At 37.6% G+C, this 144179-nt stretch overlaps 1 long non-coding RNA gene across 1 annotated transcript; it reads left to right on the top strand.

Annotated features, from left to right (window-relative positions):
* Positions 1-43208: 43208 nt before the first annotated feature.
* Positions 43209-120853, top strand: LOC146434480 (uncharacterized). Its single transcript, XR_014853268.1, has 4 exons — positions 43209-43505; positions 51171-51231; positions 120273-120399; positions 120662-120853. It is a non-coding gene; the product is annotated as an uncharacterized LOC146434480 (long non-coding RNA).
* Positions 120854-144179: the final 23326 nt, after the last annotated feature.

Below are 144179 nucleotides of genomic sequence, written 5' to 3'. Positions count from 1 at the left end.
TTCATCAGGTAGTATCCAACAATCTTCCTTTCAGACAAATATTCTTGTCAAAAGCAGTGGAAATGTTATGTTAAAGGAGTATGTTTCCCAGAAATACAACTTTCCCTCTTGTTTATTATTTTCTTCTCCATCTTTCTCTCAACACACCATTTATCAGTAATTTTATTTTTCTTGAGTTTGCAGTCTTTTTAATTGTCAAATAATACCAAAACTTTTCCTTCCTAAAAGAGACAAATAGTTAAGTTAAAAGCAAAAATTCTAAATTTAATATTATGAATGTTGCTTTAAAGTGAAACTGATATTAAATAACACTTCAGAAGTACTTGTAGGACTGTTCGGTGAATTATAGGATTTTATCAGAATAATACCTTGCTATCATGTACAACAGCTATGAAAAAGACCAAAGTAAGCAAAAATGAACTTTTACACCTGAACCAAATTAAACCTAAGTCGTTTCTCTGTTAGGGTGAAAGTCAAACTGTATTTTGTTTTTACTGCACTTGGCCTGATTTAATTTCCCCAAAATACACAAAATTAGGCAAGAACAAATGATCAGCCTTTATAGAATTTGATCTTGTGAAATCACAGCTCCAGTGAACATCAAAAGGGTAGGGGTACTAAAACACTATTTTTCTCTTTCCCTGAAAAACAAAAAGCAGCATGGGCAGGATGGGATGTTATTTCCACCCTTCAGCTCTCTGAGTACAGAACAGTGGCTATAGCCACATGTAGCCTTCTCTCACTACTGTCTTGCTTTCTTCCCAGCCATATTATTCCTATATCACAACATCATGCTTAAGAATGACTTCATGCCTACTAAAGGAGTGCTTCCTGTGAGGGTAGTTCTCTCTCTGTCTGAGAAATAAGACTATTCAGCAGTGGGACTCCTCAGGGAAGTGGCTTTGGGGATGCAGTGGGTGAATAAAGAACTGAGAACAGAATTGGTGAAGTCACAAATCTTTGCTGGCATGAAGTAGTTTGAGATCCACAGGAGGTCACAAGGGAGTGCAAATATTTTTCAGAAATGAGTGCCTTAGCCCTGACCTCAGCAAGATATAAATAGTGATTTATGGCTGACAGTTTCCATTTTCTAATATTTATTCCTGAGCCTTCTATTTGTACTTTTGAGAAGAGAGGGGGATGGGAGAGAAGAATTAAATCTGCCTGTTTAGCTAAACAGAGGTGGAAAGTTCACTTCATCTGTGGATATTCTGAGTTTCCCTAAGTTCAGAGGAAATAATTCTGAGAGTGAGACAATTTATTTTTTCACAGAAAAGAAAAAAGGTTGCTAAGGTTTTATAGTCTACACCTGACCATACAAGTATAATAGAGTAACTACTGGACTGATACAACTGAAGAGCTCTTTTTATTGTAAATACACCTTTGTCTTCCCTACAGGCTTTTCACGTTTCCCAGAAATATAAGACAAAAATGTATTGTAACACAGCAGAAGAAAGAAAATAGAAGTGATGATGACCAGTGTTGGGTAAACCTGAACTCAATGGTCAGTTTAGTAAGTCACAGCTTGGGTTCTGTCTAGTAGAGTCAAAGCCATGTAGCTAAAACACACTGACATATTCCAATGGCAATTGCAATGTTTAAATTGATTAAAATTTATTTTTCTGATTTCCTTTAGGGTCAGGTTACCATTTTGCTGCATTAGCTATACAGTTCACAAACACTTTTGAAGTGTTTCAGGAAATTAAGGACCAAGACAACATTATTTTTTCTGTGTCAAGGCAGGGTGAGAGAGTGTGGCCATTGGGATATTATTTGCTCAGCATTGTTGTCGGAGTCCAAACTGAGGATTTCTGATCTGGAATTTGTCCACTAGAATTTAAAATGGAGTATCATATATGAGAGAAAGCCACGACATTAATTTGGAATTAAACCACACAGAGCCTGTCAAAATACTAGAATTTTATGCATTCTGATTTTTCTCTTTAATTTCTGAGAATCTTGTGACCAGCACTGAAGATAAAATTAATGTTTGGTATTTGTGAAAAAAATAAACCAGGCATGTTCTCAAAGCAGCTCCCTTTCTGTGCAAAGATCCTCTTATTATCACTGCCCACTCAAACATACCCTCACCTACTATATTTAAAATTGTGTGAGGATTTTGTGGGCATCCAAAAGTACTTTTTTGCTGTTTCCAATGATGTGTCATGCTGAATGTAATAATTAAATGTAAGAATTATTAGCGTTGTGTACACCTAATGTTCTTTCACTTAACAGATGGCTTATGAATATCTGGGACAACTTAGTAGTCCCAAAATGATTCATACCTCAGCTATCTGAACACATGGCTACCTTTCATCACTTATGCTGAGTCTAAGAGAAGGCTCAATAACCTAGTTTTGAAAAGAATTTATGTTCTTTAAACATGTATGTCACTAGCATCTTTTTAACAAGGAATGGAAAACACAAATGCAAACTGTACTTTGAGCTTCCAATGGCCAGTCTTTCTCTTAATATCATTACCTCTAACCTTTGTATAACTTCAGTAATATTGCGTGTCAGATCAGTATCGTTCATGTGATGAAGAATAACATCCTATCATAAGTCTATGAAACCTGTCAGAATTTCCAAAATGGGAATCCATCTGTGCCTTGAATTCCTGTACTCCTCTTTTATCTGCATGTTTGAAGTGAATTGCTTCCTACTTTTTCCTTCTTGCTTTCTCACCCATCTTCTCACATTTTCTCACTTTATTTTGATTTTATCCTGCCCATCTCTCTCTTTCCATTTCTCCTGCTCTCCTGTTCTTGAATAGTCTCAATGATTTCAGGGTCAGACATGCTTAAAACAGCTTCTCAAGGTTGTTTTGGAGTTGCTGTTTTCTGCACATTCTCTCTTCTGTGTCTGGTTCCTTTGAGCCTCCAGCACCCTCTTTGTCCACAGAAGTCAGGGAAGCTCTTATTCTATCTGATCTTGCTTTGCTCTTGGCTTAAAAAAAAAAAAATCCATGCAGAAATTGATCCTTGCAATGTTTTAACCAAACAGCCACAGTAATTACTATGGCTCTTGGCAGAGGTCTGGCAGCATAAGAACATCAAAACCCCTCAGTGTCTGATCCAAACACCTTGCATGAGCTCTGCTTGCAGCTCTGTAGTGTCTTGGCCACAGCTGGGGCCACATCACTGTGGTCACAGTGACACTGCTTCACACCTGCATCTATGTTGGGCAACAGTACTCCATTTCTATACAGTTGTGTTGTTTCCCTGCTGTACTGCATAAACTCTGCCTAATGGTTCATTCCTGCTCCTTCACTAAGGAAATTCGCTATTAGCACAGACTAATAACCTAGCTTTTTACTTTCCTTTGAAAGTTCCACACATAATTCCATGGATATCTCTAACAATATGGATATACATATAACAATCTAATTTTGGTAACCTATTTATCTCAGTTTACATGTTAAAGGCCTATCCTTTTATCATTAGTGCAAGAATAGCAGCCCAAAAGTAAGATACTAAAAGGAAAGTAAATTGGACTTAGCTGTAGGTATGAAAAAAGAAAAGCAATTGAGGTCTGTATGTTTCTAATAGTGATTGCTGCAGATCTGTTATTACAGTGGGTTGTAATGTTTCTCTGGAGAGATCAATTATTTACTCTACTTACCTATGTTAATGGTGTGTCAATGTAATTTATGACATCCAAGCACCAAATTGCAGCAAAGTGTGGTAATGCACTGTAAGTTGTCTGAAATTGCCAAGTGATACCGGAGATATTATCCACATCTCAATTGTAATCCCAGTTCCCTTCTGAGGCATGAATACTCCTGGGAAACTCCAGCTTCATCAGTCAGATGTTTCTGGCTATGATCAAGAGTAGGAAATTAGGTTTCTGCAGTCGGTGCTTTAGAAAGATAAAGGAGCAGATCCTTAGCTGGTGCAAATTGTTATACATCCACTGATTTCTGCAAACCTATTGTGTATGATATCATTCTCTTCAAGGCAAATTGTGGCTGAGTGTCAAGGAGTCACAAGTAACTGAAAATCTGAATTTAAACATGGGATAAAAGATTAGATCTGGATGCAACCTGTGTCTGTCACACTTCTCTCTTTCCAGTTTCACCCCTTGTTTGCATTTGGCAAAATTTTTATTCCAGGATCATTCAGATGACAAGTGTTTAGGAGATAATCTCATTAGAATCTTGTTTGGCTAGAAATTGTTGTTTTTCTCAGATGGGTTGTTTATTGCTTTTAATTTTAGCAGACTTTTCTTTGTACTTTTCCTTTTTGTGGAAATGTCATATATTGGATTTTGGCCAGGTTAGTGATAGTCAGAAATACTTTTAGTTGGTTGTTCCTCATCCTGCACTATGCCTATAAAATCTCTGTCTGGCTCCAAGTGAACACACACATGTCTTCATAAAATGTTACAGTAAACTCAGCATTCGTTGGTGATCACAGTGCTGGGGGAGCAAAGTCAGTTTCAATAGTAACCTTTCCTTTCAGTATAAATATGTTCTTTTTAAGATTTATTCCTGGCAGTAATATTTACATATTTACATTTTTTGTAAATGTAGTGCTTAGGATTTTTTGTCAGAAAGAAGGATTTTTCTTGGCAGCTCTCCCAGACTTTTCAAGAAAAAAATATTGCAATTATTCATGCAAGTTTTCATAATTTCTTAACATAACTTCTTTCTATTTAATGCATCATATTAGAACAATTCATTCAAACTGATCACACAATTCAAATGATTTTGCAAGGAGCTTATATGAAAATGACATTAAAGTTCCAGGGTTTTCAACATAAGGGAGAAAAAGGAGTAAAAAAAAAAAAAAGCTGGCTTTAAAATAAAAACTATTAGAGTTTGACAGACAAATTTAAGAAATTTTTACCAAAATGTAAAGCCATAGGCACTGATCTTGCTCCCAGAAAACATTTTTTCCTTTTTAAAATTCAGACTTAGAATAACATTTCACTGAGAACCCATAAAAATAAAAAAAAAGTGTAGAATATCACAATTTAATACAAGGCCATGGGTTTTTATATAAACTTTGTCTTAGTTCCATGTATTTTTTCCATTAGTTTATAAATCAAATTAACTGCTTTACATCTTGAGTGTCCTTAAACTGAACACCAAAATTGAATTTCACTTGAATATGGAATCCCTCTGTATGTGATTTGATAAATTAAAATGTTCCTAATTTCCCTTATTACAAAATACACTTAGGCAAAACATTAATACTGAATTTTAAGTATCCAGCAGATAAGAAATTCAATTGTCTGTGTTTTAGGCAAGATATCCAGTGTGTTGCAGCATCATCAGCATGGAAACAGGAAGGTCCAGCAGATTTAGTAAAAAACAATGAAAGACTGATTGACTCTGGAGAGGTTACAAGAATAATCTTTTCAGGGACAATATTGGACAAATTTTCTGCCACTTGACATCTCAGCTCTCTTACTATATTTATACAATACTGAGAATTAAAATATTTAAAAATATGGTCTATAGAGCTGTCTTTATATACATGAGACTGCCCTTTACCATCAGCAAAAATGCTTCCCGCATTCCTTTAGTGTTTCCATTCTCAAACATAATGTGTAAATTATAAACTATAGCTCAGTGTCTTTGTGAACTTTCATTGCTGAGAAGACAGGAGAAAATTTGACACCACAAAACAGCTGTCTCATAATTCACAGCTCTTATTATTCACCAATTCCCAGACAAATTTTAACTAATTAGTTTTGCCTGTTTGTTTATCCTTAGCACACATGCTTGACACCCCATTTAATTGCTGCTCTTGCCCATATCTCAACATGGTGCTTCCGGAGATTTTCTGTTCTGAAAGGACCTGCCTGCTTCATCTTCATCCCATTGCTAACACAAGTGCTAGAAAAGATGTTAAAAGCCTGTGCATCGTGCCTGTCTTACTCTGTCAGTCTGCATATGTGTAATTCCCAAGTGGGAGTTGCATCCCTACTTCCACGGATCTAATTCTATTGTGTGCCATAAGATATATAGACAGTAATTAAAAATTTGTGACAAGAAAAATCACAGATGACATACATTTCCAAATCCATGCAGAATACAAGGTGGTGTGTCCAGATAAATGAAAAATGGAAAGGATCATGGAAAATTTTACTGGGACGAAAGTGGCATAAGAAAGGAAATAAGATTAGCAAAGATGTTGCATGAAAAGGGAATAAGTAACTGAGACATTCAAATGAAATATCAAGATATTCTTAATCTATTATAAGCCACTAGCATCAGAGTAAAGCACAGGGTCACAGTTGCTTTTTGTGTTTGAGGGAGCAGGGGATTTCAGGCTGTGGGTGTCAGCACAGTCCTTGGGGACAAGCCTGGGGCAGACTGACCAGCAGTGCTGCCACCAGCCTAGTGAGGGTGGCACGGCCAGATCCAGGCACTGGCACACTCTGACCCATTTCTCACTCATGTGGATGCCTCTGCAGTGCATTGCTGCAGCTCTTGTCCCTGGATGAGCACAGGTAAGGCAGGGTCAGACTGAGCCACCTCCTCTCTCCCCCTTCTTCAGAGGGAAAATCGTATTTGCTGGAAATGGATTGGAGGGACAGTCCCTCACTGTCACGTTTCACAGAGTACATAACAAGCCTGGATCTCTTGTCAAGAAAATGAAATGAACTTACTGTGTCTGGGTGACCTTCAGGAAAATGAATAACTACTTTTTAAGCTTTACATGACATCTACCTAGTATTGAAGAATAGTGGTTATTCCATAAAATGAAATTAAAGGAAAAAAAAATTACTCTGCTCTAATCCTTTTCATTTTTCTCCAAGTTTTGTTTAGCATTTGGATCATTAGAATCACATGTGCCTATGTACTCCTCTGGCTTTCTCTTTCCATTTTGCTATTCATGTTTGTTGTAAAACTGGTGAAATTACAGATTCTAAAGCAGGATTTCAGTTTGTAGCAATTGAACTGAAATTGAATGACCACAGTTCACAACTATAGAGTAAACGTAATTTATAGCATGATTTTCTGGAATGTATGTTTTTTTAAAAATAAGAATGTTATATCATCACTAGTACCTTGTGTTCCCAAGAAATTGCTACAATGATTCTGATGATTAGTACTAAAGTTAGATGAATCACAACTGAAAGTGAACTGCAGTACAGGGAATACAACATTTATTTCAACTCCTTTGCTTGTCTTTCTAACACAAAAAAAAAAAGTAGCAAAATATGCCCCCCCCAAGGTTTCAAAGAGGTGGGGGGTGGCAGCAGACAATAGGAGAACAATGAAACAATAAAAATTCAATACTAACAGAATCTGTCAATCTTAAAACAATTAAAAGATTCAGAGTTCGGAAAGCCATTGTCTGCCATTTGTACATCAGGAAAGAGGGAAATCAATGTTTTTTTCTTGGAGAGTTCCAACCCAGCATGTGGTATTGATATTTTCAACAGGGTAGAAAGGCTTTTCACAACAAACCTTTCACTTTTCCACTATTAGAGAAGGTTTGTGCATTGGCTTGAACATTACCTGGTAACACTGTTCTTGTTTAACTTTTTCTTTTGGGCAGATTAATGTTGTTTCTATTGACATTACCAGTAAAACTTTTTGCACTCCTATTGCTGTTTTAACATAAATGAATGCATAAATAAAAAAAAACCTCTCACTGCTGCACCACACAGGTGACTGCCTGTGAGAAAATTCGCAACCAACATGTGCTGCAGCAAAGTCATGCTGGCCATGGGTGACAGGACCTGCTTTGTCCCCAACAAAAGCCTGAGGTATTTGCTGGCTGCAGCACTTTCTGTTGGGCCTTTTTTATAATTTTCTGATCTCACTGCTGTCCTGCAAACCCCAGAGATACATCTGTGGAGGCATGGTGAGTCATGACTTCTAGTTGTTACTCAACCTTGACACAGCTGGGACCTCTCTAATGGCAGCTTGTTCTCTCAGTTTCAGCTCTGAATGGGAGGAATTCATGCGAAAATGAAATGTATCCTGAACTGCTACTCTACCTGCCTTTGAAAAATACTATCTGTGTTTCTTTGATGCCTGTTTTCAATGTGTCATATCACCTGATTGCTTTTATACAGCTTCTGTATTATCAGCCAAATAAGTGCTGTGAGGGGGGAAATAAAAGGCTGCTTACTCTGTTTGCAGGAGAAAAAGTAACCAAACTCTGTTAGAGCAGAGGGAATAGGAAAGGGTATGCTGGCTTTAAACTCCTGCCTATTATCACTAAACTCTTGACTACTTTTCCAGAGTAAACTTACAAACATCAGCAAGAACTTGCATGTGGTTTTCAGACAGGGCCTCATGTCCTCTCCAGCAGGTCTGAGCCCTGCTAATTGCTCTGTGGCTCTCTCCTCCTTCCCAAGAGGGCTGTAAATTGGGCTACTGGAGCTACCAGCACATTTCAGTGTCTGGTAGCAAGGCAAATCTCCCTGTCCTCCTTCCACAGCGTCAAGCGCTCTGTTTTTATACACTATTGTTTTATTGGGTTTGTGCCTCCCAGTGTGCTTCAGGCACTCCTGAACATCCTCTGATTCAGGATGATTTTTTTCCATTGCTGCAGGCTTGCAAGATCAAGTGTGAGTTATTTTACCTTTTCTCTGGAGTACTAGGACTGCTCTAGGTTGGACTAAAATATTGCTATTTAAAAGTCCAAAGTCTGTATTCCACTTCCTGTCACCATGATCTGTGACAAGCAACAGTGGCTGAATTAGTGAAATTTAAGCATATATCTTGCATGAAAAATATTTAAATAAGCCAGAACTATACACTCTGTTAGTCTCCTTGTGACACGAAGTTTGACCCATATTAGATTGTTTTCAGGCAGAGAAGGATTCACACAGACTTTTATTAAAAGTTTTCCAAAGCTGTCATTTTTGCTTCAGCATAAATCATTTGGTAAATACTAGAATTAAAGATGAATTCTAAATTCCCCAATACAGAATTATTAATGAAGAAATTATCTTCTGGGGGAAAAATGAGTTCTTCCTTCCTGGTCAAATATTTAGGCTAGAGGATCTTTTGGCTGAAAAATTATTGTCCTAAGATATGATTTCATATGTATTTCAAGCACAGGAACAGAACGATGAGAATTCAGACAATGTAACACTGAAAGCAAGAGTTTGCACACAGCACTCGAAAAGTGACCTAGAGAAAGTGATTAGATTTGTGTGAATTAAATCCTCAATATAATCACTTGAACTTGACATCCATCTTAGTACCTAAAGTTCGATTTTCTTGTCAGAGAGACATAAAAATAAATCTCCTAATTGTCAGAGATGATATTGTTAAAAATTTCACCCAAGAAACGGTGATCATAGTATGAAAAAAACCTCATCTGTCTGAAAAAATCATTGACATTTTGAAATTAGAATTAGGTGCCAGAAAGATGTTTCTGACCTAAATTAAACTAAAATAGTAAAAATGATGGAATGTTTTACCTCAGAAATAGAAGAGACAGTAAAGTCACTTGAAAGAAAAATGTGACATAGCCTTATAAGGCTAAACATCCAAGCATCCGTAGGTCATCCATGTGAAACTTATGGGGAAAGTCCCAGAAGCCCTGGGATGTTATTTTCAGATTAATAAACAATAATGTGTTTGTGAAGATAATCTGCAGGAGCTTGATTACTGTTTTCCTTTTTTTGAAAAACAAATGCCTTAATATCTCTGGAATCTGGCCCTCAAAACTTGAAGGGTGCAAAGTCACTATGAAAAATCCTGGCTGTTATCTTATTGAAGTTTACATCAATCTTTCAAACCCAAATGCTGAACTCATGTTGTCATTTGCCTTGCTAGAAATATTAGTTTAATTTCCTGATACCGTCCGTCTATCGATTATCTACAGAACTGATTACATGCACACTCCATTCCCACCCCTGGGGTTCCCTGTAGGAATACCAGTTGTGGGGGAGGGAGAGAAGCAGCTTTGTGGGAAATCCATTCATGTTTGACAATTTTCTTCACAGATCCCCAAAGAAAAATGCCTCAGGAAGTGCTCCCTCATTGTCTCTGATCAAAACGCATCTGCTGGCAGCCGCTTTTCAAGCGCTTTGTGCAAACAGACGCAGGTTGATCGTTGGTTCTGTGCTCTCCCTACAACTGGGAGCCACAGGACACCTGCCACTGTCTGTTCTCTCATCAAAGGACACAAAAATCGCCACCTGCAGCGCCTTCAGAGGCAAAACCAGCTGGATTGAAAGCACAGCCCTATTTGCATGCATAGCTTCTCAACAAGGATGGGCTTTAGAGGAACAGGCAATTCTTCCAGACTCTTCCTACTAAAATTCTGAAGGTGGAGGAAATCTTGCTGACATAACAAGCGATATGTTCCAGTGTCTCCCAGTTTAATCCTCAGATTTCTGTTCTCAAGGACTGCCATTATATCAGTTTTTATCCAAATCATATAATATAATTTTTCTACACTGTTTACACCCTATGACATGCTGTGGATTGGAAAATGCTGCCACAGCTCCCAAGTCTGATGGCTATGTACTCACTTCTCCTTTCAGCAAAGAAAAAGAGGTTTCTGCCCTAGCCCAAGCACTCGAAGAACCAGGCTGCATGGAGATCCCTGATGATAAGATCACGCCTTTATCTGGAGACATTTTAAGACTGGCATCAAAACAATAGTTTGTCAGAGTGAATACTCACCTCACAAAGCCTCCAGTGGGTGACCTGGCTGAAAGGGAGAGTAAGCCATGAGTGTGACTCTGGCTGTTGCCCTTGTTGAGGTAACCAAAGTGATTGTTTGTGCAGGCAAGGTCAGAAGAAGATGAGCCCAGGGTTAATGGCATTCAGTTAATATGGACTAACATCACCCTGGAAGCTTTGCAGGCCATCAGAATTATACACAGTGCTTTCATGCGGATTCTGGGCTCCAGAAGATGTGTGCCTACAGGTCTGCTGCTAAACCTCACAAAACTCACGCTTGCTGACAGGGTGTAGCAAAGTTGGCTGCAAGAGGTGGGGAGCCAGGAACCAAGTGTGACTGTGGCAGGTTGAAGGTGTGGCCTCTCTAGCAAGAAGCCAGGTGGGGTGGCAGCCCTGGGTCAGGATCATGGCCAGAGCCAGAGGTCAAGTTCAGAGACAGACTGGTGGTGTAGTGTAGCTTAAAAGCAGCTCACAAGGGAAAACTGGGGCCAGCCCTTGCTTCCAGCTCTCTTCACACTGACCTTCATCAGCAGAGAAGCTGACCTTGGGTTCGGCAGCTCAGCAGCCTAGGCTGGTCTGTGCCACATGTGGCTGCCCTGAGCTGCAGCCTGCAGCATCCAGCTGTGAGCAGAGCAGTGTCCAGCAGGAGGAGAGCAAGGAGAACACACCCAAACTCCAGGTAACTTCATGCTAAATGGATGGTTTAAATGTGTGGGGCTTTTTTCCTCTCTCCACTATTCTCGAAATGTAACTGATTGTCTGAAGTGCAATCAGTGCACACTTGACTTTTGAGAATGATACACATAAAAGTGTTATAGAAGGCAATTGACTGAAGTCAAGTGTGCTTGAATCACATTTTAGATAATTGGTTGGATTAAATAAAAACTGACAGTAATTACAAAAGTATGGTTTGATTTTGATTCTGCTCTTCAATTTGTCTGTTTTTTAAGCTTGATTCTTTTTGTACCTTGCTGAAGTACTTTTCCTTTATCTTTTCTTCTTTGTTTTCTTCTTAATAGTCACTGTTCCCATTCAAGAAATGTTCTCTTCAGTTTTCAGTATGTTATTAACAAGTTCTTTCTGTCCCCACCTTGCTTTCCCTTAGCAGTCTTCTCTTGCCTACTACCTTTGGTTTTATTCATTCCTAATGGCCCCAATTAGAAAACAGTTATCATAGCACTTATTTAAACCTGAGTTAAGCATGTGTTGAATCACTGCCCAATTCAGCATGCTTAAACTTGTTAATTTACTTGAAGAATTGGGATAACAATGATTCCATTATGCTTTCCAAATTAACTACATTTCTGTTTGCCATAAATGGTTTATTTTGAACAGTGCAAAACTTGCCAGGTAAAATTTAGACTGAGTGGGAAAGAGAAATATGAGTGACAGTACAGTTCACATCTAGCCCATGGAACTAATTGCATGTTAGCAACTTGATGTCACAAAACTCAGTGAAGATAGAAGGAGGGAAAGCAAAAGGAAAAACAAAACCATATTCCAGATTAGCAAGGAATACACACAACATACACCTTGGATGCATATTTGTGGTATGTCCCAGTAGTGTGATAAGATTCTAAATGAGGTCCCAGCAAAGGTGTCATCATTACCTGTTTGAACATCTTATTGTCACATTTGTCTACCTCACATCTTCAAAACCCTCTGAGGCTTCAGTACCATCATGAGATACCACTCGAAGTTCTTTCTAAGGATGAGCATTGGAAATGACCAAGGATCCACTTAATGATTTTATCTCATGACCAACTGTAGGTCAGGATCTTTGTTTCTAATTCTTTGGGCATGAATAGCTAAACATTTATATGTACATTTCTGCATACAATTGCCTGGGGGATCTGTTACAGTTTATTTGTATTCATGATCAGTGGCTCTGTTACTGAAATAATTTTGGTAGTACGAGTATTTTCCTAAGCTTTTCAGTGGCCTCAAGTATTGTATTCACATCATTCTCACCCATATTATATGCTTGTCAAAGCGAGCTCAAGCAGCGAAAGCTAATGTTAAAAGCACATGGATATATTAAAAGACTTTAGGATAAATAGGAGTGCTCCTCATCCACAAACTTCTTCCCTGAGGGAATACGAGTACACAGCTTCCCTCATGACTGGCTTTGGTTAACAAATCATTTGATACAGAGTAATTGGAAGGACTGGGTGCTATAATAAATGCCATGGTGAAGAAGTACTAACACAAAGAAGTAAAATTTAAGGCCAGCTCCTCAGTGAAAATTTAAACTAGATGGAGCTTTCCTCCTACATATTGACTCAGGCATTTTGATCCAAAACTACTGTTGAGCTACATTTGGGGGGTTTCTGAATATTTATTGGTTTTAGATGGTATTTATCGAGATCATTCTCTCATTTGATATTTAAGCAAATGGGAACATTATATGTCTTCTGATGTAAATTGGAAGCATCAACAAATGGGTGCTGAATACTCAACTAGAATTTAGGCTGCAATTAATTAAACTAACATTTATTTATTTTAGGTGCATACCTTCTAATGGGCTGCTTCACACATAAGTAATTAAATTTAATGTTATGTCACAGGGACAAATGCAAATATATGTGATTCATTTTTTGCCACACAGATTTTTCTAGTGACAAAAAATATGGTTTGTCTCTGCCTGTCTCTATTAGAGTTTCCATTTTCTAAACTCTGTTTACAGTTTGTTGCAAATTAAACAATGTCAAACTGACAAGCTGCAGGTTTTTTCTAAAATTACTGGCTTGTTAGGGGGTAAAAACTTCTTTTGGGAAAAAAATGAATGTGCTTTTTCAGCAACAAGACTTAACTGAAAGCAATTCTCCATGCAGTTGGCACAAATGAATTTGGCTCAAGTGAAATGAAAATTAAAGCTATTTTATGTACTTGTTTTATTAAAGGCAAAATATATATTTCTGTAAGTTATTGATGGTGTTTTCACATATTCATGTTCATTTTGCTATGCAAGAGATTACACAGAGTTCAGTGCTCTAAATCTGACCCGCCTTGAATCAGATTCATTCAAATCTCCTGGGTCAGGTATCAGCTTACAGTAAAGTGCATTGAAGCTTCTCTCATTAGCCTAAAATCCCAGGGACAGAGAAGCCACTCCCCTTCAGTTCAAGACTTGTGTTTTTGGATCCCAGTGGTGTGTTAATGCTGAATTTGCTGTATATGTGTACACAAATCTATTTTTCCAGCATTTCAACTTGAAAATGAAAATATGCAACTGTGTTAATGAGAGAGCCTATGTGAACCATGGGAAGAGAGAGGAGGAAACTTTCATTGCCACTGCTCTTGGGACCCTTAATGCTCTAGGACTTGGTTCAGGATAATTGAATGGCTGTGCTTATGAATCTCAAAGCACTTCCTGCCATGACAGTGTTACCTGAAGCAGGGATATCTGTGTGATGTGTTCACTTGGGTGCCTGGCCTTGCAGTGCTCTCTGAGGATGCCAGCAGCCTCTCCCCAGACACACAGGTGTCATGTCCTTATTCACACCTGTGCATTCAGGGCAGCTGCATCCTGCTCCCCTGGCACTGGTGCTTTCTACTGTGGCACTGCTGCAGTTACTGCACGTTGGTCTGCTGGTCATTAAAACGTTCAGGAGCAGGCAACTCTCAGGCACACATTCTGCTCCCTGGGGTGTGCTGCACAGCCCCTGCCTGTTCCAAACACCAACTGCACTTTGGTTTTGTTCCGAGGGGCTTTGCTTTCATCTCAGAGGCAAATCAGTGTTTGACCATCTGATGCCCTGGCTGATTCTTTTCATTCAGCATATGTGCATTTCACACATTTGCAGCTGTAGTGATGATTGCTCCTTCCAGCTGCACAAGGACAACTGGTGCAAACCTTTTCCTATGCAAAATGCATTGTGTGGTGACTCTTGGGCTGGAGGCCCTTTCCATGATGTTATTGTCCCAATCCATTCTACTGAGCAAGTTATTTGGATTTGGGCATTAAACCATTTTGTAGATGCTACAAATCTAAACTCTAACAAACACATTATCAAGTGTATTGGGAGTTGGTGCTGGTCCCTTTCTTCCTTCCCAAACTAGGAAGGCCAGTTTTCTAAAACCCTCTAGCAAATGGGTTCCATACTAGAACTTCTAGAACATACTAGAACTAGTTCCATACTAGAACTTCTCAGTGTTAAAAAAATTTATTGACATCTCTACAAAATACTTCCTCTGAATTTTCATTTCTCTCAAACGTGAATCCTTTAAACTCTCATTGCAATCTAGATGGAAACTAATGTTGAAATGACAGAATACTCTGCCAGTCCAAAGACAGGTTTTTGCCTAAGTGTAATTAGACTGAAGCTTGGTGCAAAGCTATGCAGACCTATGTAGAAAACAAAAATATTAATATTGATTATTCCTATAAATATTCAGAAAAAATAACCTATGTTGAATCAGATAAAGTGATATATCATGTTTATTAAACTGTAGTGTTAAATAATGTTTTATTGTTTTCCTCTCAAAATGTCATTGATGGATACCTGAAAGAAAATACATAAAGCAATGAGCCAAATTAAGAAAGTTAAATAAAATATTTGAATATTTTTCTGACAAGAATGTCTTAAAATTCAGAGGTAAATAATGATCATTTCATACAAGAAGTTGGTGAAACTGCATTTTCCCATTTAGTCAGAATCCTTGATTAGCTCTATCCAGTGATTTCTAGATCTCGTTCAAATCTGGCTCAAATAAAGTAGCTTTTTTCAGAGAGTATATGGATACTCAGGGAAAGATAAAGGCATTTACAGATCCTCATATCTGATTTACTGGGGTATTTAGCCACCTGCATAAACACATGAACTGCAGTGATCTGTGACAGCATTCATTTACCTAAAGGATCTGGCTTAAATGGGAATGTACAATTTGGAAAATAAGATTCCATGAGCACAGATAATTGAAGTAAGCTTTAAAAAGATGACAACAGCAGAGAACAACTAATAAACTTTACTCAGAAATAAGTAGAGAATTTGCTTTTTCTAAAATTATAAGAGCATATTTGTTTGTGCCTAACCTCTGCCTGATGCTTTCTGAGGTGCAGCATGGGGAACCATCTTAGATGAAATACAGGCACAGCTGAATCTTTCAGATAATCACACCTCACCCCCTCCACTCCTCTGACTCAGTGAGCTGCGGGAAGGAGTTGTTCCAACCTGCCTTGTTTTCCTTTGGCAGCCATTCCACATTTTGCATCCACTGGCTATGTTTGGCAGAGGACACGTGCCTTGTGTCGTGCCATAGTTTCTGTGACATGGCCAGCCTCAGGATCCATCTCCTTTTGCCTCTCTGTTTTGACTGACTCAGCTGTGAAGAAGTAGGTATGTGCATATGTTGGGATGTACAGGCATGTGAGCAGATGATTCATCTTGCTCACTGTGAAGGCAGGTGTGAAAAATTTGAAGAAAAATACTGCTTTTATACAAAATTCAATACTAATTTCACAGAAAATCACTAAAGAGCTGATTAATGAGGAAGATCACTTAATGCTTCCTAATTAGACTGATGGAATTTACCCAGTGCCCTTAATTCATTGTGCATTAAGGAGAAATGGCCAAGGTTTCCATTTGAAGGCTTTGTTTATTCCTAGTCCTTAATTTCAAAGTTGTCATCCATGCAGTGTAATTTCCTTTTGTTTCTTTGCATAACAGTTCAGTGTAAATAACTTGGCTGGTTAAAACCAAAGCAGAAGGAAGGCTCCAATGGATTTGTGGTAAAGATCTATGGGCAGAAATGTCATTAAGGAAGCAGGAAAAAAGGAAAACAGAATCATATAAGGGTTGCAGTGTTCCAAAACCAAGGGAACAAGGATGATGGCATTCAAAAGTGGCCAGTATAATCTGATGATTATGTAACTGCTGGAAGCAGACATTAAAAAAAGTGAAAAAAAATCTGAAAGACATCTATTAAATGCTCCTGGATCTGAATCCTGATTTCCCCACTGTACAGCTGCTTACAGTCGCTGCTCTAATTCCCATCCATCTACAACAAAAGATGAAATTACCACAATAGCTTTCCTTCCAGACTGATTAAATGGAGCAGGAAAATAGACAACAGAACTGGTAATACATTATAATTAGAAACTTGTTTCAATGTAATAATCTAAGGCATAATTTGTGGCATAAATCCTCTTTCAAGGAAGCACTTAAGCATATATTTAAGTCTATCTTTATTGACACAAGGCATTTAAACATATGCTTCAGTTGAAATGTGGGCTTGAAGTCAAATTAAATATAATATTGAAGGATATATGCAAACTTACAATGATTTTTTTAGGAAGGTTTTCCCAGTGAGGATAACTTTAAGAGCTTTTTATTTTGTCTTGAATTAATGTTGATTTTCTGCATGAGAATTCTGCCCAAGACAGTTATCCAAGGTATTTAGTTTCCATCTTTCTGGGAAATTATTTGGCTGGACCAGGGATTTTAACCCCTTGCTTTCTGTATTACAGCATTTTATAATCCTTTTGTTAAAAAAAGCTTCTTTGCTCCTTGCTGATCTGTATACTCAAGAGTCATATATTAGCAGGCCGAAAATAAGAGGAAATTAACTTCTCAGAAGTTTCATATTAGTGTATTTCAGAACAAGTAATTTATACCTCTGTGCAAATTGGTAAATCCTTTAGTTTTGTTTTTCTGTTTCTACAACATCTTTGATTTCTCCACATCTTTGCTGTGATTGGACATGACTTTTCACTAGATGTGTTACTGAAAATTTATGATTCTAGACAGGTCCTGTGAAGTGTCAGGTAAGGGGAAAAAAAGGTTTTGCTATTATTTTTCAAATGCTCTCTTCTGAAAGGGTAGAAGAAAGTCTAAGTATGATATTTAGAAATCAGTGCCAAAGGCTCTGAGAATCACTAGTTTGTGGACACAGCCATGGAGGAAATGTCCTGTTTCTAGTCTCAGAGCAACATACAAACTAAACCTTTGCACAGCACACTGCCAGTAAGCAATTGGTAACCAATTTACGCTCCCAAGTCCATATCAAAGAGCTCCAAATGCAGGTCCTCTCCATGGGTCCTTATTTCCATGAACAAGGGATGTTGCAGTGCTCTCCTTCCCACTCCTTCTATCAGGCCTTTCTCCTGTAACTCCATGTCCTCAGGTTTTCCTTCCTGTAGAAACATTTTAGAAGACAATTGCTTAAATGAATAAGGCACCTAGTAATCAAAAACATGCCCCCAATCACAGTTGTTTTTCTTTCAAGAGACTGATAATTTATTTTCTTTTCAAATCACATCAGAGCACAAATCACATCAGAGGAAAAGTCATGAAGTGTATTCTCTTAGGCCGCTATAACTTACAATAATTTGTATATCATTCCCTGGAAGAAGTGATATTTCTGTGTCTTGACAAATTATTCTGTCTAATTCACTCATCTGTCTCATAGATTCTCATAGATTCATCCACTCTGATTCCACTTCTCTGATTCTCCAAGTAAAAATGAGAGAGGAATAACCTCTGGGAAAAAACAAATGAAATTAATAATCAATCTAGCACAAAACAAAATTGGTATTATGAATATTGATTATTTTAATTTGAAGTAAATAAACTGCTTGTAAATAAAGACACTATTTTCTGTTTAGAAGTGTGTGGAAAAATTGCTTTTACATAGAAGAGCTAAACAAATCCATCAGTTTTTTAACTATAAAGGTGCTTTTGATCTTTCTTTACCATTTACACTTGCAAGTGTGGAATTTTTTTGCACACAATTGATATTAGTATTTGAGAATCTATTTCTATTTTTCCTTGGGTTTTCCTCCTTTTTGTATAATTTTCTCCTCGAAGTTTTGAGAAAACTAACTAAAAAAGGAAACCAAACTGCTACTGGATCCTTTACAACAGTTATAGAGGAGTGTGAGATGAGCATCCAAAATGCTACCTTGGATCGTTTTTTTCAGTAATGTATTATCCAGTAGGTTTCACAGGATAAGAATTAAAGTCTTCCATACAGCACTCCAACATTTCCCCACTGATTTTAATTGACCTCTTGACAATTTTTTGGTACTACAATTTGGAAAAACGTGTTCTCTAACCAAAACCAGGGCCCTTATTTTATGTGTGTGTACATGTGTACCCTCATATATGTGTGTCTTCAAGAAATGCTATGATGTTCTAAGTTTTGATACAGCTTGTGGACTTCTCTCCTGAGCAGAAATGCAGGTAAAGAATTAGGGAGCATTAAACAAAATCTTATTTTTATTCATAAATAGTATTCATTTTGCTCTCTAAGAGCAAGCAGTGTGAAGGACACATTCAGAGAACAAAACATTTCTGTTAGATAGGGATCTAAAAGACCTAACAGAACTTGTTTTGTTTTTGCAGTTATAAATAATTTAACTTGTTTTAATTATTCTCAGGAAATAATTTCAAAATCTCTACTATGAAGATAGCACACACAGGACTTTTTTGTTTTTTAATATCAAACACATTTAAAGAGATGCTTCAAAAGTCCTCTTTTCAGCAGCAATCAATGTAATGTGAACTAAATAGTTCAACTGTGCTCCTGTGAACATAAAAGCAGAAGGTTTGTAAAGCTGTCTCACAGCAGCAGCTAAACATCAAAACAATATAGAAACTTAAAAATAGTAATTATGAAAAGTGATCTGTTCTTTATCAGATACCAAAAGTTTTTTAAAGGTTTTTTAAAAATATTTGCATCCTTACAAACATGCCTGTGTGTGTATATAAGGTAAAACACAGGAACACTGAAAATGCAACCAATGTATGTTTTATGGCTGTTAGAATTTAGCCTTGCTAAGTTGGAGCAAGTTCCACCATTGATTTCAATAGTACCTGGCTTAGGTACTATTGAATTTAAGATTTAAGTCTTTCATAAAATACAGATTTTAATAACTTTAATTCCCTGATGGCTCCAGAGTTGCTAAGGAAGCAGCATTTGACTTTATGTTATGATCTGCCTCAGGATCAGCCGCTGAACCTGAGGGATTCTGAGCTGAGGATGTGGGCACTGCCTTCCTGTGTTCATTCGTCCTGTCCTGTGCCATACCACTGACCTCATCTACACTGAGTCCCACCTTTCAGGAGTAAATGTTTTCTTGCCAGATTACCAACAACAAAAGAACTTGACAAAATGCTAATTTTAATAATGAATTCCTTTAGCAACAATTACAATTTCTATTTCTATCTGGGAGAAAGAGGCTTCCATGCCAAGTGCTTTGTATATCACTTGGCATATATGTATAGGAAAGCTCTAATCTGCTTCCTAGAGGCTGAAGAGTTCATCTTGTCCTTGCACTCACTTCTGTTGGAGTTGTTCAAGTTTCTATAAATAATGCTGCATTCTGAATAAAAGAGAAAGAATTTGGGAGCCCAGTGCTTAGGAATCTTGCCTGACATGTAGGTGGCAGATGAAGGTTCACATCATTGCCCTAATGGGAATGAAATTGCTTATAGAGCCTGGAACAGCTCCAAGATAAATGAGGTGCTCTGTGATTAGAGCAGTTATCTGGAATGTGGAAGGCTCAGATTAAGCTGTCAGTGTGAGGGGCTCGTTTCTTCCTCTAAGCCACAGTGAGCCACAGCCACTGGATCTCTGATGTTCTGGCATGGGGGTCAACCTCTTGCTCATGCAGCTTCAAACATTTCAAAATTAAAAACAAAGGGGTTTTCTGCAATAATCTTTTTTCACTTGTATTTCCCTCCCATCTCTCATAATGATGCCACTGAGAACCTGCTCGCTTCGTGCCTTGGTACTCCTTGCTCTGTCTGAAATACATGAGGCAATGCCTTCATTGGGATCAGATCAGCCATCTCTAGTCACACAACTATAAGAAAAACTTATTGCAAACTAGCGTGACATTGTGACACTCATGCTCTGCTTGAGATGCTGTATGATTAGTTTTCTTTCTGCACTATAATCATTTGGCAGACACCTCTACCACTGTAATCAGTTCAAAACGTCATGCTGTATTAGCTAAAACTTACAGCAATCAACCCAAACCAGAGAATGGTCAGAAATCAGGAAAATGGAATTAATGAGGTGGTTCTGTGTTTCAGAAAGTAGCATTATTAGAAGTCAAACCAGCAGGGGGTAAAGTACTGTGGAAAGATGTTCCCAGGATCTCTCCAGAACTGCTCCTATCCTGTTTCTATTGACTCTTATTCTTGTGGTTTCACCACTTCTTGGGGTTCATATTTGCAGTTTCAGTTTCCTATACAATCATAAATGGTCCTAAGAGCACAAGCTAGTTTGTTTGACATCCAAATGTGTCACTGGGCTATTTGGATTCAGTACAAAGCACAATCCACAGTGTTCCTTTTCTGTGTCATTTTTCTAACGTGGCTAAAAGCAGTGGATTGAAACACTTCCAAATGCACAACTAAAGTAAAGTATACACACACACGCACATACTTACTGTCAGCAAGTATGAAATTGTTATTTGAAACCAGAAGATGGCTCTGCAATCAAGCTGGGCAAGCTGAAACCATAGAGCTCCAGTATTCAAAATCTTTTCTTGATCCTTTCCGTTCCCTTCTTCCTCTGTGGAAACACTCCAGTTCCTGTAAGGAGTGCTTTTATGATACCTCTTTTTTTGTTTTTCCCCCCATGGCAAAGACTAACTGCCACCAAAATCCTCTTTTTTATTATGATAGGGAACAAAGACAGCAGAACAATCTTTAACTGGCTTCTGCTGAAATCGGTTGTTATCTCACTGCTGATTTCAGTGGGAACTGGTTAAATCTAAATATAAGGTGCCTGGAAGATCCTTCCCTTACTTGCCTGTGGGTGGTGTGAATGGCAGGTTCCTACACACGTCAGTCTGCTGTGAGCTGATTTTACTTTTAATGTTTGCTACAAAGCTATCAATGGCTGGTCTTTGACGTTACTCAGGGATGGTGCCCAAAAATGGCACTGAAGATGACATGGCACAATTTTCTTGTCTAGAATAGCACACTTGGCTGGTGCTGTTGTAGTGTTTTGTAATACTATGAAGAATTTATATTACAGCATGTCTTGTATTTGTCTTTGCCCCTTTGTTAAGTTACAAGAAGCTGTAGCACTGTTTCAAAATGAGGTATGGGGTAACTTCAAATTCCTGACCTAAAACCCTGAACAAAGCCCACTTTTGGAAAAGCAAACATTTTTTCCTAAACACAGATGTCAATTTTCAAGAAATTCAGTAAAGTCAATGAAGTAATTCCATTGTGAGCCTTAGGTTAAATTAAAACAAGGTCTACCATTTATTTTCTTGGCATTTGGTTTGAAATACTACTGTAAGAAATAAGAGGAAATTATAGGTGTTGTCTACTTTATGGGATTTTTAACATGTGGAAACCACTTGGTTATTATGTGCATTCTCCTGCTGTGCTAATTATTTTAAAATTTCTACTGGTTATGGGGAAGTGCTGAGTGCTTTTGTTTCTGCAGAAGGCTATACATGCAGGAGCAAAACCCCTTGGCAATTGCTTGAGTTTACATTAATATAATAATCAATACTTAGCTAGTTTTGTCCATGGACCATTTTTAAATATTGAGATGTGGGCCTAGTTAAACACTGTTGCTCTAGTTTTCAGCTGGTTGAAATCCATTTCAGCGTCACTTCTGTGGAGCTATAATGTAATGAAGTAAATGAGGTCAATTCGCTATTACACACATGGAGCTTCAGACAAAAAGATGATGCTTTGAATTTTATATTTTTTTTCTTTTTGTTTTTTTAGCTTGTGCTCAGTGTAATTAAATGGAATTTATCCTGACATGCTTATCCTAAAAGACGGGTAGAACTTTCAGGATATCAAACTGCTTCCTTGTAATTTATTCATTTCATTACAAACTTGCAACCCTCCAGGGGGTCTGACATAATATAATGGTGTTCCTGAGCACTAGATTTTCATTTGGGTCTTTGATTTATTTGACAGACACAGGGGCAAAAAACACACATGGTACTGGAAAAATCCCCATGGACTATGCATACGTGACTGCTAAAATGCACAGGTTATTTCCACTAACAGTGGCATGAACTTGTGTTGGCAATGTTCCCTTCTGATTTGGTTTTCTCCAGTGAAATGAGATGTTTTAGTGTTTCATTTCTGAGTTTGCTTCCTGTAATTGTGTTCTCCCAAAACAAACATATCTCAGATCTCAGTATTAACTGCTTTCACAAAAGATGGGCGCAATAATTCTTTCATGAAGCTGTGGATTGCTTTTGCTCTCACAGAAGTTGTGAAAACATAGGCTCTTCAAAAGTTATAATTTATTTTTAATTCCAGAACAGATGCAGATTAATAGGTGCTTTCCACCCCCCAAAAATGGCATTGAATTTAAACCTCTGGTACTGTTAGGACAGTGCTTTTCAGAAATGTTGAAGGTTAAACCTCTTTTCAGTCAAAGTTATGCTGAGACCATGAGGTTTCTTCATTCTGCTCTTCCTCAAGTGTCACTGAATAGCTCATATTAATGGAACTAATTCTTGTGTCAGTCTTTTACTAGAGAAAAGTAGGAACTGGCTCACCTATTATCTTTTTTCATTAATATTTACATAGAGTAATAATGCACTCAGATAAAGAGTAATTGCTGCAGATCTCTGTCCATTAAAATGTGCATCAACAATTCAGCCTTTTGCTTTTTGCATATCTTGGATGGTGTTGCAGTCAAACTGCCCCTTATAAGATTCTGCCATTCACTTCGACTGAATATCAATCTACTTTATAATACAAAATCAAACTGTAGGTGTTTGATTGACAGAATTTGTTTTCTGTTCCTCCTTTTTCCCTTTTCAGTTTATTTTTTCTTTTTTTTCCAGTAACAGAAAAGAAAATAACTGCTGATAAAAATAGAAAGGTACAGGAGGAGATCAGTTCCCCACTCATGTCAGAGTTCCTGTTTCACAGGTCTAGCAAATTCAGTGGATTTGGGTATAACTTGCAATAAAGTTGCTTATTTGCCACTTGCTTTGCAAAGATACAGAATATGGATGAATGGATATGAGATAAGCTTCAGCCAGTCAGAGTACAGAAAAATGTCATGTTGGCCTCTCAAAAATTCCCTCAGATTATCACTGATTGCAATCAACACTTCGAGTCTGATCCACAGAAAACAGCCTTAGAGAACACATTAATTTCTTCCATTAAAAGGACCAAGTTAATGTTTTGCCAAACTGGAACACAGCTTAGGTAGGATTTTACACCTGCTGCCAGTGTCAAATGTGATGTCTTAAGCTTCAGGAGCTACTAAGTTTTTTACTCAAACTGCAGGTAAGCAGTTTGTTATAGTTCTTTTCACTCTTAATGAAGAAAAGTGCTTATGTAGAGTAGAGAAAATTGCAAAACCCCAGACACAGTTATTGAGCACCGTAAATTCAATTCAAAGTAATATGGACTATACTGCTTACTGCAAAAACTGGGGCCTCAGGATTTTATACCATAGGTATTTGTACAGAGACTGCTAATACTGGTTTTCTTCTTGAAAAACGTGCTCAGAATATCAGGTATGAAGAATAGCAATTGCCATTTTCCACCCTCTTTCTGCAGCTTTATAGACTACTTGGAAGCACTTAGGTTCTAAAGTTATTGTCATTACTACAAAATCATTCTGGAAGCTTTGCCATCTCCATGGCAACTGGCCTACATATGTTAAGGATTTTGATACAACACCAATGTTTGATGGTATTCTTAATCCGAGATATTAATTTAATATATCAGAGCTTTACCCCAGAGTTTACATCCTTTGTCTTTTGGTTATAATCATGAGAAAACTTTGATGGTGAATAATGGCTTGCTAAAGCATAAGCTCACACAGTGAACACCTACCACAGCATGAATTAGCATGGACTAAGGAGCACACAGTCTTGTGTTAACAAACAGGATCTGAAAGCCCCAATTTAGCTCAAGCAGCAGCATGTTTTTGTGGGTCCTAGGTAAGCTCTTTTAGGAGAAATCAGTAGAATCTTTTCCAGTTATATAAATGTTGTGAGCACAATTCACCTTGCTCAGGCAGACCCCACTGAAATCAGTAGCTGGGGTCACTTAAGCCAGAAGCTCTTTTTCCCTAGCAAAACACTCAGAGAAAGGTTTGAGGCAGGACCAAACTCTGCTACAAACACCAGTCACAGGGTACAATCCTGCAGGGAACTCTCTGGTGTGCACAGGAGCACCTAGTGCTGGGTCTGGTGAGGAATTGACCAGGCAATGCCCAAATCCTAATGGTGGGACACAGAGGAGGCGCTCAGGTGAGCATTCCCCGTATTTCATATGACTCAATCATCTTTCTAACAATCCCCAGAGAAAAGTCAGACCTCATGGACTGGCACAAAGGTGGATGCTGTCCTTCAGAATGTGCATTTCAACTGTCCATGTGTGTGGAAGAAGTAGGGCCTGGGTTACCTCCACAGCACTGTGCCAGACAAATGAACTGCACCAGGCAATAGCCCAGTGAGGATCAACCTTCCAAGGGCAGGGAGGCCCTGGAAACTGCAGCCACCAGGATTTTCCTGGAGCAAAACCATGATGCTCTTGTACAGTGTTACAAAAAAGCCTCATTGATCTCAAAATTCCAAATACTTACTTTATCCATACCGTTCTGAATGAAATTGCAAATAATGAGCAGTGTTGTGGAAATGTGAAATATTACCCTATTTGAAAGTGTTTTAATCTTTCCTGAACTTTTTATTGTGTGTTATTAATGCCAGGGTAGAGCAAAGGTTTTGTGCTGGTATAGGGGTGGGGGTGAGGAGAAAACACAGCAGTATTTACAAATAGATTCTGCAAACTCTAGTTCAAAAGAGATGACATCTTCTGTAATTGTAGATGAGTATTTTCTTATTTGTTTTCTGCCAGAAATATATTAAATTATATTCGCTGCCTCTAGCTAGTCTGTAAGCCTTTTTTCTTACTGGCCAGAGTCCCATTCCCAGCAATCCTTTAAATTTCTCATTTTTCATGCAACTACCTTGATTATCTATGCTGTTAGTGTGCTCAGTAGCTTTTTGTTGGCAGAGCGGATCCCAAGGGTATCGTTCTTTTTATTACATTTCACCGCTGTGTGGATAGAATAGTCCTTCCTCTTTGGAGGTCAGAGAGAAATGATCTATTTACTTCCTTCTAAATGGAAGATAATTCTGTTCTTGCTTGGCACTGAAACTTTTCTATCAGACACCTTCCTGGAGACAATATTATAAAAGCCAGATTTTCAGCAGATTTGAACACTTTCTGCAGTTCCCCATTGAAATATTGAATTAGATCTGAAATTATTTTCTTCTGCACTAGTGTCATTTTAAGAGAGCTTTATGCCAGGGCCTTTGATGCCAAAATTTCATCTCGGGGTGAATTCTTACATGTAGACTCTCAAAAGCATCCTTTACAATAGACTTGCTAACTGGCCCTTGGTTACAGAGGTGCTGCTGGCAGGCTCAGTTAAAAAGCAGGCTCGATGGGTATAAGACCATAAGCACAAGCTCTTTTTAAAACACAAACCTTCAAGCTCCTCTGTAATTTCTACTCCCCCAAAGCCGCATTCCACTCCTGCCAAACGTAAATGTTAAGAGGATGAGTACACCTCTTATTGGGAAGTGTGAATGGAATGAGGAGTGGGTTGTGCTGATTAAGGCACAGGAATACATTTCTGTATGCTGCAGCTGATAAACTGAAATTACTTGGTGAGCTGGGGATTGGGAATGGATGAATACAACTGCCTAATTGAGACTTTGGTTTTTAAAATCACTTTGAAAATACTTGTGAGTCCCTCCTTTTGCCTCCTTTGAGCCTTCGTGCTTTTAAATGGTAACCAGTTTTGACTCGATACAATCTCACTGGAATCAGAGGAGAATTTTAATTAAATACAATAGTGTTTAAAACAGGATCTAAACGCTTAGAATTGGGAAAAGAAATTAGGCGGCTTTGTGTAGATTCAAATGAATTTTCATTCCAGAAATACACAAAAGCTCTGAGACTGTGGGTGTTCTGCTGATAGGTTTATAAATGGCATCAGATGACCTCGAAGACCAGCCTCAGGCAATGAAGAGCTCATTTTGAGCTGTGAACAATGAAAGCAATAGCTGATCCAATCAATAGTTCCTGAGCTTCCTGTGACTTAAGGCAGATTTGAATAAACCACCTACTCAAGAAATTAACTTCTATTAAAAAAATTATCTAGGTTTCTTTATTAAAAATTTATCACTAATGAAAAGGTGTGACTTTTAAAGTTATGCTGTTTGCTTGTTTTCATTTTTCTTGGTATGAGAAAGCAAAAATCCAAAAGCTTTTACTTTTTCACCTAGAATAGACTGTTCAGATGTTCTTTCCCCTATCCTGGTAGATATGTGTACATAAAGTTTGAGAGAAAACTTTAGAAATTCAATAGCAAATTTTTAGATCCAGCGAGTAGAAACAAACTAAATAAATAATGTATAAAGAAGTTGCAGCATATTTATCATGGGATTGTGAGGCAGGTTAATCTATAATATGAGAGATGGGTGTGTTACCCAGTTCCAGTAAGGCCAAACTAACTGCCCTTGCTTACAGGAACTGGTGAAGAGCAGGATATAAATGGTTAGGATACATCAGGGTGATGTACGGTGGAGCTGTGCAGCAGCTCCTGCTACTGCAGCCTTATCTCTGCTGCATACCTTCTGTGGCTTAAAAATTATGCTCAGTGTTAATACTACTTCCACAGGGAATGGAAATAGGATGCTATAGCTAAGTAATAGCAAAAATATTTATGAACTCATTTTCTTTCTAACATGTCATGTTAACAGTGACCGTTTTTCTTTCATTTAGTATTTAAAACCCACAAAAAAGTGTGAATAGAATTTACACCTATTAAAAATGTCTTTTAGCTGTACCCAAAAATAGTTACCAGTGTTACTACATTGTATTTTTTCTGTTGAAAAGCTACAAATCTGAAACCTAGCAAGATAACTTTGGAACTGTTTAATAGTGGCTAGAAAGTCCTAAAAGGAGACATGGTCACAGAAAGAGGGGGCTGTGTTCACATTTCATATCAGTATCACAACATCCTACTGTTTAAGGATATCTAGAGATTATAATGGTGTTAATGTACAACCTAACCCTAAAATGTTGTGAAAACTTTATGCTATAGGACATGCAAACATGTTTTTTCCTTCAGAAACAGTGCTTCTACAGCATTTCTTTTCCTTCAAAAAGAATGAACAAAAATCTTCCTCTTAGGTGAGTCGTTATCTGATCTTTCCGGCGTGGTTTTAACACCTAGTAGCTAGAGAAACAAAAGAGGAAACTCCACTTTGCAAGCATACCCATCTTTCAAACATAGTATTTTTCCCATATGTAAGAACTTTCTGATATTTGATGGCAAAAAGAGAGCAGCCAATGGCTCAGAGTTAAGGAGACTTGGGGAGAACTAATGGATTTTCTTAAGCCATAATAATTCATTATCAAATTGCAAAACTGTCTTCTTCAATGCAATATTCAAATCCAGGCACTGAAATTCTCTGAGAAAAGGAATGAGGATGTGACAGTAAGACCTGGTATGAAAAATGAAGTGGATATTTATAGATATTTGACACTATAGCAGAAAATATTGGTCTTTTAAAATAATTTGAGCCATAGAAAGTCAAATTTAGATGTGTCAATATTAGGAACATGCTCAAAGTTCATATTGTTAGTAGAATGCATGACATCTAAGAATCCACAATTAAAATGTCTGGGAAAAAATCATCATAGAAAAATGTATGAGAATGTGTCATTTGAACTGATCCGTGAAGGTTGTTATATTAACAGCTGCCATTAAGTACAGCAGTGCTCAGGGCTAATTTTTGTTGTTGTGTTAGTGCTGAATATTGACATTCATTGTGCATGATTTTCTCAAGTGTTGTAGGGAATCAAACCCCTCTTTTCCAAGGTACTGAACCAGCATGTAGAGCATTCCCAACCCTGCGTAGATGTCAATAATTATATACAATTTAACAAAGATCCTAACCCCAAACCTGAGCTAATGCAGTATTTATAATTACTTGGAAGTGTTTCAGAGCAAGATTTCACCTTTTGTAGAGTAGGGCTGCAGCTCTGAGTGGAGAGTTTGTTCATTTACTTCTGTCATCAGCCCTGAGTGGGGAAAGGTCTTGGGGAGGTTGAAGAGCTCAGGGCTCATCAAGAGTTCAGCTCTTACCTGTCTGCTGGAGTGTGAGACTCTGAGGAAAATACCTAAACATGTCACTTCTGTGGCACTGCTTGCAAACTTAACTGATAGATGGACCAAAAAAAGGAAAATTAAGCTTTCCATGGAGAAAACAACTAGGAATATAGAGTAAGGACTACAGAAAGAACACCAGTTTGCAAGAAGGCTACCCTCTGCAAAAGGACAGCAGGCAGCTTGGGTGGGAGATTTGTCCCTCCCACATTCCATTAGTAACTGCAAGAAGCAGTGCGACCTTGGTTTCTACCACAACACTCTACAAAAGTTAACTTCCCTCGTTTGAAGTACTGGATAGCTTCTTTCTGCCTGTGGCTTAGGAAATCTTAGAAAATTTATTAGAGGTTGAAGCCGAAAGCAGTGTTTACAAACTTAGGAGTAAATAACAATTCTTAAAGTGAGCTTCCTTTGGAAACTAGCATATCATTTCATTTTATGACTTGTTCCATCAAGTGCTGAGCTCACTGCAACAGATCTTGACTTTTGCCCTGCTCTGTGGCAGGATAAACTGAACCTTTTTTCTCTTTATGGGTAATTAATGAAAGAGTAGACAGGTTGAAATCTCAGATATGAAAGAGTTATACTTCAGTTTAAATCAGAAAAGTCAACTCAGTTATTTATCTGAATCTAGCAGAGACGGTTGACTTCACATGTTGGATCTGAAACAACGTGAAAACAACTGAGAGAATGCATTCATGCAAACCAAGGGAGCAGTTATTGTGGTTTAATTGTCTTCAAGAGCAGCAATGATGATCTGAAATTCAAATATGGTGCTTATGTTTTGGCCTTTTGGGGAAAGGCACGTTTTAGCAGTCACAGAAATAATTGTCTGGTTTTGATGCTGCATAAAGGCTAAAGATTTTTCACTGATAATGTATTCCTGATCTTTGAATGCTGGACTTCAGCCTATAATTGTTGACTGATAATTGTTTTCAAACCCAACAGGTCAAAATGCTTATGTATATTTCAATAGTAGCTGCATTCAAAAAAAAAAAAAAGTAATTGCTTTTATCTTTGAATGAGTTGGTATATTTTGCAAAGGAAGAACATTACACAGTAACTACTCATTTGAGAAGTAATTAACCTTCTTAAGCTATTTGCATTATTAATGTACTAGTTATCATAATGTCCTAATGTATCTGCATTTCCATTAATGTTTTCTTCACTAAACAAATAAAAGTGAACCGAGTAAAGAGATGACATTTGTTTAATTGTTCATCAGAATTCTCTTCTTCTGCTAATCCAAAGCCCTGATAGTTTGTTAAATAGAAACCCTTAAATGGATACCATTTCATGATAGGTTTTGAACCTAATTATATCAAATGTCATAGCGTTATTTATTTAAAAGGCTTTTCAAGATAACTGTACAAGGGGAAAGATCTGTTTTCTTCCTTTTAAAGTGCTTAAAATATTCTATTAAGTCCTTCTAATTTGTTTAGCACTTTAACTAATGCCCTCAATCAGGTTTAATTTTAGAATCCTATCAAATGTTTCCTGTAAATGTAGTTTTGTAAAACTGTTTACTGCTACTGCTTCTTCCCTTTATGAAAAGGTCTCTTAAGCTGGGATTGGCATAATTCTATGCTTGTTCTGAAAACCTTGGAATGGTTTGCAAATATTGGAGACAATATACGTTGCCAGAAAAAAGAACCCCGAGACCAAAATTGTCTATGTAATTTAGTTTCTCTTTAGTTAAAAGGCACCAGGTGAATACAAAGTTTCACCTCTGTGCAAAACACGTGTATGTTTTGGTGAGGGAAGAAACTCAATATATTAGGAGATGTAATTGCCTTAACTTGGGTTTTCTCCAGCTTTGTGCCGTACCAAGAGGGAGAATGAAGAGCCTAAATCCCACTGAGCATGTAGACATAGCAGGACTGCTGCAGCAGCACACCTGTGTGACAGGAGCAAGCAGCAGCTCTGATTTGCCTGCCTCATTTCCCAAAAATTTAATTTAATTACTCAAGCAAGAGATCAGATAATCATGTATGGCTTGAGAAAAACTAAAAAAAAAAGGAGAAAAATATAATTCAGATTTTTAACAATTTTTGTTGATAGTCAGGAAGTCTTTTCCTTTGAGAAGTTAAAACTAGTGATTAACAGCTATTGAGAAGTAGAATGCAAAGAGTGTTTTCAACAACACATACATACCTGGCCTCCAAAAAGGATCTTACTACAAAGATGGGTTAGTGGTACAGTCACTCTCCATTGGAGACACTGCTGGAGACTTTACTCAGATCTACTGGCATCACCTACCATTTAATTTCTTATGAATTCCTCAAGTTTCCACAGGACATAAGCAAAGAGAATTCAGGTGTCTTTAATCATTCTATAAAGTTCTGCTCTGAATTTTCCCCTGGAAAAGCTCAATTAACTCTAAACCACAGAAGCCTGCTTTTTTTTTTTTTTAATTATTTGCATTTTTTTCTTCTGCTTTTAATGGTTTTATACCATTACAGAAATGCTTTTATGCATGACCAGCCTTCTCTTTGGGACAATATAGCATTTAATGAACCCTGGTCAATATGTCTGACTTAAACAAAAAACCCAGCAATTTGTGAGGGTTCCATCTCCAGATCATTGGGTGACTATTATAGTTCACTCCAGGCCATTTCTTATTATTGCTTTTTCCCCCCCGAGTATCCTCGGAGAGCTTGTGTCTAAATTATGATGCCCAAATTCTTCCTCAAAGTCTATACATTGAAATTGGAGAAGCTTTGCTGATTTATACCTGTTAAGTCATCCTTTCCGAATGATACCACACACAATGGTGAAAGCTGGATGAAATAATGTATTTTTTCTAAATATTTTGAGTCCTTGCTTACTTTGAAATCGGAACACTTGTTTTATTTCTCAAATTAGCTCCTGTGAGCAGCACATTTAAGATAATATTTTTCAGCACTCTGAGTTTGTTCATAATCTCATATACAACCATGAAATGCACCTAGAGGAGCTCCCAGCTGTACAAAACTCAACACAGAAATGAATGTGTGTCTGTGGTTTGTTTTGGGCTTTTTTATTAAGTATTTTAACATTGATGATAAGAAACAGGTCAGATAGAATGTAAGTGTCCAAATGTATCTGTTAAATTGCTCCAAGTATTTTATCTTTAGTAGGTGTGTGCATCAGAACATTTTGTTTTTCAAGTCATGAATATTTCAATTTTTAGTTGTCCTAATGCATATAAATTTAGGGGTTTTTCTTTTTTTTTTCTTTCTTTTTTTTTTTTTTTCCCGTGTCATTATTCTCTATTCCTTCAAGTTTTGGGCAAATGCCACTCCCCAAAAGATTTGAACTAGAAGATGATGCTCTAGTTGTCATGTTTTAATGTTACCCTGTAGGGAAAAAGACAGCAGGTTTCTTAAACAACCTTCGCTACCCTTTACCTTTCAGCTTTAAACAGTTACATATAAAAGTGTTGAACTCTTCAGCAAAGGAAAGATGCTCTTTCCAACTCTGTCTCACATGAATCTACTTGTCAAGTGATATTAGAAATATGCCAGTACTGAAACACTATTGAAAAAGCACACTTTGAGGATGATTGTAGCAATTGTGGGTATCAGTTTCAAATCTCTGTGGCCATAAATGAACAAATCATTAGGGAGAGTGTGTTATTTGAACTCCTGCTAATTATTGCTTAACAGGTTCTGCAAAGATTGGTGATTGCTTTCCTGTTTGCATTCCCAAGCTTCTGCAATTGCCTTTTAGTTTCACACCTTCACCCTTTTTTGGTTTATGCCAGAATCAAAACTCTGTTACATCTTTAGGACATCTGTTCTTGTAGTAATTTTTACCTTGACTATAACTTTGCAATTATCACCTAAAAGTATCAAAGTATCCTGCCTATGTTGCAAATATCATAAAGGTATTTTAAACAGTTTTGCTAAATTTATAGGCAGGCTTTAGTGTCTAGGGTTAAAAATAATTTATCATAATAGCCTGAAAGGATCTAAGTTCCATTTGGCCAGTTAATGGTGCATCCTCTTTTGTAGATTAGTATTGAGATAATGTAGAGAAATAACAGCACTTTACAGCCACCCCAACAACTTGTGGAAGAAATCTTTTTGCAGAAGAGAAAGCAATAGCTGGGGTATCCCAAAGCCTGCTGATATCAGGGGACTAACCCAACATTTGTTGGTGGTAACTTCTGTTTTTTAGAGGGCAGAGAAGAATTAAATGCTCAGAGTAAGACCTAATAAAGCATCACTTCTGCCACAGCTCTGGATCCAGCTCCAAGCTCCCTGTGATGATTTATCCAATCCTTTGCATGGCTCTATAATTTAGCGGTCCACATAGCAACGCAGAAATAGGAACTAAATGAGTGTATCTGACACCATATTTCTGACCACAGCATAATTCTCCAAACCTTTGGATCTTAGGCTAGTTAGACTGCCATTGGAGAGAGCCATATGGAAAAAGACTCATGGACTTTTTGCCTCCCATGATTTTGCCCTTCCTCCTTCAAGTCATACTGGCAATCTGTGATGGATGGGAATTTTTTTTTTTTATTCTTCCTCCAGTCACAACCACACCAACAAGCATTTGGCCGTAAATAATTGATTTTGATTTTGGTGGCAGTTGTCATAAGAATGAAAGGCTAGGATATTATATTAAAAGAGAGAAGTGAAGAATTGACAGTGGCCTGAACTTTAAAAGCACACCAATATTATATAGTTTCTATGAAAACTATTCAGACCTTTCCAACAACATTCATAAATCCTGACATCTCAGCTTAACTACACCATAAATGAAACTGCTACTTAACTCACCTTATCACATAATTTCCTCCCCCTGAAATCCAATAATTTTCAGATTTATAGCTGGCAAAATATCTGTGTAACTTCTGAAATATTACACGTATTTGTACATAACCGTTCTCTCTGGGTAGTAGATAACAGTGTTATTCCTTACTAGAACTGAGTTACAAATTCAAGGAACTGATTTCACAGTAGTTTAGATCAACATTTTAAAATCAGAACCTCATCTTCAGATATTTTGTCTTTCAGAATCAGATTCTCTTTTAATAGTAACAAGGATAGTATAGCTGCTGACTACCACTGCAGAGTAAAACCAAGCCATCTGTATTTGGTTGGATTATTTCTTCCATCATGTATAATACAAAAGTCTTTGGGATCTGAGGCACCTGTTGCTGATGAAAAAACTGAGGTAGATTATTTTTTGTAGCAATTAAATAGGAGGAAGTTCAGTCAAAACACAACATCCTTTGGATTTATGTTACTGGGCATGGAAAGAGAAGAACTGTTTTTACACTGAAGCTTGTCATGATGCCAGCAGTATCCAAGTTATACTAGAAAGGCCCAAGCACCTGATGAAATGTTGATACCATCCTGATTCTTTCGGGATGAGTGCTGTTGTCAGCAAAGGATCTTCTTTTACTTTCTGTGCCTTAGAGTTTTTCCGTTTTATGTACCAAGAGGAGAAAGGGTTATTGGAGACACTTCACATGTTATTTTACACTTTTCTCTCTAATTTTGTTCTGAATTAATTCCATGTCAGGGTCTTACATTTTCACACGTCCAAGTAAATTTCATCAAAGGTAGTAGCAGGACGAAGAGGAAATAGAAATTCAGTTGAATCTCCAGCTGTGCACATGAAGATTCAAATTAAAAACCATTGCTTTAGGAGCATTGCAAATGTTGTTTAATCAAATTGAGATAAAATGTATGCGTTGTATTATCTATCAATCCAATATTATTTGATCTAATCCAGTTTAGGAATAGATACAATACTTAAGCATGAAAGGGACATCTGCATTGATCCAGACTCTCTAGGAAGCATTGATTTAGAAAAGTATGTAATTTTCTGTCATCATACTTAGGGATAAAGGTCTGAACTGTTCTCTGTAAATCACTGTAGGTATACTACTTTATGAGTTGCAATTGTTTGCTTGAAAACAGATGGTGCTCTGAGAATTCCAAAAGGTGTCATGTGAATGGAATAGATTTTTTTTTTGTACAGGTAAACTAGGCCAGTTTATCTGAAAGGCACTCTTTATATTCTGGTATTCCAGTTTCATGAGCAAGAACTTCACTCATTTGCTATGGGGTTTGTCCTGATGTCCTGTTCAGTGACAGAGCTGTTTGGGCTTTGCTCAATAAAGAGGGTAGGAAACTATAAAAGAATGATTCCTTTTCTCTTTTTTTCTCCAGCAGGTCCATTATTTTCAAGGCTCCTATTTAATTCATAGTCAGACTGACAGACTTAGTATTTAATTAAATAATTAAATTTATTTATTTATGTAAAAATTCTCTCTCTCTCTCTCTCTTTCTATATATATATAAAAGAAATAAAAAATAATTAGTAGTTGATCCAGTACTTGGAAACTACTGTATCCCTATCCATAGCAATAAACATAACATTCTCTGCCAGCAGCTGTACCCAACCTTTACCAAGGGGAGAGGATGTAGAAGGGAAAAAGTATTCTCCAGACTTTGAGTCACTTCAAATTATTTGTTGCTATTGTTTTTCTTGGCCATCCTCAGAGGTTTTATTCAGTCCCTGAATTAAAAAACCTCAACCTCTCCTCCCCAAACAAACATTATGCCGGTCTATGAATAATGTAATGTAATTTCAAAAAAAAAACCCAAAGACAAACCACAACACCTATTTTCTTGATATCTTCTGGACATGAACTGCATTTGGAATATACTTTGTACTGGAATTAAAGCTGTCATCTTTTAAATGTTTGCAGATCTTTCAGCATTGATGGATTGCTGTAATGTTTGCATATAATGCATATGAGATTACCCAATAATGCAAAGCATTTCCAATTCTAGGCTGATGTCCCCACACCCATCCTTCACCTTTCTCGTCTTTCCTTCTACAGAGAGTAAAAATGAACAGAGTGTACATAGAAGTATAGAAAGAAGACAACTCAGATTTCCAGGTGATGATTCAGAATGGAAGGGAATATTAACTTTTAAATCTCACTTTTAAAATTAGATTAGGACATGTTGAAGCACCTTTATTCAGTAGGTCTTAGCACCTGTTATGATTTCAGGATGGCAGGGTTTATAATAGTGGTCATGCTTCTGTGTGAAAAAAGATGGCCAAAACGACCTTGTTTTTTTACAATCCAGGCAGAGTATATTTTAATAAATATAGTCAATCTAAGTTACTGGTTTCCTATTTTGTTTTAGTCACCAGTTTCTGATCTGTCAGTTTTTTGTGACATTCAGCAGCATCCCACTGCCAAGAACAGCACCAATGTTTCTCAGCAGTGGTTCTGTTGTTTTACTGCTTCACCATAATTTGCTTCCATATGACAAGAAATACTTTCAGGTCAGATTCACAGCTGAGTCAGAGTGATCTTGTGCAAATTTGTATCTGATTTATAAATCAACACCTTAGGAAATCCTGTCTGGAAACCTGTTTAGATGGACAGCATTTCAAGATAAGACAGATGTAAGCACATGCATCAGAGGATGAAAAGTAAAGAGCTGACTGCTACTAACATCTTTCTTCTAAATGATCTTTTGCTGAATGGAATCATCCACAAGAGCATTGCTTCAATTTCTCTCCACATTAGACTTTCTGCACATTAGACTTTCTGCACATAAGTTGATTGCAATTATAACAAGGTCATCTGACAATTTCAGTTCTTATACAATAGCAAATGTTATCACATTACATACTTACATTGGTCCAAATGGTACTTGTTGCAAGCCCTCCAGTGTGTTAAATGTGTTTCTGACATGTTATAACAGAGCTGCCCTCAGTAGCTGTGACAATCTGAGCATTTCAGTAGCTCGTGTGATCAGAACCTTTATTTTGAAGAGTGCTTCAGTCTCAGCACTGTTGGAAACCACTGATCCTTGGCAGAGTGTGAGTGTTGTACTAACAGTGTGTAACTAGGCATGGTGCAGGCTCAAGCCACTCTGAATATAGGCATGGTCTGAATGTTGGAGCGTGGAGCATAGCAGGAGTGAGGTGTGGAAGAGAGGGTGGGCAAACAAACGTTCTGCTTAGGTTTGGTTTGCACCAGCTATTGCTCATGTGGGTTTTTCTACTCGGAAATATTTTCTGCAGAATCATAACTCCTGTCACAATGTGTTAACTATCCAAATCTAGTAAACTAATACCACACTGAGGGGGGGTAGAAATAAATTTCTACTGCTGGTATTAGAGGAATTTGTTTCATATCTATCAAACACTTTCAGCCAAGCCAGGCTGCCACAGAAAGGAAGGAGGTTAAAGGCTTCTCTTTTTTGGCTACTTTTTTCCTATTCTTTTTGCTTTCTTTTGTCCTTTTGCCTCACCACAAATCAATATGGAATGAGATTGGTTTGCTGGACAGCAAGCTGGTACCTGATGAAAATAAATTGAATTAATGTGGAAAACAGAAAATGGGAGTGAAATTTCTTGCATGGTGAAATAATTCAACTATGTTAACCATACTATTAGACCTCTTAAAATAAACAGTCGAAAAAGTCACCGTGGCCTTCAGAATCCATCATGATACACAGCAGAATATTTAAAGACAAATAATGTAAAAAATTTCTTTTCTTTGACTACATTAAACAAATGTTAGTGGTGGAACAGCAGTTACTGCATTCACCTGCTACATGAAGAGAGTTGTCATATTCATGTGACAAATAAAACACCCACCCACTCAGCCTTAAATACCCACAGGCCCACTTTTGAGCGACTGCTGACATGTGCTCTGTATGCATGACTACTCTGCAGTTAGGTTTCTTGTGTGCTGTAATGATGTATATTAAAGACAGATATCATAACAGGATAAAGGGGTCTGTGATGTGCAGTGTTTTGTGCATATTCCTGAGCCCGAGGGATTAGTTGATATAAACTACTCAGGATCTCCACATTTTCCAGATGAGTCAGTGGAAAGAAAACAGTAATGAGAGCATCCAGTATGAAACAGAAATATGGCTGAAGGCTGTGCTGACTTGCAAAATGAGTGGTGCTGGTTTGCACTGTTGGAAACTCTCTATTCTGGGAATCTCTTTCTCTCCTGACAATGAAGTTTGTCATTCCTCAATGACAGCAGGCTCACAGTTCCACAGCAAAAAGGTACCATCATGGCACCTAGTTTCATTTCCACTCAATCACAGACAATTTGCATCTCACTAAGCCATTCTGAAAGCTTCTTTAAACATACATTTTTCATCTTATTGCAAACCTAACGAGATGCGGCGCGAGGGAAAAACTCACAGCACTCTCAATATGAGATATAAAGTAAGCTCCAACTTTATTTCGCTAAACGAGAGACTTATATACTGTTACAGAAGTTTCTAATTATAGATACACACACACCTGCAGCTGTTCTCACACACTCTGGGATCCTTTTGCTAACTCCCTTATTCTTTTCTCATAACACTCCTGACTCCTAATCTTTCTCATGGCATTCTTCCCACAAAACATTCTCAGGCAAACAACCACTGCAGCTTGTCGGAATTTTACTGAGGCCTGGGAACACTGAAGCCTCGCTCAGCTCTGTTCGGTTAGCATGAATTTTGCTGGAAAATTATATTTTCCAACAATTCCCCCGTTTCTGTTGTGAGAACAGATATTGTCTCGTTATTAGATTAATTTGCTTTACTATAAGTAATTGTTATTATTAAAATTGCTATAAATTTACCTAAGGAAATTTCACTAGTTATTTAGATATGTTGCCATGGTCTAGAAATTGTCATTGCTGAAAACATTCACTTCACAGGTAAAGCTTAGAGAACCTTTTCCGGACAAGGGCTCTAAGTTTACCTAGAAGAAGATTTAGCTTTTATGAATTCAATTTAGTAAATGAAAATTATCTGATCATATTTTGGTACAAAACACTTTGGGACTCATGGCATGTTTCCCAGCCAGTTAGAACCAAAGCTTGGCCAGAGCTTAGGTGCTAAGTGGAAGGGTTTTCTCAGAACATCTTATAAACAAGCATTGATTAATATCAATAAGGAGAGTATCTTAACATGTTACCATTTTTGTAGATAGCTATATAAGGTGAGATGAAATATTTGAAAGTAGTAGATATTATTACTTAACTTTAACTAAGAAAGATAAAACTGCAAAGCTTTTGTGAATAATAATATAAACTAACAAATTTAAAACTTAAAATTAATATCACTAAAAATGAATAAAACTTAATCTTAACAACTCTTATCTTAAACTAACAATTGGAACTTAACTATAATGAAATTTAAAATTGATATTACCTTAACAACTTAACGCTAACAAGATTTAAAACTTAACAGAATTTAAAATTAACATCACTTAATATTACTTAACAGAATCTTAACTTTAATAGAACTTACAACTTAATAGAATTCAAATCTACTATTACTTAACTTTAATAGTTTGTTTTGTTTGGTTTTTTTTGGTTTTTGGTTTTTTTTTGTTTTTTTTTTTTTTGTTTTTTTTGGTTTTTTTGGTGGTTGTGGTTTTTGGGTGGGTGGTGTGTTGTTGGTTGTGTTTTGTGGTTTTTTTTTAGTATTTGTTTAAATAATTTAACTTTGGAGACAAGAAGATTAAGAAGTGACCCTCAGAGCTGATGTTCTTTAAGTTTCTTGGAACTGGTTACTGCATAAAGCAAGCTGCTGAGCTGGATGTCAAGTCCCAATATCCCCAAAGACTAGTAGATGATCTGGGTCCCAAGTGAAAAATAAGCATTCAAATGTCATGTATTATTCAAAGCATCAGGATATCTCAAGTATGAAAAGACATAGTTAGCTTCTTCTCTAACAAAAAGAGTTCTCTGTCTTCTGAGCTGGAGATGATTTAAACAATTTAGAAGTGATTTATAAATCACTTCGGGTGACTTAAAGAGAACTCTCCACAGCTCTCCCACAGCTTTCTGAAATATATAAACAGTATTTAATCGATGAGGCCATTTGTAAAGAAAAAAATATTTTCTTATGTTCAATAAACAAAATTTCACTTGTTCATTATTTATAAAAGTCATCCTAATTTCACAGAACAATGGAAGTAAAATCAGAACAATGTGCTTCTATTTACAATGGAATTTTTATAAATCCTTTCCCTGCTAAGTCATATTTGAGGGGATTTTTTAGCTGTTTCACCTGTACTTTCAGAATGCAGTCTGCTCAGAATAGTGAGTGACATTCTCCTAATTCAATAAGCTGTTCAACCACAGAGCATTGACAACTGCCTTTGTGAAATCCAGTATGAATTGACTTGTGAAAGTCAATTAGAATTCAGTATTTGGTTAGAGATTCTTATGCACACAACATCCAGGCACCTTGTCAGTCAGATTGTCCAACATGGATGTGTGTAGATTTATTTTACCTGAAATTTGTTTATTTACCTTTTCACAGAATGAGATCCCTACCAAATTAGGAACGAATCAAATCTCTTGTCCTTCAGCACTGAGGGTAGCTTATCCAGCCCTCTGCTGCCATTGTTTAGCAGCCTGCTGATTTCCTGCTTGTAGATAATTGTATTACAATGTGCCATAAATCCATAGCAGCAGAAGTAGTGTAAACCCAGCTCAGTACTTCCATTTCCCTTCTCACTGAGGAATGAAGGATTGATTCCTCCACCCCTCACTGCAGTCCTTTGACATCAGCTACAGCCACTCCTTGTCACATTGGCTGAAGGCTTTTATGGGCACATAGTGAGCATGGCATGGCTGGCACAGCTTCCAGCAGTGCAAACATAAAGTGCATTGGGGCTTTTGTTGTCTGATAGGTAAAATACTGGGGCAGTCATGATGTGGATTACAAAAAATAGATGAGGTGGGATTCTAGATTTTCACAGATAAGAAAAACAAAATATAAAACAGAACAAACTAATGTAAAAAAAAGATGGATTGGATATTTGAATTATCAAGTGACCAGAAAATTAAAAATAAGCAAACAACACAACAAATCAATTCCAAGTTCACCTTTTCAGGCTTCCTGCCTGACAAACTGTGAGACTGTATGTTTTCAGGCTATTCAAGCCTTGTTTTATTCTCTGGACTGCCCTGTGAGACACTGCTGTGCTTCCCTACTCTCCATTTCTCTGTTCCCACCTTTTCCCTGCAATATGGCAGAAGACATTGCAGCATGCCTTGAAGTCATCCCTATTACTAGCCTTGTCTCCTTTGCTTTTGTGTTTTGGAAATAGAAGTGCAGCCCTTCTCAGCACTGTGATAAACCCAAATCAGCTGGAGATCCCTGGATGCACTGCTCATGTGAGGGAGCAGCAAGGGTGGCCAGGGGCAGCCCCAGCCTGCCTGAGGAACAGGGCTGGCCTCACATTTGGATCATATTACCTAGGATGGCTGTAGAGGTATACCTCAAAGAACACCACAGCATAATGTTTCCTAAATATAGGGTTACTATCTCCAGTATTATATCAACATGTATTTGAAACTCCAGCTATCTTCCTCTGGTGTTCCCGCCTCCTTTTAAGTCTGACTGAGAGCATAGTCTAAAATGCTGTATTATGTATTTTAATAAGATCTGAATACATGATATCTAACTGCAGAAATATGAATTATGTTCTCTTGATGCAGAGTCTGATTTTATACACCCTCTATTATGGTGCAGATACTCTTCATTTCCACTGTGTTGATTATTCTTGTCAATACCTATTTTAATTTGCTCTGGCATTCTTCACATAGAAAAGCTTTCCTCGTGTCTTTGATTTACCTCACCAAATCATAATATGTAACTTCAGGTGTCTGAACCTAGCCCATTTCTGCTCTCACTTTCATTTCAGCAAATGTCAGAATTACAAATATACACTCTAAAGAATCCAAGATTTCTGTGCAACAGAAATATGAGTAAACAGTAGTACAGCCCAGTCTACCTTACATTTAGCGGTTACCAAAGCCAGGTATTTAAAACAGTGTACATTCATCCAACAATATTACAAATAGATGGGTGTGTTTCTGGCCAGCATGTTTTTGCTTTGGGGCAGCAATATTGTGCTTTCTGAACTAAGAAAAATCGCTTAGCTGCACAAAAGTGTTGATTTATTAGTGTCTTTGACGTTGAAAAATGAAAAATCTAATACTGACAGTGAAAAAATCTGCACGTATGTACCATGCATGTATCTGGTTGTGTCTCTGTTGTCTTCTAGCCACAACATCTTCAATAAAAGTAATCAGATACCTTTTATGATGGTATTCATCAGTGTTTATCTAGCTCACCGAGGATCTTCATGGGGAGTTTGCCTCCCTCCCCTTTTTTTTTCCTTGGTATCTGTGAGTTGCTCAGGTGCAGCTCTGTGTCTTGTGGCAAGCAGTATCATTTTAAACATGCATAGTGCAGAAGCAAAGCTGGTGGAAGAGCAAATTTACATCTTGTATGTGTCCTGTGTGCCAAATGATTCAGGGTCACAGGCTTTAACCAATTCAAAGTGTGCCTGGATAGTCATCCTGGGCAAGTGAGACTCGGTTTTATGAAGCTTTTTGCTCTGCTCATGGTTATCACAGAAGTGGGCATGTCTTGGTGGAGCTGAAGATGGGTTAATTTCTGGGTTAATTGGGTTAATTTAATTTCTCCTGAATTACTTCACTGTAAAAATCTCAGTGAAGAATTTAGAAAAAAGTCTCTTTTATGGATGTGATCTTGTTGGAAGAAAACAACACAACCCATTCCTATTTGTGTGGAAGGATTGTCAGTAGATGTGTTAATGAGACCACTTTAAATAATAGTTACAGATCTTGCAGGTACCTGGGCAGGGCAGGACTTCAGGGATACGTGGCCTGAGCAGATAATGGGAAACAGTTAAAATAGGCCACTGAATGAGGTTGAAAAAGACTCTTAGGGGTGACCAGAGTGTTGCTCCAGCTAGCAGGCTTGTGGAGCTTTTAAAAAGTTTTGGATTGAGCGAGTTCATAGCAAGCAGAGAGGAGAAGTATTTGTAAGATTTTTGTATTTTTATTTTACACTGACCAGCACAACTAGACTTTGATGGGGGGAAAAATAGCTAGTTCATGCTGTAATAAAACCTTGGTTTTATACTACAAAACTCTGTGTGTTTTGATGTTCTCAGTTTTACAGAAAAAGCACAGGCAAAGCCCCATTAAGACTTTATCTGTCTCACCCTGGGGTCTGAGGTTTCAGAGAACCTTCCTGATGTGGTTCCCCTTTGGTTCAAGTTTCTGCTATGCTGGGAGTGGGGGTTAAAAGCCCATTTGTTGATCTCACACCTAAGACAGGAGAATTGCAAAAAAATCAGAGATGCCATCCGAAGGCTACCCAAGGCTGCAGGATCTCCCAAGCACTGTTAGGAGCTCCCAGGGGCTCTCCAGCTTCCCTTGGCAGGGAATGCCCCACTGTAGCCAGGACCAAAGCAGGGAGCTAAATCACCTCAGGTGATTGCAATTATCATCACTTTTCACTGCTGAGACCCAAATCACTCTCCGGTTGGCAATTACCCTTTTAAAAGGGTGCCCTGGGTGTCACCTGGATCTGATAAAAGCAGAGCAGGGCCAGCTGGGCTGACTTACTATAACAGACTATCTAAGGGGTCTGCAGAAGTTGGCTCCTTGAAGCTGCTACTGGAAAGCTTTGATAAGTATAGATTTTGTAGCTGTGGTGGGCTTGTTTCCCTCCTTGAGAAGGCAGAAAAGTTGAGGAAGAGCTCAGGGCTGCCTTTACCTGAGAAGAAATGCACTTTGGTGCCTGGCTCAGGCACTGGCTGTACAAGTTGAGGCCAGTCTTGTGCTGGTGTGGCTGCTATAGCTGCAGTGCAGTGTGAGCTCGGGAGAACTGAGCTGTAGTTGCTGCCACCCTTTGCTGTGTATGGAAAGCAGAAGGTAGGAACATCAGTGATCTGTTCTGTTTGGTTTTATTATTATTTATGGTTTTAGTAAATATTGGGTATGTGTTGAGATATAGATTGTAATTGCTCATCTTTCCAAAGACAGACACAGATACTATTAACCTGTGCCCTGTTTATTGTTTCTAACTCACTAATTTACTGCAGTGATTTTATAGTGCCTTTTTATTATTATAATGTCTAAGTGTAGTAGGAGAATATATGTGTTGGGGTCTTCTTTCGGTTTTTGTTTTTGCTTTTATTTGTCTAATAATGAAGCCACTCTCCCTAGCCTGGTGAAGATGGAATCTGCTTCTGTCCTTATATAGAACTATGACTTTGTTTACATGGCTTCTCTTCTCCCTCCCTTTTCTGCCTAGGGTTTCTCACTTGCAGTGTTCAGTGGAAATGCAATGGATGTTGGAAAGGCTAAACTTTAACAAAACTTAAACCCCTAATCAATATCTCCTACTTCCAATCTTTTGAAATCTCTTTTTCCTGGGCACTCGATGCAGACTTCTTCTTGATGCTCTATAGCTGTCTTGAAAAAGCTTATGGTATAAAAGGCAATTTCTAATATATTTGCAACTCTCTGCCCAGATGGAGATTGCAGGAAAGGAGATAGGACTGGTGCTGGAGGTCTGGAAGCTTGTCCAGGAAGCAAAACTTATTGAAATAATTTTGATGTGGACAAGGCATGCAAGTTAGGGTCGTGAGCATTAATGTTCAAGAACTTGCAGTTTTCCCTCAGCACTTTACAGTCAAGGGGTAGGGTCTCTTCTTATTTCTGTCTCTTAATCCCCAATCCTTGCCACAGTACTTCAACGTCTTTTGCATTGTAATCTTCCATATTTTCTTTCTCTCTTCTTTCTGTGACTTTCTAGACATAATAGATAACCTGTCATCTACTGTCAGCTTGCTCAGTCACCTGAGTAGAGATAATGATTGTGCAGAAATTCTAAGAGCACAGTAGGCAAATGTGTCATGCTTCTGTGTGCCCTCTGCAGGCAAACCTGCTTCCCAAACCTTCAGTCAAACTTCGAAATAAGGTTTGTCACTGAGAGTTTGTTGTTGTTTATGTGTTGATAAAGCAACGCTTGCATCTCAGTGCACTTAAGCTACTGCAGAGCTGGAATTGTTGCCTTAGCAGCAGATGGGCTGGCAGGGTTCTTACAGCTATATAAGATGTGCATCTTCTAGGACAGATTTCTACATCTATGTGCAATAAAAACTATGTCTTGAACTGCTCCAGAGCAAGTCATGCTCTCCTGTAGATGTGTTTTCAGACAGGGGCATTTATATACATAGTGAGTGGTGTCCTGTGGAAGAGACCTGTCTAATAAAACATGCTTCTACTTCAACAGAAAAAACCTGTCCATGTTCCCTTCACAGAGAAGCATGTAATTTTTTTCTTGAGTGCCCTAAGGGAATAAACAAGTCTCTCAATGTCCTAATAAAACTTTTACTAGTCTCAGACTACTTAGAAAAGTTTTAATATTTCTGGGTTTTTGTTTTTGGTTTTTTTGGTGGTTTTTTTTGGGTTTTTTTGATTTTTTTTTTTTCTTTGTTTTTTTGTTATTTTTTGGGTCTGCACCTCATAACTGTTCTCCAGGCAGTCAGGGACCTGCACAGCTGCTGTGGGTGGGACAGGTGCTCACTTGGTCCTTAACAGCAACACTTTTCTTTCTGGAAGAGCTTAGTGCCTGGAGAGGTAAGAAGTTGGCTGGTGCCTGGATGAGGACTTGAGAACTGGTGAGAGAAGGGATTTTCCACCAGAATGGAGAATAGTAGCTATACAAGCAGGTATAGGTGGATGTCTGGGGTGTAGGTGTTATTTAACTTGTTTAGGTACTTCATTACATGAACTTGACCAAGTGAATTATGAAGAATTGAACATTTAAATATGAGACAGGACTATTTAGTTGCTATACTAAATGCTTAATTTACTAACTTATAATGCAGTCTTTGTATTTTGCTCAGAAGCTGTCTCAAAAACATTGGATTCCAATTATAGTCTTCATAAACACAAGTTAATATGTTCCTTTTTGTTAAAAACAGAAGCCTGAAGGGCCAATAGATCTTGCATTCAGTAATGCCAACACTGTGAAAGAAGTGGCTCTCTCCTTTTCATGTGGCTAGCTTGTCTCTTCAGGCTAGAAAACATTTCCAGGCACATTTCCTTGCTGCTACTGTATCTCTATCTCCTTGGAATCTGATGCTAATACTGTATTTTTCTAAAATTAGGCTTAAAATCTTCTCTAGTCCCTTTCATTTTGTAATTTACTGTCACTTGGGGTTGGGGGGGAGTCTGATAAGGTTTATTTTCTTGTAGGCCTCTCAAATTGCAGCCCTTTGTATTTGAGCTGCAAAATCCTAAATCACACTAACAGGATGTCTGAAATGGACACTGGTGGAGAGTAAAAAAAAAGCCTGATACACATACTATCAACTATTTTTAGTTCCTGACAGCCCAGTATTGCTCTTACCCAACGACTAGTCGTGTTTCTTTCTCTTTTTCTTGCAGCTCTCAGTTCTGTAATGACTGAGAAATAAAAATACAAAGTAAGGGCATCCTGAGTAGACAGACATTACCAGAATTAGGGGGCAATTTGACCAGGCACTGATCTGTATGATTGCCCTCCTCTGTGGAAGATTGTAGTGGTGTGATTGCAATCATTTCTGCTGGTCAGTGTTTTCAGTGTTAACACAGCTGCCTGGGGAGCCAGCCAGGCTTTATGACTTTCTTTGGAACTGAAGGAAAAAGAGAAGAAAATGTCTGTGATATTTTACTCTAGCAGCTCCACATGCTATTGGTGGCATGTAACAACCAGATTTCGTGTCTAGTAGCTACTTGTGGTGCAGCCTTAAGTGTGCTGGTTGTGAGAGCTGCTTCTGAAGAAAGATGATTTCTATTACTGATGTGTTAATTCTTCCTGTAAAATGAAAAATAAAATAAAAATGACTCCTTCTAGTTGCTTCCAGTTGTTTGCCTAAGTGTTTGTATTTGTACCCAGAATACTAAATAGGTCTTGGATGTCTTAGTTCTCTAGTCAAGATATCCAAAGGTACAAGAGCTGCCTACAACCAAGGGTGTGTTTGGATGGTGGACAAAGGGTATTCTGTGTAGCTAAAATGCGCCAAGTTTAAACTTTTTAATTGACAGGCATTTTTAACTGGAGAAATACACTTTAGGGTTTTAGTCTTTAAATCCCCATAGGACATAATGTACACATTCAGCATATTTTACAAGCTCACTTGGGGAAATGGTTGCAATTAAGTGCTGCCTCCTGAGGAGAGGAGGTGTGTCTCTCTCAAGCTGTGTGTCTTGGAGAAGAGAAACAGAAATAGGAATTCATGTGAGAGAGAACAGAACTCCAGAGCCTTTCACTGCACCAGGTCCTGTGCTGAAGTAGCTGTTGTGAAAAATTCAACCAGATCCACAAAATTTAGTAGTCTGAAGAGCCTGTTAGACAGCAAGAGCTTAACTTCCTTGTGTTTGAGCCAGTGTTGCCACCAGCATTATCTGTGCATCCTGGGACTGCTTTGTAGTTCCTGTGCTTTGACACTGCTGTCACATGGGTCTGTGGAAGGAGCTTGGGTTTGTGTACTGGCTGGTGGTGAGAAAGAGGTGACTTTTGGTAATTTGTGGCATCCTTCCCCTCCATCCTACAGCTTGTCCTCTTACACAGCAGGAGCTGGCAGGGACAGCCTGTTCCCAGCTGTGCTGTCCTGAGGGATGGAGGGATGCTGCTCTGTGCAGGACAGGTAATGTGGCCCTGCAGGTGCATCTCTGCACTTAATGAGGAGAGAGGGCAGTGTTCACCCTCCCTGCCATGGAATGAAACCAGCTGACACGAGTCTGTTTAGGAGGGGAACTGCTCCCAGGCTGATAAGGTGATGGTGTGCACGTGTCTCCTTGGCTTTGTGCCCTTTGTGAGCCTCTTACTTGAGCTACAATTTGTGCAGCCTTTAAAGCTTTCTTTTTTTATTCCTATTAAGAGAAATGAGTGTTGGAGTTGCTGAAATGTTCAGTTTTCATCCTTATGCAAGATAGTGAGGAATACACTCTTTTCAGCCCTCAGGTAATTATTTGCTTTATTATTGCACTGTAGTGAGATAGGATTAATGTAAGTTACAAGTAGTAGCAGAATATGAAATAAGACAACAATAAGCACAACAGCGAAAGATAAAAACAGTCTAAGGAATTAACCTAGTAGTTTGAGAATTGTATGAATTTATAAAATGCTTGCAACTATGCTTAAATCTATTTTTCTTTCTGATAAAGAATGTGTTTTGAAGTCTTATGCATACAGGATTCATCTGGGATGTGCAAACTTGAAGAATTTCAAGTGTTCAGTGACAGGAATGAAGTAATAAACTTTTGACTTAGGTTGTCAACCTAAATAAACTGTTAGTTACCCCATAGCAATTACAAGTTATAGCTAATAAGGGTGCAATAAAAACACAAATGCTATTGCACTTCTTCCCCCCTTGGCATTTTCTCCCTGGTCCTGTCAAATTTGTTTTTCTTCCTGGTTCTTTAGTTTGCTTTCCAAACCATTCCATGTCCTCACTAAATCTTGAGACCTTTCTCATTAGTAGATTTGAGTTATCAGTTTTGAATATAGGAAACAAAATGAAGAATCACACTTCATAAGCTTGGATTTATGCATTGAAAGCTTTGGATAATTCAAGTAGGCATTGGTGAATGTTCAACCTGGTGGGCAACTGACACCTCTGTGTTTGCACTGAAAGCCAAGTTACAGGAGAGCTAGGAACTGGCCCTGGCCAGCTTCTTTCCTGGGGTCATCTTTAATAGTAGTTTTCTTATATAATTAGTAATCAGGCTGATGGCCTTTAGGTTTGTTTTTTAAATTTATTTATTTATTTTAAATTGTTATTTGTTAATGTTTTCTTTGGTTGGTTTTGCTTCTGTCTGTTTTAGTTTTGGCCAGTTGTGCTGGCAGGTGGCTATGACTGCACTGTGGTACCCCTAGCTCCTGCCAAGCTCTATTTTGTGAGAGCTTGGCCATACATAAATGCTACTGTATATTGAAAGAAATGTTGACATGAAAAGAAAATGATCACAAATGCAAGCCAGATATATTGTGATGTATAAGTGTTTGTATAGCAGTCAAGTATAACCATGATTTAACCACATGCAAGGAGGCATTTTTGACTTCTGCTATGTAAAACCTTTGGGATTAAACTGATTTAAATAAATTAAGGGCAAATGCAGTCTGGGATGATGTTACATTGAAAGGACTAGAATATGTTCTGCAGCAGATACTGTGATGCTGACTTGATAATTCTAGGAGAATTTTCTTGATTAAGCACTTCTGTGAATCTTGGTTATATCTGATAAGCAGGGAAATGGTGTCCCTAAATATAACCAAGCTGTATTAACAAGAGGATTAGAATGATTTGATGTAGAAACTTTTCTCACTAAACTCTTAAAGAAGATTATGTTTGTTTAATCTCATAATTTAGGTGCAATAGAAATTTGGAAGAGCTGAAATTGCCATTCATTTATTTAAATGGCTGACTTTGGGACAGAATGCATTATCAGAGTGGCTTAATATTGAAACTACTTCTAAAAGTCTGAATTTTCCATGTAACATGGTCAAATCAGGATTTCCAATCTATAACTTCTTTGCAAAACACTGTGGATTGATCTGTTCAATTAGATGCATCACTGAATCCTTGTCTGTAACTATATGTTCCTCCTCATTGACAGAAGGTTGGGGTGTGGGGGAAGTGAGGATCTTCTGTGACTTCTCTCTGCACAGAGGTTGCTTTGCATGTTGGGCTTGCTCTCCCAATGATTAACTGATTTACAGATGAGCATGAACAGTTTGCAAAAACTGAGAACTAGAAAGTTCCATCGTTTAGGGCTATCTCTGTCAATATTATTGTTTCAAAGAGATCACTTCAGTCAAAATGTTGATGTTATTCAGTTTTAGTCAAACATTGAGTTCTGTTGCTGTTCTGTTTGTTTTGTAAATAAATTACATTTTCATTGCTGTAAATGCTCAGTTATTTGATAGCTGTTGTTCTTTTCACTGTTAATTTAAGTTCATGTGTCTCCATTAGAACTGACTGCTGTGCTGAGAGCCTTTCCTGGGCTTCTTGAAAGGGTGCTTTATAACACCAGTCTAGGTTCTTCAGGGCATCAGTAGTCCCATTGACTTGAGTACATGGCCAGTTTAGGAAAGAGGGTCACCGTGTGGGGAGTGAAGTCAGAATGGGGAGCAAAGTGGAACTTGAACAAAGCTTCCTATTGAGTTTGGGGTAGGAGTCTCCTAAATACTTCACTGGGTGGGACTTTGCAGCTGTAGAAACTGTATTGATGGATTACTCAGACCTACAGACTAAAAAAGTGGGATATATTTCCACTTAGTTTTGCCATCCTGTCCATTCCAGGGAAAATTTACATTTTGTTTTAAACTGTGTTGCTATGCTGTGTTTGGCTGTATCAGTCCTACCGTTTTCAAAGAGGGCAATAGCAAATTTTGGGTTTAGGTCTATCCATTATTTAAATCAAGTGACACTATCAATGTGTAAGCCAGTTACATTCCTACTGCCTGTTTCTTTAGCTTATTTTTGTTTCCTTCCTCAACCATATTTTTATGATATCTAGTAAAATTTCTATTTGTTTCAAGCAAAACCCCAGTGTTTTATGCTGTACACATTCCTTTGTGCTCAAGAGCTGGTGAAGTAGTATTTGTACAATGATCTATGTTCACTTTTCTGCCTTTCATAGAGTCAAGATAGACTGGAATGTTTCCTGGGGAAGGGGGGACAAATTACTCCATATAGTTAAGAATAAACTGAAGTTCATATTCACTCAGACACCTTAATCCACTTCCATACTTGAGAAAGACAGAGCTGTTGCACTGGTGCTTAGTATTCTGGTAGCTTGATGAATCTAAGAAAATTGTAGGAACCTTTCATTGAAATTGCCTTGTTATTAGTAGCAAAAAAAACCCCAAACCCAACACAAGAATCAAAGAACCCCAACCCCCTAGTATAAGAATACCTAAGTGTTTTTTTGTTGCAGAGTTGTGTTCACCCTTCTCTTGGGATAAGCAGGAATGCTTGTTGGACTATTGTAGGCACAAAATCACAGAATCTAAATTGTGCCTCTGAAGGATCCTCTGGTGCCAATATTCCCTCTTGATGTTTGACTCCTTTGTACCATTCAAGCCCAGAAGCGTGTGGAGGGGCAGAGATAAAATGAAGCAATTGGACAGGAGGAGAGAGAGAGAGGATTTTTAAACTTTTTTGGGATATGACAGACTCATTGTACTCTCTCTGCCCTTCTTAAATCTCTCAAGGCAGTCAGTAAAGGAGGGGAAATTATGACCTGCTGTGAGAAAGAAATGGAGGAGCACCAGACTCTGCATCAGCTTTGCCATACTCTTCTAGTATAACTTATAGTACATGGCCAGTTCTTTTCTATACTACAGGGTTGGTTTTTTTTTAATATTTAGTTTGAAAGTGGCCATATCAACCTCCTCAGCAGAACACTGGTTCTTTGTAACCTTTATCTTGCGTTTCTTTGAAGTAAATTCTGTGTAAACATGCTAGAAAAGCAAAGCAAACTTGTAAAAATCCTTTTCCTAGAATGATGGGGATTGTCTTTTTTCTTTTTTTCCCCCAGCTATTAACCACTGGAGTCTCAACTCAGCTGAGAAGAATACAAAGGAGAGCTTTCATGTACGGTAAGAGAAGAGCTCCCTCTCCAGACTGAATGCGTCTGAGTAGTGGCAGATTGAGGTCTATTTTCTATTTCTGACAATGTCAAGGGTGTGAGCTGCTGCTTTCATCTTCAATGAGACCTGTGAAGAGTTACATCCTTTGGGGGACTTGTGTTTGGTGAATGTTACAGCTTGATGACAAAGACTTTGAAACTGAGCTCATAGGGTTTAAGTTGTCAAGGCTTGATGTACTTTTCTGATGTGTTTTGTGGGGTTTTTTTTCTCTTTGGTTTCATGATCTTTTTTAGTTGAGCTTTTTATCATTAAATTATGATTTCCAATTTGTTTAACTCTACGTCTGGACCATGAACATACCGGAAAACTCTACAGCAGTGGCTGAAGATGTAAAATGTCTTGATTTGCGAATTAGAAAAATCAGTGACCTTTAATCTCTTCCTTATTTTCTTCTAAAATATGAACTTATTTACAAAAAGTTTTTCACTAAGAATGAAAATAACCATATCCCTGAACAATGGCAGATTATAAAAGGTTGTATTAATTTTTTGTTTTGAAACAATTAAAAATATTCCAAGGCCAGGTATCACAGTTGTAGTTTGAGGCAATGTTTAATTGCTTGTAGCTTTTCTCCAATTAGCACTTGTTTGCTCCTTGGTGCCTTCAGGTGGAATGACTGGTATTACCAGCAGATGGTTTTGACCTACTGACAAATAATGCTACTTAAAAATATCTCAGAATGAAATAGCTTCTTATCCTTGTCACAGGGCTTATGTTTTTTTCAGCTTCCAGGAAACAAAAGCAGCTTGAGGTAAGTGAAATGTGTGTGAAAGTGTATTTTACAGAGAGCTCAGGAGCTGGTTCTGTGCAAGTAAGGACATGGAGACCATTGATTCTGAGGTGCTACACTCTTCTTCTCAAGCTGTTTTTTTAATATCTGCTCTCTCAAGTGAATTTTTTAATGAATTATTAATTTTGCAAACTACTACATCCTGACCTCTTCCTTTCTATCTCCTTTGGTGTTGCCCTCATACAAAGACATCTGAGTGCAAGCTGTTGGCTCTTTATTAGTAATGACTTTTCTTGCTCTGTGCTGTTCTGCTTATCAGTGTTGTAAAGCCTGGAAAAACTCCCAATTGTTTATGTGCCACTTGAGTTTTCCTTGGAAGTCTTGCTTCCATTGGGTTAGCCTTTGGTTTTACCAGGGGCAGATCAATACTGGGTAGGAATGTGAGTCTTCTAATTTTTTTTTCCATGTATACTGTAAGGTTAGAACTAATTGTCATCGAACTTAAAATAGTTTGTTTAAAATAAAAGTTTGTTTAAAGTGCTTTCTTCCATCTTGACGGCCCATTAATATGTTGTGGTGGCTTGTTTTGTAAACTGAAGAAAATGTTTCTCATAATATTCTTCCTTTGGCTGACAGACCATAATTATTTGACATTTATCCAGCGATACATTCATCTTCTTATATTTGAAACTTTGTCTCATCTAGGCCTAGAATATGACTGTAGGATTTAAATAGATGTAGAAATTTTCATCCAATTTTTAGATAATTAAATAAGAAATAATGTATCCAAATGTGCAAAAAAATTTAAGGACAGTGATTTTTCTCAAAATTATACTTATCAGCCCTAAATGCCTTGACAGGACATGTTCCTGGGCCACCTTATTGGAGCCCCAGACATGATTGCCTCATAGAAAATAAGACCTCTTTATTTAGTGTCTGACTAGAAAGGTACATGGAATGGCTGTTTTGTAAGCAGATAGTTGCTCCATCAAGGGTAAATACTTCATGTTTCTGAAGGCCTTCTGTTATAGCAAGCTGGATACTTCTACTGGTTTTTCTGAAACTCTCAGAAAGGCAAATGCTGCATCTCCAACATGACATCTTTGTGCTTAGATGTGAAAGGTCATTTGTCTCTCTTCTCTCAGTAAGTGAAAATGTATTCACATGTCAAATCTTTCATGTCAGGGAGAATCCAGATTGTGGACTCAAAAGCTTTTCTTGTCATGTTTCTAATTAGGTCTGTGACTCATTTTCATGAATAATATATCAAGCTGCATATTAACATCTAATCCAGCTAAATCATCAATTTACAGCAAACCCTGTCTGCAGCAACTCCAGTAAAAAAGTCAGAAGCTGCAACATTTTTCCAACAGCTGTTGAAGCTTCTGTAGTGTCTCTGGGTAGTAAACTTGCAAAGCAAGTGATTAGATTCATGCTGCAGTATGTGGGGGTGAATGAATTTGATTAAAATAAGAGTAGATTTCTAAAGAGGACTTTGAGGTTAAGGCCAAAAACCCCTTTATCCTAGGTACAAATTATTTTTCTTTATGATCTGAAGAGAATATTTGTTCAAGTTCACACTGAAGTGCTGTGTATGGTTAGATTACATTGCTTTTCTCAGTAAGAAAATGTTTTGTTTTCTATCTCTGAGGGCACCAAAAAGGTACCAGTTAATAAACTATTACAAAGGTTTTTAGCCTGAAATGAAATCACTTGTTGCTTGACCTCAGTCTTGCAGAATATTTTGAAGGATTATCCCAGCTCCCTCATTAATATGCTGGATGGGAGTGCTGTGGATGTAGCTGGTTGTTTTTGTTTGTGATCATGCTGACAGTTATTGTCAAACAGCTTCACTCCATCATGTGGTGTTCATCACCAATTAGTCATCTGACAGGTATAATTTCTCAGTGCTGTGGATCACTATTGTAACTGTAAATTATGTTTGAAAGTGTCTTTAAAATGTCATCTTTTCCTGCTGTTGTCTGTTTTCCATCACCTAGTTCATGATAAGCTGCTGGCACTGGTGTATACTTCCTTCCCAGTTTATTTTATAGACAGGATGATGTATTCCTGCCACCCCCTTTCTGTCTTTCCCTGCTGCTCAACTCTTTTCTCCAAAGAACTGGGCTCACAGGAGGCTGCTCTTGGTGACTACTGTATGTTTGTGTCAGCAGGGAGAGAATACTCTTCATGCCTGACTCCTCAGTCTTTCCAAATGCTGTTCCATCGCCACATCTGTTGACTTTCACGCAGGAAGGGAGCCTTTGAACAGGATACAGCTTCAGTGTAGCTCCTGTCAGACCACATCAGAATAATCAGCTTTGAGAAAGACAGGTACCATGTGCTCGGCTCCTGGTGCATATGTATCCTCTCTGCTGCATACATGCAACTGTGAGACAGGCATCCCATTACTCCATAATAGCTCTCTGAAGGTCTGTGACAGTTGAGAGGTGTGTGACAAAGCCACCAAGTAGGAGGATTTAGAACTTGGTGTGTAGGTCAAGGCTGTTCAACCTCATCAGGCCAGGCTGTTGGCTTTGATCTGATTGTGCATGTACAACTGCTGCTTGTGAGGCTTGTGGATGGCAACATGAGATGTTAAGCTATGCCTGCCTTTCTGTTTTGAGTGGAGCAAAACCGGCTTCCAGATAGCATCTGGCAGTAAATAGTGAATGTGTAGCCAGCATGCGTTCAGTTAAAAAGTTTTGAAGTGAATGACTTGACAGTGGACTGTTACCAAGAGATGATGGAGCACAGTGGATGATTTTTGCATGGTGACTTGGAAGACTCAGTTGCTATGCATTTCAAAAATCAAAGTAATATTCCCCATAATAATGGGGAAGTAGTAACTCTGATGCCTGTGCCATAGGCTGTTGCAAATGGACTTGGGTATGGTATGCAATGAATTGATAGTATTACTTGCCTGTGCTAGACTATGATTGCAAATTATAGCAACTTTCAGTAGCTTTTGAACAATTTTTTTGCTTTGATTGTCTTTAATGTTCTGAATAATAGTGAGGATCTCAGGGCATAATGAAATGGGATAGTCATTCCTCTGTAACTTTCTGAAAGGTACCTTTAAAACAGTATTTATCCATTTCTAATGCAAGATTAGGAAAAGAAAAAGGGTTGAGTGCATATCATAGACTATTAATTTAGAATCAGAGCTTCACCTATGAAAGAAGGATGAGGCACTTGTAAATAGCTAATGTGTTCTTGTCATAAGTATCAAAAAATAGAATATGCAGGTTGCATGTGGGTTCACCAGTCTGCATTGACGTCTGACCTCCATCATACTGCACTCCTCCATGTTCTGTCAATATTATTCAAAAAACTGGGTTAATGATGGGATTTTTAACCTATGAATCAGAGTGCTTTATACACCTGACTATGACCTCAACATCCCTGGAAATTTCCATTTAAGAGCAAGGGCAAGTGTTTTAAGGATCAAATGTGGATAACAAAAAATGTGCTAAAAATTTTATTTCTTGAGTGTGGGGGAAAGGAGCACAACTTCACTGCTTGTTTGCATGCCTATACAGACTTGCTGCAACTTTAAAATTAGCCTGTAATAAGCCCCAGGTGTAACACCTTAGACAGTATGAGTTGAACTAGTTAGAGAGCTGAAAGATTGAGATAGTTTTAGCAAGTAAAGACTTTCACATAGATGTATGGTCCATTCAACTTGTACAGCTTGATGCTGTAGTTCTTTAGCAGGTAAAATCTTTTGCAGAAGAAGTTTTGCATTAATAGGGGCTGTTTCTTCAGTATTTTCATGTACTTAAAATGAGAACATTCACATTGTTAGCTTGTTGTGCTCCTAAACAAACGGGTGAATCAATTACAGGAAGCTTAGGAAGAGAAATGACACCTCCAAGGTTGCCAGCAGTTCTGCATAAACAGCTGGTGATCTTAGCTGATCAATGACAAAGCAAAAAGTACATTTTGTGTTTCACTCCTAGAAAAGGAAGAGGATACACTGTCACATTGACAATTTCAATTAAAAACTGTGTGGCAGTTGAGTTTTCTATTTCAGTGACATCTTAAACTGCATCACGTATTATGCACTAAAAAGGAAATTAGCAAATATATTGGATTAATGTGGTGCAGAACATGAAGGCTAAGATCAGTTTATTTTGACACTGTGATGATGACAAGTAAGTACTTTCCTTGGAACACTTAAGTAAAATTGCTCTGAATATACAAATTGAGAACTACATCTTAATCTGTCTTGTTATCATTTCAGTTTGGAAATACATTTTGCTAATTTCTGCCTGGGTTTATAGGCTGAGTTGATACTTTACTTTTTTTAACATAACAATCTATTTTCTTTATACTGTTATGTGTGCTGGGCTCTTTTTCTCCTTATTCTGTCTCTGTAAGCACTTTAGTCTCTTCACTTTGAGTGGCTGATTTAAGGAAATTGAGAGATTAGGATAGCAGACAACTGAGATGAATTGAAGTAGTTCATCTTTGTCAGAAAGATCCTGTCTCTCTCAGCTGTCCCTCTTGCCAGAAAGAGGAAAAACTGGGTAGAGAGCTAAATTTCAGAAGCATACAATTATTAGAAATAAGCAGAATGAGAAGGTGTCTTGAACAAAGCTGGAAAAAATGAGCACCCTTTAGACTGAAAGAGGTATATGGAAGCACCTAATTCCATACAGAACTGCAACAGACTATCAATTTATCCTGAACCATTAACATAGCTGATTTTGAGAGAAAAAGTTCTTAGGGGTATGTCAAACTTTTTTTCAGTTGATGAGAGAAGAATGTTCTTCCCCAGTAGAAATAAAATAAAATGGTTTTGGAGAAAATATATGCAGAGAAGAGAAAAATCTGTATTTTAGCTCAAATATTTCTCTTTGCTAAGTTACAATAAAAAAAAGGTTTAACTAAACCTGGGAGTTATTAAAAATTAAAACTGTGGAATACAAGTAAACTCATGTGGAGAAGCAGGAGAGTAAGAATATCGTACTTGGTCTTCTCTTTCCTTATTTAATATATTAATAGGACTAAAGAAGTTTTCATCAGTATTGGTGCTACCAGATAATGCATTCTAAAGAAGTATTGAGCTGGGCAGGATCAAAGTCACTTGCACATGCAGAGTTTCCAGCTAAGAAGCTATGGGAGGGTGTAGGTCTGATACAGTCTGAAAAGGTAGAATAGCCTTCGTTATCTGAAAAAGGCAGAATAGCCAGCATTGATCCCACTTCAGCAGAAGTGGAAGGAATCATCAAGGTCATAACCAAGTGCTTTTACTTGATCTACTCAAAACCTGTGACTGGAAGAAATGATTGATAACATAAAAGCAAAGAGGGACTTGGTAACTTGCTTCAGGAAAACAGAAAACCTGCAAGCATCTAAGGATAGAAGAACTTTTATCAGCTTAATCCCTTGGAGGTTTTCAGAGGAATTAGCTGAGGTGGTGCAGACAGGTGGCCCTGTGCAGACATGGTGCCTCCCACCTTGGCTTTCCTCAGACTGGACTCTCACTTTGCTCTCTGCTGAGGCTTCCACTCTGCTGAAGCAGCCTCTGGCTGGTCTCTCAGTCTGGCAGAGGTACAATTTAGTGGGGTGGGGAGGAGGAAAGGCATGGGGGAAGGTGGTTCAGACACGTGTGTATGTCTGTCTGTCTGACAGCTCTCTTGGAGAGAGAGGGAAGCAAGTGATGGAAGTCAGGTGCTGGGATAGGCTTGTGGCCCAAGCCTGGCCTTGGAGTTGGTTGCAGATGTGAGCACCCAGACTCCCTCTGATGCAACTCAGGAACAGACTTTCAGCTGAATGCAGTGCCTAGAGGATGTTTTTCTTTTCCTGGGTGAAGGCGGTACACTGTGGGGCATGTTTGGCTGTGCTGTTCCCAGCAGCACTGTAACAACTCCCAGCCTGTCGCTGTGACCAGCAGCAAAGGTCCCCAGCTCCTTGGGTAGTGCACTTGCACTTGGTAGCTAAAACTAGGAAATTAAGGAAATAACTTAAAAGCAATTGATAATGCTTCTTAAATACAGTTCATCAGTTTTTCCACGATGTGAACTTTAGAGAGTTGAAATGTCTTTATTTTTAGAAAATACTGAACACTCCATAACTTCTACAATGAGGTGGGTGTTGGAAGGTGTTCTTGCCTGTGGCAGGGAAGATTGGAAGTAGGTCATTTTTAAGGCCCCTTTGCAGCCCAAACTGCTCTGATTCTGTGATTTGAAGCTCGCTGTTTATCTGCAACTCATTGCTCAGTGAGTAGCACCTTAGCTACAAAGCCAAAGCCAGAACATTTTCTTTTACTACTGTTGCATCGTTTCACTATGCAAGACTTGCAAGTCAGCAGCATATGGCATGGCTATATTGTCCCATAAAGAGGGAAATATCTGCGTGTGACTTGTACTGGGATGGTGAAAGCTAGAAAAAAGTCCCAGGAGTTACTCTTCTCAAACTAAAAGCCAAGGTGTTTGATGTGATGTCAAAGGCTGTTGAAATATGTAATTCATTCCATCTGCTGCCTTTGGTGCATGAGAGCAGCACGTTGGTGCCAGCTGCATGTGCCTAAAACTGAGAGAGGAAAGCCTTGGCAACCGTTCTGTTTGCTCTGCTGCCTGTGAGGGTGCAAGTGAGCCACAATTTCTTTTATTTTTAGCCCATGTGTCCTGGTTTGCCTGACAGGCCAAGCTTGGGGGGATGTGTGCTGCATGCACTTGAGCTTAGGAGGCTTTCCCTCTATTGCCAATATTGGAATTCTAAAAATTCATACCTGTTCATCAACTTTCTATTGCCATATGTCTAGGAATTAGGTAGCTTTGGGTTTCTTATTCTGGGCTAAGTTAAGGAATTGTTACTCCTTTCAGTGTTCATTAACTTGTCCAGCCAAGCTCAGCTGCTGTTTATTTAGAAGCTGTAGTTAACAGTGAGTTTAGTGGCCTAAACAAATATTTATTATAAAAACGGGGTTTTAACAATAAAAACCTTCTAATGCTATTTTCCTGAATAAAGTACAAGGTTTGCAAGCATAACCACCTAATCAACAAGCTTCAGGAGATCAATTTTTGAATAAAATAATTATCATTAAATCTTTCCCCAGCTTTTAGGGGAACTTAGTCTGGTTTTCTGTAGTTCTTTAGCATGGGTTACTTTGGTCCAAGAACAGTCAAGTGGAAGTGGAACTTGCAATTTTCCTTCAATATTTTATTGATATAAGTAGTAGCACTTTCCTGAGGGTTTTTTATGTAAAACTTTCAAGTTGCTGTTTAATAGAAGTGCAAAAAGATTGAATATCAATAAAATGTTCTCTTTTTTCATTTATCAACCAATTATTAAGGAAATAGAAAATTAAGCCTACAATTTATTATGTTCAGCCCTCTTCCCCCTTTCCTGTTATTTATGCAGACTGGTGCCTGGAAGCTGTGCTGTCTTTAACATGGAGCCAAATGGCTTTGTAGATACAGAGAAAGATCATGTAGTGAGAGATCATAAAAGAATTGTGAAAAAAACCCAACAGGATCAAAACCCAGAATGGCCGAATGCTTATTGGCAAGAAAATGATTTAGTGTAATGGAGAGCAAAGTAAAACAGCTGCTGGTTTATTGTATGTTATTTATTATCTTTTTTTTTTTCCCCCTTGTTTTTGTCCTCTACTGAGGGGAAAACAGAATTAAGATCCTAAACAATATTTGTACTCAAATGTAAGCATACAAATAGTCTTAAATCAATGCCTCATTTACAGGATTCAAGCTTGCTGCATCCTTAAACAACTGTAAGAACTGAGGCCAAATCCAACATGTTACTTGAATCTAAATTGGGGAAGGGGAGTTTAATTGTACTTCATGAGTAATTGGGAGTTTTTAATCTGAATCCTTCAAAGCTATTTTGGATTTTGTCTTTGAGGGGATGGCCTCTAATTGTCATCTACTTCATGCATCCCAGTGTTGTTCGGCAGTGACTGACAAAGTTCTGTACTCTGTATTGCTAATGAAATGATAATTGAGCCAAAAGCAGATGTGTGTAAAATTTTAACAGTCCACTGCATCTTTTGTATGCTATAAACAGTCCTGATATAGATCCCTGCAAATGTAAGCTCCCTGAGGTGATACTTGTGTAACAAGTGAGATTGGTTCCTGCTCTGTAAGGGGATTGTTACTTGGAATAAACAAATACTATTGCACTTCTAGCACCGGGCAGCTGATGTGCTGTCACCTCTGCCACTGGGACACTGTACCAGAGCTCTTGGGAGAGAAGTGAAGATGCATTTTTGTAATGGTAAATCTGTGGGAAATGTAACCAGTGACTGTTTTACTGGAGGTGATACAAACTAGACTCCCTTGCTATTGCACAGTACTGAATTGTATTACTCATACCAGTAATGAAACTGTTCCAGTTTGAAGAGGGAGGAATTCTAACTAGAAAAGTTAATACAGGCTTTTTCAGAGAAGTTCTCAAAGCTTCTCTTAAATAAGCCTCTCTAAGGGAGAGCCATGCCAAAAGGACACAGGTTTTTGTACAAAGTTGTTTTCCTGATCTTCATTTTGATGTGTGCTTGGTGGGAGAATGGATAACTTCTTCTCTATGACTGCATGAAAGCCAGATGCCCAAGGGTAAAGTGGGAAGGAAAGGAAAACTGAACCATTGACATTTTTTTCACTGTTTGAATCTGGAGGCAATATTTGATTTGTACATACTATGTTTATAGTGTGGAATCAAATTTAATAAATTAGGTAACTATTATAAGTGAAGAGGTGAGGTTTTGTATCAGGAAGGAAGAATAATATTGAAGGCATATGCAAAGTGGTTTCCTTTGTTTTTTCTCCATTTTAAAAAACTTTCATTATTCATGGATACAGAGTAGAAGATACCTGAAAACACCCCATACAGATGTGTAATGTTGAATTATTTTATTCCTATGATATTGAAAATATATAGAAAGATTTCATAGAATAAGAAATTAAAATTATAGCTGAGTTGAAGACATAAATATACATACAGTTAGAACCCATTTATTTGGGAAGAACCACCTTTACTGTCCACCTAGATCCATATGTATGTTGTATTTTACATATACATAGTGTGATTAATATATAGTGTTGAAATTATGTGAACTTAATTTCATACTCTAATAAAGGATTGGCTAGAGTCAACCCCAACTCTTTGGCTTCACAGTTTTGGGCTTTATACATTCATGATCTAATAGAAAATACTGTGGGACTCTGAAGATAAAATTTCATCTGTTGATTCCCATAAATAGCTAGATTTGCTTGGGTGCCTTGTTACAGCATCCTAATATCTTGAAGGAAATAAAACTTCACAATGTGTTTCTAGAATGGGAGAAGCAAGTCTTGGCATGAAGGGAGGCCTGTTTTTCTGCCTGAATTGGTTAATTAGTATTAAAATGCTTAGAAATTAAAATATTTTTAAAACCTGGGAGTAATGCTTTTGGGGTTTTTTGGGTTTTGTTTTTTTTTCTCTGGCAGATCGGCCCACAGCACCTCATTTAATTGCTAAGGGAGCACTGGAGTAAAAGAAAAAACCATAACCACAAAGTCAACAGCCTGTCTTGGGGGTGAAATCTATTAATTCAGGTTACTGTCCTGTACAGTGATCATATGAGGTTATGTTCTTAAAAGCTAAATCTAAGTAAATAGTGTAAATAACTTGTACTTCAGTTGGTTTGTTTGTTTGGGGGTTTTGGTTTGGGTTTTTTTGTTTGTTTTTTCTTTTTACCCCTGGGAATATATCGTTTATTTCAAATTAATACATTGACTTATGAGCAGCAGATTTTTCTATTCACTATTTGGTACTATGCCTCCCAAATTATTTTCAGATCTTAGAAATAATCTACACAAAATGTCAATCTCTTCCAATATTTATCTAGCCTTACTCTTACCAGAACTATTTTTTGTGAAATAATAGACTTCAAATAGAAATCCCAGATGTACTCTCTGAATCCATAAATTGCTCATTGTGAAGAAAATAATTTTTTTTTCTAAAAATGATGGATTGCTGGAACATAATGGCTTGTGCTGCTGTTATAGTTAAATTTTCTTTCAAATTACTGAATTTCATGCTGTTTATAAAGTAGGCACAGCCTCCATAAGGCTAGACAGACAAGAATGCTGCACATCTACAAATTAAATAGGGCAGCTGTAAAGAATTGTGATGTTACATGGCTCTTGTGTTTACTTTTATTCTTTTTATGCTGAAATGGAGTGAAAAATGCTGAATGCTCCCTTTGTGGAGTACTGGACATAGGCATGATTAACATAAACTTGAGTATTAACACACTTCGCAGTTATCTCTTCACATATACAAGTAAAAAATAACCAAAGTGGAGATGCTATTTTGTTTACCTCCTACAACAAAGACTCAAAAATAGGATTGAATGCAGTTATCTGCAATGACACATATGAGAAAAGGTATTTGTGTTGAGCTAGACACTGAAAAGACTCTTTTATAAGAGTGGCAATTGTGACAATTGGAAATTGCAGAGACCCTGGCTTCATGTTTGTCACAGGTAGCCTGGACTTAATTGCCTTTATTAAGAAATTAGATGGTTGCTGAGCTGAACTGTTTCTGGCTCTTGCAAAGGAATTACTTGTCAAGGGTCAGAGGGATTTCACTGCCAGACAAATGAGCAGGATGAAACATTCCATGACAGCTCCCAAGATCTGAGTTCACACCCAACATGCATGTGTTGGTAAAAGCTGAAGTTATCACCTTTCTCTTACAGCTCAAGAGGTGTGCAATTTGGATTATTCATGTATCATGTGATGGCTTAAATTAATTTCATCACAGGTTTTAGTTCCAACACTGCCTTGTACCAGTGCTTTCCAGAATCATTTGTAGGGACCTCTACATCTACTGTAGTTTCATCCACTTTATTCTTATCAAAAAATGATCAATAAAACTCAAGTTGTCTTTGTGTCTCTTCCAGGGGAAAGTCTGATCTGGAGAGGTTGCAATAGAGTGAATGGACACAGAGCTGATCATTAGGTTTGGAGGTGTTTTGGGGTGGTGACAATTAGCATGTGCTCCTGAAGCTCTCCTAGACCATTATTGATCACCTGAGACAGTGAGGTGCATTGGAGGGATGAGTGTTGTGTGTCAGAGCAAAGCAAGAGATGGACATGGTGAAGAGGGAAGGTGACTTTCAAGCCTTCCATGGATGTTAACCTTTGCCTCAGAACCTGAAAGCTGTGATTTGTTTAGGGTGAGGGTTTTTTGGGCTGATGGAGCACATACTGTGAGTGAAGTCTCCACAGTGTAGCCTGGTTTTAAACCACCCTTTTCACCAGTACAGGTAAAAGCTTCATTTGTATGAGCCACACAATACAGTGCAGAAATGCACCCCCTAGGAGTAACTTCTGAAATCTTATTGTATATAAACTTTCAATATTCAGCCTGGGAGGGTGAATTATTAAAGTCAACTTGAGATTTCAGGCATTTACCCTAAAATGCAAGATCTAGTTATTTCAAAACAGGATGTTAAGGCTTCAGGAAGAACTTCTAGCTTATTTAGGAAGGACTCAACTATCTATGAAATAAATTCTAAAACCTCCAAGAACACAATCCCGATATCAGAGAAATCTGGTAATCAACCCTGCAGTTCTTTCTAATAACTTTATATTTTGGTCATGTAATTTATTATCTCCTTTGTATATGGAAAGAATTGTTCAGGATAATAGACACTTATAAAGGTAGGGGAGGACACAGGCAATTAATTCTTGCAACTCTTCTGTTTAGCCCAGTAAACTTGGGCATGCACTTTTGTTAATTGCTTAAACTGAGGTATAATGAAGAATGTTTAGTTTTTCTCTCTGATTACCATAGACTGCAAATAGTGACAGTGTGGATTTCACATAAATTACATGTTACTTAAACATAATTTTTTTTCTCAGAATAGCTTTCATACTTTCTGTTACTTATCTATTTATCTAACATAGTTATATTTTTGTGTATAGAGCATATTTAGTATATGAAGAATCAACTGATTTTCTAGCATATTCTGATAAGGAAAGCACTCAGTATTGAAGAATTTTGTAAGAGGAGCATTTGCTGATGGACAGTGAAAACAAACTGAAAATTAGTTGGACTTTTTCCATAAGTGAGAGGATAATCTTTGGAACATATTGTCAAAAGTAATTGGTTATTTTTCTGGTTTTGGTGTGTCTTCACAAGTACTGGCATCTTGAAGATAATCTTGATAAATGTAACTTACTCGGTCCTAGTGAGGGAGAGCTACTTAAGTAAAAGTGCAGTGGTTGGTAATGCACAGGAAATCAGATTACGTAATGAAATTATCTCATTTCAAATGCCCTAAATTTCTGCAGCTCTGAGGTCAAACACTTTTAGCCTAGAAAAGAAAAAATGTGTAAACATGGTTTTATAATCTCACCTATATTTTTTTTCTAATCTATTTCCTTTATCTGTAATATTTGAATGCTTGATGTAGTGTTTTGATGAGGTGCTGGTGGCAAATTCACAAGACACATGGAAACACATGTGGGTTTGCTACACGTTCTCCTGCATGGAGTCATTTAGGTTGGAAGTGATTGAGTACAGTCATTAACCTAAAAGGTCCATCACTAAACTAGGTGTCTTAAGTACCATGCATACATGTCTTTTGAACACCCTGGCCCATGAAAAAGCATTCTTTAGGGCTTAGGAGAATCAAAAATCACACCACTGTCTGCTGAGCTTTGTCTTGTATTTAAAAGGTCATTTGGTCTCCTTTCACATTACAAGTTTGCCCTTTTGCAGTCAGAGTTAATTGTTACACATAGTGGTGTATCTTTATCTTTTACATATGTTCTAATAATAATAAATCAGTAATTCTATGGAAATACAATGCAAAATCAGGTGTATGTGCCTTTGGAGTGTTGAAAAAATTAAGTAGGCAGAATTAACAATGAAACTTATCTGTTTTTTGGCATCATGCTTGTTTGGCTCTGTACTTTCCTCATTTCTGTTGAAGTGAAATATCCTGGAGCAGTTTCAGGGCAACTTGTTCATGAATGTCTATTTTCTTCAGCATATCATTCTTTCTATTGTTAAGTACCTGGCTTTGTGTTCCTTTTAGATTCTAATGTATCATCATGGTTCTTTCCTCCCCCTCTGCAATCTTTCACAAATAATTGAAGCAAACGTGATAGGGTTTTGGCAGACCATCTGTTATGTTTGGTATCCATCCCCAACAAAGACAGAGTGGTCTTATGATAAACAAGTAGACAGATTAAGGACTTTATGTTCTTAAACCTTGGAAAAAACAGCTTTTTCCTTTCTTTCCATTCCAAATGTGTTGGCTGGATAACATATTTCAGTAATCGTGACAATTATGTCAGAAGATCTGAGTAAATAAAATGTGTGATGATCAGAACCCCCCAACCTCATGATTTTAGATATTCATAGTTCAACTCTTTATGGTTTAGTGACTTTTCTGGCTAAAATGAAGGATGTTTGAAGCAAAACAGGAGAGTTTTCAGAGTAAACAACTCCTGCAACCAGCTTTATGGTTTTAGAAACTTTACCAGTTTCGTAACTTTACCAGTTTACATGTAAGAGCAGGTGTACTTTTCAATTACTGTCTGAAAAAATATTTTGTTATCAATGCAGGTGATACCCCTGGGGGTTTTGCATTTCAGTCTTTTGGTATTTAAAAGTAACGCTTTAAGACTGTAAACAAATACTGCTAAGTCTTTGTGGTAAAAAAAGTTTTCATTTGTCAAAAAGAAAAATTAATGTACTTTGAAATTGCTGTGGCAAGCTTTTGGGTTTATTTTAAAGGGTTGAGTTTGCATCATTAACCTCATCTTTCTTCTCAGAACCATTACATTACATACAGGGCAGTTGACCCCAAGTCTGATGGGATGATTGCTCAGGTAAAGAAATATTATATGGCATTTCCCCAGGACTTGTAGCCCAGCCAGAAATGCAGTTTTAATTCACATATTTCCCTACTTGCCATGGGAAATCAGGCACAGAGTGGGTCATGCAGCTGAGCTATGGGCTGCTTTATCTTGCCATGGAGGTTGAAGATAGGTTTGAAATTTCAAACCTAATTTCAAGTCATTTTAGGACTCTTCATCCTGAGTTTCAGTTTGTGCTTAAGAACTTCATTTTACAGTCTGTAGAGAAACATGACATTCTTCATAAGTCACTACCAGAGCCCAAGGGTGACAAATGGCAAAATCCCCACAGGTTCTCACTCTAAATCTTCCAGCTCCCAGTTCTGATTACTCTGCTTCTTCTGAATGCACTTCATGTATCAAGCAAAGGGAAAGTGGATGCCTGGAGCTGGTGAAAATTACTGAATGGGTTGCATGTTATAGAAAACATATGTTTGATATTAAAAACCACAAATTTGTCAGTCACCCACAGATTAGTAAAGCTTAAAAACTTTCATTTGCTAATTAAATATAAAGATCCCATGATATTTACAATACCCTCTGTAAAAAGGATGGGTCATTAGGAATGTCAATGTAATTTAGACATTGGAAGAGAAAGCTTTCAAGTGTGACCTGCTGAGCATATTATCCAATTTCACCTTATATTTGTGTTTGTGACAATGAAGTATCTAGTCCCCTTGTTGTAAAATGAGTTCTAGTCCTAAGGTCTGCTTTACTAATCATATTTCTTAGTGCACACCGTTTTCTGTTTATTTGCCATGAGTATTTCTCGAAAGTATTTGGAAGATGCTCATCATTGAGGCGTATGTGTGATTTCGTACTTGGAATATTCTGGTTTTCACACATTCTCCATCTCATTTCTCCAACAGGACTGCAATCCTGCTGTGCATTCCCTTTGCTAAGAACATCAGTTGTAGATGAGTTATTCTGTTGGTTTGAATAAGTCTTGAAACACCATATGAGCCCTTCCTTTGCCAACTCCAAGTTCTCTTAACTTTTTAATAATCCCTTGGTACTTGGTCACTTTATAGCTTTTTCTGTCACTTTGCATCTCCATATGTGCAAAACAATTCTTAAACTGATCTATCCATCCACCCAAACCACAATGACTCATGTTAACACCTCCTGATGAACTCCAAATGTAGAACAGACATTTTACAGGGTTGAAGCTTCTCCTGGCCTCTCTAAAAATCTTCACAGAGACTTTTATTTGCTCTGCTGAGTGCTGTTGTAGCTTAATACATTGGCCTGGGACACAGCTTGTCGCAGTTTAGGGTGAGTTTGTCACTGAAGCAACATATTGTTTACAGCTACTTGGCATTGCTAAGTAATATAAAAGCTAAAGTCTAAATAATTTAACCACAACAGAGGAGGTGCTATAATACTCACTGCATGTTTTTCAAATCCATTTCTAGAACTGATGTGTCACCTTAAAAACACAGTGGGCTTTTTCTTTCCCTTAAAACAATGTTATATGTAAGCTGTACCCTCAGCTTGCCAATCTAATATGCTTCTCTTGTTTCTTCAGGGAATAGGTCAAACTAACACCTGCAGGAAAGTCTCTTTAGATTTGTCAGAAAGTATTCAGCAATCAGCTTCACTTTCCAGTTGATTTCTTGTATTGATTGTATTATTTCAGTATAACATGATGAATCTACCCCTTTGTGCTCTTTTTCAGGGGACTATTTTATTCTTAGAAGCTCCTTTTATTTTTTCCAAGTCTAGTGAACTACAATATTTCTAAAACTTTTGAGCACTTGCAAAATTATGCCCAGAGTTATACCAGGAGGGCAAAAGAATTTTTCTTTTGTTAGTTAACAGTAATTCAAAGGACCCTGAAGGAAAGGCTGCGATAGTATCACAACTTACATGAAACTTCTAAATTGGGTTTCAATTTTCAAATGTATCCCTCAGTGTGTGAAAAGGCCCTTTTTTTTTTTTTCTTTTAGTTTTAGATTAGACAAACTCTTTGTAGTATCTGTGGTCGTGGTGAGTTTTTGAAGGTATTTATAATGGAGACTTGAACAATTCTTATTTAGTCAAAGTTAATTAGGTTATGGCTAAAGTTGTTTGCTATTATATGAAATGTACCTACCATAATCTCTAGGCACATGTACATAAATTAATACATAAAAATTACCTCACTGCAAATAAAGAGAACTTGCCAACCTTCCCTTTGTTTCTGCAGCCCTCCCTCAGGCAAAAGCCTGAATAAATAGATAAACCCTGCAGCATGCCCTGAAGGCTTGTAAATGTGGTCTCTGCCAGAGGGATGGGGTGAGGGAGGTTGAGAGAGCCTTGCCACTGGGCTCTGTATTTGGGGCTGTTGGAGAGCTGAGAGCAGATCAGCTCACCTCGACTTCAGGTACAGGACAGAGACTGATTGACAGTTTTAGGGATTCATAACTTCATAACTCTAGGCAGCACCTTGAAAATTGATGTTTTGCACTATCAAAATGTGATGCTTCTATCGGAGTATCCAGCCTCTTTCAAACTTTTTTTCCACCTGAAATAGCAACTTAGCATTTTGGGAAAAAGTCATCAGGCCCAAATACAGAGAGGTGATGACTGCTTTGTAAAATTAACATAATTTTAAACTTCAAGCCTAATTGTGGCATTTATGATTGACTATTAGTGTAAAAAGGAAGCCAAACAAAATCCTTATGGTTATTTCCTCTGATAGGATAGAGTACAGTGCTAATGTAGCAAAAGGAAATGGAGTTCTTCATAGTTGCAACATGAATAAACATGCAAGTTTGTTTTTATTTTGTCTTGATATCTTCTTGAAGGAAAAAGTGAAAATAGAGTTCAACTCTTGCAATTAATCATAGTGACAAAAAAATCCCCCAGTATTTTATGCTTACAATAAACTGCCTGTGGACCATATTTTCAGTTTTAATTAGATTTTTTTTCCATGTTGTTGGCTTGGTATCTAGCAGAAGGGGAGTAAGCAATGTGATATGGGAAAACCTTGCTGCACTGATTAAAACCTCAAAATTTTATTTGAATAAAACATAGTATGGCAATATTATGGTACTTACCCTGGATGAGGAAATGAATATTTAGTAATCACTCATTAGTATAAATATGTTCTTAATGAATGGAGGGGACAGCAACTAAAGTAAAGCGGAAGGAAGGCAAGAAAACCAGTGGAAAACAGTTTTTGATTATTTGAAACATAACCTGTTGGATATGTCTGTAATGTGGAAAACAGTCTCTTGTACTTTGGAATCTAGTGGTATGTCCTGTGACAATTTCCAGGGAAAGCTGATTGCCTGAACACAATTGCATAAATTTATTCTAATTGTTCTAAAAGTTAATATGACTTAGTGTCTTTCAAACATGTATATATATTCATTGCAGTGTAATCTGCTGACAGAAAAAATAGAAATAAGTAGAATAACAATGAGAGTTTAATAAATAAAATTTCAATCACAAATTGCTTTGCATTGAAAGCAATAGATTTGCTGATTTCACTTGTCTAGGGACAAGTTCTTTGTGGATAGTTTTTGTGCCTTTTGAGCTATTTTTGTGCATAGCATCTTAAAGGAAATTGGATTTCATTCAATTATTCTGGGCCAGATATTTGGTACAGAAGTCTAAAATATTGAGACCTTGAATGATTTCTTGAAATGCTCATCAAGGTGGACTGTATGGTATTTGGAGCATACGTTTGAAACAAAACAATTTTGTTCAAGTTTATTACTATTAGAAAACACCTCAATTCTTTAATAAGCAGTTTCCCTTCTGCACATGGCAGATCACCACATCAAGACTACAGTAGGACAACTACTCCTGGGTTTTGAAAAGCAGAGCTCCTAAGAGGTGTTCACAAAAGGCCATTCCTTCTGAGGGCTTAGGATGAACACCAGGGGTGAATATTGAGATTAGACAATGAGTAAATCATTGGCTGTAGAAAGAGATAAGCCTTCAGTGCTTCCAAAGTGAGCAATGCACTTTTCCCAGTTGGTGTAAAATCTAATGTGAAGTGACATGTAGTACTTACTTGGCACAAAGAAATAGCAAAGTACTGTCTTGGTATTTCTGAGCAAACTGAAAGCTGGAAAGCATTTTATCCCTAATTAAGCAACACAAAATTAGTCATCAAGTGCAAATTATTTTAAGGGCTGGCCATATGACTTCCATGTGGAAGCTGAATTTGGATATCCCAAATGGGGGAAATATGCTAGAAACACCAGAGAAGTCCTGGTATGGGTTTTTGTGTCCCCTACTTGTCTTCCTTGTGATCCACAATTCAATATTGAGGATTTTCTTTCCTAGATGTTGAGCTTTTTTCAGTACTGCTGGATTTTGTTGGAGAAAATGAAACTTATCTAAGGTGAATTAATTTTGTTGCTCCCTTTAAAGTGTCTCTTGGTTTCTCTGCTGAACGTGTCTGAAGTGTGTTTCATTGAAACATGAGTTGCACATGCAACTATGACATACAGTTGTGTTTGTGGTATATTTTTATTCATAAATCAACAGAGTAGACTTACAGTGCTCTTTCTAGTATTGAGAATTTTTCATTTATGTAAAATACTTCTATTTCAAAACATGGATTGTTTTAAATGCCCTTAGAAGCTTGAAATGGATTCCATGTTAGATTTCTTACCTTCTAAGTGAAAAAGCTTTTTATTGTTCTTGAAAATGGATGGCAAGATTCAGTATCGTGCTATGAAAAATGATAGTGGTACACTGATTCATATATAAATACCTTTCGTACTTTCCTGTCAAATAGGAGAGGAATAATGCATGAATACATGTCTTCAGGTTCAGTTTCAGAATATAACCATTTTCAGAACAAATTCTGATTTGCTTTCATAAACAGCATTGAATATGGCAAGTATATACAGCTTCTCCAACACAATAATATTTTGAAATGTATTCAATATTTATTCTAATATTCTGAATTTAGTATTCAGTAATCCAAACCATAAAATGCTAGCTTGGTTTTGCTCTGCTGTCTGTTTTGGAAGCTTATATTGATTCTATTTTCCTATATTTCTTGAGAGAATATTCTTTTCTTTTTTCTTTAGAGAATTGTTTAAAAATCTTTCCCTGAAAGTCTTTCTGTTTTTATATGCCAAAACCTCCCTTTTCATGCCATGCCTTAAATATACCGGGTTCAGGATACTTTAGTTGCAATAGTTCAGCAGAATGTTGACGTGCCCAAAGGTATTTGTAATGAATGTGGGGATGTGATAGGTGCAATTTGCTTTGTGCTTGCTGTTTCTGAACTACTGTACCAATTTAATCTTAGAAGGCCACAGGGTAATGGATCAGATGGACTTTTCCAGCTTTTGTGGAATGCTTTACATACAGTGTTAGAAAGTGGCTCTGACAACCAAGGAGAAAACTCATTAAAGCCATTTTACATATACTCTTTCCTCCCACTGCGGCCCTATCATTCCCCACCCCCCACAAAAAACCCAACAAACAACCAAAAATCCCCAAACAAAACCCCTCAAGCAAATCAAACAAAAAAACTAAAAAAAAAACCCCAGCCCAAACCCACAAACCATCACAGCCCAGGAACCCTCACCCCAGTTATGTGGGAAAGCATCCTTAAGATTGTGGTGTCTGCAAATTTAAGTAGCATTAAACAGCCTGGAAGCAAAGAGAACAAACAAACAGTTCATCTGCACAGAGAGAATGTGTCCATGAGTAATTTAGTTTATAGTGTGGAAGAAAAAAGTGACTGAACAGTAATTAGTTTACTGTATTGTTTGTAATAATGTTATATGATTAACAGAGCATAAATGGAAAAAGATGAGTGAGGGATTTTGCATTAGTGCTGTGGATTGCCTCAGCTTTGATACAAACATGAGAGGATTATCTCTTTATTAACATGTCTGTTGGCAAAAGATGAAATATTTCTGGTGTTGCTCTGTATAACTTCCAATTTTACAAATAAGGCAATGAAATACTCTTTTTCCAAGGGTCAAAGTTAGCAAAGGAAGAACAGAAATCTACTTTTCTGGGCAAGGACACCTGGGTCTGTGACAAAAGAGGAATACTGCTGATGAGTTTTTTAGCTAGTGGCCAGGGTATTGCTCAGCCTAGGAGGAACAGGATATTTTCACATTTTAGGATGAGTGCTGTGGCAAATTGCACTAGGTAAGTAGATTAAAAAAACTTGCTGAGAGCTAGACAAATGCCCCTTCCACATGAAACTTGAAAACACATACGTTTTAAATTTTTTCAAGAGGTTTAAAATTGAAATTTAAAACTGAAACTCAGACATTGACACTCCTAATATTTGACTGTATGTCTTATTTTTTGTTAACAAATCTTGTTTATTGCTAACATTTTCTGCAGAACTTTGCTGATTGTCAGAAAGATAAATAAAAAAATGAATGTCCAGCTGGAATGATACTATATTTTACATGTCATACAGATCAATATAACTGAATAGCAAGGAAACTGGTAACCTGAGAGATTAAAGTGGTGGTGTAAGCTTCTAGCTGGAAAGCCAACAGAGAGGAGAGTCACAAAATTATTCTGGCTGGAAAGGACCTAGCCAACACCCTGCTCAAAGTAGGTCAGCTAAGAGGATCGTCCCAGCTTTGTCCAGTTGTGTTTCGAAAGCTTTCAGGATGGAGGCTGAATAACCTTTTTGGCCCCCTGCTTCTCAGCTTAATTGTTTTTGTAGTGACTGTTTTCCCCTTGTACCCAGTCAGAATAATTTGTTTCAATTAGTGTCTGCTGTCTCTCTCATTTTCCTACTGTGCACCACGACAGACTTTTTCTTGACAGTCCCCTAGTACTGGAAAGCTACTGTCAGGTCCCTCAAAAAGCTTTCAAGTTTTTGTTTTTTCCAAATCCAGCAAGCCAAGTTGCCTCAGTATCTTTTCAAAGGACATGAGTTTTTGTGCACTATTGTTGCCCTTTGAACTTGCTTGACTTTACTAATATCATTAATTCACAGATTCTGGGGAGTGCAGTAGTGGATGCACTAAGTAAAGAATAATTGCTTCCCTTGAGCTGCTGGCTATGTTTCTCCTGATGGAGCCTGTGATGCTGTCAGCCTTCACTGCTGCCAGGACATGCTGTCCATGTGTGTACTGTGCTGTCCACCAGGCCCCTCCCATCCTTTCCTTTTCAGTGGAACTGTTCTCCAGCCAATCTTTCCTCAGTGTGGATTGTTTTGGGGTTAGTCTCCCCCTAGGGAAGGACTAGGTATTCGTCATTCTTGAATTCATGTTGGTCTATTTTTCCACCTTTTTGAAGTCCCCTGGTATTTATTTCTGCTTAGCCAAGATGCATTTGTGAAGATTCTGTCTCAGTTTAGTGATGTGTGGAAGTGAAAGAGAATCAATTGCATCTTACTGCCTCTGGTCACTGGGAAACCACCAAGAGTGGCTGAGGTAATAACACCAGTGGTCAATAGATATTACAAGCAGGTTTGCAGCCCTTTTCTGCAACAAATACTACTCAACTTCTTCTTGGTGGTGGGGTTTGGGTGGAGTGGATGGTAACAGTGCTCTCTCCCCCATGGTATTCTATCAGCAGAGGTTGGTGGCTGCTGAAGAACAGATGTTTTTTGCCTCCGAGTGAGATCTGTTCCTTCCCCATAAGGGGAGTAACTCTGGGGTTAGTCTGAATACTTGCATGAGATTTCCATGCTTCCCCACTCCTTTTCCCTTTCCAAAGGAGAAATAAGGAAATTTCTGTTTAGGGATTGGCAACACCATACTTTGAGGAAAGGAGAGAGTAATGGATTTGAGAGTGTATAAATTAGTAGTCTTGCATAAGGAAGGATAACATGCTAGTTATTTATAGTTCTAACAATGGTTCAATGGTTGTGCTTCTTTCATGCATTTAAACTGTGTGATAAGTAAGAGTTCTTTTGCACCAGATGGACTCAAGTACAGGATACGTCATGTTAGAGGGGAAAGTCGTGTACTTGCTTTTAACCTCTGATACGGTAGGTGTTGTCCTTTGGAATGTCCCTGTTAACGCCTCTCCTTTAATGCCATGGGAAAGGTGAGTCAGGTCACTGTGCAGGTTTGTTTGTCCTCATACTCTTCTGTGACTTCCCAAATGGAAGTTACTTCTGTGAGGTCTTTTTGGAGTCTTTACAGAAACTTGTAGATGACTCCTGCCAGAGGTACTGCAGAGCTCAGTAAGTTTGGTTACATTCCTGAAATCCCTGCAGTTATTACATGGGATGAGACTAGTGCAGTACACCTGCAAACACATAGAACACAGCTCACTTACTGCAACAAGGAGCTGTGCTGTAATGCAGGCTGAAGAATATGTTAGGATTCTTCAAGGTACTATTTGTATGGGGTTTGAAGGGTCAAGGATAGTTTTGTCTTAATGAAAGTATTGTGGCATTACACAGAAAAGTCATTACTCATTTAAAAAATTGTATCATGGAAAAATGCCTTTAATGTCCAAGATGTAAATATTCATTCAGCCCCTGATCTCTTGACTCTTCAACATTGCAACTAAAACTTTTTTCCTACAAGTGGTTTTTCTTCCTTTAAAACTGAAGGAGAGTCTTTTATTGAGCTGTCAAAGCTGCACCTTTTGTTTTTGTGTAGTGCTTCTGTCTTCTTTGTATGGAAAAAAGTCACTTTGCAGTGAAATGTAAAAAACAGCAAAACTTTGGGCTTAGATGTGTTTAATACTCTTTGTATTCTTGAAATAAGTGAGGATGGGGATGAAAAACACCAATAAACACAGTTCAGAGAATCTCTTACCTTCCCTTAGCAGCTAGGATGACTTAGTAATTAACTAGGGTCATTATACAAAAACAAAGTTTGCAGAGTCTTGAAACAAATACAGTATTTCCATCTTCAAAAGCTGAAGGTAGTTGAATTAACAAGAGTTGGGTAGATACTCAGCATGCTTAAATCTCTTGTAGAGATCATGCTTTTCCCTATAATTGACAGTCTAATCTATCACAAATGGGAGGAGCTTTTCAAGATGGGATGTGGTGGGTATAGGGTGGTGTTGGCACAGTTGCCCCAGATCTGCACTGTCAAATCTATGGGTCAGCTTCTTTCTAAATGTGGCTTTTGGCTTAAGACACACTTTGTCCTTGGAGTCCTTTGTGAACTCATTACATGTCTTGCACTCACCTGACTGAATTTCATGCATTGTGAACCGAGACAACTCCCAGATGTTTCAGAGGGAGATGAAGCATATGCTTCTTGTGAAGGTGGTGTAGGTCCAGATGGAAATGAGAACCCCAGCTCCAGTGCCATTAGAGTTGAGTATAAGGAAAAACATCACATCTGGTTAGCATTTCAGAGTAAACTGTGCATGAGCAGGTAATTTTAAATAGGTTTTGCAGAGATATAAGAGCTAACTTACTTCTGTAAAACACATTAAGTTGGATAACCAGGATGAGATGGAGATATGTTAATATCTGGTGTGTATGTTCTGGTGAAGGTGAGGATCTTTTTTTTTCCTTTGGCTACTCAGATGTTTATACTCCATGTAATTGCATGCTATTGTCTTCCTGAGAGCTTCATAAATGTCAAATAACCTTGAGGAAGGAGAAAAAGCGATAGAAAAGTCAGAGTGGGCAGATCCTTCCCAGAGAGGGAAGGTTGTAATTAGTGAGAAATTCTCTCAGTAGATCTTAGGCTGAAGCAGGTGCTGTTTTAGGTAAGAAAGATGTAATTTCTGGTGCTGCCTTGGCATGTGTAGCTGCACTGTTTGTGTGAATATCCAATGCTGGTGATGCAGCTCTGCCCTCAGCTCTGGGCATTGTGTCCCTCAGCTTTTGCTGCCATACTGCAGCACTCAAGGGTGCCCAGGGGAGGTGCTCAGGAATGGCCATGGACTCCTCTCCCTTATTCATGTGTGTGCTCTGCCTCTGCTCAGCTCTGCTGTCTCTGTTTACCTGCTGCACAAGGCTACAACCAAACTCTAGCCCTTTTTTTCTTATGTACTTCTAATGTAATTGTTTATTTGTGCAGCTCTTGTTTAGAGACAGCAAATCTATTAAAATCCCAAGGAAGTAATGAGAGAGCTTGTGCTTAAAGGTAAAGCTGGGTGGCTATGCACAATTAGCTTGGTGCAATACTTGTCTTGTAAAACTGAGTGATGATGAGTCCAATGATGGATTCATTTCCTACCAAATGCCTTCAGAGACAGAACTATGACAAAGTCTGCATCCCTCTGTGCCTGTTTAATAATTATTGAACCCAACTTCACTACCTCTGTTTTGAGAAAAAAGCTCCTGGTTTTAACTGCAAGGTTTTTGCTTTGTCAAATCCAAGTTGATGGGATACTAAATTGTAACAGGAATACTATAAGCTCCTGACCAGAAATATTTTCATGGCTATTTCATGTTTGAACTGTTCCATTTTTCTGGTTTTTTTTTTTAAGTGAACCAACATTTTGAAATTCTATCTGGTTTTATTTCCTGAATGTGGCTGCAGACTGGATTCCTGGAAGTCATCCCTCATTCATTAGGACTCTGTGGAAGGCTTCCATTTTCATGTCTGAAGTGACTACCTTAGATTTTTTTGTTATATATGTGACTCTTCTAGGCAACATCACCTTGGGAGTTTGATGTCAATGTGTTTGGGGTTTTGTTTTATCTCTTTGTGGCACTGTATAACTGACAATAGAAAAAAAAAAGCTTTATATAAATACTTGGTTATAACTCTGCAAAGAGTCTATGCAAATAAATTTCTGTGAGAAACTAAAACAAATTTTAACTTTTTTCAAACAAAATAATGTTGAAAAATGTCTTCAAAATGAAATATAAACAGCTTACCAGTCCTGTGTCTACTGAGAGCTCTTTCCTGATTTTCAAACAATACACCTCACAGCTACAATTAAATTTTAGTGCAAACTGTTATAGGTAAAGACTCGTTGTCATTGTTAGTAACTTATGGTACCAAAAACTTAATGTTTTTTTATAGGTACAGTATGGCTCATTTACTGTTCCCATGGTCCCTTTTGATGGATCTTTACAGATGTTTAAAATAACTTATGCTCTTGATTATCAGAATGTTACTACTTCACATTTTTTCCTTTGCTATACATCATAAGCTTTGAAATGAATTGCCAGTTTAGTTACAGTTCTGGAGAAGAGTACTCGGGAATTAGCTTGTGATGACATAACATGAAAAGAAAATCTTTTATTTGATCAGGTAAGAATGCTAGAGAGCTTTGGTTGTGTATCTTAAAAATATGCATTGCTAGAGGTGTGCTTTCAGGAGAAAGTGTTCTAACAGGGCAATATCAGGGACAAATGTAATCCTATATTGTAAGCACCCCAAATGTTGTGGGTGAAGTTGTCGTTGTTAAAACACTAGTTAACAGAATAGAGGCAAGAGGTGTTTCTCTTTCTGGGCACCTTAAGAACTAAATGTTGATGTGCTGTCTTGCCCCTCCTTCCTTTGCTTTTCTGTGCAAGGAAAGCTGACCATGCTGGCTAGGGGCCAGGAGCCAGAGGTGCCCCTCTTGGTGCTTGGGAAAGCAGGGGCTGCAGAGATGCCTGTCCTGAAGCTCACAGACAGGCTAGATTGCCTCTAGAAATACTTCCATATCTAGTCTTGGTGGCTCCCATCTTGAGCAAAGCAGAGCAAGAAAGGACAGTTAACTGATTCACTTATTAGGGAATGTCTGGGGATAAAATTGGGCACTTGTCTGTATTTCTTACTTCACTGACATGCAGAAACACATTTTTGCTTCAGCATTCAGCTGCTGCACTAGTCCAAAATGCAGTGGTCTGGAGATTGTTTCAGCTTGATCTACAATAAGAGTATTTCTTCTCTCTCTTTTGGAAAAGTTGGAAAATATTAAACTGTAGTCATAATAAAAACATGTGTGTCTAATAGACAATGGATAAGGAGCAGGGAAAGGAGATGTCCTCACACTGTTCTTTCTACTTCAATGTATGTCATAAAATTGAAATGCATTTGGCTTATGTAAGTAAGTGAAAGGAAGATATATTCGCCCAAATATTTCTATCCTTATGTGAAAAGATGAGAAAATACAGTAATATGTGGGAAATAGTACAGAATAGATGTTGTATGACTATATAAATCTGAACAGTCCCTTTCTCTCCTTTTCCTTGTCCATTTTTGTATTAAAGTATCTGTAGCCCTTTAGGCTCACAGCCAATCAGTCCTCAGCCTGTGTTGTTGCTTGGGTTTTACTATTTTTGTGGTGTTTCCTGTGCATTTATTCTTGTGGTTGGATCAGAACCATATAATCTGATTTATCTTCCTGAGTTCCTTCTGTCTCTCTCACATGTATGTATTTGCTTTCTTGGTCCAGTAGAGGTTAATATGGAACATTTTACTTTTTTCATGAGAGAGAACATGGGAGGGTGGTTAGAATGGAGAAATCTTTCCTGTTCTGTCTCCAGTTTTGAAAGACACCAAAACAATAAGACTTCTTTAATGATAGTCCACACTTTTGGTAAAAAAGTTAGCACGTCTGTGATTTTGAAGCAAGTACTGGTTCATGGCTCTGGATTGTCTGCTGTTCTTTGGATGCAATTTGAAAAACCATGTAGCTTTATTTTTTACACATTGCTTTGTCAGTAAGCAGGTGGCTTCACTGACAGCTTTGTTTGTGGATATGCAATCAGACCCGAAGGAATGTGGGAAAGCCACAAGAGAAGATTTCTTGTCATCTGTCAAGGCTTATCAAAGTAAAATTAGCAAGTGGAGGGAAATATGGAATTATATATTTAGCCATAAGAATGAAATACCAAAAAAATACAGAAATGTGTATTGATAAATAAAGATGGAGAAATATATAGATGGATATATTTCTGCAAAGCACTAAGGAAAGGAAGATGTGAACTGAAGCTTGCAACTGGCTCACAAAGCCATCTGCTAAACAGGAAGACTCTGAAGGCTGACTTTTTTTCAAGATCAACTAGTGCCAACTGATCTTTGTCCTTAAAAATATCTATTTATTGTCTTAATGAATTCAGAATGGAAGAAAGGCTGTTTGTTTAAAATGACATAAACTAGGATAGGAAAGCCTTCAGTGATGTCTGTATTGAAATGGGAGGTTCTCCACAGGCTTCTGTCGGGGCAAACCTATTAAAATCAGGATAGAATAAGGCAAGGAGTCTAGGTTATCACTGCTACCTTTTTAATACTTAGGAGCTATCATATTAATGGGAATCTAAATTTAAAAAAATGGTAAAGAAAAAAGGGAAAATATGGAAAAGGACACTACCAGGAGTACTGAGGTATTCTTGAGATTAATGAGATAATGTCTTAAGCCTGAATCACTGCAAAGATAAGGAAGCAGAATGGAAGTTTCATATCCTTGCAGGTTTTTAACTGAAAATTAATTTTCAAGGGATGACTTAATGTGCCCAGATAAAACATTGAAGTTTAGCATATAACCCTGGCCCCTAGAGTGTGTCATTTTTGGCTATGTCTGGAGTTGCTGTCACACTGTAGAGAATTGAGTGAACACTGCCAACCATTGGTAGATAAATTGAGAGCATTACTCCCACAACATGCGTATTAACATGCCATATGCCAGGAGCTAACATATTTAAGCTTAGAAAATTCTCATAGAGGATGAGAGAAAATACAGTAAGAGGTGTTATCAACTGCATTATTGCTGAAGCTACATAAATCATAGAAATCAATATTTTATTCAGTGTCATTCCACATGATGCAATTAAAAGTAACAGGAGGAAGAAAATATTTCTATACATAGGAAGCTTCAGCTTAAGGCTGGTGGCATAGGACACCTGTACTGCAGTTTGGAAATGACAGTGCACTTTAAATGGAATAACTGCGGGAACAGATGCTCACACATTAAGCTCTCAGCCTCACATATAGCTGAAGTTTACTTTCAGGCTTGGGAAGTTTATTTTCAGGCCTGTAGGGAATCTCAATGGGCTGTGTGACAAGTGGTCACCTTGCAGGAAGCAGGATAAATTTACATTTTACTTCTATTAATTCCAGGTGATTTCTTTTTTTTTTTTTTTCCCTCTTTTGAATGTGAAATGGCAGGTGATGTAATGATCATAGAAGATACCAGGCTGATGGCTCTGAAAACAAAACACTTCTGTTTATCAAGTGTCTTAATGCTTCTCACTTGTAAACTGGAGAAGATCCCATCTGTGGAAAGGAATTTTCCTCCACAGGTTTTTTCCTCCTCTGTGATTTGTGTTTATGACTAACCAGGAATGCACTCTGGATCCAACTTTTTTTTGCTCGCTTTTGCATGTTGGAATTTTAAGAAGTTATACAAACTAATCTCATGGATACTTCTGTGCATGTGTACAATAGTCAACTGGTTTAGGTTTGAACCTAGGTTTTCAGACATAGTGCCAGTTCAAGTTTTGTGTTCTGATCTTTGAGTTTTTGTAGATAAAACTGATGGACTTCAGTGACTTAGCACTGACATATGCAGCTTTGTTGGTAGCTTCAGATATCTTTGTTGGTAGATTCAGATAATTTTTCTCAAATAGCCAGGGCAAAAAAAGGGTCAGTGACTTCCACAATAAGTGAGAAGTGTTTGATATATAAATATTTTCCTTACTCGAAGCATTTGCAAACAAGAAGTGATTGGAATATGGAGTATGAACCAAAGTCAAATATCTTGAATTATAGGTTTATGAAGATAAGTAAACTTCTCATCGAAGCTGGGCTGTAGCTTGTAGCTAAAGCACTCCCATTTTTTGGAATGTACTTGGGGTGGATTTGTACTAGACAATAAAACTAATTTACCCTCTTCACATCACCAATATGGAACTGCATGTTTGTGCTATCTGTCTTCCTACCTCTGGTTTTGTCCAAAGTTACAGCAATTAGTAATGAAGAAGGGAGAGGTTTCAATTACAAGTGAATTGTAATTGACAAAGAGAAAAGTTGTAGTCCAGTTTTCTCTTTAAGCTGATATACTGCCCTCAGGAAAAAAGAATATGAAATAACAGGATAAGTCTCAAGGAAAAGAAATATCTTTCACTGAAGGGAAAAACAAAACTTAGAACGAATCACTAGTGCAAGAGCCTGCTATTGAAAGTAAAGCTGCCAAAATTTCGTTTACAACTCTGATATTTGTATACCCTACAATATCTTTACAATTTATGGTATCTTTATAATTACCAAAATTAGTGCCATTGGGATAAGGCAGAGGAATTTGAGGCAGAGCTCAGGAACAGTGATGTGAAATAAAACCAGCCACAATTTCTTGACAGTCTTTTTCCAGTGAAATGGTGTGCATTGCTTCAAACTATTGCTGTGCCAATTAATGTGTTTTGTAAAACATTCTGACGTATTCTGAAAATCTGAACTCCTGGAAGTCAGGAGGGTTATACATGTCTCATATTACAACATTTTGCAGATGTTGCTGACAAAATTAAATATTCTTTCCCATTTCTGAAATGTGTTTGTAGACGCTTTAATTAGATCATATTTTTCCCTGAGAATTTAATTTCCTTTAAGGCTTCTGTTCTACATAGTTAGATATATTCTGCAGACCATTAAAATATCTAACAGTTAAGATAGATTATGAGCTTCTATTCTTAGAATGACTAGAGTAAATGTGCTCTTTGCAGTCTTCTCTTAACCTGAATGATGGCAAATACTTATTTTTGTTCTGGGGTCATTGCTCATCGTTGGTTCCATCACCTCACCCCTGTCATTTATGTGGAATAAAATGGATAAATAACAAGTGTATATTTAGTTTATACATTAATAAAAACTTCATCTCCTATAGATGTGCAACTAATACTGCAGCTCAATTTCAGTTGCTTCTAGTGAGCTCTGACAGGCTTTCAGCTCTTTCAGCTTCCATTTGTTCCTTTCCTTGAAAACAAAACTCAACAAACTGATTTCAGAACAAATACGGAAGAGCTCAACTACTGTGATGTTGCAACCAGGCTTGTTCCAGATTTTGAAGTCCACCTTATTGAGGCTCCTTGGCTAACTGGAATTTGCTGTGCTGTGGTGTTTTGCACCACCCTGGCTGCCTCCAAGCCATGTCCCAGGTGTTTCGTCTAGCTCCCAGGTCTGGAGATGCTCCTTGGCAGTGTCTTTGTTCAAGGAGGAGATCAGGGTGCTCTAACCTCCTGTGGGTGTTTAGCTGCCTGCAGAGGGATGTTTCTGCCTAGAGCTGAGTGGTCTGGAAGAAGGATGGCTCACACTGGTGCATGCCAGTAGTTGGTCAAGCATCTCATCTAGGTCCCAGTTAAATACTGACAAACAGTCTTTAAGTGTTGCTAAGCATTAAGATGTATCTTTGTCAGTCCTTTCTTCATTCCAATGTAGATTTTAGGTTTATCCCAGGTTCTGAATAGCCTTTAGAAATCATACAGTTTACACACAGCAGTTCCTGTGATTTTTCCTAACACTGTTGATGTGCTAAACAGCCTTTATTCTGTAAGGCCCTTCTCACCTTCACCAAATGGCAGTTACAGTTCAGTACTGCTTTTGCTGTGTAAAGCCCACAAACCACTTTGGGGCACAAACCTATTTGTTATTACATTCTGCTCCTGCACTTAAAATGTGCAGAAACTTAATTGTTTACTTCCTTTCATAAATATTTTTCCTGCCTTGGAGCTCATCCCTGAAAGTGTATCTGTATGAATCTACAGCCACCGAAAGCAGAGTTCAGTGTTTACGAAAAGAATAAAATGCCCAGATTACAACGCAGGTTTTCTACTACAAATGAAATCTCTTGGAGAGGAATAGGGAAAGCATCATTTTAACACAAGTTGCTTGTACATCTTCCTTAGAGATTTTAGCAGTGTGTTATTTCATTGCTTAGATCGTAGTTTTCTCAGACAAAGTACAATAAAGTAGAGTTTATAGGATAATTCAGGCCAACTGTTTTGCTTTTTCTTCCGTAGTCATTAAAGTTAATACACTTGCAGGCTTTATTGTAATGTGGGAAGTATTTATTGGTATTTTGTTAAATTAAAAGGTTGATTTGTCTCTGTCTTCCAACATTTACTTTCTACTTATTTTTTATTTTGTTGAAATTCAAGTATATAGTAGAGGGACTTATTTTGTGCTGTGGTGTTTTTTTTGTTCTGTGAAAGAGCTGCTACAAAAAAAACCTGAGGGTATATAAGCTGTATTGTAAACTCATGTAGATAACTAAAATTTATTTTTAAATATGGGGTTTTCTATAACTGCATTGGGGAGAATATGGTACCTAAGGACAGTACATTTATTTCTACTGAAGCTTCTTTGTGATTTTTTTGTCTGCTTTTTCAGCTTTGGGAGTTCTTTTTGGAGTTCTTCCCATTTAGCTGCAGCATTTGATTTGGCAAGGCTTGGAATCCTCTTCCAATTTCCTTCTTTAGGTCATGGATGAAGATGTTGACAGAGACCAGTTCCTAGGGAATGCCCCTGACTTGCCCTCACCCTTTGTAGCAGTGGTTAAGCCCTATTATTTGTTTTTTTCCTTTGATTAATACTCAGTCCAGAAATGGATGTTTCCTCCCATCTAGTGGAACTTGACTTTTTAATAACTTGAAATTGAGAATACAGCTGTGCTATGTTCATGGAATCCCTTCATTCACATGTTGGTAGGTTTTACCATGTAGGTTTTAGGATTAGGAGGGTTTCCCCTCACAGAAACCATCCTGCACTTTCATAATTAACTGTGTTTATGAATTTGTTCTGTTATTTTGTTATCATAGATGTTATTGTGTTGCTAGAGATGAAATTCTAACTTGCCAGGCTGTCTGAATCCCTTACAGACCTTTTATGCTTGTGAAACAGAGTTTCTTGGGGAAAGACTAGTCCTCTAGCCTGGTGATTGTGATGAGAATTTGTCTAACAAGGCAAAAAACACAAAATACAGTATTGTGTTGAAAAAGCAATAGCTCCTAGTCATTTTGGAAGGCGCAGTCAGCTGCATGTTTCTTGGTTTTTCGTATTTCAATGATAGTGAATTCAAAGAAGCTTCATGTGCCTCCTCCCTGGACCTGATGGTCCCTTGAGGTGGCTTAAACTGGCCATCAGTATTTTTTGTTTTTTTTTAATTCTGCAGACCAGTTGGAGGAAAGGAGGGATACTATGGAAGTCCAGCGTGAATGCTAATCTTTTGAAATTGCTCTGAAAAGAATGTATTAGAAAAGCCTCATTAGAATACAGAAATCCAAAAGAATCTGTCTTAGACTGTAGATTCATTTTACTGCTCTTCAATGCTTGTCAAGCTTTGTTATCCCTTTTCTTATTTCTTTCTCATAATTTCAGGAAAGTACAAGACTATTCATATTTCGTACTCCCTTGCTAACTACAAAAAAAACCCCAAAAAACAAAAGGCATGGAAAACCCCAAACAAACAAAATCCAAAACAAACCCACAAACCCCCTCAGTACTTCTCCTTAAAAGAGAAGTTGTGTCTGTACATGAGGCACAGGAAGCTTATTTAGGATTACATTCTTTTCCAGTCTATTCACTTTTGAGCTCTTTCCCCTGGGAAGCTTAGCCTCAGGCTTTTATGACATTGATACTGTGCTACGTGACATAGGGGAATCTTTACCCCCAGCATTAATCCAGCTGTTCAGATACAGGAGCCTGGCTTGCTGTTTGCAGAAGTGCCTCATCTCTTGGCAGCTGTGGAGTTCACTTCTGCACTGGGAACTTCCATGTGTAGGAGCATTTGTCTTTACAAAACCTCTGGAATTGTACTTTCTATACAGTTTGGGCAGCCCACAGCCTTCCTTCAGGTGATGTGGTGCAATCTGTTAGAATCAAAGCTATCTTTCATCATTTATCTTTCGTCATCCCCTGTTAGTAATTCCCCAGTGGAGGAATGTTTTAACATATTAAATTGTAATCCATGTCCTCATCCTTCCATCAGACACTTACATAAACAATAAATTCTATTAAAATATCTGAATGTTGGCCAAAATTGCTCTGCAGTTGCCTTGTAATGAAAAGGAAAAAATAGAAAAAAATTCTGTATTAGATCATATAAAATATAACATGTTTTTTATAACTAGTTTTTTTTTTAGCTTTTACAAACACTATTTCACTATATTTACTTATACATTTGGCAGAAGATATTTGCTTAAAAGTTTCTTAGTATGATAGACACTTACATATTGCTCCTGAAACAAACCATTCCGGTGGATATGACCAGACTGTGCTCTGGCCATACTCAAGTGCCCTGTCTCAGAAGCATTCAGCCAAATTTGCTGTCAGTAACATCCATGAAACTTAGAAGCAACTAAAAAAAAAATCACAGTACATACTTGAGTTTTGCACTCGTGTTAGCAAAATGAAAAATCAGTGCCTGGAAGGCTTTGCTATTCAAAATGAGCACTCAGTGAATATTGAACATGTAATTAAGCTCTATGCTTGTATCAGTTGTCTGGATTTCAGTGTGTTCAGGCAAGATCTCACCTGCTGATATCAGAAGTGTGCCCAAACAAAAAGATCTTCTTGGACTTTTCTTGTCTTGAGTCCCTTGACAGAAAGGCAGACATACAAGTTCTCCTTTCATGGAGCACAGTGGCCCAAAAGGAAAGAAGTAATACTGTGATATTTCACTATAAACAAAGCCCTTAAAGCATTTTCTCAGGAGTGGTTCACTATCTCTAAGTGTTGATCCTGTTGATCTCTACTTGTGAGCCTTCAAAACCACAAAAAGAAATTACATGCCTCTTAAATATTATTTTCTTTCACATCTTAGAGTTGACTTGAAAAAATCTGATCTTTTCATCAAAGATAATTTTGAAAGGGCTCTTTGGTTCAAGTGCCCATTGAAGTCACTGCAAGTTTTATTGGTCTGTGTAGTGAGGAGGGCTTGCAGGTTAAACATTTAGTTTAAGCTTAGCTGGGCTTGACATTTCTGCTATATTGCACAGAAGCACACTGAATTTGAAAAGCAAACAGTGCTGGGGCCACACCAGATCATGTTCTTTTCTGGTGTATAACATACAAACCTGGAACTCCAAGGGAACCTCAGTCTGTGGTCTCTATTCTACTCCAGAACTTTACAAATTGCAGAAGCCCTTCAATTCAGGGTTTGGTTTTGGGGTTTTTTTATGGCAGATGCAGGAAAGGATGGCTTGCTATCTCTGAAACTATTTCTTCTCCTTTGTAAAAGCTCAGAGAGTCATTGATCAAGGCATTTGAACACAGAATTATGAGGCAATTATCTCAGTAATAGACTCAGTGAAAATCATGGGGTTTTCCTTTTATAAATGGAACTTTCAGTGTTGACGTAGGTGAGTGAAGTTAGAACATCCAAAGCAGTATTAGGACAAGGATGATCTTTCATTTTTTATCTACTCCCATCGCCTAAAAATTCCATAAATCTCAAAAAACCTTTAGGATTTGGGGGCCAAATTACTCTGCCTGAAACAAGGTCTTTGAAATAACTTGGACTGATTGTCACAGTAATTTGTGTCAATCTGCTCCTACGTATTTGAATTATAACTATTTCTCTGATCCTTTAATCTATCCAAGTGTAAAACGATGGGCAATTCAGGCTGGAAAACCATGTATGATATTTGTAATAGTACTTAGGCTAGTTTCCAAGGGGCTTTTCCTTCCATAACGGAGATTTGTCTCTATTTTAATTGTATTTTTAAATATTTAAAACTAAGTAATCATTATAGTGGTTCAGAAAGCAATGTGTCCTTCCTAGAGATGGCCATTCAGGTATTGCTGCCACTGAAATGGCAAATCTGATGGTATTGTCAACAAAACAGCTCTCTGTATCAGGACAAAATAATTCCACTTTCCCATGGCACAGTCTCTAAATTCAGCATTAACTGTTGATGTTAAAACAGATTTGTCAATAAACTATAACATCATTTAACCTCAAGATAGCATGCTAGCAACAGCTTTTGTCCTGAGTGAGCTGCATTAAGAGGTGAATCCAACTTATATTCTACTGAGGACACAAAGCATAGATAAATGAGGTGCAGTTCAATGTTTATAATATTGTGTCTTGAAGAAAAACTGTGATATCACTTAAAATTTCAACTTAATCTCTCTTATTTAAAAATACTGATTAAGCTGGAAATGCCCAAAGCTTCCTAGTTCTTTGATTACAGAATTTTCTCTCATTTGTTTACCACACTTTTTAGTTCTTCCTCATGTTTCTCAAAGGAAAAGGTATGTATATACCTAAGCACAGCAATAACTTTTTTTTTTTCTTTGCATTTGGAGTGACTATGGGTAATTCATTCCATTCAGTTACATCCTGAAACCTAAATGCCTTTTTTAAGGTCTGTAGAAAGCAATTATAAAGCTGGTAACTTTGAACTATTGAACTGCATGCCCCAGTGCTGTTGGCAATACTAAAAATGGGAATATTAGATTAAATTTTTTCAAGCAGAAAGTTCTAATAACTCAAGTAATAATATTCATTAACTTCTATTTACACCATTTTAATCTGAATCCACATTGTATGTTTGTTTTATTTTTTTCGGAAAACCATGAAAGCCTTAGCTAAACGCCTATTTCACAGTGTATGCTAATTCAGGCTGGGTATAAATTATGGCTGAATTATCAAAGAGGGCCCAGCGCTGCTCGGTTTAATTGGCAGGGGTGGTGCACTGAGTGCTCCAGCGAGTCACTGCCGGGGTGGGTTGGCAATTACAAGGCTGAGCTCTGTCACAGCACAAAAGGCAACACGGGGCTGCAGGCACGGGGTGGAGCTGTGCTAAGGATGGCGTGATGAGGCAGCCAAGCCTTGTTTGTGCTGCCTGAAGTTGTGTATGAGGAGATAAGTGGCTTCTCCATCACCCAGAGATGTTTTCCCTAGTTCCAGTGGAAGTTTGACAACCAAAGGCTAAATCAAGATGCTCAGACAGTGCTGTGAGAGGAAAAAAAAGGGTTTTTATACGATGAGAGATAAAATCAGTAGAAGAGGCTGTTGAAAATGACAGCTTGAGATTTATTTCAGTAAGTTCTAAACTTCTCAAGTTGTTTGAGTCTGTGACCAATCTCGTTTCCATTCAGTGCAAAATACTCAGATGTGTCCTGGAATGAGTTAAAACTTTCCTTGCTTTGGGCATGGTGCCTGGCAGGAAACTCTCTCTGCTCAGGAACTGATAACAGTGCAGGATTTGCAAAAGAGAAGACAAAAGACTTAAATGCTGCTTTCTTGGCATCCTTTAAGAGCAAACAGCAGGGGAAGAAGAGCAGCACTGCAGATGTGAGCAGAGATAAGGGTATCCAGGTTAAACCTGCAGCTTCTTTATTAACACAGGAGTGCAGAAGCTGATACGTATATATTGTATAGCCGCATGAAAAGAGTGAGTACCACAGCACTGAGATGTGATCTTATTAATTTTCCTTTCTTAATAGGTTTGTTAGAAAATGGCTCATGTTTTTGCTTGGCTACTTGGCACCAGTATTGTCATGGCTTATGTTGCTCACAGTAATGGAGATTCATGTGGGATAAAGTAAATGAAGCTGCTTTTCATTGCCATTATCATTATTAAAAAGGCTTTTCACTGATCTTGCTATCAGTGCCACAGATCAGCACACCCCTAAAAAGTGATCAAAGTGCAATGTCCTGGAGAATGTGTCTGACCAAAGCACTGTTCTATTAACTGCTAATAAAAAAAATAAATGTTTGGAATTGTCATTAGTAAGACTCCTGCTTTAATAATGGTATTATAACTTACTGTGGTTTTTTTCCCCCCCAGTCTTTTTTTAATTTCTTTTTCTCCTGGCTTTAGTGAATATAGCTGCTGTAATTACAGCTACAGCCGTTTCACTCAATAGCTGCACTGGTTCTGGTTCCAGCAGTCTCACAGATTTCTTGCACACAAGGAGTGGCTTGAAAGATTCCTTTGGGCTGCAGATGATATCATTGTCTTGCTTTGATGCATTACAGGCTGTGCTTTTTAATCAGCCATGACTGCACTGATAGGTGCAGTTCTCTGATTTAGGCAGTGCTATTTAAAAAACAAAAAAAAAAATCATATAGCCAGAGCCTGGCTAGTTTGGGGGTTTTTTTTTGTGCCTGATCATCCTGCCACCAGATGACAATGCCTCTCTTCATGTGAAAAGTTTCTGAGCTGTGCCGTTTATTGTCATATTTCTATTCATCCATTTGATGTTGGGGTAAAAGCTTGCTTCCATTTCATAGCACACAACAATATTTTTGTGTCCTGTAACGTACAGATTCTGATCAACTGCTGTATGGGCGGCTTTGCTACCTCCTACTGCAGTTCTAATGCCCTGAGGTGTGTTACATTGCTGGGTGTGTGAGCTTGCTGGCCACTTGTCTGACTTATATGTGCTCACCAAGGGCTGGTAAACACTGGGGATTTTGTCTGATGCCTGATCAAGTCTTATTTTTCATGATTTTTCCTCTGGCTTCAGCCCCATATAGGTTGCATCCTACACTGTCATCTCCACCTGTGAAAGTAGTCCTTTCCTGTCAAACATGCCCGGGTTACTCACCCATTCGTTGCATGTCCCTATTTTCCTTTATAGACTTTTATGTTTTTGTTCATGGAGGTACATTGCTTTGGGAAGCAATAGGTTTTAACCTGCCCTCCAGCTGTGTATTTTTACCCAGGGCTGGAAAATAAGCAGCTGTCTGGCTCCAGCTCCCTCACCTGGATCTGCACTGCCAGTGACCAAGTTCCTTATGCTATATGAAGAATAGCAGATTTCTTGACTTATTACTCAAACCATCAGAGCATTTTGTCTCTTTGACCAGTTGCTTTTGTTAACACCAGGTATTTTCATGAACTAGACTGTTAGCAGTAACAGAAATAGATACAAAAGAGATCTCAGACCTTTGAATTCAGGCCCGAGATTTCTCTAAGTAGCTTTGCTAAGGAGGAGCAATCATTTATTTTTATACCTGTTCTTCAGAGACACTGCATCCTGCTGTGCATAGCTATTATGTGGTAGTCACAAATAAGATAGGTAAGAAAATTCCTGCAGCTTGTCTGAAGGATAGCCTGGATCAAACCTTATTTTTGTTTAAAAATGTAAGCAGAAAGGGTTGTGTGATGTGACAGCAAAAGTAATGTCTGTAAATTGTCATGGAAGATGTATGAGAAATGGGTATGAGACATCTTAGCAGAAATATTGTGGAAAACAAAGTATGTAGGGAGGGCATGCTGAGTAAAAAGACTGGAAGTTGTAGTGAAGCAGGTGTTTGGTGTTGAGTTTATGCTTCTCTCATTAAAAGAAGATCTAGGAGCAAATATTTGTGATTCAGCAAGTCACTCTCACCAGGCTGCTCCAAAACAGCCCTTCATGGTGGCGAGTCAGAGCTTCACATTGTTGCACTATGACTAGAAATGGTTTCTGAACCTCCATTTCTAGTAAATGTGCACCTTTCTGGCATAATCTGCCTTCCCCCAAACCTTAACATCGTGCCTATTGAAAGAGAAGGGAGAATGAATAATAATCCCATTAGGTTTTCAAAATTTGATTAAATTCCCAAATCCTAATGGGATAAAAATGGGGAACTGGTGATTAAATGGAAGGAAGGCATGACAGTTTGACTGCACAGGAGTTATTTTTAGGGTTGATATATTCTGAAAGTAGCAGCTGCAGAACAGGAAACAATAGCTGAGTAATAGAGGAAACTTTTGACCTAGAATCCCCCAGAAGTAGCTTTTTAGATTCAGATTTAGTGGAGAAAAGTAGATGCCAATAGCTTGGTATTTCCTGTTTAAATGGAGCTAGAGTCCCAATTTTCCAGAAATGCTAAGAAAAAGAATCTATTGGCTGCAACTCGATGTCTTAGTAAGAATCTCTCAAGATGAAATAAAGGATTTCAATATGTGACTTTTCAGATGCACAAGCATTTTCACGAGATTCTGTAGGATTGCTCACTTGACATATCTGTAAAGTTAATAGATTCCTTCTGTGGAATAAAGCCACAGAATACAGCATCCAGAATAGATAGAAGACAAGTCATAAATTCTGAACAGGCTTGAAAAGACACTTGGCACAGACAGCAGCACAACCATTGTCCAGTTGTTCCATCCTATGGTTTAAGATTTGGTTTCTGGTGCCATTGGCTGTCTCTCATGAGCAGCATATTCATTTTCAAACAATGATAATACCATACCATCTGTGAAGCATACTCAGAGTTCAAAAGGGGAAGAGAGAGGAAAAAAAAGAGCCTCTCACCTAGAAATTAAGGAATGGAAGCTGATATCCAAACAGCAAGTTGGAAAGGAGTTTAGGAACTGGATTAGGAAGAGAATTCAAAAATCATGTTTCTAACAGTGACTTTTTTACCGGATTTACTAAACTGAAAAATCATGTGATTTTTGACTTCTCAATGTATGAGACAAACCCCATTTAAATGTTAGGCAAGTGCACAATAGCTAAAGTTGTGTGTATAGACATACAAAGCATTATGTTTTATTTTTATAAATTCTATTAAGTTTAGTTCAAATTTCAACTCCTATGCAAAACAGGTTTTCTACCTCGTGGGTTTTGAGTGTGGCCAGCTCATTCCCTCTCAATTTCTTTTCATTCCACCACTGAGTGTGGTGATAGCTATAACCAAATTTGAGGTAGTCCTCCCTGGGAAATGATGAAATAAATGGCAGACCTACAACAGCTCCTTTGTTTCTTTCTCCCATTATTCTTTATAATTAAACCCAGAGATACTCCTGTGAGTGAGACACAAATATTTAAGTATCTTTCATCCATCCATACAAGTATATTAGTCACTGACTGCAGAACTGCAGTTTTACAGCAAGGAACGAAAAATCAGTCTTCTTGACCAATAAGAGCTGCTGAACTTGTGAGTTTAGGATTTAAGGTACCATGATCCCACTATGTTCAGTTCTAGTGGTCATGCTTTTTTGTTCATTAATTTTAGTTTTTGATGGGTTAATTCTTAAATCTTTCAAGTTAGTTGCCAAAGCTAAGACAATGCTGTTTCATTTCATTTCTACTATCAAGAACTGGTGGGAGTATAAAAGAGGATATAAGAATCATTCTGCCTTGAAACTTTGCTAATATGTATTCATAACCAAATGCTCCCAGGCCTTGGTCACATCTCATTGAAGCTGTGGTTGCACAGTGAAGTTGCACACTACTCTAGTAAGTATCAGAGATGTCACTTAGCAAAATATTCTTGTAGCAGCCCTTCACTGTCACTCTCATCTCCATTTCAATAGGGCCTGGCTTTTCCCCCAGAGAAGTGGAAGGGAGAGGCAGCAATGCAATGTAATAAATGTATTGTGCTTTTGAGCAAATATGATAGAGTAACTGATAAATGCTTCAAGGAGCAAGACACTTCTAGTTTCCAAACTTCAGGTGACTATCAACTAGCCTTACTATCAGCAACAAACTTGTTTGTTGAAAAGTTGAATTTGGTCTTGGCTGCGAAACTTTTAGCTGTATAAGATGCTTCAGTTTCAAATGATTTTTTTCTTTTTTGTAACACTAAATATGGTTTTTACTGTGTTTTAGTATTTATAATTTGAGTAGTGATGTTCAGAAAAAGGATTTATCTGTGTGATGTTACCATTAGGAGAGAGTGGTAATAAGGTGCTTTCAATCAATGAGCGTTATTTACATTTGTTTTTCACTGTGCTATTTCAGAGACCTAAAGGCTAACAGAATATATATGTTAAATATGTGCTTAAAATGCATTAAACATGATCTTAAGGGTTTGCCAGGCTACAATAGCATAGCAAGCAAGGTACATGGTGCTGTGGTTCATTGAGCTCTAATTGTTTCAAACTGTTATTGATCAGGCAAAATAAGACTCTGCTCTGGTTCTGTTAATAAATATTGGAGACTATGGGTTCAGTTGTTAAACAAGCTCTTTAAATGATTCTTGTCAAGTTCAGATAGGTAATTAAGAGAACTGAATAATTTCCAAGCATGGTGGCAAAAGAAAGAAGCATCTTGGGGAGGGGTGGATAACAGTGGGAAAATCTGACCTTTCTGAGGGATATATCAGTTTAGCTCCCCTGACTTCAGTGATAATGAACAGGTTTTAGATCAGTTTCAGATACAGATTTTTCCGCAATCGCTAAAATAATTTAGTTTGCTGAACCACTTCCCTTCTCAGATTATTTTTCTCCTTTATATATGTGTAGCTATAAATCACTACAGTTCAAATGTAACTTGACTTGCATTTGACTCTGTGAATCAAGGATATACTTCGATTTTTTTTTTTTTTCACGGTTTTGCATGTTAATTAACATTTCACTTAAATTTTTCTTTAATAACTATTTCTTGATTAGCTGAAACATACTGCCATATTCTTTCTTTAAGTAGTGAATTAGTTCTGCAATATTTTTCATTGACATGTGACCAAGTCTGGAAATACTAGGACAGTTTGTTAGGAAGACTTTATAGAAACCACTAGACATCTCAACCTGAATCATTCTGTGCTTCCATGCTGTGAAGAGGCCCAGCAGATAAAGCTTCACCATTTAACTTTTCATTTATTTTTTCCTTTTAAATAATTACTCTAATGATCTTCGACATGCTCTGTTATATTTGGACTCTATATACAATTTTTTGAACTAGAGTATTTATGTTTCACTCTAAACCCCTTGTTGAATAAAGAGGATTAATGTTTGGGGATTTAATAGTCTCCAGTTTAGCTGAACTCTGTAAATCTGTCTTTGGGCTGACAAATCCAAGTGCCAACTATTCTGGGATAGACAGCGTAATGACAGCATTGAATCTTTTCTTTAATACTGAGGAAGTATTGAAAAATTTAAATAGACAATGTAAAATCTTAACTGAATTATTAAAATAATTTGCTGTTGATGAGCACAACAAATATCACTCTAATGAAGTTTGGAAGCAATTTTAATGGAGGAAAATTAACTAATGCCAGTAAGCTTTTTGATATGAGACATTTTATGAACAAGATGACATAACTTCATTAGATAGAATGAGCATAGAAATGTTTTTATACAGAAATTCCCCACATAGCAGTTAGTCATAAGCCAAAAATTCAGAAATTAGTAAGTTATACCACTTTATAAATTTGTTCTTTGAACTCTGTATGCCAAATCCTTCAGACACCATTGAGCTGGGGATTAACAGGGAAATTCAAATATCACTGAGGGATCAAATATAGAATGAAATATCAGCACAAGTGGACATATGACCAGCTGTGATGTGACCATTATTTAAAAATTATTTTGTACAGCATTTTATAAACTCCCTACCATGAGGTTGGGATTAACCAGCAGGCTGACCTCACTGGTCATTGTGATACATTAAGAGTTCCTTTGTTGACTACAACGGGTTTGGAATGGAGTATTGTTATCACATGTATTTCAGAGCAAAAACAAATATATGAAAGTGCAGACCATTTTTTACACAAGGTGATGTTTGAAAAACAGTTGTTTTATTTTTGTGATTAGATTTTTTTGTCCGTTTACTTGACTTGTTATGTATTTGCTTTGGTTGTCTGATGCATAATTGTGGAGTGCAGATGAAGTGAATATGTTCACATTCTGATGATCCAAACTCACACCCATGTAAGTCTTGCATTGGTTTAAAATGAGAGGAAAAGCCATTTAAAATGTTTCTGTAATAGCTGCTTTGTTTATTTCAGGAGAGTTTGAGTTGCTAGCCTTGGAAACATCAGTGGTTGCTCATTACTGACATGAAATTCTGCCTTCAAAAAATGCCTTTTTTTTCCTTCAAAGTATAAGGGAGATGCGTAAGAAATAATAATTACATAGACCAAAAAGTCCATATTTTTCTCACAATAAGAAGCCATGGGGAAACAAAGGGTTCATACTCTAAACAGAAAAATCAGCACTCAAATGGTTGGGAAACTTTACTATTAACTCATGGGGTGCCAATCTTACCTAATTTTAAAGGATTGTTCAACAAACATCATAACTAAGATATTTTATTTTCTCATTATCTCTACCTTAAAGTAATCCGAGGCTGTATGAACTCGGTGGATCTAATTCTGCAGTAGCCACAGATCACATTAGAAACTTGAGAATTTCTGAGACTGAATTTCAAATTCAGGCCATCACACTTACTTTTAAAAAATGATTTGGCTTCTGGTAGTTTTGTAGGGATGTTGAGATGAGGAAATACCAAGCACTGGGCCTCCACGCAAACCTATTTTCCTTGTTCATCAAAATCAATATTAAGAGTTACAACCTGCAGACTAAGTATATTGTGGTGTTATAAACTTAATGACATCTAATTTTGCTAAGTACATACCAAAACTGCAAAAATAAAGGCATAATTCACACAACTGTCAAGTGCCTCATAAAATGGGTAGTAGTGAAGCTGAATGGAAGCCAGACAAATATTACCTGGCACAGAAAAAGGGCAGGATACTGAATCGTTTGAGGCTTGAGGAAAGCAGTTCCCAGACTCTTCCGTAATCTTTCCTCACTCCCTGTGTTTTTTTTGCAAAACAAAAATATTGTGGTAGTAAAAATGCATTTCTTTACATAGGAGATGCAGTTTTACCTGGTCTTTCTCTGAATAAATTATTTCTAATAGTTTAATTTGAAGAAACTGTGGTGGTTGATCTTGTCGACAGTGATAGGATTGAATTGGAAGCTCAGTAAAATATTTCTGTGGATTGAGTTCAAGACAAGATTCAATAGCATTAATGCAATATATCTGCAGAGATTAAATACAACTGTTGTTATCCACAGGTGCTATAACATAATCTTTCACAAGTATTTGAATTTTTTGCAAAACCCCTGTTTTCATCAGCCATTTCACTAATTGTGACCATGCTGGAATACACTTATTTCTTTTCTAGAGTTCATGTGGAAGTTAATTTCTGCTACTTGCTCTGTTTTGACTACCTGTACCTTCATTTCCCAGCTGTTAAGTTCTGGAAATTGACTTACAGTGAGAGGCAGATAGGGTTTGTTTTTTTTTTTTTCTTCCTCATAATGGATGAATCTGAAGCTAAACAGAAATTAGGCATTTCAACTGACGTAGCTTTAGAAGTTTATGTACTGGGTATCTGTGGTTGTCTAAATGTGCCAGCTGTTGACAAGAAACAGGCAATTTTGTAGCGAGGGTTATTTTAAATGTGTACTTTCCACTGGTTTCTTGTTTTATTTTTGCATTGTGTTCAAAATAGTTACTCTTGTCTTAGAGGACATTTAAATAATACACCTTTGGATGAGCAAGCTGTGAAAGTAGAAATGTACCTAAGAGCTTGTTGAAAAGATAAATAAGAAGTATGACGAAAACTATAACAAAATATTTTGAGCGAGAATGTGCATGCTGGCTTGAAATGCTTTGAAATAGAATAAAGTACTGAATGGCAACAAAAGCCTGCCACTGCACTGAGTTGCCTCTGGAATTCATTTAACTAAGGAAATTTAAAATAAAAAGATAAAGCCTAAAAATTGGAAGGAAACTTTTAAAGAGTTTGTGGGTTTATTAAAGTTCAATCATGAGGCAATTAATGTAAAAAAGGTACAAGCTGTTTTTATTTTATTTGATAAAGCATCTAGCATTATGTTCACCCTCAGGGCACAATAGCGTGACAGGCTGCTTTGTTCACCACAAAACTTGCTTTTTCTCTCTGCTTTTACAACCTGTGATTAAAATATTTGCAGCACTAGCTTGTTTTTAACAAAAGCTGTTTATAAACAGCTAGCAGTGCACTTCGGTGGTTGACTCCACCTGAGAAGAAGAAACATAAACAATACATTTTTTTTCTCAAAATCAGCATATTTGCAGTTAAAATTTTTTGTACCAGTATGTTCATGAGGGGATAGTTTAATTAGAAACTATAAAAAAATTGTTTAGCTTAGAGTTTTGGATTTAGACTTGCATTAGTCTTTTAAATGTCTGTCCCATAACATTTTTGTTTGGAAGAAAAAAGTTAACTAATCTAATCTAGCCTCTAATATCTTCTGTAAAGTTTTTGCTGTTGTTTGCAGAACTGTGCTTTTAGCATGAGATTGTTTCATTTCCCTCTGAAAACATATTTAATTTTTTTATTCCATATTATTGTATGAAACTTCAGCAAACCCAAATATCCTCTGTAATTCTTCTAAGAAATTAGGGATGGGGAGAGCAGGTAAAATTTTGGATCATCTGCCATTACCGAATTGTAGTCTTTCCACAATGAATGTGGTTTTACTAGTTTGGGAAGTTGCTTTGCTTTTTGGGAATTTACAGTTTCTCATGAAAAGCAGGTTTTCAGTAACAAATCTGACATACTTAGGAAATGGACAATTTATGAGAAGTAAGCTTTACATTGTGTTGCATATAATGAGGTGCCTACCATTTGTGTAGGATCCATCTTTAGAATGAATCTCCTCACAATAAACATCTCCTCACAATAAAGAAAGATAAGTAAGAGAAGGTTGTGTGCATTTGTTTAATATTTGAAGGCAGAAGATAATTTATGGATGAGAATGGTGACTGAATAAGGAAAAGGTAGCAATGATGGGTTCAGCCCTTAGGTTTGAATTTTTACTTGCTGCTTAGTGTGTTGAAATAATACATAATGTAAAATTTATTGTTAAAAAAATTTGGATATTTTAATGAATATAACATGCTCTTTTTGGACTACCCATGAGCCTTACATGTCTAGGGACCTATTAGAAAGGTATCTAAAGTTCAAAATTACATTCTATTGTTTGGTAAAAATCACAGCAATTATGAGCTTGCAAAGGAGCCAATAGCACCAAGTGCATTAAAAATCTGATTAGAATGGTAATGCAGGCAGCTTACTTAGCAAGTGACAGTTTGGGTGTATAGGGTCAAAGATTAATAAACCAGGTTGTTACAGGGTAGAAAAAACTTGGGTTTAATTGCAACTTACATTTCTAAAAGAGATGTGGAATAGAAGGACAGTTTGGGTACCCACAGTGCTTTGTGCCTGAAATTCCTCGACTCTGGTGCATATAGTGAAGTTTTACATATTGCCAGTTTTCTGATAATGGTACAAAAGCATAATTATTGCTTTCAAAAATCCCATGGCAAAAAGACAGCAGGAAATGCCAAGCCAAGCAAGAGTGGGCTACTTTGTGATTAAGGCAGATTTATTCATTATTGCTTTACAGACCCTGATAAACTGGAGGGTTTGGACATTTAAATTGTAGGATTTAAATAATTTACTCAGGACTTTAACCTGTTTGCCTGTTCTCTTGAAATGAGCAAGTTGAAATGCTAAGATCAACAAAGAAACCAGGCAGTTTAGGGTTAAAATATAATTTCTGCCCTTGAAGAGTACTATTGAGAGTTGTGGAAAAATTGCTCTTACTTTGGGTGCTCTGCATTGAATGCAGGCTGCAGTTACGATTTTCTGCTTCGTGTATATGTCTGCACTTACATGTGTAATCTGTCCACAGTCTATTATATCAGCTGTGTTCTCTTAAAACAAGAGCTATATGACTTTGAATGGAGTTTGACCAGTGGACTTCTTGCTTTGCCCCTATGCATTTGCTAAACAATCCTTTCTAAACAGAAACTAATTAAAAAGAAAAAGAAAATTTCTGGTGAAGACTTTATGTTTAATTAGGTAAACTTAAAAAAAGCCTTACAAATGCAAGTTAATACAACTGAAATTTGCTGCAACTTTTATTTATCTCAGTTAAATCCAACATAAAAGCTGTCAGGGTTCCTATTTTGTGGTGTGTTTGCCTCTTAATCATTCTGAAAATATCTTTGTGTTAAAATGGGATTTATGCATCAACTCTGAGAAAGTATGCTCTGCGATGTTTTTATCAGCACAGCAGGCAGCCAAAAAGTAACTCGTAGGTAGTTTTGTGAGTTTTGTTGACAGTGAGGCTTCCTGACTCACTCAGCCCTGGTGCTGCGGGGGACAGGAAGGTGATGCAGACACTGAACTGAGTCAGGGTTGAGAGGGAAAGACAGGCTGATGTTTTGCCCTCACAGGTAAAAGGGGTCACAGTAGAGATTTATTCAGTGTTTCAGCCATGAGTCATTGCTCAGCCTGCACCTGGAGTGTGCTTTCTAAGCAGGATTTCAGAAGGATGGAGGAAGAAATGCCATGGGTTTTATCCGAAGGCTGGATGGTTCTGCCTGAGCAGGCTCTATGCCTCACAGGTTCCTCTAAACTCAGATTCTTGAACAAGCCACATGACAAGTTGTCCAAAGAAATCATACTTTTGTGCAATTTAGACACTTACCCTTGCTTTTCACTAATGTATCAACAGAAAAATAGTGTTAATGTGTCCTATACAGGTGTACCATATTAAGAAAAGCCCCAGTAACAGATATAAGCAAAAGCAGATCTAGAATCTCACAGTTTCTTAGCAATAAAATAATAATTTGTTATTGTGATGCAAGAGAACAAGTGCAGCTTCCAGTTCTTTGGCACTGGCTTAATTCACAGGAGAGTGTTTCAAGAAACTACATAATTGAGAATCATAAATACAAATATGGTAAGAACTAAAAGCTGGACAGGTTAGTTACACCTGTCATACACACAGATGAGCATTTGGCAGGAATATTTGATGGAGGATTGTTTGCCAACTTTCTGAGAGTATTAGTGCCACAGCTGTTACCAAAGGAAGTAGTTATCCATTTGCTGTGCTGCTGATAATCCTTATTCTCTAGAGAAACATTGGTAATTAACCCTGGGAGCTATTTCCACTGTCCACTCAACAGTATCCAATACAGTCCTGTCTTTTAGGAAAATAGGTTTTTAAGTTGGATTCTTTGCTTAATAATGTTTTCTGTCTCCTGACAGAAGATTCTCCTGTATTGGAGGGTAAATTTGTACTGGTTTTGTGTATTACACAGTCTTAAAGACATTTTAGTGACATAATGCTTTCCCTCATATAGTGGAATAAAGAAAGGGTACTGGCAATGGATGGAGCTGGAATGTAAACACTGTCAGTTGTAATCATTATAATTTATTTTTTTTCTTTTCCTTGAAGAAAATGGTGCAGAATTGTGCAGAAAACTCTTCCTTCAAAAACACATGTAGAATGACAAAGTTCCCAGTATTTCTTGTAATTTTGCCAATATTTTGACGTGTTTACATTTGCTGTGCAGTAGGCTGGCACCCCAGCTGCAAGAAGGATTTTATTTGTTTGAGGAATTCTAATATGTTGGCTCAACATGGACCCTGAGCTATGCTATGTTACTCTCTAAGCAGTGTGAACGAGTCCTTCTGGAACTGAAGCAATCCTCTGCCTCCTGCTCCTCACTCCTTAGCCTCCAGCCTTTGTAAGCCTGCTGGGCTGGGACTGTGTTGTCCTAGTGCTGCTGTACCCTCTCAGCAGGGACCCAGAAAGCTGCCCAAATCCTTGCATGGCAATCAACAGATCTGTTTATTTCATTTTCTCTTGGCTCTCATTTTTAGTATCTTAAGGAAAGAACTTCTCAACTGCTTACAGTTGAGTAAAGGAACAGCTCCTAATATGTCTCCCAGGATTGCTTGTTGCAAGCAGAGGGCAGAATGGAGGGAAAACTCCAAATAAGACCCTGAACTGCCAGTCCTGCTAGAAATAATTAGGACAGCTGGTGGTTTGTTCTGGTGTACTCAAATGGCTGTTTTCCCCAAAAGGTGACGTGGGAGGAAAGGGTGACTGTGCACTCGAGCTGCTTTTCAGCCAAGACTTGGACTCTGAGGTGAAGGGAAGCTGAGCAGAGACAAGGTGTGCTCCTAACAGCTTGGAGCACTCAGCATTTACCTGGGGCTGGGGCAGGGGAGCTGCAGCTCTGTAACTTGGTGGCCCCAAAGCCAGGCTCTGGGAAGTCTGTCCTGATCTGGGGTTATCTCAGGGAAAAGCTGCACAGCTGAGTGCCAAGCTGCCTGAATCTCGATTAGAGGGTTGGCAGCATTCATAATGCTCCAGCAAGTATATTAGAAAGTTCTTCCTTCAATATTTTGTTCCACAGGGTATCTTTACTGCGAAATATCCCTTCCATGTGAGCTAGTTTGTGCCTTGAACTTGTATTTTATGGCTAATGCTGTAACAGACAACCACATATCATTATTCATCTATTTTATTTAATTATTGATCCTTTCAACTTTACAAGACTTAATTAGAATTTGCTGTATTGAACAAAACAAAAAAAATTAAATTTGTTGAATTAGTAAATAACAGAGAATTAGTGGTAGTTTAGTGATTTAATTAACACAGCTTTATCCCAGCACACTAGTTAATGAAAGGCAAGCACTGGGCCATCTGGTACAGTTTCAGGAAATGTGGGAACAGAACTGCCTTATTTTGTACTTTCCTCTCATTTGTTATTTGCATTTTGATGAGTCCACTGGTTCTTCTCTTTCAGATGATTATTCACTTTCACTGTGAAGTCCCTTAAACACTATAGAAACCTTTAGGATAAAATGCTTTTTATAATTGTGAGGTGATTTTTAGACCCTTTTCCGTTTCACAGCACTGTTCAATATTCTAAGGCTGAATGGCACAATGACTGTGCTCTATCCACCAGGCCTGTAGCCATCACCCTCATGCAATCTAATTAAAAGCTGCCCATCTTTGCTCAGTGGTGGTCAAACTTAATGTGCTCAGTCCAGTTATAGTTACAAGGTGCCAGGGGACAGGGAACTACAGAATTTTGTTTTTCTAAAACCAGTACATCTATCTTGAAAGTAAAAGCTTCCAGGTTTCCAAAGACTACATAATCTCAGAAGTCTTTCCCTGAGCTTGCATCATTCTGCATTCTCCTAGTTACAAAGTTAATTTTAAAAAAGTGGCTTTTGTGCAATCTTTAAAATAAAAATAGATTAATGAAGATGAAGTTTGAAAGATATTTTTAGTTTACGTAAGGTAAATATTTTGATGTTGAAATGGATGTCTAAGGAATTGAGGTTTCTGAATTATGGTGGTTTGGAATTTTCACTTAAGTAATTCAGAATGTCACTAAAAATGTACTCGCACTGTCTGCCAAGAATTAATCAGTGATAGTTGAATTTATGCAAAAAAACCCTCCAACCAACCAAAAAAAAACCCAATAAAAAAATCCCAAATAAAAACCCAATTAAAATAACACACAAAGACAACAAAAGTTCCTGTTCCTGCGTTTTACTGAAAAAATGAAAACGAATGTTCTCCTGAAGGACTCACTTTTCCCAGCAAGTATTTCCTAAAAACCATGACTGTTGTTTTATCTACTTCAACTACTGATAAAGGTCATGCTTTACCATTTATCAGCATCAGGATGTGAGTAGACCTGAAAGACAGTAAAAACTGATAATTTTTCTTGGTGCTTTGTAACTATTTGTTTTGGCCATCAGGAGCTTCTCATTTATATCAATATACTCCATTTATCCACAAGAAATATATTGATGTTCAAATGCCCAGGCATGTTCTTTAAGACCTGAGCAGAGGGAGAATTAGGATGAATGTTCTGAAGTAAATAACTTCAATTTTCACGTGAGACCATTTTCAGGTAGGCTTGATTCTAAGTAGTCAGTGGTTGTGTCACCACTTCAGCTTGGAAATCCAAATACAACCCTCAATTTGTAGCTGATAATAATTAGAACATTGTTGTTTCACCTAAGGGAGAGTTTGGGCTCTACTGCTTACTTGCTGACATTCACACAAACACTGAATTGCAGCCTCAAGTGCTCAATGATTGCTTTGTCCAGATCATGAAAAAAGATATTAATCATTGGGGCAGAGGATACATGACACCTGTTTTGTCCAACATGTTTAGGTTTTTTTACACTAAAATATGAATTAACAGTACAGCTCTTGCTTAAAACCAATGGGAGTTGCCTTTGGTTGGGTTTTTCCTATTCCTTCAAAAGTGAGAAGAGGACTAGACAGTAGAATAGTATAATAGTATAAAGACAGTATAATAGTAGAAAGATTTCTAGAGAGCTCACAGGTGCCTTTGGCCTGATATGAGGCAGTGCATCTCTTCTCACATGTTGAGCACAGATTTGGAAAAGGTGAGTGGAAGTCAGGAAGGAACTTGAAGAACCCAACTGTCCACTGCAAAGAGACAATTGAGCATTGTTTAGCAGGAACTTGCTAGATTCAATCAGGTATCTAGCTTGTGATCAAGAACATATTCCCTAACTTAAACACCAGTGTTTTTTCACTCTAAAATTCAGATAGGGAAATGGCTTTATTAAAGCCTAAATATAGCTTTAAAGCTATTGCCTACTTGGTGGGAGGGAAACAGAAGTTATTTGCCTTTTGAATTGGTGCTAATTATATTTTCCCTTGAAAACCTTTGCCATCAAGTTGGTTCTGCAATTAAACAGTACAGCTGAAAAAAAATGTGTGCTTTCTACCCCAGAAATCATTAACTAAAAAAAGTTTTGGTTTTAGGGTTTTTTTTTAAGCTGCTAATCATGTCGACATTGTTTGCCACAGGCTGTGTCTTTCTTGCATGTTGCATAACATTGCTTTAAACATCAGAGTGGATGTAATTTGCAGAAACAGCTTTTCATCCAGAAACACTGCCTGTTGCAGTTCAGTTCTCATTTGTCTTGATTCATCTTTTCTTTAATAGCTCTTCTAGTCCTGTCCTGAGTAGCTATTGGCATTTGGGACTCATCACACACCCTCCTGGACTGAATGCCTGATGAGCTGAATTTGATAGACATCCACTCTTTGTGTCCCATGGCCATTTGCAGGGGGAGCTGAAGCACAGTGAGAGGAGGCAGCTGGAAGAGTCACTTCTGACCTGGACTTCAACGCAAATAGGCTCAAAGTAGGAAAACTATTCCATGAGTCTGCCTTGTGCACCTGACCCCAGTGATCACCCAGCCAGATGTATGGGGTAGAGAACTCGAAGTAAAAATCTTTAAAAATGCATGTCATGTCAGAATTGAGTCCTCAGCACGGAGTGTTTTCTCCGCAGTTCTGCTCCTCCTGCGCTGCACTGCCTGCCTGTGCAGACACAGCCCCTGCCAGCAGAACAGGAAAAGATTTCACTTGTCTCCACAGAGGTTGTAAGAGTCGCTCTGAATAGTTTTGCATAAGAGCATAGTCTGCTGCAGATCAGGCTCAAGCTTCTGTTGCGTTCGCTCTCGGTAATGTGCTGCTCGTGGCAGGAAGCATGGGCTTTGCTGTGGAATGCTGAGGGACATGCCTCTCCTCTCACTGAAGACAAAGTAATTCTCTACGGAACTATAAAATGTGCATAGTCTTTTACCCATGAATGGTAAGTTATTTGGGATCAGTGCTTTCAGTGCTTCCCAGAAGCCACATAATTTTCCTTGATAATCACTGTTTAACTGCTATGCTTCCCTACACAAATTTAATTTCAATTTTTCCCCCACAGTTGTAGTAATTTTAAATGTGTGACTGTAATTAGCTAAAATACTAACTGCAGAGTGAGTTTGCCACCCTTCTTTCAGCAACATTTTAATGAAGAATTGAGTATTCTTCATCCTTTCTGAAGTCAGAGTTTAGTGCTGTGGCTAACTATCAATCAAAGGTTCATGTCTGCTTTCCATTACCTTTCCAGTCATATTCTGTTAGGCTTCTTTCACCATTTCAGTATCCAGGATGCTGACAGCTAGACACTAACTGATGCAGCTCACATCTGTCATGTCTGGCTCATTCCTTCTCCTATTCCCAAGGTGATAATTGCATCATCTTTGTAGTATTTTGTTTGGGTGCCCTTTTTTATTATTATTTTTATGTATATGCTCCTATTAAAGCAAATTGAAAATGAATAATTGGAAAGACCTTTCTTTAGTAGATGAACATTTTACCCATGCTGTGGCCAAGAAAAAATGGAATAACAGGGAGCCTTAGTGTCTCTAGGTCTTGTATGCAGTCAGCCAGTAAAGAGGGGAAGAAACTGCAGTTTAATTTAGAACACCAATAGCTTGTTCTATGCATAAACAGCACTTTAGCAGTCAGCCAAAGCTATGAGGAGAAAATAGGTGTGCTGTAATTTATGTATTTTGAATCAGCTTTGGAGAACTGTCTCACTCTGATATTGATGTGGCTTAGACATCTGTGGTGACCACATGGGCAGACAATGGGAGGACCCTCCTTTTTCCAGTTGAAAAACCACAAATTTTTCCATCATTTGTCTTCTAGTGGGATGCTTTGATTTCCTTACTACTTATTGGTAGTTTTCTTTTGTACTCACAACAGAGGTGTAATCTCATAGGTAAAATCTGTAAGCTGATACACTTGTCTCTGATATCTTTTTCCCCTCCATTTTGAGAAATAATTTTTTGTGAATCTGTATTTCTAACCATAGTGAAAAAAGATATGCTCTGATTGTGATGAAAAATACCACAAAATTGAACACTATTACTCACATTAAGAGCTTCAGCAGGTGCAGAGCATTGCTCCCTGTTGAGGTTATTTGGTTTGCAGTGCTGTGGGAATGAGAGGGATATCAGCTGAGAGGTAGAAGTAAATTCTATAATGTCAGAGTTGTATCATATTTTAAAATATTGTTCTGTTGGTCTTTAGATTCTAAAGTGTGTGAGGAGAAGGAACTGAACTTGGGAGACTTACAAGGGCTGATAATCGTATACAGTTTTGATGCAGAGGGAGGCCTGACTACAACAGACTATTTGTAATATCTAGATAACACAAACCAGACACAAGGGGTTATAGAAAGTACTTTCTATGCAGGTGTGAATCCATCTGGAAAAATTGTTATTAAAACAACCAACCATCCTCACCCCAAACAAAACGAAAAGCCCAACAAGACACTGGGAACGAAAGGGGGTTTATGTGCTAAAGCTGTGCTGCTCTCCAGCAGTAGTGGTACTGGATTATCTACACCTATGGGTTTTGATTTTATGGATATTTGAAGAGGAAAAAAAAGTGACAAATGTTAGAAGGAACTAGAAGACGTTTTTGTTTGCTGAGGTAGAGAGTTTTAATCTCAGTGTTGGATTTCTTTCTATTAATCTTGTGTGGTCATGATGCTGTAAGTTTACCCTGGCATTCTGCTGACATATACATTTTACAATTGCAAAATACACTCAGTTTCCCTTTTCTCAGTTTTATGTGTCCTCTGAGATCATATCTGACTACACTCAGGGAAATTAAAGGCAGATTTGGGAAGGTACCTGTGACCTATGTTTGATTATAAGTATTAAAAATGGAATTTAAAAAAATAGGAAAATTCTGGTTTATTTGCAGCAGTTTTTCCTAAATCTTGCATAGCTGTGAAACTTGAATTATAATGTCTGTCTGCATGGAAATACATTCTAAAGGAAATATGCACTTCACCCCATACCCTGCCACATTTCTTCCACAATTGCTGTGGGGTTGGTTAGTTTATAGATATTTGCACATGCGCCTACCAGAATGCAGACAAAGAATTTTGTGGGTTTTGTGGTTAGCAATAATCAGCTTTTTTTATTTGCAGTAATTTTTCATCTCTGCGTTTGGTTTGCAGAATTTTTTTTTAAGTTAATAAAAATATTCAGAGACTTTATTATTTCTCTTCATGGTTATCTGAGCAGTTTTTCATTGATCGGTTTGGTGCACTTTTTTCTTTTTGCTGTTGTATTTTTTTAAATTTTTTGTTGGTTGTTGGTTTTCATAGTTCTGTTTGCTTTGTACTGAAGAGTTTCTGCAGCTGAATCTTTTGGACATTCTTAAGCAACACCAAGCATAATGGACATGAATTGGTGTAGTAATTGGCTTTGACTTTTTCTTTGCTGCTATTATTTCTATCTAAGAATGATCTTCATTCCTTGTTAAGGAAAAAGACATTTATCTCTCTCCAAGGGAACAACCTCTTGGCCAAACACTACTGTGTGTTACAGGCTTACTCCCATGTCCCCAATGTTTGTTTTTTTTTTTTTTTTTTTAAGATGATGAGGGTTAAACGGAATCAAAGAAACTCTGAAAGAAAATTCTGCACTCCCCTAAGGGAAACTGTACCCAAGTCTTGTCACTGTCATAGGGGTGGGCTGTGGGTACTCAGTACCAATAACTGGTATCTCTTACTCTTCTAAGTCAGGCATAAACTCAGAGGAGTTGGTATCCTCCAGGCCCTGATGTCCTGACCAATTTCAACACATGTCAATATTTTTCTCTTGGTAAGGAGTAGTTGAAATACATTTGAGCTAATTTCTATTTTTCTTCATCTTTAAGTGCACATGACTGCATCTCCTATCAAGGCTTTCTCCAGGAATAATTAATTTACTTCATATCTTTTCATGGAGTATTTTGCCCAGACTGTTGCTCTTTCCATGTGGGCTGCTCAGTGATTCTTTGTGCTCCCCTCCTGGAGCAGGCATTTTAATTTTAGCAGGAAAGAAGCGAGTACAGTTTTCCATATGTTTCCAAGAAAATGCTGTGACAAGTTAGCCATTTTTAAGAAATATGTCAATACTTGAGGATGTTCACTTTAAATATTCAGCAAGCTGGGGGCTGTTTGTCTTTATATAGTAATTCCTTTACATTGATCCTCTATGATTTTGCATTCTGATTTAATTTGTTGTCACAACATTTACTTCCATGGTTTGAACTCAGTTTTACTGTTTTGCAAAAATGGAAGACCAAGTCCTGTCTTCCCCAAACCTTAAGCTTTATAATTCTTTCCCATGACTGATTGTGAAATCTTTGTCAACATCGTAGATCTCATGAACAGGATCTCTCTGTCAGTTGGAAAGGGTTGAGTGTACATTCAACTAGAAGTAAATGTCCATGGCAGTTTTTAGTGTTGTCATACATACTTAGAAAACAAGCCATTCCTTCAGGTTCTTATTAAATAACTGCAGGTTCTCCTTAATTCCCTCTTTTTCTTGTGATGTTGCTGGGGTTTTTTGATTATTTTCATGTAACTTTGAAGTTCTGAAAGCCAAACACAACTGTTCAAGCATTACTAAAGTACTGTGTATTTACCCAGCTAGTAGTTACTTTGGGATGGGAAATTAGTAGGGGAAGGTGAACAGGAAATGTTCCCAAATTCTCTATAATTATAGTTTTGTTTGTAGGTCACCTGTAAATTGTAGTCAGGTTTTATTTCTAATGTTTGATGGCATACCCACCCCCACTCGTTATAGGGAATTAAATCTTTAACATATTCAATAATGTTTCCACAGAAGTTTTTATATGGAGTACAGAATTCTAACACAATTTTGATATGTTTATCAGACAAATGTTTAAAGTGTTTGTCAGTGTTGAAGGTGAAACCTCCAAGTGCCCTTGAGTAATGATTAGTAGACTTTGGGGAATTTGGTAAAAAAATGAAAAATATTCATGTCAAGGGTATAACTGTTTTCAACTACTGCTAAGTTCACTAATTTATTGGAGGGCAAACAAACTCTATAAAAGATAAAAAGAAATGTTTGTAAGCTCTGTGTGGATTAACAGAACTGTACTTTAGCACTCCTCAATAATGACCAGTAGGTTTCTTCCCTATATTTCTAGTCTTGCCCTTCAAGTAAAATGGTGGACAGAGCTGTGCTTCTTACATCTCGGGTAATTGGGCCAATGATTTCAAACAGAACCTATCCTGGAAAAGAGTTACACTCTAAACAGAATAATGACAACAGCTTAACTCCTACTATCAAACATTTCTATTATATTACATAGGTAGCTAGTAATTAAAGAAAGCTTGTCAGTACTAACAGCTCTGGATACTCTCTTGGCATCTAATCTTACCTCAGCTGTCTCAGTCTTCATTTCTTTAGTAATGAGATATTCCTAAACAAGAAGAAATTAGAAACAAATGGTGTAGAACATAACCTTATTTGAGATATCTAGTCATAGATTGCCCAGAAAGTCTTTTAAAATTTCTCCTATCCAGAGGACAAAATTGATCAATCACCAAATGAGATATGAAGCACATTAACTCATTCAGACTGAAAAATGTTTGATCTTTTTAATTTCTCAAACATTCTGCCATGACTTCCCTTCCTCAACCCCAGTCGCAGAAAAGCCATGAAATATGTATTGTAGGACTAAGTAAAATAAGACATTTTAAAACTGTACCACAATCTTCCCACATACATTTTGGAATGCAGGAATGTAACAAGACTATGGTTAAAAGCTGGGTTGGGTTTTATATATGTGTTTAAACACCAATACAGGGATAAAGTGTTTTTTTCTTTTTGTCATGGAAATGTGTAGCTACATTGGTTAATACTTGAGAGCTGAAAATGTGGAAGACATCTTCCTGAAGTATGGTTGGCTTTTTTTTTTTTTTGAGCTCTTTATTAATTTTTTAGTTACTCTGTTTGAAGTGTTGTTTGTCACAATCTTCTGGTAGACAGAAACCCATAAGATTTTGAAGAGCTCCTCTGAGGCTTATTTGCCAAAGCAGAAGAGAGTTTAATTTCTTGCTTGTGTAACCATCCTGATAAAAATATAAATTTTCATTTAGAGCCATAAAATAGCTTTAGACAAGGGAAGCCAAAAACTGAAGTGTTGTAACCTGAAATGTAAAAATAATTTCATATATAGACTCAAGAAGTTTCGCTATTTGATTCATGTTTCTTTAGTGTTACATACCCCTGCATAGAGACATGGCAAAACATTTTCTATTTTCTGAACTTTTCAGCCAAATGTCCTTCAGTGTTTCAAACTTCTGACCACCTTTACCGGCAAAATAGTGAAGGCAAACATTTTTATTTTCCAACTATTTTCTTACAACTCTGAATGTTTTTTTGCAGGGAGCCTCTCTGCTGATTTTTGATATCTGCTCATTCCCAAAGTTGTCCAGTTTCAAGAGAGTTGATACAATTCCCCGTGCTTGATCTGTTGCAAGTGCCTGATTCTCATGCTGCTTTGTGTTGATCAAAGACTAAGTCTTCGAAGGTCATTTCCTCACTTTCATTTCCCAGATACTCCAGTGCAGACTTGTACTGATTTTTCTTTACCTTGAGCAAGGGGGTGATGTGTTGGTGTTTGAAAAATACTTTTTTAGAGCTGACATTGAGGCTGGCTCTCTGCAAACCTGACCCTCTCCTAAAGAGCTGCATTACTTTGCTCTCATGCTTTGACAATAGTCATGTTGCCAGGTCAAAACATTTGATGGCTGCAGCAGAAACAGAAATGTGAAGGATCCAATATTGCTGGTAAGCAGTAAGTCAGAGAAGCATCCAGGTGTGGGTTTTGTCAGTTGTGTTACTGTGAATGTTTAAAATGAAAGCTTCTGATTTTGGTGGGCAACGAGTCACAAAATATTGCCAGCAGCAGAGTGTCTGCTTAGCTAGGGCAGAGGCTGCCATTCCTGCAGCAGCTCCAGAAGCAGGAATATTGTCAAGCTTTGTGCATAACTTCTGAAGGGGCACAAAGGCCTTTGCCATGCAGTAGAATTTGGACTATTTACAGGATCTGAAGTATTTATTATCCAAAATTGCTTATTGTCGCTATGCAATTAAGTCACTATGGCTCATGAATTGGTTCTTGCTGATTTTAATAGAAGGCATTTTAAGATGGGGTTACCTGCTGTTTTATTCTCCACTGACAGGTCTAAATTAACCTCCAAAATCAGGTTTCTGCTGGCTATAACCACAACTGTAAATTTAAAGGGCAGTTTCAGTAAATATTTTGTAGTATTTTCTGAAAATCCACAGCTTCAGCGAGCATTTCTGCTAGTAATTAATTTACTAGAACATGCCAAAAGCAAACACAAAAAGGATGCAAAATTGAAGTTAAAGCAAATGTGCTTTAAAATCCCAATAAATATTCATAGATAAGATTTTGCAGCATTGGTTCAGTTCAGTAGCAGTTCACGGAAAAGACTGCTGTCTTTTCCTGCCTTAGCTACTGGAAGCCTCATTTGTGTTTATAATGGTTAATAACAACCAGTGCTGTTTTACCTCTGCTTAAGGTGAAGCAGACTTCTGATCTCGCCTTGACTCAGCCAAAATATATCCCTGGTCTTCAGTAATCGCCTACTGCAGTCAGAGAACATAAAAACACATCTGAAAATCACTACAAAAACAGTAAAATAATTTGCTAATGTAAAATCATTTCTGCCAGCAGAGAGACTTGAACTAGGACAACTTTGATCTTAGAATAAATTACGTCTCAAATTGCTTAGATCTTTGGCAGATAGTATGAAAGCAAAGAATATGCACCTTCATCTTGATTTTCATTACCTTTTTTAATTTTTTGAGGTATATTGAAACTGATTCTTTCCTTTCTGTGATCCCATATTGTGGGTAGCATTTCAGTAAAGGGCTCTTTCATCTGTCACTTAGCCCACATACACCACAGTTATCCTTTACTGACTTATTTTGCTGTTGCATTCTTAAAAATTAGAAATTAGGATAACTATTTACTGTATTTGAGTTTTTACAGATATTTGTGATTTTTAAAGGCAAAAAAAAACTACTGCAGAAATTGCAATTCTGTGCAATAAACAAAGCTTTGTGTGTTAAATTACTAAGTCTAGTGAACCTTTGGTAGTTGATTTCCAGCAAGAGATTCTGTATAAATTCTCCTTCCCTGGCTTCCATTCTCTTTTTATTGTCTCTTGTGCTGAGTGATTTGTTTTGATGATTATAGATACTTTGTATTGCTTAGACTACAGATTTATTTTACATGCAAATATTATCCGATTCCATGTCTTCATTAAGCTTTAATAAGGCTTTACGAACATAGTGCATAAAAGACAATATTGAATCAACAAAGCTTGTATAATGATGATTGAAATACAAAATTCAGGAAGACTGATGGTGAAAGTAGCTCAAGTACTAGCAGCACTGGTAAGCATGCAGAGCCTTTAAGTTTATTTTTAAGTTCTAATAGTTACAAAGTATGCCGTTAGAGTCTTGGAGGGAAAAAAAATAGAAGATGAAAATGCTACTTCTTCTGTCAGTGGCATACTTGAAAGTAAATGCTAATGATATTCACTTATAGGTAGTGCATGCCATTTCTTTTAGCGTTTTTAAGATGATAAAATAATCATAAAAAGATTTTCAGTTTGTGGGTTATGGCATATGATGAAAAACGTGAGGGGAAAAATGCCATGCTGTTGCAAAAAGGCAGAGACAATGATTAACCTTGAATAAGCCCTGAAGAGAAGGCACTGGGTAAAAGAATCTGGTGTTAAAAGTTTGTGTTAAATATTCAAATATAAAAGCAAGCCAAGTGCTCTGAATTTATGGCAGTGAAAAAAAAAAAATCTCTGCTGCCTTCTCTCTTTCGGTTGGTACCTCTTAAACTCCTGAGGGAGAGTGGTTTACTGACTGCAGCTGAAAAAGTCAGATAGAGGTTGGTTTAGTGAAGAGATGCAACACCAGCTGAACCCTGTGGTATTGACCCTTGTGTATTCCTGGTTGTGCAGGCACTGTAACATCTTCAAATTCATCAGGAATGCTGGTAGCCTACAGCTGGAGTGTGTAACTTCTTGCTTTGTGTGTCTGTGCAGAGCAAGAGGATCCAAGTGTTGCTGAAACTTGGATGTTCTCCTGCGGTGAGAGGCTGGCCTGCAGCAGAGTCAGAAATACTCCCTACAGAATCCATGTCGTGCTCTGAGGTTGTTCCTGCTGCATGAGGGAATTTCAGGGACAGGAGGTGGTGCTGCTGCTGGACTTGATCCTCATGTGCACAGCTGATATCTGAGGCTGACTTACCTGGCAAGTGTAATGGTAGCAGACCCTGCAGAGCTTACTGGGAGCTGCAGGGAGAACTGGTGACCCTTTAGTGTGTTGGTAAAGGTGTGTTTTCCTGGGAGGGATGTTCTAGATAAACACATTCAGGAAATCAACACAGAGAGGGAAAAACTTAGCTTTTGCAGATGCAAAGTACAGGGTGGAAGTAGCCAGCAGTTTGAGCCTGAAAAGGCCAAAAGGCAGGTGGGGAAGAAATGGGGAGGAAGAAACAAAGCAGTAATGAGAAAGGCCTTCAGCGAGCTGCCCCATGCAATATTGAACAGCAGGGGAAGGGAGGAACCAGCAAGTACTTCTGCGCCTGTGTTGGGAGCTTGGAAAGTGTGAGAGAGCAGGAATGCTGGCCGGCTGATGACAGCTGGCTATGATACACATCTCAGCTGTGGTAGAAGGAGAATGATCAATGGGATAGTGATCAATGGGGTACAGAGTTGCCAGGCTACCAGCTTTGCAAGGATGAGAGCATAATATATGTTGGCAGGAGAATGTCACAGCATGGGAAGTGTAACATTGCAAATACTGCAGAAAGCAGGAAGCTCTGCAGAGGCCTTGCACAGGATTTCTGCCCACTCAAATAGTGAAAGATAAAAATCAAAATATCTAGGAATGTACTGCGAGCTCTTGTTCAGGACCTTGACAATGATCAGGGAATATGAAATAAAATCAAAAGTTGTGCAATTAGCATACTTGATAATAGCACAGACATGTACAGTCAATGTTTCATCAGAATGAGGTATAAACATAAAATTTTTGGACTGAACTGTAATGTTAGGACCTTAGGGGAAACAAAGCCATTCTGAATTTTGTCTTGAGTTAGACACAAGGTCTACTTCAAGATGAATTAAAGAAAGACACACCACAGAATTGTTCCTAATATAATTGTTTTATGTTGTACTGAATTGTTTAATGTAGCAAGCTGAATAAATCCAGTAGACAAATACTTAATGTAAAGAAGCAGAACTATGTATGTATATATATATAGGTACGCACACCCTAAAAAAAGGCAATTAGTGAAATAATTGTACTAATTTTGTTAAAAGATGCCTACAAAATGACCTCCAGTTTTGGAAAGTGTTTTGTTAGAAGCCCAGGTAAACCACTACATTTATAAAAGAAATAAAAAATAGAAGCAAACCAAACTAAGAAAAACCCAAGGGATCTGGCTTCTAGGAGCATGACTGCAAGGAGGCTATCATAGGGGAGGGCTTGAAAAATTTCTTTAAAAAGTACAAAGCTTGTCCAAATGAGAACTAGAAAGGCCATAAATCATGGCAGGTCAAACAGACAGGAAATAGAGTACTAAAAACTTGCAGAGTGCATTGCAAGAGGTGCTCAAGCTTCTATTCAAAGGTTCCTAAATCAAAAGCAGGAACTCAGGGCTTACTGGGGACCACTGAATGACCAAACTGTAAGGAAGGACTCTGGAATTAGAAAGCCATAACAGAGAGATTCACTTAATTCCTTTCGTTGCTCTTTGAAGGCATCAGGGATGTTTCTACACCTGAGACACACTTTCTAGTAAACAGGGTAGAGGTCAGATGAAGTAAATGAGTTTGTGTAAATGTACAGCAAGTCTATTTACCAAAACAAACAGATGCATTATCTGTCAGTAATTCACCAGGTCAGGTGGCATATTAACCTGAGAGAAACTCCAATGGGAAATTGCAGAGTGGCTGCCAAGGCTTCCACCTGACCATTGCCAACAGCCACGGTGCTGCAGGGCTGGCAGGGAGCCACTGCAACTGCCTGTCATGCCCACAAAAGGGACTCTGTGGGGAATTTTGGGTTCAGTTTGATTTCTGAAGCTGGGAGACAGGTAGGGTCTGTCACAAGATGGTTTTTAGTTAGGGAGGTCATACAATTTAAGCCAAACCCTAAACAAAACTCCCAAGCTGTGAATAGGCTGTGGCAGCAGGTGGGAATCTCTTGCTGGGTGAAATGTGCACAGTGTGGCTCAAGTGCGTCATGTTGGGGTGGACAAGCCTGGCTATTTTCCTGCCAGAAATCATTCTGCGTATTTGTAATTATGTGTTCTCTTTCCTCTTCTTTTTGTTGTTTGGTGGTTTTGGGGGGAGATTTTTCTTTTTCAAGTTTTGGGGAAGGAGGAGAGTAAACAAGATAACAAACAGTGTGTGAACACACTTTCTTTCCTATTTAAAAATCAAAGTTGTGTATGAAATTCTAATGCTCTAGTGATGGTGTCTTGCTGATGGACCAGAATCCAAATATTAGGCACCTGCTTGGGTACAATGAAAACACTACCAAAAAAATTGCTTGAGGGATGGCTCACTGCTGAAATTTCCCACTGCCTAAGCAATTCTAGTCAATAGAATCAGCTCTGAGGATTGACTGACTACCTGCATGTTTGTACAAAATAAACACTCCACAGAGCAGGCAAATCAGGGAAGAGGTCAAAGCATGAATGGTGTGAAGTCAAAACCAGTAAGGAGAGATGAAATTACTCAAGCTGTGCTGTGGAATTATGCTTTCCTCAGATGTCTTCTCTACTTGACAAAAAAAAATAGTGGATATGCAGTATTTGAGTCTGGTGGTTGGGATTTTCTCATACTGAAATGGCATTCAGCCCACTTTGAGGTTGTTAAAAACTATTGTGTTGGGGTGTGTCTAAGGCTTGGAGCTCATGGTTGCTCTGTGGAACTCAAGCCTTCTGCATTTCCACAAAGGTGCATCCAGTTTTCCCTTGTTGACTGAATATACACACATAGGAGCATCATATCATCTGTACCTGGAGATCTACACACAAATGATTTGAAAGTGATCCCACTCTAATACAACTTCAGTAGTTTAAACCTATTATAACTTTGATGAAATTGACTAATTTTTTTTTAGCTTGTTTGCTTAAGGCTCTGTTCCTCTGTACCCAAATGCATCAGTTTCATGTGGGTACTGCTGCTTTTTTTTTTTTTTTTCTTTCTGTTAACACTCCATTTTCACTGAGACCAGAGAACTGTCCTTTTTCTCCTGTAGCAAGCTCCAAGGAAAGACTGTCTAAAAGCCTTTGGCTGATTTGCACTCTGAGTTGTTTTCATCAAATCCTTTTATGGTAACAGAGAGACCAATTTTGTCTTTAACTGTAAGGGGCTTTTTCAGGCCAGAAGCCAGTCTTGGCACTGTGTTGTTGATAAATATAATATACTTGAAGGTATCATTTCCCAAGAGGTGTCAGAATTATCTGCTGTAGGTGGCAGTGGCATGTGTCAGAGCTTGGCTTTGCATGGTAAGGCAATCTGCAGAGTCAACAAGGCATCTATTACAGTGCTAATAATCTCTTTTTTAGGAATTCACATTTTTGTTACATCTTCATTACACACCGAGATAAATTTCAACTTTGACTTTCATCTGCAGAGTGAGTGAAAAGTGGGGTTTCAATAGACAAGAGCAATTCTTCACTTGCAAAAACTGCCTTTTCATGATAATAGCTAAAGGTCTGGGATGAAATTTCTCTGTCCACTCATACTGCATAGTGAAAAGACACTTTAGCCATCTGTGACATTGTCATGTGCTACATCCTCCTGAAATGTATGTTGCATGTAAAAATCTGCCATCAATGTAAAAGCAACAACCTGTTCATGCCGGTGTGATTAAGCACTTAAATATCAGTGAGAGGACATGTATGTCAAATATTACTTGCAATGAAATAAGAATTTCAGAAGCTTACAAATTTATCAGTTATGTTGCACTTGCTATATACAAATATGACAAAACTGAAAAATACTAAAAATTTCAGCAACTTGGTTTCATGCCTTCATTTGGATAAAGGAGATGTGCTACAGAACAAAAGCTCTGGGAACATTATTCTGAAGCCATGGGTTAGCTTGTTTTATGCACTTGATAGTTATTTCCTTTTTGAAAATGACTTGAACTTTTTCCACCTTAGCTGTATCCCTGTCCAAGTTTTATCTATTGCAGAGATATATCTTGTGAACTGTCCCTGACCTCTCATCTTTAGAAGTTTGATTTATCAGGAAAACTGACAGTATCTTCAGAAGTAGTCTCAAAAGTATCTGTCTGTCAGGGGAATTATTGAGTTTAAAAGTCTACAATGTGTTTTAGGTGGTTTCTTAGCTATCCAAATCTTGGAATATATAAAATACATATAAAGAGAGAGATTTTTTTTTTTGTGGCTCTTCCATTAGCTGCATGACTGTATCACTTTTCTGTTTTAGATAAGAAAATGGTTTAACCTTCCTAAACCCTTTTGAGATACTCTGGTTTAGCAAAATCTGTGTTCACATAGAAATAATTGAAATCTGTATTAATTGAACAATGGAAGAGATTCTAAGTTTTGCATTTGATACACTTGATTTCTTGTCAAATGTCAGACTGTTAGTGGAATATGTTTGTATTGGAGCTATAAATGTAACCACGTGCCACATCTACCCTGAGCTGTACAACTGTGCCATTTGTTGTGACATTAATGTCACAGTGTAGCCCCAACTTTCACTATATCTGAGAATCCTTATGTGCTGATTATCTCTCCATGACTTACTGGCTTGCTGAACCATTGATCTTGTTCCTGGTTGAGAAAAAGCATGGAATTTCAAACAATGGCAAGAATCCATCTGCCTAAAAAGAACAAAAATAAAAAATATTCTGAGTGAGGAGTGTGTCTGAGATGACAGTGCCTCACATCAGGCTTGATTAAACCAGAGTGCCATGATCATGCTCCATAGGTTGTTCTTATCTGTAGTCTTAAGAATAAAGTTTTGTAATAGACTTTATGCACCATGTTTTAAGGGGTCAAATGTGAAGCACAGGCTGTCTGAAAGAAGGTGGGCAAGAAATGTCTGTGAATAACAGGGAGGGCCCTGAGAGCAGCAGTGAAGCTCCATATCCATAGGTAAAAAGTCTGTGGATGGAGTCTCACCATGAGAAGCTCTTACAAATCAGTGCTGGGTGGGCAACCCTTACAGAGCCATGGGTTTGGACCAGGTGGATCTGGTGCTGGGATAAACTCAGAGCAGACTCATGTCCTGCCAGAGGACTGCCTCCTCCCAGGCAGCTCAGCATTTTCATTTTGAGAACTCTCCTGTAATGAAATAATGAAAAGCCTTACAGTGATGATGTCTCAGATCTAGTTTTACCTCTGTATAAAACACCTACATTTATCTTTCTGTGAAATAGATTTGTCCAGTAGCTTATATGTGTAAGTTTTCCAGTTTCAGTGTCTTGTGCAGCTTGTCAGAAGTAAGAATAATTTTAAAGGGACATATATTGAGCTGCTCTTTGTAATATCAGCTCTCTGCACATGAAGATTAACAAACTGTCAGGACTGATTTAAGATCATTTTGATGAGTGAGAAGGTAGAAATAGGTAGGAGAAAAGATGGCTTTGCCATTATTTTTCATATAAGTAAGAAGTAGGAAAAAATCCTATAGGAATGTTTTAAGATTAAATGAATCAGAAATTATTATTGTAATCATCAGAATATTTTTTAATTTTTAAGTGTCATGGTTATTGAGTTGTCTGGTCAAGGTGGTTTGGTCAGGGTTTTTTAAGTCTGTGTACAAGGAGAGAAAGATTTGATTAAGGAGGAGCTCTATGAAATGCTTATTCTTGAAAACCCCATTTTTTCTAAAAATACCTGGCTACAGTAGTGTATAAACCAAAATGCTTTGGATCCCCACCCCTCCTGTGTGTGACCTGAGGCATTCACCAAATCTGCCTTCAGATTCATCCATTTTTGGAGCAGCTCTTCCTGGGGTATAGGCAGTCTGTGTCAAGAGGTGTGAACACAGGTAGTAACAGAAAATATGTGAGTCACTGACTACAGAGATGCTATAAAGCAAATTCCAAGCTCCTTTGGATGGTTTAAACTGCTTACTGACATTGCTTACTGACAGACTGAAGTATAAATACTGCCTGGAAGAGAATGAATTAACCTGATTGCCATGAGAAATAAATTCTATTTAGTCCCATAACTAGCATTTAATTTAGTCATTGCATGTGATGAATAAAATGCCAGAATCAAAATGCTTATTCTTTCAGGACCAGAGTTTGAACAGATGTGCCTGTGTGTTGAGACAATGTTTGAATAGATCTTGGAAGAAATCATGTGAAATTCTTTCCCATTGAGGACAATGACAGAGTTGCCATTGACTGCAAACTTGAGCTTGACTCTGAATGCAGCAACCTGATTCACTAAAGGATTTAAATGTGTATAATCACAGAAAAAGTGATCTGATGAATCATGACCCTATCTGTGAAAATTTGCCTAATGAAACTGTGTGAAATTAACTTTACTCACAAAGCACACCTGTTCTGCTGGGGAGATGGCTATAAATATCTTAGTGCCACCTGCCCCAGCTATGAGAGCTTCTATAAATCATATAATTCCCTCTGACAACTGGTACCACCTTGAGGGCACCTTTTTCTTTTTGTGCTCTTTCTGAAAATGTGTATTTGCATAAATACCAACCTGTATGCCAATAAATTTTCCACCAGCTTTTTCTCCCCCGAAGCTGTATAAAGTTTAGCTTATTTGTAGTTTTACGTTCCTTATTCCAGTTGCATGTACAGGCAGATTCTGAAGTAGGATGAGGTCACTTGGGAATGAATGCTGCCCTCCTAAAGCACCATCACTTGTGCACACAGTCCCATAAAGGACTTGTTCTAGTTTGTGTTGAGTTTGGATGGAAAGAAATTAACTGACTGTAAAACCAAGAGTTAGCAGGGCTCCTCTTCAGTATCAGTCTGGCTTTCCCTAATTCTCTCTTCTGCTCCTTCTCTATTTGTGGCAAATTGTCCTTTCTCCTGTCAGAGGCTGAATTTGACGCTAGAGCCCTGAGAAAGCTTTGCTGTAGGTTTAGAGCTTCTAGTCTTCTGTTTGCCTGTGTTTACCTCTGCCATGAGACTGAGCTGGGTAAACCCAGCACCCTGTGCATCAGTGAAGGGACAGAACTCCCATTCAGCATGTGAGTCAACAGTGTTACACTGCTGAGACAAAGGTAAATACTTTATTAGGCTGTATAAACATTTTGCAGACTGCAAAAAATGCATGAAGTGATCCTGTGTAAAAATACAATGATTTTCCTTCAAGAAGGATATGGATTTATTGGTTGATGGCCAAGGAAGAACAACCCAGAATATGGTGATTGACAGAACTACAGTTCGTATAATCTTTAGAGAAAAATCATGGGGGAGACAGTGTAACAGTTTTCAATTATGTGAAAGCCTGTTGCAAAGAGGAAAAAATAATTTGAGTAACACAGTAAAAGTTTCCCTTGCAATACAGCTATTACCCTGTTTTCATTTGATAATAATACAGTTGGTTTTTATTCTCCCTGTAGTTGTATATACAGAATATATTTTGTGTTTAAAATGTGTTTCTACCAGCAATTAAAACCAAAGGAATAAGGTTTTTAAATTTACTTCACCCACAATTAATGTTGTAATGACTTTATACCGATCTCATTTTTTATTTTAAAATAAGTAGTGGAAAATGCTAATGTTTTCTTTTTCTTTAATTTGTCATAGTGTGCTTTTATTTTATTTTGTGTATTTCCTGATACATTGGTTGTATTGACAGATATCCAATTGTAGAAAGTGGTTGCTTAGGGGACAATGCACAACAGTCTATCTCTGTACAAAAGGAGAATTCCTTAGTGCTAAGTCATTAGCTAAGCATAATTTTATTTAATAGTTTTTCATGTGGAAGGAGTAAATGAGGCATTTAAATCAAAAGTAACAGTGATTCCTCTGTGCTGCTGTCCTTACCACAGACCTGAGAAATCCTGGTTGGACTTCAAACTATATATTAATCCTTCACAGACTGAGTTCAAAACTCCCTTTGAAAATTTGAAAATAAAGGACCCACAAATTTCAGAATGACTAATATCTTGCTTAAGGGAGGAATTCTTTAATGAGGTAGAAAAAGACTGCATACTGTCTCCCAGGTAGTGTGCCCATTAATTCATTTGCAGGTTGCTGATCTATGTAGGAGATTTCTTTAGGCTTAACTGGCAACCTCAGTTTAGACCAATTTGCTGACCTTTGTTCTCCAGGGAGTTGGGTCTGCAGGACACTGTTACCCTCCTGGGTGTGGCATGAGGCCTTTTGTACCAAGGCTAAGGAAGGTGGAGTGATAGGACTGGAGAATTTACTCTGTATGGAAAGTCCAGACAGCATTCTGTGAGTAGAAAGTGCAGTTCAATGTTTATTGTTACTAAAGGACTGTGACATGCTCCCCTCTCTCTGATTTTCCTTTGTGTCTGGGACACATAAAATGGCATTGTAAAGCACATGGTAAAACCTTTCACGTTATAATCAAGTTGTGGGCAGTGGTGCTGTTCAGGAGCTCCGATATTCACTTGAAAAATCTGCAATACCTCCTATTTCTTCATCTCCAGTATTTTTCTTGCAAACTCCTCCAAACTGATATCTTGACTTACAGGCTGTTACTTGAGTTTGCTTTCTGGAGCTAAACCTGCTAATGTTAACAACATGCTTAGCTGAACTTGGAACCTGCGCCCTCCCTTGGACACACATCAAAGAGAACCTTTTTAAAAGGTTTTGCCTGCTGCAATGGCATGAAGACACTGCTGCTGGAGCACCTGCCCTGGGGGACAACTGGTGTGACACCTGAGCAAGGTGACTGCTAAGGCTGAGGGCCCTGCTAAGGATCCTGAGCTTATGCAATTGTGGTGCTGCTGCTACAGCTTCCAAAGTTTAAAAACTTCGTCCATCTCATGATAAAACATATAATAGAGAAAAGCACGCAAAATACAGATAGAAATGGAAAGGGAGCTTAGGAGGGACAGACTGGTGCATTTTTACACTCTTTCTTGCATAAGGAGAGAAAAAAGACACAGTAACGGCTCAGAACTTAACCTCTTTTATATCACACAAAATGGTTCTTGAAACTAATGGAGGGATTTGTGTAACACAGAACTGTGCTGTGGCTGTGCGCTACGTTCACACTTGCACATGGTGTCCAATGGACTGGGGCTAGGAGCATGTCCCTGTGCTCCATCAGTTAAACACTGTAGAACCACAGGAGCCAGGATTTTTGTAACTAAGAATGCTGTATCTAACATAGAAATGTAAAATTTTCCTTGATTCTGCTGAGGCTAAAATGCCTGGAAATTAAATTTGGCAGCACCAGGCTGCCAAAACTTTAAAACAGAGTATTGACTAGCAGAACCCCCCTGAAACACACTTGTATTTTCTATCACAACTTGGAGGAAACTACTGAAGAGTTTGCAGTAGAAACAATCTTTTTTTCTGTGTCCCATCTTACCGTCTTACCCCTGACGTAGGGAGCTCTTTCCACCTTGTTGGTGGGCTGCTCAAGCCAAGTATCATCATAAATGAGCTACTCCATCTGCACACCATGCTTTTGGCAAGCAAGAGATGCCTCTAGAACTGACACCTGTATTCTCCAGCAGCTCCTTCAGCTCATGTCCCTGCACCCACAAATCCAGCAGTGTGCTCGAATTACTTCATTTTCCTTTATCTTCTTGGCGATGCCTCACTTCCCACCATTTTAGATCTCTACAGAGATTCTCTCTCTATAAACCATCATTCCTCTTTTTAACATTTATGGCACTCACCCACTGTGGTTGTCACTGTTACAAGTTGTTTGTCCCTCCCTGGCTGTGCAGTTCTCTCAGTTACCCCAAACAACAGAGGGACTGGGGACAGACAAGTCATAACAAGGCCATCCTCTGAACCCTGAGGGAGGTGAGGAAGGCAGCTGGAACTACAGGGAGTGGACTCTTGTTGAATAAATGAATTGCATAGGGTTCTCTCTAAATGCCACGTGGAATGGCTGAACACCATCAATTAGACTATCTCCAGTGCTGTTAATGTGATTGATTTGTGTATTTCTTTGGAGTAATTATTTTCCTTCATTCCTTTTCAGCTTGGTCTTTCTACTGTTCATTTTTCTTCAGCTCATCCCAAAACAGTTTGGAAAGGTACATTTCATTGTTTAGTTATCCTACTGCATTGGCTTGAGAGGATAGATAGTGCCACCATTGCAACTGTCTAAACAGGCTTTTTCTTTCTTTAATTTCTCTGTCAATGATGAGACATGAAAAGCTATGAGGAGAACTTAATCTCATTTTCTAAACATTTGTTTTGCTTTATTTTTATGAATTGTATTTTAAATCTTCTCCCATTGCCTCAAAAGAATTGGACTTCACTTCTCTGGCAGCTGAAGAAAAGCCTTATTTTAATATTGGAGGATTATTGTTTGGCATCTAGGCTTTATGGAGCTTCCTTTGCCTTCTACTGTACTGTTTGTAGAGGTTTAGCTAAATGTGTCTGCAGAAACCTTCAAGATTCCCAAAATGTTGGCAGCTTGTTTTGGATCTCACAGTGCTTAACACGCCTCAGAAAGTTTCATGTCCTGGAGTCAGAATATAATGTAAGAACTTCGGTTGTAATTTAAAAGTATTGCTTCTTCTTGAGATTACTCAAAGGAAAGCACACCTAGGAACAGAATAAAAAACCAAATCATTAAACAAGTGAAAATAAAAATCTTGAAGTCAGTCTTCCATCCTTTGCAGAAGCAAACTCAGGGAAGTGAATGTTTCTACTTCATTCTGGAAAAAGATGGAAATTGCCTGGCCGTGCACATAGTTCTGTGTACATTCTCTAGGCTATTTATTTTCATAATGTATTGACAAACATCCTTTTTCAGCTTGGAACGATTTCTGCTTCTCTGCAGTGATAAATACATTTGTGTAAAGCACTTTAGTCTGGGTGAAGTCATCTCTTCCCTCAGTGCTAAAATATACCCAAAAGCTTTGAGAAGAGGAAATTGCATGTATTTTATATGTACAATGCAAGCACCAGATTTTTAACTTTCTCGTGTCTCCTTTGTTGTCTCCATAATCTTTGTCACAGAACTTCCTGGCTTTTTTTTTTGACAAAATTGGGATTTTATGCTGATCAAAACATTGTCATACTATTTTCCTGGTTCCTACAGCTAAAGGCTTTTTGGTTTCAACACAACATTAGTGGATCTTTGAAAGTTTTTCTAAGTCATTGGTTTGTAAGCAAAGGTGATCTTATATACCTCTGAGATTCAAGTTGTATTTCATAAAAATACATATTACTTAATTATATTTATTTGCTTAGATTATAAATAATTAAAGAGTGCCTGTCCAAGTCTCCTGGTGCCTCAACACATCAATAACAATTCCATCCCCACAGTGTTGAATTAATTATTCTAACAGGATCTCAGCCAGACTACCTCGAGTGGAGACTTTTCAATTTCATCATTACTTTGAGAAACAAATCCATAGCTTTCTCCATAAATCTTATCAAACAGTACCTTCTGTGCACTGCTGCTTCTTTCCTGTTTGTCTCCTCTAAAGCTGAGAAGACACACGCAGAGTTCACTCCTTGTGCTCTATTTTGTTTTGCTCTAAGCTGGCTAGGACTTTGGGAATCATTTTCTCAGAAAGCTCCCAATTTTCTGAAAACACATCTATCTATAGATGAATTGTCATGTTTTCCTCAGTTTTCAAATTTAGTAGTTGACACTGTATTTGAAGCTTTGGGTGAAAATCCTTTTACTGTTTGGAAAAGAAGTGGATTTTTGTTTACAATCTTATTTTTTAATGTAAGCCAATCAAAGAAAAAGGCAAAGCTAAATGAAATATTTAAATTATTAGACAGCACTTATTTGATAGAGTCTTTACTGGAAAAATACTTCCAAGATAATCTTTTTCCTCTGAATCAAGACAAAGCAGTGAAAAAGAAGCTTCATTGTCTTATTTTCATACGTTGTTTGTTTCATTATGAAAAGCCATTAAGGAATGTTATCAGAGTTTTCTGTGTGTGTGTCTGTATAACCTTGCTGATTGATGGTAATGTAGCGATAGGTAACTCTGAGAATATGTAACATTGCCCAGAGGGTTTATGGAAATAATTAAATTTGTTGTTCCATTCACCTGCTCGTGTTTTGTGCTGTGTTTGTGTGCAGCACTTGCCAGAGAAACAAGGAGGGGGTTTAGGTTGTTGTTGTTTTTTATGGTTTTGTTTGTATTTCAGGACAGATTATAGTAGTCAGTAGTTTTGCTTCGTGTTTGAATTCTGTACAAGTGACAACATCCATTCTGCATTTCACTTCTTCCAACTACTAAAAAACCCCAGACCCAACCAGTCAAACCCAAAAGAAAACAAACCCCAAACAAACAATAAACTCACGGGAAGCAAAAGCATAAAGAGCTTTTGCATGACTGGGAACACAAACTCTGCTCATCTTTCAAGCATCCATCTTGCCAGGTGCTGTCATGTGCCTGTACATGTCATTAAATACCTGTTGCTGATGGTTTTCTGATGTGATTGACACATGAGAATTTATTAACATGTTTGTTAATAAACATAATAATAAATAATAAACCATTTAATAATAATTATAATAATAATATAATAAGAATAAACAATTTGGCCAGCTTATTTTGTCACAGATCCCTTCAAGGGTCAAAGCAGAAAAGTAATTCTGTGACAAGCAGGGTGCTCCTGGTGCTTTGAGGTTCTGCAGGTGCATTCATGAGTGCTGAGGACAAGAGACAAGAGCACTGCTGGGTTTCCCATTCTTGTTTTTAGTGATTGACTCTTCCATGAATCCCTTCCTGAACCACATCTCCAGTGCTATTGGTTCTGCTCCCCTGCCAAACAGAGCTTTGCAGGTTTTAAGCATCTTTTAGTGCAAATCAGGAAAATCTTCAGGTGCTCTGTGCTGACATGCAAATGCATAAAACTGTTTTGCTTTCCTCCGTTTTGTTTAAACAGCAATACTTCAGTAGTAATATTTCTCTTAGGAATTAGTTGACATTAATAAGTCCTGCAAGGGTATTTTGCATTGTGTAAAATTTAATTCACCAACTTTTTCTAAAATTAGCCTTTCTGAAAGCTTATCTAATTCTCATATTTTATTTTTAATTTCCTTCTTTAGGCTAAACTCTAGTGCATGTATACCCAACAGACTAATGTACTTGAAGTTTGTTGTTTTTTTAAAAATTCATATGCATTCACAAATCAAAGTAATAGCACTCATTCCCAAAAAATATTAATCTTTCTCCCCTATTTCTTCCTTTTTTCTTTTTTTTTTTTTTGCAATATGCAATGAATATTTCTTTAGAAAGAAGCTAAATAAAAAGTAGAGTATTAAATGTGTGGAGATTAAATACCATGAATTCAATAGTAGTTATCATATAATAAATGGTATCTTCATAATATCTGCTGTTGGTTTTGAACAAAATGAATCATACAGCATAATTCCTATGGAAGCCTTTAATTATGGATGTGCTTTTTGTACTTCAAAACTGAACTGTTCTATGACTGTAGGGGGAAAAATTAAGCTGAAGCTTTTATGAATCTTAAAAGTTCAGGATGAAAATAAAAATTAAAATGGTATCTTAAAATGAGAATGCAAACTTTGGGTTATCTCTTACAGGGCTACTGAACCCCTCCCACCACCAAAGTAGACCAAGAATTTCTGAAACTTTGACAGTTATAGGCTCTATATAATCATTAATGTCACATGAATAAATAAAGCCTTATTAATTCAACACTAATGAGATGACGTATGTTCAGTGTTCATCACTGAAGGCTGTATTCCTTCACTGTTCTCTCAGAGTAATTCTTTATTGTTATACAAATTAGTTTTTAAACTCTGTAGTGGTCTTAAACAGCACAGTATTGCAGGATTTGGTGAAATTCATTTAAAAAATGGTATGTAATCAATAATATAACTTTAAGGTTTTTTTCCCCTAACAATTATTTTAGCATACGTTAAAGATAAGTTCACTGGCAAATAGGAATAGAATTTGTATGTGGATTTGATACATTTGGAATTAGTCAAAATAACAGGATAGAAAAGGGATTAAGAAGATCTCTGTTAGAGAGGCAAGTGCATATTTATGGAAGGAAGACTCAATTGAGCCTTGCTCACATCCAGGACGATGTTTAAATAATCCTGAAATACTTAAATCACTTCAAAGCATTTTTTATCTTTTATTAAGTTCTTGTTCAAGAACCTCCTGAGTTCCCCTTGGTTTTTTTCTTTGCTTCTACCATAATGCACATCATGCATCAGCTTCTCTGTGAAGTTTCTGAATTTTTTACCATATATTCTGTGTTTCCTAGCAGCTCATCTTTGCCATTTTTGTGGAAAGAAAAGGTCTGGAGATGAGATTGAGTGTGCTCCAAATCTAAACTTAAGAGACCAAGTTTAGGATAAATGTTCATCTGCAGATAGAGCATGAAGTTTGAAGGCACTTAGAAAACCATGTGTTTGGGCAAGGGCAAATATGGAAAAAGCACATCTGTGGTAGGAATTGAATTAAACTGCAAGAAAAGTAAATGCTGTGTTTCAGGTTATCTATTTTTTAATGCCATGCTGCAATTCTGGCAACTGAAGATGCAGTTTCAAGTTTTTGAGCATTTTCAGGTGCATTTAAATACATGGTAACTAGATTAATTTAATTGGAAATACCAGTTTTCCATCTTTCTATGTGTTTTATGTTTTTAAACTATAAAGGGTTTCAGTGAAAGCACTGCACTGGTTATATTTTTCCACAGCTTGTGCACATAATAGGGACAAAATTCACATTTAGTCAGTGTTCTAAGCTGTTAGCCAATCTTTCCTGTTCTATCAGCAATTTATGCAAATTAGCATCTTAAAGTTGCATCAGTTGGTTCATTTATGGTTCAGAGCTGAATTTGTTCAGAATAAGTACTTTTGAAACAAATAACCATCCGAAAAGGAAAACCAGCAGTTAAACCCAGACTAAACCTACTTATAAGAAGGTATGAAATAAAATTTATTAATATACTGAAGTAATGGTATATTCTTCAAGTAAAGTAATTAAAATATGTCTGTGAGAACTAGACTGAGCTGTGAGAAGGTATGAGAAGAGAAAAAATATAACTCAAAAAGTTAATTTTGGAGAAAACATTAATAAAAACCGGATGACACGCAGCAAAGGAAATTAGCTGCTAGTGTACAGGGCCATGAATAATGCTGGAGGATGTATCATATAACTTAATCAAATAGGCCGTAACAGGAAGATGCAACTGTGGTTTCCTTAATGACCAGCGGGTGATGTAATCAAATGCTGAAATGCACATTGTCAGGTTCTGATGAGTTTATATCAAAGCTAAGCTGGGGTATCACTTACCCACGAGTTCAGGCTGATAACACATCCTCTCTCAAGTCAGCAGAAGGAGCTAGGTGCAGACTGCTTTTCATAACGTTGTTGTAAGAGGAAATAAGCTTCTTTTATCATTCTCTGGTGTAAATATCACATTCCCTGAAGTTATAGATACCTCTGCTGCCTTTGGCAGGGCACAAAGGTGTGAATCTTGCCATGCCTGGGGATGAGACTGAGTCAAGGCTGCTGCAGCTGGGACCCAGCAGAGCTGCAAGAAGCTTTCAGGTGTTTCTGCCCTCTGCCAGCAGCTGCAGGCTCTGGCTGTGCAGCTCCATCTGTGCTGGAAGTACATGGATTGACTAATTTGAGGCAGTGTGGGAATGAGTGAACATGCAGTCACAAGTGAGTGAAGGATAGTTCTCCTTCAGTGGAGTGTACTAAATAGCACTGCTAATGCTGGGCTTGTAGAACTTTAATTTCTGTTCCTCTCAGTATTCTGCACTTGGTCAGGTTGTGTTTTCTTTGGAGCAAACCCAAATGTTAAGGCTAATAGAGTGGTGACCTTTGCAGCAGCAGGTTCAGATCCCAGCTGAGGTGGCTGTGCTCACCCCAGGCCCAGGAGGGCTGGTTATACAGTGCAGGGAAACAGGGCTGGATGCACCTGCCCAGGCTGACTCAGACAGCAGGAGAATCTTTTCTGTGCTCAAAAGGCTCTTTGGTCCTTGCTGCCTTCATTACAGAGTGTAGGAAGAAGACTCTTTTCACCAAATCAAAGTGGTTTAGCAGCAGTTTCATAGCAGGGATATAAGCTGTGAATATAAGAACCAAACAGTCAAAATTAAGACTGAGCTCACTGATAATCCTGGGCTTTGCATTTTAATGCATATTGCTAGTTGAGTGCTAGATTGTGTTTTTATGACAGAGCAGATTAGGAAGTCATTTGCATGTGAATCTCTCCAAGTCTGTGCAGTTTCCCTGGTAACAAATGTGGAACCAAGTTCCAAAATCTTCTTGTTGCTATTAAAGTGTGTGTGTGTATGTGGGGAGGGAGGTGTCCTGATAAAAAAGTTTTAAATAAAGGAAAAGAAAATAGAACTGCATACTTTAGCAAGATTCTTGATTTACATAAAATGGGGGATTGAGGAAATGAAATGCTTCTTCACTCACCAGCACTTAACTCATACAAAAATCTCGTTTCTCAAATACCAGAGTATTTTGCAATCAGAGTTTTCTTTTCTGGCTACTGCAAATAAAACGTGTTATTGCTTATAATTTTGAGGGAAGCGGTTAAGAATTGATATTTCCTTCAGTAGTTGCCTTTCAAGCTTCTTCAGAAGCTGTCTGTGAAGACTGGGAGTATCACCCATCAGGGCTTCCCAGCTCTCCCCTGTGCCTCCCCCTGCAGGGATCCTTGCCTTGTTTCAGTTCAGCCCATGGGAGGATTCATGGGTTGTTCCACAGAAATTGGGTAGCTTGCACTGGGAACAGCTTGCCTGCCATGTTTAGCTTTTTAAGTTAGAGAGAGGTTTGAGTTGAAGTTTTAACTGGATGACTCTTTCATGCAGCAGCAGAAAAACTGAAAAATATTGGAGAAAGGAGAGAGTGGCAACTGTTGTTTGTTGGAAGAGTGGCTGAAAGGTGAAATCATCCTAGTAGTGACTGGAGCGAAGAACAGGTGACTGATCTATTGAGAGAGATCAGTTATTGAGAGAGATCAGTTATCCTCTAACTTTGCATCCTGAGACGTGAAACAAAAAGAAACCTCAAACACCCCCTGTTCCCCCCCATTCAAAACAAACAAAAAAAACCCCAGACCAAAAAAAATCCCACAAAAAAACCCCAACCTAAATAAAGCCCAAACATGCAACCCAGACAACTTTCTGAGTTTAAGACAGTTTCTGTGGCTTTATTGAAGCAGACAGTTTTGGCATAAAACATTTAGAAATTAAAGCATCCCCAGTGCTCTCTGAATGCTGAGTATCTGATGTTTTTCATCAATTGTTTCCTGTAATTTTATTGGAATGGTTTTGATGCTGTGTTTTTGACTGGCTTTTCAGTAAAAGATCTCATGATAAACCTGCCTAGATAAGTTCAGAAATATGGCTGAAGATATGTAAGCAACTAGGTAAAGTGTTTTTTCTCCTTCCTCATCTCTGCTTGCTCTGTTTGCTGGTTCACTCTAATTTACAGTTTGCAGGTTATTCTAACTAGACTAAAAGCTCCAACTTGAAGTAAATTGAAACTTTAGTTTTCCTAAAATTTATGCAATGTATGTATGCAGGAAAACTCTAAATAAATAAAAAGGAGGTTTCCTCTTGGTGGGGAAGAATACCTCTTGTTCAGAAGTATAATTTTTGAAAACATTAAAATCATAAAAGAGGTTCTGTGATAAATAAAAGTAATTACTGTTCAGCTTCTCTCTTAGAGGCAAGCTAAGCCACTTCTGCTGTTGAATAGAGTTTTACTTCATTTTATCAGGCTAAAGTGATTTTTCATGTCATGCTGGGTTTTATTCCTCTAATGAGCCATACAATAATCAGGAATAAAAAGAGAAAAATTTTATTTGAATACAGAGGACCTGAGTTACTGTAAGTTCATCAGCATGAACAAGCTTAATCTTCTTTTTAATGTTGTGTCATTCAAAGCTGTGGCACCATTAAAAAGGGCCTTATTGAGTGTCAGGTTGTGTGGCAGAAATTCCCAAGTACTGCAGGAGATGGGATGTGGACTCAGAAATGTAACTCCAAGTCAAGCACAGCTTTATTCAAAACTCATTTTGCTTTCTTTCCCAGTTTTACAAGTTTGTGGGTATGCTAGATGGCTAACATGGAACCATGTAGGAAAGGTGATTCTTTGTCTTTTGTTGGTAGGAGGGACATCATGCAAATGACAAGAGTTTGCATCATTTTGAAGGGCACAGTGAAATTTTCCTTTCTCTAGATTGTAATTACATTTCCAGTTCCCTGCCAGCATATGCTGATTGCCTTTTGCAGCTTCCTTGGGGCCTTGTCAATCCATTGATTAAAGAAACATTCTTTAAGTGGATTACTACTGCATTTGAATATCTGATACCATTTGATTAGGGCTGAATGCTGATATGACCCTCAGTAAATAGCTATTGCTAACTCTTCTAATTTTTGTTATGATGGATCTTGTGACATCAAGTATTTCTCTTAATTCTGGACTTTCAAATGGGTACCCAAGAGATTCAGTTGACACTCATGAATGAGAACTTCTGACTCCTGAGGCTGCAGAAAAAAACCTCTGAGTGTTGCTGGTGCAAGGAAGAGGTCCAGGTCCAGAAGCTAAAAGGCAATGAAAGCTGATTATTTTTAAAAAAACCCACTGAAACAGTAAATTTTATGTGAGTTGCTCTTCCATCTTGCTGGCTCTAGCTCAACAAACTTTCTGTTCTTCCTGGTATTTTTGACAACATGTGTAGTCGTCCAGCTTATTTTTCATGTCCTTGTATCTGAGGCAGTTCGTCCAGGATTACCTCACCTCCCAGGCTGAAAGGAAGAAGCAGATTCACTCCAAGGGGTCCAGTAACCTCTGAGCCCCCATCAAGGGCAGGGGGATAATGCCTGTTCTTTAGAGGTTTTGCTGAATCGTGACCAAAGTTCTTAGGATCAAATTCATGCAGAGAAACATTAAGTGGAAATCTTATTTGTAGGCACTGAGTAATATATCCTCCTGAGAGTGACCTTTGGTAACTTCAGATGCTTTTCAGTAAAACTGCTCTCTGACTGCTGAGCACACAGTTTGCAATGGGCAAAATACAAAATTTAGTGATAGGATAGTAAAACAAGAGCTGCATGTATGGTGAATATCATTTATGGTGAATATAATATGCATTCTCTTTTATTCCTGTTTAGAAAAAAGTTGTGTCTGATAAATTAATAGAATTTCAAGGCTGTTTTTGCTACTGCTACAAGAGGATGCATCTGTATTATTTTTAAAATCCCCTATGATCTTTTCAAGATTATTTTAAAATTTACTTTAATTATTCCAGTGAGTACTTATTAGTCAATTATTGTTAGTATTTGTAACAGTTAGGGGAAATATTAATTAGCTTAACTATTCTCAAGTGTGTTCATAATTAAAGTAGACTATCAATTTATGCCTATTTTGAAGAAAATCGTGAAAGCTCTTTTTCCCAGATTTCTTAAATATATAATTTTTTTAACACTTTTTTTTTTCAGTAACTCAACTTTTTAATTAAAACTTCTCCACAGGTGATAGAGGAGAATTTTTTTTAAATTAAAGATGTCTTGAACATGTAGGTTTATACAGATCAAAGGGGCAATTTCCCTGTGTAGCACATGCTGCAACATTATGAGAATTTTTTTTAAGAACTGTTTTCCATAAACAAATAAATGTGTATGTGCTCACATGAATAAAAGGTGGCAGTGACTTATGATGTACTATATAAATTTGAGATTATTCACAATCATTCCTACCCATAGTCAAAACAGTTTTGTTCATTACATTTATAACCTGAACCTCAGCTGATGTGGACTCTGACTTTTGAATATATCTGAGTGTGTAACAGAAATCCACACTGAAAATTCCCAAAATAATGTGCCAAGCCCTACTGAATTAATACTGACTTTGTATGACTTACCTATATTTTGGGGAAAGAGTTATTAAGGTACAGCAAAGGACAAAGTTATTAAGTGTGCATAAAATTTATAGAAAGGTATGGACAAGCTGCAAGGAGTGTTTACTAAAGGGATTTGAATTTGTTAGGCTCAAACGTATTTGAAGTTCATGAGGAAATAACAGCTAAATAGTGCAATAACATAATGCTTTTGGAACAGAGGGAAGCATTTTTATGAAAAAAAATGTTTATAATAGGTTAATATTTGTATACCTGGCCCTTAGCAAAATAATGCCCCAAGCATCTATTCCACCACTCACTGGAACAGCCATTAGTGTGTTTTTTCTAATGATGCATCTCAATCTTTCTTGTCCAAACTGAAACTCAGGGCTTGCCTGCTGTAGCGAAGGAAGCAGCTAACTTTCTTGTCCTCTACAGAGAACTCTTTCTGGGGTTCAAAACTGCTGCAATACCTATTAAAAAAACAAATAATGTTAAAAATCACTCTTTATCTCTTAGTGTCACTGCTAGTGGGGGGTTGGCTTTTCATTTTTGTTTAGGCTTTTGCTTTTTTTTTTTTTTTTTTTTGAGCTGATCACTCTGGCTTCTAGGCCTCTACATTTCTTACTTCTTTTCACTCTTGCTGTATTCATCTATTTTTTTGAGATATAGCACCTCAAACTGCACAGGACATTTCAGCTGAGACAATAGAAACACTCAGCAAGTGAGATGTGTTGAATGTGAGGTGTAAGTACATTATACTAGGAATTGTTTTAGATGTGCATTCAAAATCATCTTTCAGAGCAACTCATATTTTCACATAATTTTTATATATAAAGCCTAGATCATCAGCTGATTTAAAAAAAAAAATGCATGCACATATAGATGATTCACATTTACCAGGGTAAGGGAAGGTTTTTCTACAAAGCTGGTTTGCAATTTGGAAGAACCTTTTGTCAATAAAACTAGAGAGTCAAAACTCACATTTGAATTTACTTATTTATCATTTGATTAAAAATCAGATCCTGTTTGTAACAGCATAAGATTTCAGATTAAAAAAAAATACACTTGGAAAAATGTTTTTTTCCTAAATCATATTCATTTCTAAGTAAAAGTACAAAATCTGAACAGCTACTGAGGTAAAAATCCCCTCTTTGTCTACATCAGCTCCTCAGGGCACAGCAGCCTTCTGTGCACAAACAAATTGCTGAAAATGAATGAGCAGTGTCAGGAAGTTAATATCATACACGAATGGCAAACTCTTAATTGCAAATTTATTTTTTTATGTAGGTGTTATTGGAGGAAATCACTTCCATTGTTTTTGTTGGCTCCCATTGCAAACCTCTGTGTTTAACACGCTGAGGTGATGTGTTTGTGTCAATCTTACTACTGAAATTCAAAGTGCTGTGAAACAGCCTTTAAAAAAACCTAAAATGATAACCCTTTAGGAAACATATTGAATCCCAATTGGTTATTGGTCAAGAGCCTCTTACATAAAATTGAAATAGATTCCTAAATGGAAAATTTTCCTGAAGCAGATGGAGAAAATTTATAGGTACAAAATTTTCTAGGAGGTAGGAAAAAAATGTCCTTTTCTTTTTCCTCTGGGTTTGTTAGAGGATGCTGTTCTGGGAAAAGTTTCTGTTGAGGATGTGGTCTAAATATCTTTGCTGTCATACCTTTCAAGAATAGTGCTTGCTGACTACATTTTTAGTGAATTTATTTTGATAGTGTGGCCACAAGAAATAGAAACTCTTAAATCCTCTGTAGTACTTTTTGTGGAACATTTTCTTCTTTTGTGACTGTGCTTCAAAATCTGAAAAATAATTGATGACTATCATTACAAATTAAGCTTTAATAATGGAAAGTAAGAACATAAGGGCCCTGATACCATTCTTTGGTTTAATTGTGTATGCTAATTAAATGATCTGCTTGTCTGTGAGCATCTGCAAATGTGGATAACAGGATAGGGCTGGGAAATTTGGAAGAAGGCTGCACTTGTGTTTGCAATAAAGGATTCATATAGCTAAAGAAAGATGCTGTTCTGCATCTGAAAATATGGGGTTCAATATATTGTACAGATCAAAATAGAGGTATGTAAGCATACACCTTTACATTTAATGTGTAAATATCTGAAACATTTAATTTTTTTAGCTGTTTATATTTCTGTTTTATATTTCTGAGCTGTTTATATTTCAGAGTTAGAACACTGACTAGTGGTAAGTAAAGGTGAAAGTAGTTTGTATTTGTCAGTGTCCCTTTTAATGTAAAAGGTCAATAGTAAACGTTTTGATGCTTTTTCTGCTTCTTAAAGACGTATTATGAGTGCAATCAAAATGAGTTGTTTATTCTGTTTCTGGTGATGCAAACATAATTGGATTTAAAAAGAAAAAAGACTAAAAATAAGTCATTGAAACCTAATATTCTGAGTTCTGTGTCCCCAGGCAAGGGATAAGAAGTTTAGTTGCACAAAAGTAAGAGCTATGTTTGTGACTAATATTAGTCTGAAAAGCCAACTGGTCTGTAGAGGTAGATCTGTTCCTAAAATGTGTTTTCCTGAGAGATTGTTCTGTATTTCTATTGGATCTGTATTTATGACTAATAGGTCTGAAGATAAGAAAAACACATCCAGCTACTCTTTTAGGTAAATTGGTGCAAAATCATTGGCAGGTGTTTGTCCTCTGCCATGGCCTCATTTTATCCATAGATTTTCTTTCTTCTGTTTCTTACTGTCACTCTCTCATTGCAATATTTACTGTTATATATGATACTAAAATCACTCTATTATGTTTATTTATCTATTATATGCTCAGTAATGTTTATTTTTCCTTGAATCAACTATTTTCTTTGTTCAGTTTCAAAGAGCCTGTGCAAACATCATTAGAGCTGTAGCTATCCTTGAAGTTTTGCAGTGCTTATGCAGCTTATCCTTGCAAAGAAAGATGCCTTCCCAGAAGGATTAGGCTGCCCCTCTGAACAGCAAAGCACAGAAGCAAAATGCTTTTCCAAGAGTAGGGCTTGAGTTTATACACAGAGTAAGATCAGAGGGTTAGACCAGAGAAGGACTGGGTTGGTATTTGCCTGTTTCAATATGCACTGATAACTCTTTGGGCTGTTTGTTAAAAACAACAACAAAAATCCTTGCACACAGATTGTGTATGTCTGATCACTCCTGACGTGCCTCACAACCAGATGACTGACACAGGCTGGTTTTGCTTGCACAAGTCACCCTGTACTAGCAGTGTGTGTTTGGAATGACTGCCATTCTCCTTCCTGATGGAATTGGAGTAATGAGCTTTCAGAGAGCTTCAATTCAAGTATGTTGGCATGAGCAGTTTGACCAAGACTTGAAAAACCTGAGGGTGTGGGGGAGGATGTCAGAATGACATGTCTTGTGTGATGTTCTTCAGCCTCTCTGTCTGCTGATGTCCCTGCTGGGCTGTAGTATGGTCCACAGTAGCTGGGTAGCTCGACATAACAAATCCCAGGCCTTTCTGATGTTCTGGGTTTTCACTGTGGTGATGAGCACGGCATTCAGTAGCTCAGCTGAAGAGACTACAGAAACAGTCTCTTGATGCAATTTTTCATGCTTTGTGCTTGGCTAAACCTGTTGGATGGCAGCCCACGGATCTGAGCAGCTCATGGAAAGCATCAGAAATTCATACATTTGAGTCCAGTCCATCTGCAGCTCTTTGAGCTACATTTCACACCATGGTGAAGCTGAGGCTGTGAGCAATGAAATGCAGCGTGTGCAATGCTGATGGAGCACCCTGGCATACGTTTGGGCTCTAAACTCATGGCGTGTTTACTGACAGGGGTCACTTACAGACTTTAGCTTATGTGTAAACAATTTTTAGGAGAGCAGCTTGTCCAAAGCAGTCTCAGGAATGCTTTTGGGGACACTTTGGGATAAAAGCTGTGGGAAGGACTCCTCAACAGAACATTTATTGATGGAGCCACATAGGCAAATATTCCATGCAAGTGCTATATGTGTGTGATTTATCACTGAAAGTTTTTGAGAATTTAATTGAATTACTGTGTTTCAGGCTATTTAATTTTGGATCATGAAACCTGCATACTTTGCTTTCCTATTGGCTGACTCCAAATCCATTTTCAGCACTTAATGGGTCCTGGCACAGGACTGTGTTACAGAAATTGCAATCATTCTTAGCACCACCATCAGCTGTGGGGTTAGATTTTCTGTTTTGTCTAAAAGCAAGCAGAGGCCTGTCTCCCACTTTTCAAACAGTCTGATTTTGTTATCTGTTGAGTGGATGACATCTTGCTTCATTATCTGGTTGCTTTTTGACTGAATTTTATTTTCCAAATGCCAGTTGATACAGGTTCCTGTCAAACTGCCCATTAGATCCAGCAATTGTCTTGGCTGCTAAAGGGTGTGACTGCATCTGGCTTATTGTAAACACACAAGCACACATGTGCCTTCAGTTGCATTTCCTTGATCTCTGGGCACCAACACTGCCCAACAGCTGTCCCCTGTGCAGCACTGAGGGAGCACACTGCTCCCAACACCCTCTTTTGAACAAAAGATAATTCCCAGACACATCTTATGGAATGGACAAAATTTGCTCTAGCTCAGACATCCTCTGAAACAGGTACCTCCCCTTCACTATTTATCATTGTTGTTTATTTAGTGTCAAACATAATTCCAATGATGGAAAGCATGGCAAAGAATATTAACTGGCTGTTTCACTTGTAAATATTTTGGGAACTGCCACCTCCATACGTGAGATCATACAGTCTTTTTGTCCTGTATTTTAAAATGGAACAGTTTGGAATGTTTAAATTATGGGTCAAAAACTGAGTAAATGAAGAAAAGTAGTCAGTCTGTCTTCCTAATGAGCATTTGTTACAACAGAAGCTGAGCTGCCAATTACTGGCCACTTCTTCTGGCTACTCATTAACTGTGTTTCAGCATGAACCTCCTATGATTTGGCCCATGGCCAGATCAAATTCAAATTTTGCCCATGTCCAGAATAATACTGTCGCTATTTTGATAGGCAAGTGAGCTGCAAGTTTCATAAATCCACAGCAAACACTAATTTGGGTATGACAAAAGGGCATCTGCTCTTCTTACTGCCAAGAAATTGCAGAAGTGACTGTTTTCAAGAGTAGTAGATGGCTTTAACTTTATTTAGCTTGAATTATGACACTGAATAAAATATTTGCTGGATAGCTACCATGATGCTCCCCCTCAGAGCACTTTTAGAGCAGTAACATGTGCAGCAGCTATAGCCCTACACTGCCTCTCTTATTTGCTTTCAAGAGTTCATTGCAGTCTGTGAAAACTGTCTCTTTATGTACTTTGGAAATGCAGAGGAAAACATATTGCTGTGTGCTTTAGAATGTGATATTTAGGGATTTTTAAAAAATCTGTTGATATCACTGCACCAGCAGAACTTTGATACAGACCTGATTTCAATTTGATCTTGGTACAGAAAGATCAAACTCATTTTAGAGTCTAGTATTGCATTTGAGTAAACTCCAATAAGTTGTTTCATGTTTGTCATAGCCTTCATCTGAAGCACACTGCTCCTTAACAGATTAACTCTTGTGAATTCACATTTCAGACTATGCAAATGTCATCTAAGAATCCAAAATAATTTTTCGGAATTTTTTCCTCAATTCTAGCATAATTCCTTTTGAAAAAGGTGTTGTGACATTACCAAATAAGAAATCCTACGTAAGCAAAATAAATATATAGGCTTTTGTAATATTATTGCACTACAGATATGTAACAACTAGGGCTGCATTTTGTTTGGTGGTGTTTGTTGTATTTTGGTTTTGTATCAATGTTACCTATATTGAGGTTAAATGCAGTGTTTTGAGTTCAAACTTAGTTAGACTTAGTTCTGGTATTGGGAGCTGTATAAGCTTCAGCTGGTAAATTGGTGCTGTATTCCATTAGTTTTATGGAATCCAGCAGTGAGGTGTTAATGGTCTCTGTTGTACTCTTAGTGGTTCCTTGGAGAATGCCAGAATTTTGTATTCACTTCAATAACTCATCTCTTGTTGGAGACCCTCTATCCTACTTCTCATTTAAATGGTATCTTTATATGAACTGCTTACGTGGACAATTATGGTCACCAGTGCACAGATCACTCTGGGCTTTAGTGAAGTGGTAAGAATGATTTGTTAGATTATTTATTTGTATGTTCCTTTACAAAAAAAAGGTGTGTATATATATGTAAAAGAACTTTTTTTTAATTGATGTGAGAAATTCTTTACATGAACACTTTAAAGGAAGTTTTTACTTTGTCCAATGAAATGAGCATTCTCTTGGAAGCCTAGAAGTTGGGAGAATGCTGGGATGAGATTGATGTTTCCCTTCTTTTCTCTGATGAGTTGTGATACCATTCACTATGCCTGCTTGACAAAAGCTTCTGTTGTTAATATTTTTTGGATTGAAGTTTTGAGTCAGCAACTATTACAAAGCTAAAGAGATTCCATTTATGAGAAACTATGCTGTCATGCACTGCATCCTTTCTAGCCCTCACTTTATTCGCATGTGATTTGCAGTTATGCTAAGCCTGTGTTCTGCCAGCTACCACTCTGACTTATCTAAAATAAGGCAAGACATTTGTGCAAGGAATAAAAAGATCATAAGGCATTCTGTCAGTTTTATTGGTTTCTCCCATGAGTTTCACTGCTCTCCAGACCTCAGAAGCCCTTATTTATCCCAGAAACCTTGGAATTTACAGACTGACTTTGCTAAAGCACTGCTGAACTTTAGAATCCTCATAAGAATGCTGGAAATCTTCAGAAAAGCCTTCTATGATATCAGCAAATATCTCCCATGAGAAGCCTCCTAGCACACTGAGAAGTGTTGAGCAGAGATAAACGAGTGTGTGATTCTTATATAGAATTCTTTCTTGAAAAACATGGCGTCTATGAAGCTTTTTTAGTTGTCCTGGTGTGACACATTATTCTTGCCTTTTAAGATCCTGTCAGGCAGAATGTTTGGCTTTCAAAGATTATTTTTAATGATTTAATGATTAATCCAGTCATTAATGGTTTTAAAGTGAAAGGTGGTAGATTAGCTATAAAGAAGATGTGTTTTTATTATGAGACACTGGCGCAAATTGCCCAGAGAAGATGTGGCTGCCCCAGTCCTACAAGTATTCAAGCAGACTGATTGGAGCTCTGAGCAACCTGGTCCAGTGGAAGGTGTCCCTGCCCCATGGCAGGGGTTTGGAACTGCATGATCTCTAAGATCCCTTCCAACCCAAGCCATTCGATGACTCTGTGATCTCTGAGATTCTGCTGCTTGTTGTGGTAAATCCTTGTTTGAAAAACGCGGAGGGGATGGAAATAACCTTCTTCTGGAGGTTTTCAGCAACCATCAGTTCAAAACTACCTCTCTGCTTTTGGCATTTATGTTAGAGCAGCCTTTCCAGCCATGTTTGGTGGCTGTATCCTGGCTGAAAACATGGCAGAGCTGCTCACAAGGTGATGGCAGTGGCCTCCACAACTTTTCCATTTTACAACCACTATGTCATGATCTTAAATGAAAAAGATGATCAAATAAAGAAAACTGTTTAAAACTGAGTAATTACTATTCTCCAAGATGATCAAATAAAGAAAACTGTTTAAAACTGAGTAATTACTATTCTCCATGCATTTTAAATACTTCCCTGCTGGTATTTAAAAGATGTAGTGCTTAGGGGGATGTGGCTTAGTGGTGGCCTTGGCAGTGTTAAGTTATTGGTTGGACTTGATGATCTTAAAGGTCCTTTCCAACCCAAATGATTCTGTGCTTTTTATACTTTAGTCTTCTGGTCTTCTCAGCACTTTCTATTCTCATATACTGATTGAGTGCAGCTTTGAATTCAGCACTTAATGATGGTCTGCTGGACTTTGTGGCTTATTTACAGTTTTGTTTTGGGCGGTGCTGCTGTGCTAGAGCAGAAAATGCTTGATGGCAAATAAAAGGCAGTTATTAACACCAATTTCAAGAAGGTTTAAAGGACATGATGAAGGCAAAGATGACAAGCTGAATTTTGTCCACTTGTAAAACAAGTTGTGAAAGGCAAATGTATGAAGCCAGGTTGAGAGGTACAAAATGTTTTATATTTAATCAAGCTTTTAATCTGCTGTTATTTCTGTGTCTATGAATGACAGCATTGTTGTCAATAACCATATTAATGGAATTGAAATTTGCCTTTAATTTATCCCATTAATTTTTCAGAGAGGTTTATAATTTAAATGTAATGGGAAAATACTAAGTACATTCCCTTTTACTGAGGTTTCTCATATTGTTTTGGTCTATAACCTTCCATAACAATTTTAATTCTAAAATCTCCTTTCCATATGCTAGTCCCTCACATTTGAAGTTGTGTTTGATTATTTTTATTCTATTCACCCCTAACCATGGCTTAAAGAACTTCTGGCTCACTTGGAGGAGTTGGGAGAGAGAGAGAGAGAACTGAAAAGAAAATCAGAACTGAGGGAAAATTAACTGAACCTGAGAAACTCTGCAAAGTAGGAATTAGCGAGTAATTTAACCATCAGGGGCCACTGCAGAGCACAGTTCAACCAGAAACTTCTAGTCTTCTAAGAGAAAAAGCACTTCTGAACATCTCATATAAGAACTGCATAAAACTAGGGTACTTTGCAAGTCACTTTTAAAGAAAATGAGATAGATACCATATTTCCCTGAGTGTGATAAGGAGAACACAGCAGTCAATAGAATACTGTAATAAAATAGCATTTCAGAAAGGAAGCAGAATGTAAACTTACCCTCTAAGTACAAAAAAACACTGTACCTAATGAAAGAGTTCAACCAGAATGCAGGCAGCACTTTAGGGAAAATTAATTCACTTTATAATTTTAGTTTGGTCCACCTACTGCTGTTTTTCCTAAGTGAATACATTGAATAAGGAGGTGAAAGGGAGCTCAGGAAATGGTAGGTGAGGAACCCTTAATTTACAAAATTATCTTTTGAGAGTTTTGTCATTAATTATATTGGTAGAATACAAAGGCTTCAAAATCATGTTTTCTGGATGATAAATTCCTTTGCTTATTTTATTGGAGCAATACTTGTGCTTTCCACATATTGTGAAACTTAAATGACTGTGAATATTGGTTCCTCAGCCTTGTTCTCCATGTTTGTAAAGCAAAAATTTCAAAACTTTTCAGCTTTCTTTCATTTGAACACTACATTTCTAAATGCTCATTCTATTTCTGCATAATTTGAAGTTACAATATCCTCATTTATTTGCCAACTGTACAAGCCACTACTAATTTTCCTAATGAACTTGGGATAGTATGAGCAGTTCCTACTTGAAAAGACTTGGTTGATGTAGTGAAAGCTTTGCTTCCTTCCACAGCAAAGGTGCATAATAAGGGAACTGTTTAAGCAAGTTTGAAAGTCTCATGATTTTTTAGGTGGCTGACCATGTAGTATTGGAATACAAAGCACAGAAAAAGCTAGGCATACAAAAAAATTGGGAGATAAAGAATAAAAGCAGAACAGTGAATGGCTGGAGAGGCAAAGAGTTGCATTATTTAGCATGGAATGAAGAAATCCCAAGGCTGTTGCTGACCTAGGCTGGAAAGCCTGTGGTGCAGATGCACTCAAACACAGCCCTTGTCTCTGGCCCTGTGGAAATTCGCCAAGAATAAGCAGTGGTTGCTTGCTCTGAGGTGAGTGAACCAGGAGCTTCGACAAGCTCGTGCAGAATGCAATTAGGTTTCTTGGAAATCAAGGATAACTGAGATCAGGCTGCAGTTTGCTATGCCAGTGTGCTCGTCAAGAGGGTACAATTTAATGTATGTGATTTCTAAGAGATCCCCTGTGTTCTCCTCAACTCTAAAGGAATCAGTTTGGAGCTAAAGTGATTGCTTCTTGGTCAATATTGTGGGCTTTTACAGTGTGAAATTTCCCTCACTCTATTTAGCGTGAGATCCTGTTATCTGTTTGGGTTTTTTGTGGTTTTATTTTTTTTTTGTGAACTGATTAGCAACTGCAATTGGAGATTTGTTATAGAATAGAAATTATAGCACCCAAACATTATAGAAATTGTTTGGGTGCTTGTATGAGTGCCATGAGCAGGGATAAAGTGGAGATTAGTATTACTTTTCTGTGATACCACAAGTATTGTGAGGGCTGGGCATGGTTGTCACTAGATATTGTAGGTTTTGAAACCACAGCTTGCTATAATAAGACACCAATACAGCAACTGTTGAGTTGTTGCGAAAAGATAGAAATCTGAGTAAAAACTTCAGAGAAAAACTTTGTTACTTGAGGTTTAAATGCTCAGAATTAATGTTGTAGGAAGAACTGTAGCGCTGTTTTCAGGGTGAGTCACTGTTCAAGATCAATACTTTGGAAAGTAGAGTTGACTTTTAATACACAGAACTTTTTTCACATCTTGTCTGTTACACAACTACTAATGATGCTCATTTTCCTTTTATGCTAGTTCAAAGCAGGAGGGGTGGATGGGTGCACTTCAGATTTCACAGTGGAAATGGAGGTTGTTAGTTAATTGCAGTAACTAGTTCACAACCATGTTGTTTGTCTGTATTGCTTAAGGTATGAAATACACCATTTAAAAAAATGATGAATACTGGATTTGCTGGGAAATGTTAGTTACCAAGTAAGAACAATGAATTTTGTGGAGAATTCTTCAAAAATTCTTCAGATTGGTTTGTCACACAAGATTTTATGTTCAGAGAATTACATGCCTGGGCAACTGTCCCCACACCATTTAAATTGGTGTGCATTTTTTGTTCAGATTCACTTATTTTTTATGTATGCTAACAAATTGTGTTAGATATAAACTGCTAAAGAAACTGCCAGGATAGGAAAATGAGGTTGAGGGTTGACATCCTTAAAGGACAAGCTGAATTCTAATTTATCAATAGCAGCATATTAGTTTTCTTCATTATGGGCACAGGGAGAAGTTTGCCCTGTGTTGATCCACTGCACCAACATGAGATTAACCTTGCCTTTGGGGAGTCTTAGAGGGTCTCAGAAGCACTTTTGCCTTTGCACTTACCTTTGGGATCCAGTGAAGTTAGACCCTTTCTGATCTCCTCTTCATTAAGTTACATTAAGTTTCAGGTTGCTGAACAGGAAAAATGTCACCTCTTCTTGCTATTTGTCTGTGTGTTTCTATTTTGGAGAACACAGCCTGTTTGCCCAGTGAATTGCTAAGGAATATGTAAAATCTGGAGTATTTTCTTAATTTTTAAATGTGAGAAATTTATGGGGGAAGAGGAAGGACTCTTTCCCATTTCTTACCTCTGGAATTAGCTGTCTGTAGTTAATAAAAGCTGGGTTTGTTCACATATATGCATTTCTTTTCCTATTATGTGAGTCTACTACTTAATATATCAACAAAAATACTATTAACTACAATTTTAGATGTATTTAAATGAAGAAACATGTGGAAACCCTAAGACAGCTTTCTGTAATACTGAATTTTAGAAGTTTGATTTTAAAACCAAGATTATAACACACAAGATTATAGCATATAAATATCACTTGTGATCTCAATCATTTATAATTTCCCTATAACCTGTTAAACCCTATGTAGATTTTCTGCTAATTGTCCTCTGGGAATTCCAGATATAGATACTTTATATTTTAAGACAACATTAATAGAATTTTAAAATATGTCTAAAGTAATTAGAGGTGCATCTGGCCTTTCTTGATCAAATTTAAAACTATTACTTTAAACTCCCAAATACACTAAGAGTTCTGCTAGCAGACTCAGAATAGATTAATATTAATTTTTTTTATCCCCATGCACAATTAGAATCAAGTTTCAAATTAAGTCAATGTGCAAAATTGCTTGTTCACGTCAATGTTTATGAATCTCTAAACATTTGTTTAAAAATTAATGTATGATTCTGTCAGCATGTAGTTATGAATGTTTGGTAAATTTTTAAACTTTTTTAAAAGAGATAGTGTTATTTTTCTTCGCTTTCTGTTCCGATACATGAAGTATCTGTATTTGCCTACATGCTGTAGGCAAATTTTAGTGAGCTCTTGGAAGGTGAAAAGAGGTGGTGGGAGCATCCATCTAGGTATGGTCACTGATAAGCTCAGTTCTGTCAAAGTCAAACCTCAAGAACCCTGAGTCTTTCATGTCCTCTACACAGAAGTGATTTACTTGGTGAATTGAGACTTGTAAATTCCCCCAACCCTGAAATAAGTTTTGCCCTATAGATCGTTG

Source organism: Lichenostomus cassidix, chromosome 7, assembly GCF_008360975.1.
Source record: "Lichenostomus cassidix isolate B80296 chromosome 7, HeHo_3.0, whole genome shotgun sequence".
Lineage (NCBI taxonomy): Eukaryota > Metazoa > Chordata > Aves > Passeriformes > Meliphagidae > Lichenostomus > Lichenostomus cassidix.
The sequence above is the reverse complement of the archived record's forward strand: the minus strand, read 5'-3'. Positions and strand labels throughout refer to the sequence as shown.